At 38.8% G+C, this 121,896-nt stretch overlaps 1 protein-coding gene across 1 annotated transcript; it reads left to right on the forward strand.

Moving 5' to 3' along the window:
• The first annotated feature begins 1,894 nt into the window (after nt 1–1,894).
• On the forward strand, nt 1,895–112,768 carry CHN1 (chimerin 1). The gene is made up of 13 exons (XM_070934237.1): nt 1,895–2,064; nt 36,051–36,089; nt 42,604–42,659; nt 51,402–51,433; nt 55,876–55,989; nt 72,908–73,196; nt 81,832–81,909; nt 93,857–93,941; nt 103,198–103,371; nt 104,789–104,866; nt 106,243–106,380; nt 107,104–107,209; nt 111,895–112,768. Exons 1-13 carry the CDS (start codon nt 2,046–2,048, stop codon nt 112,064–112,066), a joined length of 1,380 nt encoding a protein of 459 aa, XP_070790338.1. The 5' UTR covers nt 1,895–2,045; the 3' UTR covers nt 112,067–112,768.
• Nucleotides 112,769–121,896: the final 9,128 nt, after the last annotated feature.

Genomic DNA, 121,896 nt, shown 5'->3' on the forward strand with positions numbered 1-121,896 from the left:
ACATTATCTCTATCCCGTGTCCAGGTCTAAACTCTGTCTGAAAAGGGACCAGAGAATCCAGTTATTCCAGGGTATAAGTGAATCTGAAGCTATATGGAAAAAATGACATCTAAAATAGAATTGCTGCTCAATACTATCCATATATGTAACCAAAATACTGTAATGGAATTTGGACTGAGTAAATGGGCCACTTTTACCATTAAAAGGGTAAATGTAGTGAAAACTGAAGGAATCAAATCTAAACATCTGGTTGAGTGTGCAACCAACAACACCAATACTAATGTCACTATAGTGCCTGGAGAAACCAAAATAGAGGAAAAAGAACTGGGAAAAAAACCCAGAAAATATAAAGGTCTGCAAATAGAGGTAGAACAACTATAGTAAAAAAAGTAAAAATATCTAGATTGCACCATATAAACAGAACCATATAAACAGAATCTTGCTAGGCTAAATCTATACTACCCTAACCGAAAGGATTTATCCTGGGAGATTTTACGAGTGGCTATCCTAAATCACTTCCTCTTCCACAATCCAGTTCTGGACAATTGCTGTGTCTTGTCTCGTTCCTTTCCTTGAAATATGCTTCCTCCTTCCTGTAAGCCTTCTGCATTACCCCAATCAATCACATTTACTTGGAACAACTTACATCCTGTGACAATACCTTTAATATTATTAAACAACATCTTCCGGTCCTACATCCTTGGAAAGGACTTGATCTGTGGACAAAAATGCTAAATCCAGCCTAAACATTTGTCTGACTGTGCAACCAACCATAATAATAAAAACAAGGAAAAGCCAGACAATATTTTATTTTAGGGTTATGATGGAGGACACAAGACAAAAAATTTGGCAATAGTGGACCACTGGTGACCCTATACATGTAGAAATAGGATGTAGGCATTGAAGTTTTATCACAGCCTTTAAACTGTGGGTAAACTGAGCACTGATTATGTACCTAAAACCACAAGTGTCTGGGGTTTTTTGTGGGGGTAAATGGTATCATTCAAGACTAGGAGAGGGGTAATTGGGTCAACATTTCAGAATAACCGACCTTTTCAGGTTCTAATATGTATTCAAGTTTACCTTCCCAAGTTTTGTTAATTTTCATCTGGTATGTACCTTGCATTATCACTTAGAGTGATCCCCCCTCCATCCTTCCAATGTATTCTTCGTGTTACAGGTAAAGCAAGATATTTCAATTGAGGCCACCAAATGTGCTGATGCAAGAAGTGAACCTTGCACGGGGACCCTGTTTTTACATATAAGGAGAACTTAAAAGAGGCTAAATAAAAACGAAAGTTAGGGGAGGCAGTTTCCTATAGCCAGCGCTTGCAACTCAATCCTCCACTATCTGGACCAAGTGTAGTTCAGAGACCAGAGGGAGGCAGAGACCTCCGTTCCCCTCTTTGCATTTTTTCAATGATCAAAACAAAACAGCTAAAAGGCTGCAATCCCAACCGAGAGGCCTTGACCCCCTTGTCCGCACGCTCCCGTCTTTCTTAGCTGACAAGAGCCTGCCTTTCCGAAGGATGATGGAGGGGTTAGTATTGGGATGGAGGAAGGTGGTGGCCCACGGATCCCCCGTTGCCATGGGAACCCATTCAGGGGAACTGCAAGCCGCGAAGACAGGAGGGGAGGAGAAGCCGGTCATGTGGCGAAGCAAGATGGCTACCAGAGCTTGAAGGCTGCAGCCGGAGTGGGTGGGTGAGTGGGAGCAGCGCCGTCCGAAAGGGAGTAAGCATACGCGCCTTTCGGCGAGGCAACAGCTGTCCGCTGCTCTTGAAGTTTTCTTCCCTCCAGGCCTCTCGGGACCTGGCGCAGCCTCTCTCTCCGACCTTCCCCGAACGCTTTCCCCCCACGCCCCCCTCGGTCAGCAGGCAAAGGCGATCGCGGCGATAACTTTTATTGCAAGCGGCTGCTTCGGCTCTTTTGTTGCTTTGCTGCGCGCCGCTGATGGGAGAGCCGCAGAGCTTCGGACCGTCCGCCGCTCCGGCTCAGTAAAACCTCCGAGGCGATCCCGCTCGTATCGTAGCGGAGCCGAAACGATGGCTCTCACCTTGTTCGGTGAGTAAGCGCTGCCTCTCTCTCTCTCTCTCTCTCTCTCTCTCTCTCTCTCTCTCTCTCTCACACACACACACCCACCCACCCACACACACACACACACACACACACCCTTCCTCCCTCCCTCCCTCCCTCCACAGGTAGATAAATAGAAAGGGAGGCAGCCCCGAAGGGAGGATGGAAGCTCTCTCTCTCTCTCTCTCTCTCTCTCTCTTTCTTTCTCTCTTTTACTGGATTTTCCGGATTATTTTTTGGGTTGGCCATTAGCAAGATAAAGACTTCCTTCCTTCTTCCTTCCTTCCTTCCTTCTTTCTTTTCCTCACCCATTGTTTCTACTCCAAGCAGTGCCTGTGGGTGTGTACTTGCTTCTTCAGTCACTGTCAGGGTTTGGTGGTTGATTGGCATTTGCAGTATGAAGTACTAGAGTTTTCAGGCAATCTCTTTCATCTCTTTCATACAGTCTCTCTCTCTCTCTCTCTCTCTCCCCCTCCCCAAATCTAGCTTGCAAGGCGCCCATTCTCTTTCTCAAAGCAGTAGTGAAACACATCAACTAGCTTAGTTCATTCTCTGTCCTTTCTGGGAAGTCAGAGAGAAGTTGCCCCTGGCAAGAAAAAAAGCTGGGCTTTTTTGTTTTTGTTTTTTAATGTGTTTCTTCCGGAATGAATGATAATCGATGTGATAAATGGCAAGCGAAGATGCAAATGTAATTTATTTAAAAAGCGTCTCTCAAAAACTAATGGTAAAAACACACTTGTTTATTTTTGTGTGTGCACACACCCGGAGGATGTGTGTTTTGTATCATTTGTTTTTGATTATGTGTGTTTTGAGCAGCACAAAAATGTTCCCTGTAAATAAAATATTAATTTGGGCAAGTTTTATATATTGGCACATTAATTTAAACTAATTATTAAGCTTAATGGCACACATTTCTAACTTAGTACAGTAATTAAAAAGCACTTTGTAACAGTAAAGTGAAGCAAAATAATCTTGACACTAACATATCATTCGGGGAAGCAAATTTCATTACATAAATAACTCACAGTATTCTTAACTTGGGGTTGCTATCCACTGATTTATTTTGTGTAATTATAATTTATACCGAATGTGTCTTTATATAAAGTTGTAAAAATACTATTTGTTATATTTTAAAAAATGGATGTGATCAGTTTGATACCATAGTAATGAATAATTTATTAATAATTGAAGTGTTTTCTTAATCTTTTATCTTCAAACTCTTAACTGCTGCAATAGTTTTTACACCTGTACATTTGCTCTTTACAAGAGTGTCTAGCCTTTGAATTTCACTGTTTACAGAATGTTTCCAGCAAGCATCTGGGAGATTCCAAATATAACCATGGAAATATATTTTAAAACTGTTAACATGTTTGGAAATCATTTAGCCTCGGGCTAACATGGTTATATTAAATTTATATGTCATCAGACTTGTATTGTGAATTGACTCTTCAGAGTATAAATTAATGACCCTGGGTGAGTTTTTCTGTGACTGTAGTAGAAGTTTTGTAATACCCTGTTTCCCCAAAAATAAGACCGTGTCTTATATTTTTTGAACCCCGAAATAAGCACTTGGCCTTATTTTGGGGGAGGTCTTATTATTTTGGGGCATGTGGAGCAAGACGGGAATCCTCTTGCCATCTTACCTGATTTCCAGCTCTGTCTCCCTAACCCTAACTAGAGGAAATGGAGGAGACCAACTGCGCATGCATTTAAATATTTTGGGGGAGGGCTTATTTTTGGGGGAGGTTTATCTTCAGGGGAGGGCTTATTTTCAGGGAAACACGGTAGGTTTATATTGTTACCATAGTAAAGATATTTGTGACACCTTTTTATTGTGGAGTAGTGTCTATTTCATTTAACAACTGGGAAGGACTATGTTTTCTGGACAAAGATGCAATTGAAAAGGAGAGGAATAGAGGTGAGTTACAGAAATAATTGTTTATAGATAGTGATTATTAATAAAACAATGCAGGTGACTTCTTCCAAGTTTGACATATTCATGAATTTTCCAGGCAACAGCACAGAAGTTATTGTCATTGTATTCACCCATTATGTTTTTTTTAAGTCTAACTCTCAGCCCCGATATTCCCTGGTAGTTCTTACACTCAAGTATAACCAGGGGTCACCTGCTTAGCTTCCAGCCAGGTGCTGCCACCTGTTGAGGCAACAAAATAGCATTGTTTTAATAATGGTCACTAAAGCTTTGAATATTCTTCAAAAGATGTACGGGAGAATATATGGGAGAACATTTTTGAAGTGTTTACATCACACTAATATTGTCCCTAGTTAATTCCCAGTGTGACTTGTGACTATAAAAGTTTAACTATCATAAATGTGATGGTATATTATGGTATCATAATGTTATGCATTGTTATCTTTACTGGAAGAGATTTCATATGATTACTGGAAATCTCATTGCTAGTGAAAGACCAATGGCTTCTTTTCTTTTTTCTCCATGCCAGTCAGTGGCTTCTTACTGCCTCATAAATCCTGATTGATAATTCTCTCTTGTAAGTGGTGCGAGAAGACAAGGATTGAGATTCAAGCACTATGCTCAATTGAATTTTTTTATTAGGGTCATAGACCACCATTTACTATGTTCAATTTTTAAATCTTGGTTAGTTCCCACCTGTTGCACAAATGGAAAGAGCCAAGCAGAAATGAACCAATAGAATAGTTCAACACATATCAAGGATTTTCTTTCTTCTGGTCTGAAAATTATATATACAGTATTTTTACAGGATCCCTGTTATTCTTTTAAATAGTAATCTGTCTAATAACTAAGAAAACAAAAGTCAAATACTCCATCTTTGAGAGTCAGACATGAAATCTTAATAATCTTCCAGGGCTTTATTATTTCTGGCCTTCATTCTTGAATTTACAGTTGTGTTACTAAAAAATCTGTAAAGTTTACTGCTGTTCTCTGCTGGGTGTGTTATATAAAGCTCTGGGGAGCAGTAAATATATTAAAAGAAGCAATCACTAACAAAATGTCAGAATTTTTTTTTTCTGGTGGCCAAAATATTTAGGCATTACCAAATATATTCAATTGCACTTAGACTTATATATTTATATACTGCCCCAAAATGCTTTACAGCACTCTCTGAGCTATTTGCAATGTCAGCATATTGCCCCCAACAATCTGGGTCATCATTTTATTGACCTCGGAAAAATGGAAGGCTGAGTCAACCTTGAGCCCCATCAGAATCAAACTCCAAACTGTGGTCAGAGTTTGCCTGCAATACTGCATTTTAACCCCTGCGCCACCATGGCTCAATAAATTCTTAAAACTATTAGATAGCATTTCTGCCATGGAATATGACAGTGTCTATGGAATATGTTGTTCAGAGACAAATAAAAGAAAACATGAACCAATATTGCACAGTGTTGTCCGCCAGCAGCCAGTGGAGCTGGCAGCGGAGTCCGACACCGATGAGGCTGAGGAAGAACATGGGCCAGTCCTGGAGGCTGGGGAAGGCCTGGATGAGGGCTCTGCATCAGAGGCAGAGATGGGGCGAGGGCCATCGTGGAGTGAGGTGCGGACTTTGGAGCCTCCAGAGGCTGACAATAGAGAGGCAGAGGAACAGGAGGAGCCTGTTCCTAGTGCACATATGAGAAGAGCTGCCAGAAGGCAAGAGCAGTTAAAGCAGAGAGGACAACTCGGGAGTAGGGCCAAGAGATGATTGGCCCCTCCCATAAGGCTTAAAAGACCAGCAACGGCTCTTGGCCTCTTTGCCGGAAACAACATTGAGAGAATTGCTTCTTGTTTGGCTGTAGTTATTTCTTCTGTTCCTGAACTGTTGCCAAGAAAAGCCTTCGGCAGTTTGCCTAATTATCCCAAGGTCAGAGATAAACTAAAGACTGGTGTTTTAAGGACTTTGATTTCATTTCATTTAGAATACGCTGAGAATGAGTTAATTTTCAGCTGTTTTAATAAAATCTGTTTGTTTTTTTGGAACTATTTTGCATTTAATATCAACTACGTGGGCCTGGGTCACAACACACAGTTGTGCATGAACACCAGAATAACAAAGGATTTTTCATAATTTTTTTACTTTCAGGTGGTCTGTTAGGAAAGGGTTCAGTGTTCTCAAATTGGAATCCCAGACAATTTGGGAAATATTGATGAACATTCTGTAGAAAGTCAAGAGTCTGAATTTCTTTTGCAGTGGGGATGAGGAGAAATGGATATACAATAGCTGGTCGCGTGATGGAGTTAATTTCATTTTTATATTGTTAAATCACATACTTCTTTCCCATCAGCTAACATAGCACTTCTAGATATTACCTTTATACCTGTGGCTATCATTCTAGGAAATGTTACTCTTAATAAAGTGTCTGATATCAGTTATAAATTGGATGACAGAAAACAAACACTAGATAAGAGTGGTGGTCTTGGTCAGTTAAAAACAGGTCAGAGAATTGCTGGTTCTCTTAAATCCAGTTTGGAGGGAAAATTAAGATATAGATTTTTATAATTAAATTTTATCCAAACATATCATTCAATGATCGATGGTGCTGTAAAAATGGACATGATCAATCCTTGAAATTCTGACTGTTGCAACACCTCCACAATCAAGTGATTGTGACAGGTGCTTGGGTGCCAAGCTCATGCAGTGAGCCATGATTATGTGATTGCCATTTGTGACTTTCCCTACCGCCTTCCTACAAAGCAAAGTCATTGGGGAAGCTGGCAGGGAAGGTTGCAAGTCACTCCCAACAAGTCGCTCCTGCTGCTTTTTCTCCTGAGGAGCCTGCTAGAGAGTACTAGAGCCCAGGATGGTGATTATTATCTTAGTGCTTGAAGAGCTATGAAAGTATTTTTTCCTAGAACTTGATCATTAATGAAAAGCAATAATGGCAGGACTATTTCACTGTGAGCAAAGTCTCATGGTGAAGATAATGGGATGGGAAGATTGGTTCCTATTCTAGAATTCTGGAATTCAGAAAGGTTAGATTGCAGGAGGCTATCTTAGGAGGTTTGCTGTGGGATAGTTGTGGTTGTGGGACAGTGGTTATGGACACTGTATAGAACAGAAAACTGGTATGAACTTCAGCTGTACGTCAAGAGAAGGTTATAGATTAGAAGAAAAGCCAATGTTTCAGTTGCCCAGTGCTATATTGACAGGCTCTTTAAACATCCTCACCAAATGCTAACAGAAAGGGCTAAATCTGATACTGGTATCATTTTTCTTGGCAACATAGTCTTGCATTAGAATTGGTTGTTGAATACAGATAGTTCTCAACTTACGAATGTAATTGAGCCTGCCAATTACATTGATAACCCGAGGATTCATTGGAGTGAATCACGTAAAATGAACATGAAATCTCCCTGCTTTCGCCCACACATTCACTAATTGAATGTTCAGGTCATTAAGTGCACATGAGCTATCTCAGGGTGGGGATGGCCATGCGGGGGGGAAGCTAGTGATGGAACAGGCCACCTGCTTGAGACCATCCAAGGCTTCCCCCAACCCATTGAGATACCTCATGCTTCCCCCCCTCCCCCCGCCATGCAGAGCCACTTACCTTGCAAAGATCTAGTGAGCTGTCTCCTCTCCAGCTTCTTTGCCACACAAGATCACTGCCCCCAGATGCTTCCAGTCTCCGCGCAAAACATTTGCAAGCCAACAGGATGCTTTAATGGAGCAAAATCACACTGCCTCAAAGTATCCCGTCGGCTTGCAAACGTTGTGCATGGAGACTGGAAGCTTCTGGGAGCTGTGATCTCGTGGCCTGAAGGCCTGCAAGATCATGGTACCCAGAAGCTTCCAGACTGCTCAAAATGTTTGCAAGCTGATGGAATGCTATGAGGCAGCGAGATTTCTCAAAAAACGTGGCGGAGAAGAGACAGATCTTCGCATGGTAAGTGAGTCCAGCACAGCAAGATAGGAGGGGGGAAGCAATTGTGGGCATTGTGGGGAGCTGGTGGGCATAGGCAGGATGAATGTTGCAGTGCCTCTGTGGTCATTCGCAAGGGTGAACAATTGCCGTGGTGCTGCAGCATTTGTAATTTAAGGACTATGTTGTAAATACTTGGAGCTTATCGCATAACTTTGAACAGTCACTAAGTGAACTGTTATAATTTGAGCATTACCTGAAGGAGCATGGCAAATTCTGCATTCTTCAATAAAGCTTTGTTGTTTTGGACTAAAGTTCTCATGTACGCAGGTAGGCAACTTGATAGCTAAATGGTAATTCCCAGCATTGTTACTGGGCATACTGAAATTATGTTTTAAAGGTTCATATCTAAAGACTCATATCTCTTCATCCATGAATTACAAGCATAGGGCCATCCTTTAATAGAACAGGAAATGTTACATTTTGCATTAAATTGCCAAATTTTTATTTTTCAATAGATGTTAGGAATGAGTACCAAAAAGCAGTAACATTGGCAGTCACAGTCTAAATTCAATGGTTGAAATGTTATAGCTATGTTAAATATTCTGTACTTAATCCTATTATTTTTCTGCTATGAAACTTTTTTCATGAGAGTGGTTTTTATTTATTTTTTTTAGAATAAAAATAAATGGTATTGGTGCTTCTTTTAATCAAAATCACAGAACTAGAAATGTTTTTAGGACTAACAAGTTTAAATGTTCATATTTTAAAAAATTGAAATGAGGATGCTGAAAATGTATTTATCTCACCAAATATCTCCTTAGAGGAAAACATTATTTACAGCTATGTTCAGGTAATAATTATGGACATTTTCTTTTGGATTTTGTATAAAACATGCAGTGTTGACACATATGGAATTTTGTTTACTAGTTGGAGTAAATTTCCCTTGTCCTGTTGGGATGAACTGTTATCATTTTTAAAAGCACTTTTGGAAAGATGTTCAGAGCAGTGGTGGGTTGGTACCAGTTTGCACAGGATCGGGTGAATTGATAATGGCGGCGGCGCTTCTGCACATGTGCAGAAGCATTGCACGCGTGCAAGAGCAAACCAGTAGCGACAGGATTTGGAACCCGCCCCTGGTTCAGAGATCTTCAGTTAACGTGTTAAGAGCTAGGAAGTAGTTGGCCATTTCTGGCCAAACAGCCATAGGTTGTCCAGAGGGTATCGTTTATAATTAAATTTAATAATTATTATGTACTGTGAGCATACTGATGTCAATCAAGAACTCTATCTTCTATTGTAAACAGTATATCTGTAGCACTTGAACTATCTGTGTAACCTTGAGAGCTGAATTTGCTTTTCACTTGGTGCAGTGAAATGTTTATCTAATTTGAAAAACCTAATGAAGCAAATAAAGAGAGTAACCCTGAACGGCTTTGTTTTGCTAACGGTGCATTTTCTTGACCAAAATTGAAAGGAAAGTCTTCTTGGTATTGGATACCAAGATCATCCCTCATGATGTGGAGTAGAAATGGGATCACCTTTGTCCAACTTTCCCCTTCTATTCTGCTGCTATTGTGTACATAAAAGGGTTAAAGCTGAAATATCAGAAGACCTCTCTCTTTTGGTCATGCTAATTACTCACGATTATTTCCAGTGGCTCTGGAAAGTGTTGAGATATATACATAATATATATGTATAATTGATGCATCTCTTTATATCTGTTATAAGGGATAAGAGGCCTGTTATTCAGGTCTCTTTTCCTTCTCTTGCATGCTTTTTTTTTTTTTTCCTGTTAACTGTTGTGAAGTTTGCTGTTGTTTAATAAACATCAAGGGGTGTTGCATTTTTGTTAGCTGAATTAAGTAGTACATGTAAAGTAGAAACGTGCAGAACACAGCACTGAGGAAAAGGAACCATGTTCATTGCAACATTGGATGCCTGCTTTAAAGACAGAGGGAACCATGGCAAAGGAAATATTTGGGCTATAAGGCAGGAAATCCTAGGGATGTGATTGGCTGGCCAGTTTGGGAAAGCTATGCAAGTCTTTGTCCCTATAGCTGGGTATGAGTTCTGTTGTTAAGTCAAAAGGCTACTTCAGAAGGGGCAACAGAGCTGGGAAAGTCCACTGTGAAGGAGAAGGAATCTTGAGACCATCAACTGATGGAGGATGGAAGGTTGGAGCTTCTCTATATTTCAATTCCCTTGTAAGAGAATTGGGCTAGGCTGTGAACTTCTATCCTTTAGTTTAGATGGGCTTACAGAGGGGCTTTGTCTGGGGCAGGAAGGGTCAATTTGGGTTTGATGGGATTGGGTAAAGAGAGGAATTGGGTTTGACTCTGATCATGTGTAAAAGACACGGGAAGATAAAGAGTGCTGCCTCCATTTTGGTTACTATTTTTTCCATGACAACAGACAAATGCATGCTCAAGAATGAATGATAACATTTAAATATTCTAAAATTCATGAACCATAAATTATCAGAGAATGGACGTTTAATGGAACATATGTTGGAGTATCTCTTCCACTCAGAAAATGCTAAAACAAATGTGATCTTTTCTAAAACCTTTATTAGTATAATCATCAGAAAACTATAAATACCGTATTTTTCGGTGTATAAGACGCACCGGAGTATAAGACGCACCTACCTTTTTTGGTGAGGTAGAGAAGAAAAAGAAATCTCCCTCTGCCTCTGAGCGATTTTGTCTCGGTGCAGCAAACAGCAAACAGCCTGCTTTACTTTCATTTTCGTTTTCAGCATACCTTGATTAGCACAAGGAAAAAAAAAATCTGTTCCAGCAATTTACCTCTTTGCAGCAAGCAGCAGAGCCTGCGCAAAACAGCTGAGAGCAAATCAGCTGAGAGTCAGAAGGCCGATCCAATCAACTTGTGCTAATTAGCTAATTAGGCTGTGCTGAAGCTGAAAGGAGCTGTTTTTTCTTGCTGTTTGCTTGCAAGGAGGTAACTGCTGCAAGGCAGAGGCCAAACGGTGAATGTAGCTCCCTTTTAGGGGGAAAAAGGTGCATCTTATATTCCGAAAAATACGGAATATAATTATATTCCGTAAAAATACAGAATATCAACCTTTTCTTTACTATGGACACCCTTTAAATACCTTTTGTGGCCACAGACCTTGGCCACAGACCCCCCCAAGACTTAACTCAAGATTTAAATCATAGCATTCCTTCAAGTCTTCGCATACCCTCTGTGATAACATCACACTGCCCCAGGGTCTGCAAACCACAGGTTGAGAACGACTGTACTAGATCAAATCTCAACTGTACTAATCAGATCTCATGAAAATACAATTATCATACTACAGACATACAAGAATGATTTGAATGTCACAACTGAAGGGAATTCTCTAAGCAAGAAAAAGGAGAGAAATCTAATTCCAAGAAGCATATCATGTATCTAAATTGGATGCAAATTTCATAAGTCTATGCCATTTTATGCAGTATTTCTGTAAAATTGTGCTTAGAATGGATTTTAAGTGTAGTAAAACTACCACTTAATTACATTAAACAAGATTATTAAAATTGCCAAGAATTAATTTCAAACAAACCAATCATGAGGTTTATGGTTATTCAGAATAAGTAGTGGGAAAACCAACTTCGTTACATTTATAGGCTGCGAAGTATTTGAGAAATTCAAAATTTACTAAATGTACATATAAAACAAGTTCAACAGAAAAATTAAGAGATTGATAATGGGGGAGAATATTGCAACCTAGAATTTGAAAAATACTTGACCAAGAGAAGCAGAGAACATGAAGCTATGAAAAAAATTAAAGTTGTAGTCCTGAGCAAAAGAGGGTTGTAGAAAGAAAAAAAAAGCATGTTATCTTATGCTTGATGCAAGATTACCTGACTATTTTTAGGTAAACTTTTCACATAGTTTTTTATGTGTGTGTTTGTCTATGCCTTTGAATCAGTGTTGACTCCTGGGGGTGCCTGGACTGGTCCCTGTGGTTTTCTTGGTAAGAGGAGGAGATTCACATAAACCATCCACCAGGTTTTGAAGAACCAGTGAAAGAAAAACAGCTGGATAAATTGTAAAACATTATATATGGGTTAAAGCTAATCATCTAATATGGCAAAAATCCCAAAACACAACAGCCCTGTCATTTACTGATGAGGAACAAGCATGCAGGAAACTTACCTGGTTGCAGAAATCATTGCCCAATTTTAAAATAAAGAACAAATCCCAGCCATGTTATATGAGGAAGCCATGGGACTCAAACTCTAGACACAAAGCAGTCTAGACCCAATATGAAACATATAGGTAAAGCACATGCATGATGGACAAGTAAAACTGAAGTACACCCAACTAATGATATGGCAAATCCCTCATCAAGCCACTGCCCTGAGATAACAGACTACAGACTAAGAGCAGCATTGGCACCCAGAGCACGAACCAATGCATTGTGGCACAATGTATTACAGTGCATACATAGTTTGATGCTTGGAGCATGGTTGCATCCCTCCATCCATGAAATTGTTTCTTCAATAGTGCAGAATAGTGGGGAGATCAGCTGATGTCCTGCTTTTCTTTTTTTGTTATAATTTTTATTTAAAAAATAATAACATAAAAACAGTTCAAATTTTAGAAAGAAAGTAAAGAAAAACAGTGAATAAAAAAGAAAATAGAAAAATGGTTTATGAAGAAATGGCTTCTGATCTTAACAGTGATTATAAGCGCATTTATATTTTGCTCTCCAAATCCAAGATTACAATACAATTTCCTTCGTTCCATAGTCTACTCTTTCTAATAATCAAACCTATAACTTACAAGTTCATTTTTTTCTTTCTTCAGCAAAAAAAAAAAAAAAAAAGCATTAAGGCCGAAGTAGGCAAAAACCCTTTCAGAAGTGTCCATATTAATTATCCATATAGAATTTCCAGTGGCTACAGAAAATTCTCTGCCTTTTGATATAATAAATACAGTTAAAATAAATTCTTGCCTGTTGGTACTGCTTTCACTCAATTTTTTTTTGTCCTATTTTGCCAAGTAACTGTTTTTTGATGTTTGCCGATCTTTGCTGATGTTTGGTAATTTGGTTACAAGAGATAAATGATTAGGGACTTGAAGACTGAAGCCCACATGTGATGATAAAAAATTCAGTAAGGACTGATCAATTTAGCATTTTGCAAAAGTAGTAAATACAGCTGCTGAGGTCAGGGTAATGCAGCACTGAGAACATTGGAGGATATGCTAACCTTGTCAGCAATTTACTTCTCAAAATTATCTTCCCATGATATTACTTTTTCTTCATATAAATTTTGATGCTTCCAATAAATCTGCTGTGAGAGGAAAGAGGAGGTTTTTCAAGTGTTGGGGGAGGGAAATAGCAGGTATGAGAAGAGTTCATCAGCCTTAGATCTCTTTTGCAGTTTAAAAAAGTATCTTGACCTTGCATAGTAATCTAAATTTAAAAAGACAAGACTGTTCCATATAGCTCTCTTATTTACTTTGATAACATAAACTTTACAAAGTAGTTCTTTACAAAGTCGTAGGACTTGTGAAGACAACACAGATCTATTTTCCTAATCCCCTTGATCCATGGGTTTACAGATGTCTCTCCTTCCCTTTGAAGCAGTTGCAGAAATTTAGCTACATCAGCTACAGGACCTGAATTGGGCCCACTTCAAGGAAAAGAATGGGTTTTAACTCCAAGATCACAAATGACCAGGCTGCTGTTTGTAGAATATCTATCCAGTTATAAACTCTGCCCTCACCCCCCTCTTCTCCACCTCAGATAGACCTTCCAAGGTCTCCCTAACCCTGAGGCACCCCATACTCTGTTTAACGACCCAGGTGGTTGTTAATGACCACATCAGGGAAAGTAGTTGATTAAACGAGATTATCATGTGGATGACTCACTTAACAACCATTATGGCTTGCAACACTAATGGGCAAGCTCCATTAAAGTTATAAATCAAGGACTATCTGTAGTGGGGCTACTCACTTCACTTTAACCTTTAATTCTTTCTGGTTGTCTGTAGTAGCCAGTCTTCAGGCCTCCTCTTATCAAAAGATGTGGTGGCGCAGTGGTTAGAATGCAGTATTGCAGGCTAACTACTGACTGCCAGAGGTTCAATCCTCACCGGCTCAAGGTTGACTCAGCCTTCTATCCTTCTGAGGTCGGTAAAATGAGGACCCAAATTGTTGGGGGCAATATGCTGATTCTGTAAACTGATTGGGGCTGTAAAGCACTATGAAGATGTATATAAGTCTAAGAACTATTGCTATTGCTATCATGTTTTTCTCACATCCAAGACATTTTCTCAAGAAAAGTATTATAACATGTAAACTCAAAATCTTTATATATTTTAATAAGATTTTAAGCAAATCACAGGAAGTATTCTTATAAGTATTTCAAAATCTTATTTCCAGTTTATTTGACTTCTTATTCTGTTTAAAAGCTTTCCAAAATCAACATGCTAATCACCCTTTTGCTACTTATTTCCAAATAAAAAAGTTTTTCTTTTAAGTTTTAAACATATGTAAAGCTTGTTTTGCTGCAGATTGAAAGAAAATCATTCAGCGTAATAAAACTTGTCCTTCTGAAGGTTCTTAATATCCAAAAAACAGTCCACAAGCCATTTTCAATTACTGATTAAGAAAGGAAATGGGTGAACCCAGTGTCCCTTTGAAGACTTCAAACCAGAACTTTGAAATTCAATAGAGACCATTATTTTACAGTCTCACCATAGGGAGCATCTGTATGTAACCCTGTGGGCAATCCCAAATCCACTCCTTCATCCAGAGAGGAAGTCAGGAAGGCAATTTATATACCAGCTCTTCTTTCCCCCATATTGTTCTGCCCCAGCTACGGACCCCAAAAAACGCAGCACACACAAAGTCCGTACAAACCGTAGTTTACTGATTAAGGACTACTAATGAGCTTTCTTAGTAGTTGTTCGAACACAAGTACAGTTTAAACCAGTCTTTTCTGAACAAGGGCTGTTAATTTAACTTCATTAACAGCCGACAAGAATCCAAAGAATAATAACTCAATTCTGAGGCACAGTATTTCAGATAACTGTAATCTTACTGTGGTTGGCAGAATGCCCAGAAGCAATTTGCAGGAAAACTGACGAGGGAAACAAGAGCCGAATCAAACGTTTCTGGAATCAAGAGGTGAAGGAATATGAACGAAGTTGTTTCCTGCAAATTGCATCAGTCGTTGTCCTTCCTTAAATAGGCTAGGGGAGTGGCCAATTAGCCCCAAGCCTTACTCTTGAGGAGACCTCCTCCTGAGGAGCCACTCCTGCCTTTTAACAGCTCTGCGCGCTCGTGCATCAAGAAGAGGCTCCTCTTCTTCTTCCTCTTCACTTATGGGAGCTTCTGGAGGTTCTGAAGGCCCTGGCTGAATCCCTGCCTCTGGGATCTTCTCCAGCCTCCTCATTGTCTGACTCAAGCGCCAGCTGCACAGGCTGCTGGCGCAGCACCACACCAGCCTCCTCGCTGTCGGAATCAGCTACTAACTGCACAGGCCGCTGACGGGCCACAACATATATTCATTAGTTCTATTTCTTATAGATCATCTTTAGTTTGCCATTGTTTCCACAGAATTAAAACATTAAAATTCAGGACCAGCCAGTTGAAAGCAAACACTTGACTAGAAATAATTCACCATGACCAGGCAGCCCTCTCTAGAATATGGAAGGTATTGGTTTCCTCCAGTCAATACATGTAAACGCAGGAGGAGATTTCTAGAGAAAATCCTCACTGACCATTCTTTCTGGGAAGATCAAGTGGGAAAAATTTGGAGTTATCTTTCCAGTGGAGAAGGGTTTAGGATGGGATAACTTCCCCAAATATGAGCTGCATGTCAAGGCAATCTAGTTGTTTCACTTTCATCTCTGCCCATGTCCTTTTACTCTGGAAGGAGATGATAAGGAACAGACTTGGAGGAAAGGTATGAAAGAGAAACCCAATACACGGATAGCAAACCTAGACAGTAATGGATGTGGGAGAAGAAATCCTATGCTTTAATTTGGCTGATTTTCATCCTTCCATGTTTTTTTTCTGTAGAATTCCATCTGTAAAACAGCACAAATACATGTACATTCAGTAAAGTAACTGAATGAGAAGGTTAAATAAACTTGGAAATATTCTTACCTGCCTCTGCATGGAGCTAATGTAGCCAAGAGATTTCAGTATACCTCTCCTAGATTATTATAGTTTATCTTCATTATGTGATCTGTCCTGGAAGCTCAACTGCAGCCTTGATGCTCAGCATTTTAGATTAATCCATGTGCCCCGGGCTCTGCTTGTTTAAATCTGGTTGTTTAAAATAAGGACATGCAGTATTGAACCCCACAGATGTTTTGGATAATATGTCCAGTGATCTCTGCTTCTTGGCAATGCTGCTCGCAGCTATTAGTCATTGTATTTCATTATATCTGGAGACCATTGAGTTACCTACTGCTGAGAATGGAGGATATGTTCCCTACAGGCATCCCAAATATTCCATGTTATTTCTGGTCACTGCTGTTGAGAAACCAACAGTTTTTTTGCGATTTACATTCCTTATTTGTTTCTCTATCTTGCAGACACCCTAATTGGAATTTGAAATCACAATTCTGATCAGACAAAATATTAAGACTGAAAAAGTTTGTGCTGGACAGCTTGTGGTGTATCATATCTTGAGGGATTTTCCTGAGAATCCCTTTATTCCTGAGAATAAAGACACGACTAATTTTTTATCTTCCATGCTTTATGTATTTTATGTATTATTATTATTATTATTCTCATCCTTCCTATTACCTATCTCCTCCCACATATGACTATAACCTTGTTGCTTGTATCGTTACGATTTATATTGTTTTATTTAGTTTCCTAGTATAATTTGATTGTTTATTTAGTATCCTATGACTATCACTAAGTGTTGTATCTTATGATTCTTGTTGAATGTGTTTTTTTAAATGTACACTGAAAGCATATGCACCAAAGACAAATTCTTTGTGTGTCCAATCACACTTGGCCAATAAAGAATTCTATTTTTTTTTTAGGGGGGAAGTCTTTTCCCCCACACTTTTGATGCTTAGGTGGGGAAATTCCAAACATCCAGGATTTTCCATCCCTTAAACCAGGGATGTCAAACTCAATTTCATTGAGGGCTGCATCAGGGTTGTATTTGACCTCGGGGGGGCGTGGCCAGTGTGGGCATGGCCAGCTTGACGTCACTTGTGTTAGGGGCACCTGTAGCGGCCCAAGTGCTCTGCCAGTGAAAACAGGCCCCCAATCTCCATTTTTGGCTGGGACAGCCTCCTGCAACCCTCTGCCAGTGAAAACGGAGCTCGGGAGGCACGGCAGCCCGATCCTTCATTGTTTCCAGGGTGGCCCCGCAGGCCAGATCTAAGCACCCTTCGGGCCAGATCCAGCCCACAGGCCTTGAGTTTGACACCCCTGCCTTAAGCCATCACCATCCAGCAAAGTATGTTCCATTCTTCCAGGCAAGAATCTGTACAGTGAAATGAAATGGTACTAAATATTATTGTAGAAAGAGTGGCGTTGTTTTTCTTAACTCCTCACCGTTGGAATTAAGCAACTACTTATTGGTTTCTTACAGACCACTGGAGGGGAGCAGAATTTATCATCCACTTCTCGCAGGAAGAAACCTTAGGTATTGCTTGCCTTGAGCCTCTGTGGATAGTTTTTTGCTCAAAGGCCATGATGCCCACTATTTTTTTACTGTGAGAACTTTTTTACTACTTTATTTAATTGGACATTATACCTGCTCACATTTGTTGCTGGAGTAAAAGATATCCTCTAGTACAGGGTCCCCAACTCCCAAGCTGCCGCCCACTACTAGGCTATGGCTTGTTTGGAACTGGGCCCACATTAGGCCGCCTAGAGCCTCCCCCACTTCTGAGGCACTCCTTGCTCCTCTGAATAACCTGTGTGGTTACTTAACAACTGCAACGCGGAGAGCAGGGATTGTAGATACTAAGTGAGGCAATTACGTCAGCACCTCGCTTAACAACTCCACGGCTGAACCGTAATTGGCCGGCTCCATTACTATCATATGTTCCTGTAACTTACACAAGTTAACAGGAAAGCTCTGCCCTCTGGTCAGTTATACAACTTCTCTGTGATGTTTTGATTTGGGGGCATACAACTTTTTAAAGTTTGTGTGTGAGGGAGACATCTTTCCCCTTTACCTTCCACTAGTAGGTCATCAGAAAAATAAACATGTCTGTATTTTTCATTTTTTTCTTTAGCAAGTAGAAGAAATAAAATAAATTTGGCTGCCGGAAAATATTTGGCAGCTTTCCATATAGGTGGGCTAGCGATAATACCAGCAGTGCATCTAACATGGAAGTCAGCAGAAATGTAAATAGGTAATGTAATCTTGCTCTTTGGTAATCATGGCTTTGGTAAAAAAATAAATTGGAAAAATCTCAAAACAGAACATTAATAGCTTGTATCTTTTGTAATCTGAAAGTAGAAGTGTTTTTTTTTTTTGGTTCTCAGTAAATCCAGTAAATTTTGAAACATTAGGCAGCTACTCCATCTTGTGGCCACGAATCTTATAGTGATTCTCTTAAACCGAGAAAACCTGGCAGCTTTGAATTATTGGGAGATAACAACTTTTATATTCTTCAGCAGATCACGGTACAATGTAGTGTTCAAAAGATGTGCTCCAGATAGATGTGTGCTTTCTGAATAGCCTACGTGTAGCTTTTAAAATCTCTTCTAAGACAGCTGACTGTCGCCTAATAGATGTACCAATTTTGGTATCAAGAAGATGCACCAAATAATTCTGAAATATCCCAGCATAATTTAACTTGTAGTGGTGTGTAATTGGCCCCCTCTTAAGGAATAGAAGCAATTAAATAAAAGAAGATATAGCACTTTCCATGCAGAAAGCATCATATCTATTTCCTGGTATCTCCAGGTAAGGCTCAGAAGGATCTCTGCCTCTGCTGGAAAGCTACTGGCTTACCACTGGGAATAATATTGAGCTAGGTGCACCCAAACTAGGTGGTTTCTTTTTCTTCTGTTTATATCTGTGGATTGGGGACTAAATGAGGTTTTTGTGTTTCCTTAGGATCAATATTGCTTTTCAAGGATTTAATTCCTTCTTCCATTTAGACCTTCGGTAGTCTAAACTTTGGTTCTTAATTCCTAACATGTTGCACTGTTACATATACAACCCTGAGCACATGACAGCTGAGCTTCTTTTGAAGAATTATGAAGTATCTAACATTAGGAAACGAGGAGTTGTACAAGTTTGAAAAATGAGGGAGTAATCAAGGGTCTGTGCTATGTTTCTTTTAAATTTGTGGATGCTATACGCAAACTTGCTCATAAATGTTGAACCATAAATCCAGACAGGTATTTGTGATAGTTTGTAAAGATTTTAGGGGGAATTTCTGAAAATACTATTAAAATACTATCACAGCAGAAGGTTTCAGTATGCTTACTGCCTTTAGCATGTTTTTGATCCATTTGGCTTTTGGAATTTTTCATATAGACAGGCTACTTTGCATAATTACATTTATACAGTATTGGCTTGCATTTGTTTTAGCGTAGCCAGCAGAGGGATGCCGAGATCTTTAAAAACTGTTGTTTTATACTTTTTTTTTTTTAAACTGAATCTAAGAAAGGAACTGCCAGAGTGCACTCATCCTTATCTAGACTAATGAACACACATTCTGGGGTAGCCACTTAAGGCTTAGTTCCCAGTGTGGCATTGTTCAGCCAGACCTCCAGATACTGCTCACTCCTTTGTATTAATAGCCTGGCTTGTTATATAGCAAAGCAAGCAAACTGTGGCAGAATAATAAGCAAACAGGAATTTTAAGCAAGAAAGAGTGAGGAAACTTTATAAACAAAGGCCAGAGTTACATTTTTGTATACCGTATAAATATTGCTGGAGAGGGCAGTTATTTATATTTAAAGTTTAGCTCCTGTCTTTAATATGAATTGTTCCCCTGTGAAGCACTATCTGCACTATTGTTCAAAAGGCATTTAGTGGTTTGTGTTTTTTGGCAAGAGAAAAGATGTAAGATATGTTACAAAAATAAGAGTGGGTTACGAATGGAAGAAGAGCTAAGCTTTCTCCTGTTATTTGTAATCGTCTCTCATAATTGTGGGCAGTTAGAATAGAATGGAATAGAATTCTTTACTGGCTAAGTGTGATTGGACACACAAGGAATTTGTCTTGGTGCATACGCTCCCCATATACATAAAAAGACCAGATACATTCGTCAAGAATCATAAGGTACAACACTTAATGATAGTCATAGAGTACAAATAAGCAATCAGGAAACAATCAATATCAATATAAATCATAAGGATACAAGCAACAAAGTTACAGTCATGCCGTCATAAGTGGGAGGAGATGGGTGATAGGAACGGTTAGATTACATGATAGAAGCTTTGCGTAGAATTTCCCATGGTTTTTACAGCTTGTGCTGCCTCACAAGTAAAGGTACCATTGAAGGGTCTTTTGAGGATTTTTGATGATCTTTACTTTAGCCTCCTCTCTATTCTTGTCAAAATTCTAGTCCTGGTCATTGCTCAGATGTAATCTCTCCACTTGAGCTGATGAAGCAAGACAGTGAAGCAGGGAAACATAATTAACTAAGCATTTTTAAAGTAGTACTTCTAACTAGTATTATACAGGACAAGGTCATTCAACAGCATGGAATGCAGTATCATCAGTACACTAATGATACACATCTCCACCATTGGCTGGAAAGGTGATGCTATTACAATGCTGGCTAAATGCCTGGAAGCTGTGAGGATATGGATGGAGTGGAACCAACTTTGACTCAACCTTGGAAAATGGAGTGGCTTTAGGTTTTGTTCCACCACCATCACCATCACCATCACCATCACCACCACCACCACCACCACCACCATACACACACATTTCCAAATCTGGTAATATGACATCTTTCACTCTGGATAGGGTTGCACTTTCCCAGATTGAATTGATGCACAATTTTGGGGGTCCTCCTGGACTCTAAGCTCCTGTTCAATGAGTGGGCATTCACCATGGTTTAAAGGGATCCTTTCCATAGATTCATCTGCATGAATTTTACCCTTTCCTTTACTGGGAGGCCTTGCTCACGGTTGCTCATGCCTTAGCCTCTTGCCATTTGGATTACTGCAATGTGCTTTGCATGGTCCCTTGAGGACCATCTGAAAGCGCAACTGATTCAGAATGCAGCAGTCTGCACGAGAGCTGCAGACTTCTAGATTCACCCACATTACACCTCTTGTGCAAGCTGCACTAATCCTAGTTTCCTTCTGGGTGCAATTCACGGTGTCGATGATCACATTTAAAGCCTTACACGGCACAGGACCTTATCAGATAAGGTAAATACACTCCAGGTCACTTTCCTGAAATGTTGCCATCTGTAGTGAGACTTCAGAAGTGTGCTTTTTCCATGACTATTCCTAGTTATTGAACATCCTTCTCCTGTCAAGACCTGGCTCTTTATCCAGATGCTAAGATAGAGTAAGAGTATTTGGGGTTGATTGTTGGGGCAGACAGATGACTAAGGCACTAAGGATTTGGTTGTGTTTTACAGTTTTATGGCTTTTCTAGTTTGAAGTGTTTATTGTTGTTCTGAGCTGCGCAGCTGTGTTTTAAGATGGGCAGCCATACAATTCCTTTAAATAAAACAAACAAATAAATAAGTACTCCATCCATGCATAGTAAATTAAAAGTGGATGCCTTGATGCAAAATTAACAGTTGTGATAAGTTAACATTAATACAACTGTTCATTCGTATTGCTTTTAAAATCAACACAGATGGATGATTTACAGTATTTTTAAAAATCTAAAGAAATGATTCACAAAATAATAGGATGTTGTGTTGCCACAGGAATTAGTGAAAGGATGAAAGGATTGCTTGTATTTCCCAGTTTAGAAAAGTTCTCTTCTGTCAGAGTTGTATAATTTTCAAGAGGCAAAATTATATATACCCAGAAATTATGAAACAACATTCAAGTGCAAAAATGGAATTGTGAAGACATCTTTTTTTACCAAGAATGTTACAAATGGTGCCTCAATAAAGTATGTATTTAGAATTTTTGTTTGTTTATTAATTAAATTTATATGTCGCCCTTCTCACTATCAAGGGAAATGATAAATATTCACAATTTTATAACCTATGGATAGTCGTATATGAATCCTTTGGGTCCAAAAGGGCTTTTCTGTCTAGATTGATTTAAAGAAGTGGATCTTGAATTCATATCCTACAAATGGAAATGTCTTCTGATTCAATTACACTGTTGGCAAAACGTGCAAAAAGGGGAAATAGAATTAATTATTTCTTTCCTTTGCAGTCTTCTTTGCAATCAAATCAATCTGACTGGATGATCCCCTGTAACAGCACAAGAGGGATATTGGAATAGCAAATGGGAGAAAGAATCAGCTTTCATATGGCTGTATTCTAATTGCTGGCTGAGCACTTGAACCAAACTGTGCTCAGGAAGTATTTCTGCTAATGTAGCAAAATGATACTCTGCTCCAAATATTTAGAATCCTAAAGAAAGTTTAAGAGAAAGAAGGAAGGGAGGGAGGGAGGGAGGGAGGGAGGGAGGGAGGGGGGGGGGAGAGAGAGAGAGAGAGAGAGAGAGAGAGAAAGAAAGAAAGAAAGAAAAAAAGAAAGAAAGAAAGAAAGAAAGAAAGAAAGAAAGAAAGAAAGAAAGAAAGAAAGAAGGAAGGAAGCCATGGTCTATTAGCATGCTGACCAGTTAAATTTCCCATTCCAAAAATGTTAGTTAACTATTGGATGACTGTGAAGAAGGAGATGGTATTAAGATCTGCAAAAACTCCTAAGGTTAAACATTAATTAATTAATTAATTAATTAATTAATTAATTCATTCATTCATTCATTCATTCATTCATTCATTCACCACTCATCATAGGGTAACTCTTGGCAGTTTACAGTTACATATACAGTTAAAACATAAAAAGTTAAAATCAGACATTAAAACCAAGGACACATGGGCGCAAGGGTGGGGCAGAGTGGTTGGGAGGTGGGATATGTTATTATTCAATCAGCCACCTCCATTGTGCTGTTCCCGCACTGGGGCCCTAAGCCGACTGGCAAATATAGCTAAAACCAGCACAGCAACTGTATCAAATTGCACTAGAAAGGTGTAGAAGCACCAACTTATCTTGGATGAACAGGAGAAAACTAAGGTGTCACGAAAGCTTAGAAGAGTCATTGACTAACTTAGAAGAGTATAACCGAGCCTGGATGGAATGGCATGCCTCTTTTTGAATTCCCACATAGCATATCCCTGACATACGCAGCATCCATTAAGTCTTAGCTGACAGTGTGGTACATAAGGGAGGAGTCACTTTGTCAGATATTAAAATCCTAAAATGATATGTTGTTAATAAGAGCCAGTTAGGTATAGTGATGAAAGCATCAGGGTAGAAAGTCCTAGCCCCTCCCTGGGCATAATATCAGCTGGGTGACCTTGGGCCGGTCAGTCTCTGTCAGCCCTAGGACAGAAGCAGTGGCAAACCACTTCTGAAAATCTTGCCAAGAGAACTGCAGAGACTTGTCTGAGCAGTCACAAGGAGTCAACATTGAATTTTAGGGTACACATACACACACACATTTGTGTTGACTTCCTCTCTGAGGCAAACTGGCAAATCAAAACAAGTACCTTTGGAGGAGTATACACACACACACACACACACACACACACACACACACACACCTGCATATACTGTATATGTACCATATTTTCCGGCGTATAAGACGACTTTTTAACACATGAAAATCTTCTCAAAAGTCGGGGGTCGTCTTATATGCCGGGTGTCGTTCTCCTGTAACCAGGCAGACCAGCCCGAAAGGCTCTGACGAGCCAAGCTCTGATCATCCCACCTGAGTTGCCTGCTAATCAGGCAACTCAGCTGGGATCGCCAGAGCCATGTAAAAGAAAAAAAGTTTTCCCCCTCCAGTTTGCTTATCTTAGCTGCTAGTCGCAACGCTTGCCTTGGTTCGCTTGCCTGAATCCATTATATCAGCAAGCCACTCCCTGCCTGCAATCAAGCAGGCAGGGAGTTGTGGACTTCAACTCCCAGAATTCCTCAGCCAGCAAAGCAAAGCTGGCTGAGGAATTCTGGGAGTTGAAGTCTACAAATCTTAAAGTTGCCAAGGTTGGAGACTCCTGTTCTATTGGGTAAGTTTTTTCCCCTTTGGGAGCTTTAAAAAAATAGTTAATTGGGCTTTTTTTTTTAGTTGTTCTTTTTTAGACCTAGCCATTTAAAGTTTAGGAAGTTTTAAATTTAGCTTTCATAAAAAAATAAAAATAAAATAAAATAATATTTGTGCAGCTTTCTGAGATTTAGTGTGTTTCTGTAGTGTTTCACTCTAACTACACAAACACACAAAATCTCACAAAGCTGTATGTGGAATTTTGTGTGTGTGAAGTGTGAAACTTGGGTTTTTGGGCTTTTTGTGGCTGTGTGAGGTTCCTGCTTGTTGCAGGGGCCATTTTGGGTCTAGCACAGCTGCTTTTACATTGTGGGTGAGCCAGTTGTGTTGTGTTGTGTTGTGTGTGTGTGTGTGTAAAGTGTGAAAGTTGTTTTTTGGGGGGCTTTTTGTGGCTGTGTGAGGTTCCTGCTTGTTGCCATTTTGGGTCTAGCACAGCTGCTTTTACATTGTGGGTGAGCCAGTTGATGTTTTTTAATTTTTATTTGGTGTGCGTTGGAAGAGGGGTAGTCTTATACGGTGAGTATAGCCCAAACCCTATATTTTAACAGGAAAAGTCAGAGGTCGTCTTATACGCCCAGTCATCTTATACGCCAGAAAATATGGTACATACACAAACACAGAGTATGTGTGCTTGTGTATTAATCCTTTCTGCAGCAAGACAAGTCCGGATAGAGGCCATGGGCTTCATTCAAAACATAGCAAAGAACATTTTATTTACCCAATTCCTTTCAAAGTACTTAAAACATTTCATCTTTTTAACAATCCTGGAGCAACAGGTAGCTTAGTTTAAGAATGTCTTAACCAAAATCCCAAAGTGACCTTTCTGGCAACTGAATCCAGTTTTCCCCTAGTCAACACTTTCCCATTTATACTTTATTGGAGAACTATAATGAAAGACATAAAATTACTCATATTTTGAGTAATTTCATTTTCTCTCCTTGGGTGACAGATTGGAGGAGATCTCAGTGCTCATTTTTGCTTATGCTCAGTGGGTTTTCTGTTGTCTCCTGATACAACTCCAGATAATTTCCTTAAGTGAAAAGAAGAATATAAAAAATGCTGAATTTCCTTACAAAAAGCTAGTTATTACTCAGACATCACTGTAGATTTAAAGTTCCACAAGATGGCGCTTTTCATCTTCCAAACTTATGACTTTTCACCAGAAATATTCCATTCAAAGCAGATTAAATAATGTGAATAAGATTGGCTAATCATATATGTACAATACAAATATACCCACCTACATACATTACATACACACTTACATACATTGCATATAGACACAAACACAGAGCTAAATGAAACAGAAATCTTGCTTAATATTTTTTAATTTTTTGTAACAAGTCATGAGAATATAAGAGTATTATATGCTAATGATATTGTACTGTTTATTTCTGAACTATTTACTTCAGTGTTGACCTTAACGCATTTTTAAAATGTGTTTGGATAAATTGCAGGACTCTGTTAATCGGTCTATGTCAGAATTGATGACAATCAATAATTGATTTATTATTTTTATATTAAGGATAATGTTTCTATATATGCTGAAAGCATTACACATTTAGGTATTTCTAATCTATGTAATATTTCCCAAATAATTAAATATGAATTAAATATTGATACCTTGTTACATATATTTATAGATGGAAAATTTTAAACTTCAGCTTTTGAGGTAAGGTAAATATTCGTAAAATGAATGTTATTTCCAAAGTACTTTAATTTTTAAATGGAATTCCCATCCATATTTAAATGACAGATATTTTCAAAAATTATGTAAATTTCTATGGGCTACTTCATATTGCTGATCAAGATTTAAGTGTCAATTAAGACGGGTTTTTTTTTTCCAAATTTTGAATTATACAGTTCTTCTAATTTTGGTATACCTACTAATACCAAATTCTGGATTGCTTCATTCATTAAAAAATCTCTGTCCTAGACCCTTTTGGAAGAGTCATTCCATTGCATATTTAGTTAACTGGTCTATTGGGGTTCAGGATATAATAGATTAGATATAACTCATTTCATAATTACACTAATTTGAATTTTCTATTATACTATTTTTGGAAAACCATTTTGATCTTTTTTTTCTTTGCTAAATTTAAGTTATGGGGTAATAATAGACCTTAGAACTGTAAAAAAGCAGTTATATGCAAGATTTTGATGGATGCTGACATTTTTTACTTTTTACTAATTACTAAAGGGCAATGATGACTATTTATTAAAGGTCAAATATATTTGTCCTTTTACTGCTTACAGGTAATTTACAACATCTATTGACATCTTGATTTAGACAGTGGGATTTTTTAGATTCAGAGGTACTTAAAATTATTAGAAGTATTATCTTATGAGACTAAACATCTCACAATGTTTATATACTTGATATCAATAAATCAATTTGATTTGCAATTTCAAAGACTGGATGGAATAAGCAATTGAAGATCTCCATTACGTCTAGACAATGTGAGACTTTTTAAAATTCTGAATCACAAATTTCAATTGTTCTTGGTCTATACTTTTTCTATAAAAATACTGTTTTGGACTTACTGAATTCCATTGCATTTGTACAAAGAAGAAATGATTAAATTACATTATTGGAAATGCCATGAGAATAATACATTATTCAAATGCATGATTTTTATAAGATACTCTGAGAAGAAGTCATATGTATTAATTTGATATATTCAGATATCTACTGTCTGAAAATTCTTAGTTGGATAAAGGATTCTTGCTGTTCTTTAACATTGAAAATATGTATTTATGGCCTCGGTGATATTGCTTTATTTGCAACTTATGAATAACTTGCTGATACATAAACTACAAATGGAAACCATTAAATTTTACTGGTTATCAGCTAAGAATGTGTGTGTGTATTTGTATGTGTATGCATGTGTGCATACATGCATGCATGCATGAGTTATGAAATCTTTTTTTATTCAAGCCATACAATTTGTTCTTCTTAGTGTAATTAATCCTTTGGATAATCTCCAATGTGCAAAAGTGATAGAGACATTTTAGTAGGTCTGACTAGATCACTTTTTGTGGCCAGTGACCTGTCCACAAGCGAGTGAGTGACCTGGTTTTATTAGTTTCCAAGCTAACTGCTATAGTTAGAATTTATAATAATTGAACTGTAATAGTAATCGGATGGGAAGCTACTGAGAAATCCTAGGGCCATAGGCTAGACTAGGAAATTGAAAATATATCTTGGAAGAAGGTGTCCCTTCTGTATGTTTTCCAAGAAAATGGCATGGATATGACATCACCAAGACTAGGGCTTCATTTGAAGTAGTATTTACTTGTTATTAAGTAGAATGCAAAAACATTTAATATTTTTTTTAAAAGAAAAAAACGTGTTCCTTGAATCATTGTTGACTCCCAGGTGACCGCCTAGACAAGTCCTTGAACTTTTCATGACAAGAATTCAGAAGTCGTTTGCCATTTCCTCCTTCCTAAGAGAGTGACTGACCCAAAGTACTCAATTGGCTTCACATTCAAGGAAGGACTAAACTCATGGTCTCGCGGTTCTAGGTTGGTGTCTTAACCAGCATACCGAACTGGCTGTTTGTGAGGACAATAGAACATTATATGGCTTTGCTACAAAATTATTTTGTATATTTGACAAGAAATAATCTCGTTCTTTCATTTACAATAAATTTTGGTAATATGTAAATTCTAGTCTAGAACCTTTTGTTGTATCTTTTAAAATAATTAGCTTGCACTCCTAAATCTAGTTTGCACTCCTACTGTAAATAGAATCCCTCGTGTTCTAAATCTATGCTCAATACAGATTAATTTTGGTTTTAATCACTTTAGTTGGAATTACAGTCTAATTGTTAGTTGCCTTGAGAGAGAGTTCAGTTCTAGTGGGTAGAATGTAGGAGAAAATATTTGATACTATATTTCAGTGTCTTAAAATTTTGTCCCCCCAAGTTGCTTTTATTCTGTAATTAGAATGTATTATTGTTTTCAATTAAAGTATATTCTAAAGAGACATGTTTATTTTTAATCACTTTGGAAAAAATTGAAGAGATTATGGGTCTATTTTATACTGTAGCCAATAAAAGTATAGCAAAGCCTTTACAGTCTTCACAGTTTAAATGCTAATGCTGTATGACATTGCATGAGTTTATTAGCACAGAACTTTCAAATATTGTGGCCCTCACTACAAAAAAAAAAAAAAAAAAAGCCTTAAGACAGGGGTCCCCAACCCCCGGGATGCAACCCATTACATGACCACGGCCTGTTTAAAACTGAGCCGCGGGAGAAATGAGCAATTGTAAAGCTCCATTCGTTTGAGCGGCAGGCAAGCACGCACACATGCATGAAGCTTCACTCATGCGAACACAGGGTGCTTGCACTCGTGTGCAAAACTCCTTTTAGAATAGAATAACAGAGTTGGAAGGGACTTTGGAGGTCTTCAATCCAACCCCCTGCTTAGGCAGGAAACCCTACACCGCTTCAGACAAATGGCTATCTAATCTCTTCTTAAAAACTTGCAGTGTTGGAGCATTTACAATTTCTGCAGGCAAAGTTGTTCCACTTATTAATTGTTCTAACTGTCAGGAAATTTCTCCTTAATTCTAAGTTGCTTCTCTCCTTGATTAGTTTCCACCCATTGCTTCTTGTTCTACCCTCAGGTGCTTTGGAGAAAAGCTTGACTCCCTCTTCTTTGTGGCAACCCCTGAGATATTGGAACACTGATATCATGTCACCCCTAGTCCTTCTTTTCATAAGACTAGACATATCCAGTTCCAGTAACCGTTCTTTATGTTTTAGCCAGTGGTGAAATGTAAAATTTGTTACTACCGGTTCTGTGAGCATGGCTTGGTGAGGGGTAATGTGACTGAGTGGGCGTGGCCAACTTTTTTTTTTTTTAAACTTTTAAAACCATTTTGTCTACAACGTCTTCGGCTGAAGAGGTTCTTTAAAAAATACTTTTAAAAGCTTCTGACGATCCCAGCTGAACCGCACGATCATCAGAGGCTTTTTTTTTTTACTTTTAAAAGCATTTTTTCGGCCGAAGAGGTTGTAGAAAAAATGCTTTTAATTTTTTTTTTAAAAAGGCTCTGATGATCGCTCAGCTCAGCTGGGCATGGGGGGGGCAGGGATTTTTGCTACCAGTTCTCCGAACCACCCACCGCCATCGCTACTGGATCTGGTGATCCAGTCCAAACTGGGAGCATTTCATCCCTGGTTTTATTCTCAAGTCCCCTAATCATCTTTGTTGCCCTTCTCTGCACTCTTTCTAGACCCTCAATATCTTTTTTACATCGTGGCAACCAAAATTGGATGCAGTATTCCAAGTGTGGCCTTATCAAGGCATTATAAAGTGGTATTAACATTTCACATGATCTAGATTCTATCCCTCTGTTTATGCAGCCTAGAACTGTGTTGGCTTTTTTGGCAGCTGCAGCACACTGCTGGCTCATATTTAAATGATTGTCCACTAGGACTCCAAGATCCCTCTCACAGTCACCACTATTGAGCAAGGTACCACATATACTGTACCTGTTCATTTTGTTTTTCTTGCCTAAATGTAGAACCTTACTTTTTTCACCATTAAATTTCATTTTGTTAGATAGCGCCCAATGTTCAAGTCTGTCAAGATCCTTCTGTATCTTAAGCCTATCTTCCGGAGTGTTGGCTATTCCTGCTAGCTTGGTGTCATCTGCAAATTTGATGAGTTCCCCATGTATCCCCTTGTCCAAATCACTGATGAAGATGTTGAAGAGTACTAGGCCTAAAACAGAACCCTGGGGTACCCACTGCACACATCACTCCATGTAGATGCAGTTCTATTGCAGATTACATGTTACAAGTAAATTATATCGACAGTATTCTTCTGGTCCATTAGTTTTGTCACTTTGTTAAATAATGCAACAAGATTAGTCCAGCATGATCTGTATTTGACAAAACCATGTTGGCTTATGGTTATTACTTTGTTTGCTTCTAGGTGTTCGCTGATTCGTTGCTTGATTATCTTTTCCAGAATCTTCTCTGGTATTGAGGTCAGGCTGATGGGTCTGTAGTTTCCTGGATCTATTTCTTTTTTCCTTTTTTGAATATGAGAACTACATCAGCACTTTTCCAGTCCTCTGGCAGTTCCCCAGTACTCCAGGATCTTTAAAAGATATAGTTCAGTGGCTCTGAGATCACATCTGCCAGTTTCTTCAGAACCTTGGGGTATAATCCATTTGGTCTTGATGATTTGAACTTGTCTAGGGTAGACAGGTGCTCACTTACCATTTTCTTTCCTATTTTAACGTATGTTCCTAATTTGTTTTTGTGTGGTGCTGTTTTTGATAGGTTGGACTGTGTTTTCCCTTTGTGTAACGACAGATGCAAAAACCGAATTAAGTAGTTCTGCTTTCTCCCGGTTGCTTGTCACCTTCTTGCCACTTTCACCCAGCAATGGACCAATTGTTTCCTTGACTTTTTTCTTGTTTTTAACATATTAGAAGAAGTGCGAATGGACCTTGGCACATGAGCTTCTAATGAAGCTTCATGCACAAGTGCAAGTACCTACCACATGCATGAAGCTCCATTCGTCTGAGTGGAGGGTGCATGTGTGTGCTGCTTACACAAATGGAGCTGTATATACTTGCATGTGTCTGCCACTCATACCCTGCCTGCGCTGGACGAGGCCGCCAAGCTGGAAAGGCTGGGGACCACTGCCTTAAGATGCAGGCAGGCAGGCAGGAAGGAGGGAGGGAAGGAAGGAAGGAAGGAAGGAAGGAAGGAAGGAAGGAAGGAAGGAAGGAAGGAATTCTATATTATTGCATAATTACAGCCCTAGTGGTTCATATACATTATTGCAGCTGACTCTGCCCATAGCCTGGAGTGCGATCCTGACAGGCTCAAGATTGACTCAGCCTTCCATCCTTCCAAAGTCGGTAAAATGAGGACCCAGATTGTTGGGGGCAATAGGCTGATATTGCAAATCACTCAGAGAGTGCTGTAAAGCATTATGAGGCAGTATATCTATATATATAAAAGTGAAATACCACACATGCATCATCACAAAATCTCCACAACCGTAAAGCCTACAAACTTGAAATTTGCCATACATGTTCCTCTTGGCTTCTAGGTGCTCACTAAGAAAGGATTTTTCAAAAGGACCGTCAGAGCATTAATATTTCCTATATTATTAACATGCTCTGATGCTAAGGAGTTCTACTCCGCCTCCCCACCTGAAAAGAAATCTGTTCCAAATGCAAAACACAAGCAGAGAAGAGGAGTTTCAGTTTCAGTTTTACTTTCAAAGCAGCAAGCAGGGGATAGGATAGGGAGACTTCTGTGGGGCAAGGCTGAGGAACAGAAGGGGACAGGATAGGCGAGGCCTCTGTGGAGCAAGGCTGAGGGAGAGAAGGGGATAGGATAGGATAGGCATCTGTGGAGCAAGGCTGAGGGAGAGAAGGGAAGAGGAGAGGCCTCTCCCCTACTCATTAATTTTCAAGCTGTAAATTTATCAAGCCCGATCACATAGTTCCATAGCGGAGCACGGGTATTCAGTTAGTAAATATGTAAGTCAAAGTGGAATTGAATAAATTTGGTAATGCCTAAAATTCTTTTTTGCCACCTGAAAAATATTTTTCTGACATTTTATTAGTCATCGCTTCTTTTAATATAGAAATAAAGAAATAAAAATAAAAATTGTTGTCAGAAAGTCTTTTAAGCCATATCTCTGCATTGATTTTAGGCTTCCGAAATCCCCTTATCAGTTATCCATTTCTTTTCACAGGAAACATCTGAGATCATCTACCTCAAGGTCTATCAGCAGAATGGGGAGCATTTCCTCCTCTTTGTTTCCCTAGAATTAGTAGACTTTACAAAACAGAGAGAAAAAAAATCAGAAGCAGAGAGGCAGCCTGATTCACCTAGTGTTGGATTTTATCTAACCAAATCTCTGGTTAGGTGTTTACTACTTTGCTGACTACAGTATCTAATGATTTACAGTAGGGGTGTCAAACTCGTGGTGTCACATTGTTGTCACGTGACATTCGCTAAAATGGGGGTGGGCGTGGCCAGCGCATGACTCATCTGGCCCGTGGGCCGTGAGTTTGATACCCCTGATTTACAGTGTTTCATGATGAGCAAATAGTCTTGTCTCCTTTGTTGTTTTCATTACTACCACACAAGAAGTAACACTGTTTCTTCAGATCTGGTACAATAGGTTTTCTTTCTCCATAGTTTTTCTGGAGCTTCATTGTTTTTAGCTAAGGGGGAAAAAATTGGGCCAAGAATAAGGGCCTAGCACCCAATCTTACCTTTCAGCTTTTGCTTTGCATCAGAGTATAACATTAAAATAAAATTCAAAAATTGTTATCATCTGTAAACAATAATCCTTTAGAAGACAGTATAAAAGCAATACAGTGCAGGTTTTTCACTTAGCTGTCATTGATATATGTTTACTAGATAATGTTTGGTATTTTGCTCCCTAATGTGCATGGCCCAAGGTTACATATACAACAGTAAGGCAGTAAAGTATACAGGTAGTATTATAAAACAAAACATTTCTGAACACCTGCATAGCATAAATCATGGCTTCCAGCAGCTGAATTTTAAATATTACATTATATGCAAAGTTTCCACATTTCTTTGTTGAGATTTAATCAAGACGTTTTGACTTTAGTGAAAAATAGTCTTGTTTTTGAGTCAAGTCATCTTCATTTCTTTTAATGAAGATGCATCTATAGCGTTACCAGTCCAGTCAAAAACTATTTGTAATTTTACTGTATATTTATTTAGATGAACGCATGGCTCTCCACCTACAATAATTTACTTGAAATTGAATTTCAGTATGCATATGTTACTGGTAAAGAGGAAAACTGTTATCAATGGAAGCTTAATTAGTAATCATTCAAGTTTCATTAGGTATAAAACTTGGTTGATATGTACATACATTTTTCTTGAAGATGTATGGGTTACAACTTCAGGTTAGGTTCACACATTGTGCAAAATAATTGTTAGTTTAACCATGATTAGAATGTACCATATAGCAAAAATTATACTAATTCACCATTTATCAACTGCACTAGCTGCATTCATACAACACACTAAACTGAAACTTGGTAAACTGTGCCAATAAAGAAGAATATTTGTAGCTCAGGGTTGAAATGAGGTGTCCTTGGTGCTCTCTGAGTTTGGTTGTTTTCTTGCAGATGTTTCATTACGCAAATTAGGTAACATCATCAGTGCTAGTCAAGCTACCAGGTATAGTGAATTGTGTAAATCCAGCAATAGAATGAAGAGTATCCTATTGAAAAATATTGCATTCGATATCAAATGAATATGTCAATCATAAAATATCTGCAGTGGTATTTTGTACATATTAAACAACATATATCACTGCATTTAGTGAATGGTGAATAGTGTGTGGGATCTGATCCTGGGACCAACAGGTATTTCCCTTGAAATAAGGGAATACATCAGTAGTGGGATTCAAATCCCGGCACTACCGGTTTGCTATTGGGAGTGTGCGGACGCGCTCGCTTTGGGAGCACATGCGCAGAAGGTTCTGCACATGTGCAGAGCATTTTTGGTGACATCTGGGCGGGTGAGCGGAGCCTCCTGCCACCGCCGCTACTGGTTCGCCCAAACCAGGGCAAACCGGTAGCAACCCACCCCTGGAATACATATCAAAGATGCATCCTATTTTAGGCTGAATTATGAATTAAAACAGCAAAAAGACAGGTAGAGTGTTTAACATTTTATTTTATTTATGGCCACAGAAATACATAGAGAAGTAATTGACAAGTTGCTCCAGATTTTGAGTTTCTAGAGAGTAAATGTCACAGGGCAGAGAAGGAAGGGTCAGTCTACTAAGGACATCTATCAGATAGATAGAGGGAGATGGATGGATGGATGGATGGATGGATGGATGGATGGATGGATGGATAGAATAAGTATTCCTGCCTGGACAAGCATTAAAAGACCTCCAAGATCCCTTATGACTCCAGACTAGCCAGAAATTTGCCTCTCAGAGGAACTTTATGTTGGGAAAGAAAAGGCATTTTCTTCAAAAGGCACTACCTTTTGATATTCAATCCAGTACCAGCACCATTTACGCACTGGTAAATCTGAATCAGAATCTGGGCAGTGCATCCTGTGCTAGAAGAAACTATAGTAGGTTTTGTAGTAAGGCCCAGTAGGCTTAATAGGTTAAAAGGGCTCAGTCATCTTTCAATAACAGGTATATTTATACAGTTCGTAACATATTTTGTGGACACCATAGTTGTGCTGTAAAAATCTGCATGATTGCCAGAAGACAGTAAGATGGTTCCAGAAACTTCTAACACTTTATTGCTATCTTTTTTTTTTTTTTTTTGATTTATATGCCGCCCTTCTCCGGAGACTCAGGGCGGCTTACAATGCGTTAAGCAATCTATGCATCATCTAGTGCCATTCTACTACTGGGAGGCAGAAACCAAGAAAGCATAATGAAACAAAATTTATTTTGCTCAATGTAAATGATATTACACGCTTAAAATTTCTTAAAAGTCCCAGATTAAAGTAAAACAAGCAATAATTGAGAAGTCAATGGACAGATGGGAATGAACTATAATAGTACTGTATATATATTAGTATGAATTGGTGAGGGCCTGCATCTGATCAAGGGACTTTTAATCACCTTCATAAAAGAAGCTCTAGGTAGGGCCATAGTTGAAGGGACAGGTATTCCTCAGTTAACGTCAGAAATTGGGACAGAATTTCTAAAGCTGAGCAATGTGGTTGTAAAATGCAGCGCTATATGACCGCCTTGTTTAACATCAGTTTCACATTTATTACCATTGTTTAGCAAGTCTTGGGCTGTTGTTAAGTGCATCGTGACATGGTCACCATTTGCCATCTCCTATCAATGGCTTATCCATTGACTTTGCTTGTCAGAAACTGTCAATGAAGATCACAAATGGTGATCAAACAATTGCGGGATGCTCCAATGTCGTAATTGGAAGCTGGTTACCAAGCATTCAGATTGCTGTTTCGTGACTAGGAGGATGCTAAGGTGGCCACAACTTCAAACACTGGTCATAAGTACTATTTGTTCAGGGCTGCAGTAAGTTTAAATGGTTGCTGAACAAGTGGTTGTGAAGCAGCAACCTCCAACCTTTTGGGCACCAGGGACCAGGTTCCGTGGAGAGAGGTTGTTCTGTGGACTATAAGGGGTCATGGTTTCGTGTGCTGCCTGCATCAGGGTTTTGCTTGTTTGCATGGACTGGTTTCTGGCATGCCATGGACCAGGAGTTGGGGACTCCCATTGTAAAGGATTGATTGCATCAGTAAGTAATGTCACTTGTAAAGGTAACTCTGGCAAAGTGGCAAAATCTGTTATAATTCCATTCAACAAAACATTTTGTATTTTTGCATTTTATTCTATAATGCAATAAAATGTTGAGAAACACACACACACACAAACACACACACAAACACACACACAAACACATACACACACACACACACACAAAAGGTAGAACATTTTGTAACAGCATGTAAGATAAAAGTATTATGAGTGTTTCCGATTCAGGTGTGACAGAAACATTCCAGTTGACTAATGTTACATTTATTTCAGCCAATGTATGTCTGAATAAGGTAAATGCTGCATTTTTAAATTTTTCTTTTATTTTTAAATTTATTTTTGTGCCTTCAAGTCAATGTTGACTCCTGGCGACTCCCTGAAAAAGTCCCTGCCATAGTGCTATTATAATAATAGTTTCTCTTTTTTTTCTTTTCCCATTTGAAGTCTTAGATTTAGGATTTTCTTTAAATGGGCAAAATGGATGACTTTACATAATCAGTTTTAAAAATGAAGCTGTAAAATGAATCTAAATATTTATTCTACATCTAAATCTGCCGAATGTTAATTTTCATTCTGTTTCGTATTTTATATAAACTGTCTGCTTTCCTGCTGTGTTTTTTCTTCCCAGATACTGATGAATACAGGCCGCCAGTTTGGAAATCTTATTGTGAGTATTTGATTAGATATTATCACTGTCTACCCTATTCATAAATCTACCGCCCATGATAAGGAGAATGAGGGGTGGGTGGGTTAGCTTTTTTTAAACACTCCATTTCTCACATATCAAACCTAGGTTTGTTTCATCCAGTTTCCACCTGAACTTGCAACACTTTTTCAAGCCTCACTCAATTGCTTATGTGCATTTCTTTGACTATATAGGTAGTCCTCAATTTACAACCACAATTGAGCCCAAAATTTATATTTATGCTAAGTGAGAAATTTGTTAAGTGAGTTTTGCCCCATTTTATGACTTTTCTTGCCACATTTGTTTAGTAGCACAGTGAAAAGTGGTCATAAATCACTTCTTTCAATGTCGTTGTAACTTCAAATGGTCACTAAGTGAACTGTTGTTAAGTCAAGGACTACCTGTAATATGTTTTTGCACATATGGTTCTATGAAAAAAATATTTGGACTTTTTGGTTTTCCTTAATTTTTGCATTTCTTCAGATATTACTGCAGCTTCCTGTAGGTCCTAGTGATATATATATATATATCTATATCTATATATCTATATATATATAGGGCAGTGTGGACAAATATCATCAAATTTTAATGCATGTATCATTTATTTCATAATGTAACTCATCTAACATGATATGAACCAATGTGAATGCATTTTTTTGAAGAGGGAGAGAAAAGGGCCTGGGAAATATGTTATAAACTAAGCAATTCAAAAAAGTGATCTACATTGTTTGAAAATCTTTTTCCTTGCCATTTATTAAAAGAAATATGGATAATCAACGATATTAACAATTCATTGCTGCGAAACAAGGATAGATATAGTTTTCTTTATTGTATAATAATTATTAGTCAATTAGTCAATTATTAGTTAATAATTATTAGTCAATCATTAGTTATGCGTAGTGGATACATACGTCACCAAAATCATATCAAGAAACTAGTTGACCTCATCACCAAATGCAATTATAGAACATTAAATGCAATTTAGACCACATGTGGGTTCTTGATCAATTCCTGAATTTCCTATCCAACAGAGTTGTTCTAAATAACTGAATTATCTCTGAGGTGTGTACAAAAAAAATATTTTGTGATTGTATTAACCTTACTTTAAGAGGATCAGTTTGAAGCTGTTTAATTCTCCCTTGATTTACCAAAACAGGATCTTTAAATTCATTACCATGGTCATGTAGGTAACTTGTGAGATTCTTTCATACAACTAAGTTACTGGCTAAGGAGCGATTGATAATTCTTTCAGAAATTCTTTGTGGAACCTCAGAAGCAGCAGTTGCAGCTGGACCAAAAAATCAAAATAGCAAAAGTTTAGGTTGAATATACTGTTGATAAAACCTCTGGGGTAAATCAAATTCATCACACACACACCCTCATTTTGCACAAGTTTTAGCTCTCTTAGAACAACGTTGATGCAAAATAATGAACTTGTGAGAAGCTCAGTTTACCCCATATCATATTTAGATATATGGACTAAGATTGCTGAAAAAGCCTGAGTTGTGTTTACTCACTGTCCTGTCCCTATATTAACCCTGCCTCTCCTTCCTCTATAAGTCTTACTTCTTGGTGGAACTTGTGGGGAAGGATGATACAAGTATGCATCTTTTTTACATAGTGATATTATTCGTTGTATGTGAATATTAGCCCAAACTAATTTTGGATTAGTTCCTGGCCCTATTACTTTGCCTGAGGTAATAGAAATAAAAAGAAAGGTGAGGGGGAGGGGCTTGAAGAGGAAGATTATGATCTGATAACTTCAAGACAACTGTGTGAAAAAAGGAAAAGCCTCAGCAACTATGCTACCCAACCCAGGTTTTTATAGTTACATGAAGGCAAAACTCAGAACAATTAAAAATGAAAGCACAGTCATTCTTATTAACTGAGAAATGGTATTTATATAATAAAGAATGCATCTATTTTGTTTTAAGAAGTAGATGTGATGGTGCATTTTTGATTTTTTCATTCTAGGGTATTTGTTTCAACCCAGTACCAAAATCCTAAGATTGATCTATTATCATCAGAGTTGAATTAAACTCGAGTTATGTCAGTTGTGCACCGACATTAATGCAGTGCCAACCTTCATTTTATTTCATTTGCACCCGGTTTCCTTTTGTTGGCATCTCAAAGGAACGGCCGTACCTTTAAGAATCTTCTGCCCACAGCTGCTCTTTTATAATTGCTATTGTCAGAACCTTTGTCTGCTTCAGAGCTTAAGGGCCCCAGTGTGCAGGTTTTAAGTCATAACTTACTCGATCAGTCACTTGTCATATGCCAAGCCAGTTATTTAATATAAAACCATTAACACACAAAGTGACTCGAAGCAGGCTTTTGTCTTCAAAACGATGATTAAAGGATAAAAATTGGCACTCATTGTGTCGCTTATATTAAAACCCATTAATCACAACAGTCACACGTCCTGCAGTTGTCACCTAGAAATGCATGCCTGCTGTCTCCAGTTGCAAATAAGAATAATAAATGGCTGAAAAATAACCTTTTGCAAAGGAAGTGCATGTATGTTCATATTAGGCTATATACCACCTATACTCTAAGGATGTTCGGTTTTTATTATCATGACATCTTGCTGGCAGCTAAAAGATGCTATTCCTTTGTGTGTGACTATTTCTAGTTCTCTTACATTTGTAAAGATTTGTGGTTATGCAACTAATCTGTTCAGAGCAGGTTCTAAGCAGCGAATGAGAACCAAGGAATGAATTTTCTTTCCTCCTTTGTAAAGAACACAGTCATACTAAATCAAATCAAATCAAATCAAATCAAATCAAATCATATCATATCTTTATTATAGTCAAAGTCCAGCCTAAGGAAGGTGGGTACCGTCAATTTTAAAGCATCAGAATACACACACACACACACACACACACACACACACACACACACACACACTGGAATAATGAACTAGATGCTCATTAAAATTAGTTTACGGCCCAGGCCTTCATCTGATGGATTTTAAGCCTGTTGTGCAGAACCTGGCAACACTGTATGTTGTACCACAGTTGGTATCTGAAAGCAGCAGGGAAGTATATAATTGTCCTGTGTGCCCTGGATATTTACGTAATAATGGTGAGATGTGCCTAGTATGAATGTCTCTTAATACGGGTGCTGGAAAAACACATGTTCTGTTGTTTCTATCTAGAGTCTCATGGGCATTGTTCCACTAGGTGTGGAATCTTCCTATATCAACCTTCAAGGATACCTGAAGGGAGGGCATGGACATTATGCCAGAATAAAGGTCCTTCTATGGTTAGATACCTTGAGTTTGCCATAGGGGAGGCAGAATACCTGTTGGATTCACTGGCAATAAAGATAGGGGACTATCTGCTAGATCCTGATGGCACTGTGTTTCCACTGCCTGCTGTTAAATGAGTGTTTTGGCCTAGTCATATCTCATGCTGAATAGAAGACCTGGAGAGAAGCCCAAGGATGAGATACTGCTACTGTCTTTTTCTATGCAGCCTGAAAACCATCCCTCATAGTTTGTGGGACAAAGCCAAGGGGGTGAAAAGGATAGTTGAACCAATAGTTGAGTATGATCACCCATACTCTAGCCTCAATTTTAATGAAGCCTATATCTAGTCCCTGGGTAGCATGAAAGACACATTTCAGGATTTGAAGGGCCAATTTTAGACATTCAGATTGAAAAAGTCTAATGGTGCAAAATTAGAGAAGGGGCCCAGTGGGCATCATAAAGAAGTTGTATTATCGGCTTGGTTTAGCACAATTTCAGTGCTACAGGTATATAGTGGCCATCTCTTGTCAAGGAATTTAAGGATGCCAGATTATTTCTTCTGTATATTTTTAGCAGCGTAGTCCCCATTGGGTTCCCTACTGCTGGCAGAATGGAGGACTACTCCCAGTTATTTGAAACAGGAGACTTGCTCAATCTTAAGAGTATCTATGATGTATGCTCTGTCTTGGGCCTTTTGGCAAATTCCTTGATTGTAGTTTTCTGAGTTCTAGCTGGTCTTCCTCCCAATATTGTATTAGTGCTTTTAGTGCTCTTTTAGGACCTGTAGGTGTTCTTGAAAGAGTTGCTGCATTGTAGTCTGCATAGAGTAGAACATAAATGTGACTTCCAGCAAGTTTTGGAAAGTAAAAGTTCATATTGAGGAGATTGCCTACCATTGAGTTGATATAGAAATTGAATAAGAGTGAGGCCAATATGCAGCTTTGTTTGATGCCTTTCTCAGTTCCAGTAGCACTGGTGAGATGGCCTGGAGGTTACATCTTACTTTGAGTGAGGTCCCTTCATGACCTAGATATTAGATGAAATAAATGTTGATCAATCAAGTAGGTCTCCAGTTTTTCCCATAGTTTAGCTTGAGACATGGAATTAAAAGCTGCTTTGAATCTATGAAGGCAACAGAAAGGGAGTTTGTGTTGCAGAAAGAGCGTTTTTCAATGAGTTGATAAGAGTACTAGACACTGATCGTGGCCTTTCCTAAAGCCAACTTACTTTCCAGCCAGTTCTGGAATTTCCGTTGTAGCCGTCTTGCATAGAATTTGCTGATTGTATTAAGGAGGCTGATAGGTCTATAATTAGTCCCCAGTCTTTGGGGACTCCAGCATAGATGTCAATGCAGGTAAAGAGTGGGGCCAGTGAGCGTCCTGAAGCCCAAGTTATTTTCAATGGTCTCTGGAGAAATTAGATATTTTTCTGGGACTTTCCATGGTCATACAGATATTGTAGGATGGTATAGCTGTTTCTGTTATATTTTATTATTTAATAAATTGATATGTGTGTTTATTACAAAATATGTATCTTAGGTCAGTCTCGGATTGTATGTATCCCTCACCCTCTCCTTTCTATTAGCAGTATCCAAAATATAGAGCAAATTGCTCAGAGGCCTCATTTTCTCCTCATCTAGTGAAAGAGAGACAACTTCTCAGGCAATCATCAACAGAAAGCACCATTATCCAACATGAAATGTACAATCTTGGAGTCATCTGACAGAATATCAGAGCCATTTTAAAGTGTCTTAACAGCAGTTAATATTTATTTAGACAAGACAAGATTCTTAACATTCCTATTTTCCCTAAAACAACAATAAAGTGAGGTTGATTGGCCCAAATGTATGTGTTATGAATTGGGATAATAAGACACCTCACCCAGGCCAACCTGGAAGTTTTGGGGTGGTCCTCAGGTGTTCTTTTTCAATGTTTGCTAAATTGGTTTCCAAAAGTGTGGAAACTGGCTTTGTTACATGTTTTAACTGTAACATATTATGGTCCCATTAATGGTATCCAATTTTCCCAATATGTTAGTCATTTTTTTCCCCTAAACTGAATTTATCTTCCCTCATCCTCAGTTTGGAAATGAATTTAAGCCTCTGGCATTTCATATTATTCATTTAATACCATGAAAAATAGCATTTGTATTTGCTATTGGGGATAGGAAACTTTGTTCTCTAATGATTATAGGCTCTCTCAGAAAGGTGGTGTGAAAGATGAGGTCCACATATGAAAGTCCAATTAAACTGACTTATTGCTAATCATGCCTAGCCACAAGAATAGCCTGCTTGGAGTTAGATAAGGGCTAACGGAATTTAAGGGAGGCTGGACTTACTTCGCTTGTGGCTATGTAGAAATTCTAGGTTGCTCTCGCTTTTGACTCCACCCCCAGGTTTTGCCACTCCTTCTCCTACAAATATTATTTGATGTCCAGGTTTTATGATTTCATGTAAAGAGGTCTGTTTATTCAGTGTGTTAGGACGTGTATGGAGGGCTTTAACATTTTACTTGAAAAGAATAGAATGACTTTATTTGTATGTCATGATAGACCAAAGAAAGAGAGGCCTGTTCCCAACATTTGTCAGTTGGTGATACCTATTATCCAGGTGGGATATGAAATACTTTTTCACAAATTTGAAGCCATACTATCATGGCATTGGTGACATTTGCTGCATCCCTAAGAGGGGAACTCTATAAAGCTCCAGCATGGTCATTAAGTTTGTTTTATTTGAAAGTGTACTCTGTCTCTAGTCATCTCTTAACAATAAGCTGCCACATGCTAGGAAATGTTTTACTCTCCCATTAGTGTGAGGAAAAGCTGGTTACTTATTACTAAGATTCTCTGAAATTTTTTTAGTGCCCTTGTGCTATGCTTCCCTGCTAAATATGAGCAGACCTCTGTGTTGCGATGTCCAAAGTGTTAGTCTCAGGAAAACTAGGAGGAATGCATGCTATACAGTAGGCAATAGGGATTCAATTCTGGGAAAGGTTCCCAACAAAATGTTCGGCTCTAAAAAGTTGCAGCAAAGGTACTGCACAGATGCAGAATTCCATCTGTTCATTACAGAGATCACTTGAAAAATCTCAAGGTAAGGAACAACTTCTTTGGTTATTGTGTCTCTTATACAGAGAGATTCTTCTTCATTAAATAAAGAAAAAAGAAACCTACCCCGAAAGAAGTCCTTGATTTAAGTTCATATTTGTGTTAAGACGTAAAGTAAAAACTCTGTTTACCTTTTCTTAGTGTATCAGCTGCAGCAAGAAGCTCCACATCCTAGAAGAATTACCTGCACGTCCGAGGTGGGTACGAAGAAAATAAGATATTGCAGGCTCTTGCTGTGATACTTATTATCATTTGTTTGTTTGTTTGTAGTCATAGATCGACCAGATCTTACAAAGACTGAATCCTTTTTCTCCCCAATTTTTCCCTGTACCCATTTCAATTTTTGCAATTATTCACAGCAACACTATGTTGGACATGTTGTGAGAAATAGAAATAGTGATTGCCCAGTGTAATTTGGAAAAGTACCAGTGGTACCACAGCTAGATAAACTTGCCATCCTTGAGTACAGGTAGTCCTCGACTTACGACCATAATTGAGCCCAACATTTCTGTTGCTAAGCAAAACATTTGTTAAGTGAATTTGCCCCATTTTCATTACCTTTCTTGCCACAGTTGTTAAGTGAATCACTGCAATTATTGAGTTAATAACATAGTTGTTAAGTGAATCTGGTTTCCCCATTGACTCTGCATATAAGAAGGTTGCAAAGATCACCTGACCCCAGGACACTGAAACTGTCATAAAGATGAGTTAGTTGCCAAGAGTCTGAATTTTGATCACATGATCATTCAATAGTCGAAAGTATGAAAAATGGTCATAAGTCACTTTTTTCAGTGCTGTTGTAACTTTGAACAGTCACTAAATAAATGGTTGTAAATCGAGGACTACCAGTACTAATATCAAGGAATACTCTCAAGGTCATCCTTAAGGATCTGATGCATAGCAAGATTGCTGTAAGAGAAGCAGCAAATCATCCTTCTTTTAATCCTGACTGCTTGCTTTCGGAAACCAGTCCTTTTTCTCTGATATCTTCAATATATATGGAAAAGTGAATAAGAATTATGCTTCTTATTGTGTTGATTTTTAAAAATTCTCATATAAGTATCTATTAATTTTGTGGTGTTTGTTATGTTTGTTTAATTGTTGTTAGCTGCCCAGAGTCACTTGTTTGAGATGGGCAGCTTTATACAATGAATGAATGAATATAATATTTTTCCTCTCATCTCCTTAGATCTAAATTTACTGCAGAAAAAGTTAATTATAAATCTACTTGTTGGTTTATGCCAACAGCCTCCTTTACTGTTTAATATTATCACTTTACCTTTTGTCAGATGTCATACACCAGTTTCGACCCACAAATTTGTTACATAGTAAGCAGCTTAATCAGAAAGTAACGTCAATTTTAATTTTCAGCATGTTACACGGCAGGTTTGGACTTGTTATAATGCGGCTCCTGTTCACATTAATAGGTATTGAAAATTATTAAAGTTTTAATTTTATTACAATGCTTCCATCATGCTCCCAAGAGAAGAGGAAATTAATCTTTGAAATGTGACTTAAATCCTGAGTGCAGAGTACTGTTGTGGTTTTAATAGTTTATATCACTTAGATACCAAACAGGATTAATTTATTAAATTAAATAGGAGCTTCTTTGTGCGGTTCTCCCAAATATACTTTAAACCTTTAGAATGAAGAATAAAACACAAGTAAATATGAAATAGTCCCAGGTTGCTGCCAGCATTGCAAGCATTTTTCATATTTCTCCAGCAAACATTTATTCCCATTCATAAAGATTAAAAGTGATTAGAACAAATTAGCAATAATATTTGGTTCTGCAAGATTACTAATCTTCACATGTAACGTACTATCTTCGTTCACTCTAATTCCTGAATTTAACACATTAGTAACAATTTAATAGGAATTCATCACAGTAAGTGATTTGTATTCATTACTCTCGGTTCAGGTTAGCAAAAGTATAGGCTTTCGTGTATATGTTCTTAGCTATAATTAGAATGATATATACTCCTAGATGTAGTGTTCTAGTTTCCTTATTTCAGAGGTTCTACTGAGATGGTATTTGGCTCTGCTCAGTTCATTAGGAATTATATCAGTAGTCTCTTCAGGAGGGAGGCAGATTCTGTCTGCCAAATGAATGGCCAGTGGTTAGTGCACAGACCAATTCCTGGTCAGAAATACACCTGCAAGAATTACATTTTTGCACACTACTGCATAAATAGAAGCTAAACGACTTGCATGTATGACTTATGCAGGGGTGAAATGTAAAATTTGTTACTACCAGTTCTGTGGGCCTGGCTTGGTGGCGGGGGTAATGTGACTGGGTTGGGCGAGGCCAACTTTTTTTTTTTTTTAACTTTTCAAAGCATTTTTTCTGCAAATGCAAAAAAAAAATGCTTTGAAAAGTCTCTCTGAAGATCAGACAACTCAGCTGGGATCGTCAGAGAGACTTTTAAAGCATTTTTTTCTGCAACCTCTTCCGGGGAAGAGGTGGTTAAAACAATGCTTTAAAAATCTCTCTGATGATCCCAGCTGTGTTGCCTGATCGTCAGAGCCTTTTCAAAGCATTTTTTAACCCACCTCTTCCCTGGAAGAGGTTGCAGAAAAAAATGCTTTAAAAGTCTCTCTGACGATCCCAGCTGAGTTGTCTGATCTTCAGAGAGACTTTTCAAAGCATTTTTTTTTTTGCATTTGCAGAAAAAATGCTTTGAAAAGTTAAAAAAAAAAAAAGTTGGCCTCGCCCAACCCAGTCACATTACCCCCGCCACCAAGCCAGGCCCACAGAACTGGTAGTAACAAATTTTACATTTCACCCCTGCATAAGTCATACATGCAAGTCGTTTAGCTTCTATTTATGCAGTAGTGTGCAAAAATGTAATTCTTGCAGGTGTATTTCTGACCAGGAATTGGTCTGTGCACTGACCACTGGCCATTCATTTGGCAGACAGAATCTGCCTCCCTCCTGAAGAGACTATTGATATAATTCCTAATGAACTGAGCAGAGCCAAATACCATCTCAGTAGAACCTCTGAAATAAGGAAACTAGAACACTACATCTAGGAGTATATATCATTCTAATTATAGCTAAGAACATATACACGAAAGACTATACTTTTGCTAACCTGAACCGAGAGTAATGAATACAAATCACTTACTGTGATGAATTCCTATTAAATTGTTACTAATGTGTTAAATTCAGGAATTAGGTTTTTTTTTTTACTTTTAAAAGCATTTTTTCGGCGGAAGAAGTTGTAGAAAAAATGCTTTTAAAAGTTAAAAAAAAAAAGCCTCTGATGATCGTGCGGCTCAGCTGGGCATGGGGGGGGCAGGGATTTTTGCTACCAGTTCTCCGAACCACCCGCCGCCATCGCTACCGGATCGGGTGATCCGGTCTGAACCGGGAGCATTTCACCCCTGGTCTTATGTCCTGTTAGCTCTTCAGTGATTAGGAATTGAAATCATCTTATGATCCGTTATGGTTGCTAAGGCCTCTGTCCATAACTTAAGATGTAGTATCTTTAAATATTTAACCAGAGAGAGAAAGAGAAATGTGGGAATGCAGCAAAAGCACAGGTATATTGTTAGCATATAACAGTAAGCTTTGATAATAGAGTTTGTGATGATGTTTTCATGGACAATAGAGATGGAATCAGAAGTTTAGCTTTTCAATCAGGATATGAACATTTACTTTTTCTCTCTTGTCTATCTGCCATTTTCCTTTGGAGTATTCCAAACATCTTTGCTGTTATCTTCCCTCTTTCAACATCAGTTTTACTTATCTTTTGTAGAGACTTTCTGAGATCATTTTCTTTGTGTCTTCTGATTCCTGTACATATCCTTCTGCCTCTTTTTTTATCAATAGTGAGAACAGACATCTAACATGGAAACACGAAGACCAGTAATTATTTGATTTTTGTTTTAAATGATAGGACTAATTTTAAAAACACTTGAAGTTCGTAGTGGTGGAAGCTGATCACCATTCATAATATATCTCAGAGACACAGTATCAATTGTACTGAAATTATAAAGTTGTTTTATGATGTTTTAACAGTGTGTGTGACCAACCATACTCTAAATAAATAAAGTGTGTGTGATATTTGCTGATACTTTGAAGTAAAATGAAACAAAATCAGTTCTTATTTGGGTACCGTGTTTTCCCAAAAATAAGAGCCTGCCTTATATTTTTTTGAACCCTGAAATCAGCCCAATTGAGTTTATTACCAGGGGATGTCTTATTTTGGGGGAAACAGGGTATTTACCAGTGGATTTAATGTTCATTTCTATTATAGTGTAAAGTAATACAGGCAGTGCACTTTTCAAATATCCTGAATAACTGAGGTGCCACTAAATTGTGAACCTTGATTGTAACAATGTCTACTATAGTTGTAGAAAAAGATACAAAGAGGATGTCCAAAATGTGTTAAAGATGCAGATTAGAGTAGCTTCAAAAACCAGGGCTTCATTTTATTTCTGGTTCATGTACGGTCAGTCCCATAGGATTGAAATCAGGAAAGCAATTAAATGCATGCTTATTCAGAAATTGGATTTCTGTAAGCATTAATCTGGAGCGGCCTCTAAATGTTCTCAAAAGCTTAGCAAAGCAAATTTGGAAAGATACCACTTGTTTTTGACATGTAACCTCTAAATGTTAAATATTGGGGTGGTCTCATAAATAACAGTTCAGAATGCTTCCTGTTTTCTGCTTTTTAAAACATCAGATTGTCACAAGTGAAGGAAAGCCATTTTAAAACAACGATTCTATAGTTGTCAGTATATCCCGATATATATTTTCATTTATATGATACTTGTTGGAATATTTCAGGAGCTATAGTGCTGTGGGACTAAATATTTTAATTTAATCCAATAGTTCCCTGAAATGAGCTTTTATGTACAGTATGTAAGGCTAAAAACATATCCTAGTCTTTTTTACAAAGGACATTTGTAATACAAATCAATATCTAGAATACTTTGCATTAAATAATTTGCATTAAACTATACTCCAGGAAGGAAATAGAATTTGCATACGTACACTTGAATTTGACTGTCTTTTTTTTTTTTTTAAAAAAAAACAACTTTGTAATCCTGAGTCATTCTGGGCAAAGATAAAACAATAAGAAGCTTTCTTCAGTTTCTGTTGCAAACACATTTGGCCTTTTTGCTTAGCTTTTTGGACCCTTTGCCTGGCAATTAGCATTCTTCTTAGAGAGGGGCGAGTTAGCACTGTCTTCTCAAAGAAATTGAATAATTCCACCGTGTAAATATATTGGTCTAATAATTGAACTCAACTTGGAATAAAAACAACCCTGGCACCTTTTTATCCCGAAAGCAATCTATTAATGTGGTGTTAGTTGGGGCTAGGCCAGGGGCCGGCAACCTTAAACACTCAGAGAGCCATTTGGACCCGTTTCCCACAGAAAAGAAAACATCGGGAGCCACAAAACTCTTCCCGTACCTGACTATTTCCTGAGCAGCCACAAAACTAGCATATATAGTTGAATTAAAGATTCTGTTTTCTTCTGAAACTTTACTTTTCTTGGATTTATCCATGATTTGCCTACTGGGGATCGAAAAGCTTAATAAATTGCGCATCGGTGGGTGTCGCACATTGGCAGTTGTGACGCATATTTTGAGCGACAGGGAGCCGCAGGAGAGGGATGAAAGAGCCACATGCGGCTCCAGAACCGCAGGTTGCTGACCTTTGGGCTAGGCAAAGCATTTGAAGCTGTGCTTCCCAAATGACTAAGGTACCTTTCCTCCAGGAAGGTTCTCCATGCCAGGTCATCTCTGCATTCAGCTGCAGGGACAGCTGCTTCTCTGACAGGGAAGTGTTCACTCTGCATGCATGCACACACACACACACACACACATGCAAAAAAGCCCTCAGAGCTGCTGTAGTACTTCCACTGAATGCTAACCTCAGAGAAACCTGTATGCTGTTTCCAGTTTTGAGAATTCAGAAGGAACATTTGTTGGGCCTGGAGAGACAAGGAAAAAAAAATACGAGTACAGTTTTAGGGATTAAGTGTATGTCGTGATTGACTACAGAGGTGTGAGTAGAATTTAATCTCTGGCATAAAAAAACTATAACAGCAGAGGAGACCTATAAGAGGTAAAACTGCCGTTTAAAGAGAGATAACAGCAAATTTGGGGGTGAATTATATAATGGCTAGATCTTCAAAGTAGCGAAGATATTTTTGTCTTGCAGGGAGATGGGCGGTTCAGAAATGTGAATGAATGAATGAATGAATGAATGAATGAATGAATGAATAAATAAATAAATATGTAGGTTATTTCCATCTTGTCATTTGGGAGAATGAGGTTATTTTCTGATCAAGATAATTAGGCTATGAACATCCTTTTGCACGATGCCCAAGGCGTTACATCAGATCACTGGGTAACTCCAGAACGTTGGTAAACTGCTGAGTTTTAATCCAGTTATGCTGTTTCATTATCAAACAGAGCAACGAAAACTGGACTGTAGTGATCATCTGGATTTTCCAGCCCAGATGAAATAGTGCTATCTCAGGAGAAAGAGAATAGAAAATACATAGTATAAAAGTGATAAAAATGGACTAGAGTAAACATTTCCTAAACAACGTAATGACCAGATTGTAATTACAACTATTTTCATAGCTTTTTAGGGTTTTGTTGTTGTGGTTGTTGTTTAGCTAGATACTTCATTGCTGTTGACTTCCCTACATATTTGTATTCTGTATGTTCTGCTTCTTACTCACTGCAGTTGTATCGTTCCAATTTTAGTATATGTGCTGCCAAAGCGAGCACTGCAGTTGTGACTGGAAACTTGGGGCCCTCCAGATGTTGCTAAATAACATATTTAGCATCCTAAATAAGAATAACTAATTGAGACTGATATAGGGAGGCATACTTCAACACTGTTCAGTGTCAACTTTGTCACCGTCTTTTCATACATATATGTGTAGTGTACACACGCATAAAGTTTTCTGTTCATCTGCTCACTCTAGTGAGTTACTCCTCAGTGGAAGCCGTTCAGGTCTGCCAAAGTCAGAGGACAATCCTGGCTTATGTTGTTTACCTCTTCATGATGCTTTGTGAAGAGGTAAACCACATGGTATCCACAGTTCCCATGGCTTAATCAGTTTTAGCACATATGTCTGGAACATCATTGTCATCAGGGGAGATACAGTGAACTTCTGAGAAAAATGGATTTGTTTTTGTTTTTAAATAGATTTTATCACTAGACACATTTCTCTCCCTCTTTACTTGCATCCGTGTTTTATTCTTTATCAACACCATTTTGATTCAGACTTAAATTGGATAGGTTCCACGCTATGTTCAGTGTGCTTCTGAATGTCGTATACTGCAGGGAGTGGGAGGTGGAAAAGGATAGGAAAGGCTTCTTGCCTTTATGTCTTTGCTGGCTTTCAGAAGTTTATTTTCTTGTCTTTTGTAAGGCAAAAAAGGAGGTTGGACTAAGTTGTCATTTGATCTGTTTAAAAAAGCACTTTTTACCTTCTTTGTTGTTTGGAATTAAATGTACTGACTGATCTCATTCCTTATAACAGGACCACTGCTAGGATTCTTTAAAATCATAATTTGATGAACAAGCCATACAGTCTTGGCTCATATCTGAGTTAAACCCTAATGTGGATGTACATGTTGGGAGAAACTCAGAGCAAAGAAATCATGACTCATAATTTTTCATGTGAACCAAAGGAGGAAAGAGTACTCTTCTTTTTTTTAATAAAAAATATTGGCCACCCATTGTCGAGCCTCGGTTGGGTCTCGCCATCACTGGGGAGGATGACGAGGAGGGGGCAAGCTGCTGGACTCTCCGGGGGCGTGTCATCAGCTGTTTGAGAAGTCTTTACCACTTGCGCACAAAACGAAGCAAACTCTTTCATTGGAGATAGGGGGGGCATGGAGTTTGCAGATGACGCTGCCTTGTGATGTAACAGAGGCGCGCTCCTCCTACAGGCCAGCTAGGGGAAGGAGGGATGATGTTGACTGTTCAATTGCCACTTGATATATTGCTGCGTATATAAAGGGCGCTACACTGCGATTGCGTGTAGCGCTAACTTTAAACCTTGTTTCCGGCTTGTGCCTTTCTCCTGCCTGTGTTTGCTGTGCTGAACCTAATTAAAGGATTGCAACAGCTTTATTCCGTTCTGGTGGTGGCTTGTTTCCAGTGCAGTTGGGTGGACTGGCCGAGACCCATCCTACCACAGAGTAACGCTGGGTGGCCTACAGTCATAAAAATGTATTTATACACTATATTCAAACATAAATTAAAATCAAATATTAAAATGTAATGATACATGGGGAGAGTGGGGATGGAATGGAGGGAGGTGGGATCTGTTCTTACTTGATCAACCATCTCCACTACACTCTTGCTCCCTTGGAGCCCCATCCAACTGGTAGAGTCAGGTCTTGAGGCCCTTATGAAAGGATCAGAGGGTTGGGGTCCAATTATGTTACTAGTTTGATTCACACACACACCCCATCTTTTTTCATCTATTGTCCTATCATATCCCACTAGGAAATTGCGATAATTCATATTCACTGTATCACTGTATTCATATTCACTGTTTCACTGTATGCATATTCAATGCATACAAATGAATATAGTGTTATACGGTGGTAGAATGTGGCTTCTACAGAACTTTCTAAGCGCAAATCAGATATGAATTACTCTTTAATATTGGTATACTTTTGTGAATAAAGTTGCAGCATCCAGCTTTATTCAAAGCTTTAATGAAATAGAAATTACTGTACATTTGTCTTCACAGTTGAAATTAATAGCATTAAATGAAACAAGAATCCTTAACATTAATGGTTGGAGAAATTCAGCAAATTTCCTAATATACTAGCAATCGGAGAAAATACAAAAGTCTTAATTCTTTATCAAATCACATAATAAATAGAGATGATTTTTTAAAAGACCTGTATATCCAAGTAAAATATTTATTTCTTTTCTTTTTCAATAGGTGGAGAACAGACCTAAATACTATGGGCGGGAGTAAGTAGTATGATTCTCTCAAATCTTTGTCTTGAACTGCAAAGCAAATATAAAAAATATGCCCAATGGCTACTTTTTCTGTTCTTTCTTTCTTCCACTTGTTCCTAATGTCTCAGTTTATTTTAGGCTATTGAGAGAGAGATGGGAATATTTTATAATTTATTTATGGTTTCAGCATAGGCAGTCTTGTTCAACCATCAGTAACTCACAGGATAAAATGTTGACATCTACAATCTCAGTAATCAAATCAGATTTCTTTCCAGTCTGGCTGAAATGTTCCCTGTTTTGGACTTGGAACAATTTTTTTACTGAACCCATTTAACTGCCTCCATAAAAATGAATGTGCTATTTTTAAGAACAAAAGAGGGGAAAAAGCTATCATTTTTGTTTCTATTTCTATTTTTTTATATTAGAAAAATATATAGCAAGCTTGTCACACTTACTTCGTACAGCAAATTTGGAAATTTTCATCCTGAAGTTAACACTTTTTAATTTATTATTAAAATATAAACAAGCTATTTTTTTTAAATAGCTTGTGGTACTATATATAAATTGAATAGCAAATTAAATGTACATTGATGTTATATATAATACACTGCAGTTTTATATTTAACCTGTTATTGTAACAAACCTATATAGAAATTGGGGGGGGGGGGATTCTACACTGCCAGAGAAAGAAATAATAGCCAAAGAAAAGGGAAAAAATGAAACCTTTTCATTTTTCTCTCTTGAATTACCACAAGAAAGCAAGAACACTCCTCCATAAAGGTGGGAACAGCAGCCAGGAATGGGTTAACTCTGTCTGATAGGACTGAGTCTGCAAGCTGTTAAGCCATGCCTCTTCCTCTTGCTTCCCAGCTTTTAGACTCAGTCTGACTTGGACAGGCGTGTTTTTCTTGATCTAAACATTCCTGACTGCTTAAAACCTAACAAACAACAATGGCTTAAAACATCAAGGAGGGTTCCCAGTTCGGCTGGTTGAGCCTCACTTCGATTCCAGCATGAAGGGCGATCCAGCCTGAGCCCGCTCAAGGCTGCGTAGGTGGCAAGAAGAATCCTAATTTAGATATATTTTCAGCAATAAAAATCAGTAATTTAAAAAATTAAAAGCTTCATGAATGAGAAAATGAATTAGCTCCTAGTTCCTCCAAAAACTTGTTTTGTGTATTTTGTTCCTAACTTTTTTGTTTACTACTGGTATATTTTTAACTCAGATCATTTATTTATCTGAGGGGTTGCTCCTCTGTCCTAGTCCTATTAGACTCTCAGCGGCTTTTGATACCATCGACCATGGTATCATGCAGCGGTTAAGGGGGTTAGGAATAGGGGGCACCGTTCTGCGGTGGTTCTCCTCCTTCCTCTCCGACCGCTCGCAGTTTGTGTTGGCAGGGGGACAGAGGTCGACCTCGAGGCATCTCGCATGGGGAGTCCCCTCGCCCCTCCTGTTCAACATTTATGTGAAGCCGCTGGGTGAGATCATCCGTGGTTTTGGGGTGAAGTGTCATCTGTATGCTGATGATACTCAGCTGTACATCTCCACCCCAGACCACCCCAACGATGCCCTTGATGTGATGTCCCGCTGCCTGGAGGCCGTGCAGGTCTGGATGGGGAGGAACAGGCTCAGACTCAACCCCTCCAAGACTGAGTGGCTGTGGCTTCCGGCGCCCCAATATAGTCAGCACGTGCCATCGCTGACTATTGGGGGTGAATCTTTGCCCCCCACAGAGAGGGCTTGCAATCTGGGTGTCCTGGACGCACGGCTGTCTTTAGAAGAGCATATGACGGCCGTGGCCAAGGGGGCCTTTTATCAGGTTCGCCTGATTCGCCAGTTGCAGCCCTTTCTGGACCGGGACACCCTGCGCATGGTCACTCATGCCCTTGTTACCTCCCGGTTGGACTATTGTAATGCTCTCTACATGGGGCTCCCCTTGAAGAGCACTCGGAGGCTCCAACTGGTCCAGAATACGGCCGCGTGGGTGGTTATGGGCGCAACTCGTTGCGCCCACGTGACACCCCACCTGCGCGAGCTGCACTGGCTCTTCCGGGTGCGATTCAAGGTGTTGGTTACTATCTTTAAAGCGCTCCATGGCATAGGACCCGGGTACCTTCGAGACCGGCTTCTGCCACCAATAGCCTCCCACAGACCAGTCCGCTCCCACAGGGAGGGTCTCCTCAGGGTGCCATTGGCCAAGTTATGTCAGCTGGTGACACCCAGGGGGAGGGCCTTCTCTGTGGGAGCCCCAGCCCTGTGGAATGAACTGCCCCCGGAAATACGTAAGATCTCCGACCTCCGGGTGTTTCGCTGCGCACTGAAGACCCTGTTGTTCTGCCAGGCCGGGCTATCAACATAATAATTTTAAATTCGGGTATTTTAAATTTCTGGGATTTTAATTGGAGCCTAATCTATTTAATGGTTTTAAATTTTAATCGTTGTTTTGTTGTGTTTTTAAATAGGCTGTACACCGCCCTGAGTCCTTCGGGAGAAGGGCGGTATAGAAATAAAATTATTATTATTATTATTATTATTATTATTATTATTATTATTATTATTATTATTATTATTATTATTATTATTATTTTATTTATTTATATACAGCTCTTTTTAAAAATAAATGTATTTTATGAATGCAATGAAATATTAATTACCAATCTTTAAGCCAATGTATATATTCCATTTCTATTTATTTTGCGGCTGTTTTTATTGTTTCAATGTTTTTTAATTGTTTTATATTTTCGGAATTGTAAGCTGCCAAGAGTCACTTAAGTTGGGCAGCTATAGAAAAGGAAGGAAGGAAGGAAGGAAGGAAGGAAGGAAGGAAGGAAGGAAGGAAGGAAGGAAGGAAGGAAGGAAGGAAGGAAGGAAGGAAGTCAATCAGTCAAGGTGGCAAACAAACTTAATACTTTTTCTATTTTCCCACAAAAACAATCCTGTGAGGTGAATTGGGCCGAGAGAGAGTGACTGGCCAGGGATCACCCAGCTGGCTTTCATAGCTAAGGCTGAACTAGGAATTCCCGATTTCTAGGACAGCACCTAGGAATTACTGATTTTTATATGTGAATTTTCACATTTGCAACATGATAGTTATTGCCTTGGCATTTGTTATAGTGATGTTTATAAACTTGGAGAAATATGCTACAAGATTAATTTGCTTTTATGAGTTAAATGGTATCAAACATAAACAGAAGAAATTGTTCATGGATAAAACAAAAAATCTTGTTTGTGTGAAAGAGGGACTATCTAAACCAGGAGTGTCAAACTGGTGGTGTCACGTGACATATCACTTTTCCCCCCTTCGCTAAAATGGGGGTGGGCCTGGCCAGCGTGCGATGCATCCAGCCCACGGGCCGCGAGTTTGACAACCCTGATCTAAACTAAGGATCTGTGAAGTATTTGAAGGAGGTACTTTGCAATATGCAGCAGTACAGGCAAAGTACCCCTTTTTAAAGCATCTGCATCTTTCACAAGAATCAAACTGTTTGGAGGGCACTCCTTAGTCTCTGCATGCATATACAAGACTGTTTCATCTGTTGGGACTCACAGCAAAGAGGCTCTGCCTCCACATAGGTGTAGAATCTGCTGAGGACAGCTTTTGAAGCAGCAGGCAAGCCTTGCAAAAGAATTCAAATTCATTCCTGCTCCTGAAGCACATTTTCAGATATTTTACATATTACTGGAAGAAATATATATATGTAAATTATGTTACTGAGATGATTTTTGGATTGTACACTTGTCCTTAGGATTCATCCAGGGATTCTTAAATTTTCCCTGTTGAGAAATATATGCAGCCTTGATGTTGGTGTTAATGTTGATGAGAATCAAAGAGAAAATGGGCAAGTATAAATCAAGATGATCAGAAGTACCTAATATAAACAGAATTCACTTAGTCTGTAGGGTGAAAATAAGCAACACATTTTCAGGCTAAGTAGAGAAATTAACATGATTTTGAAAGAAATTTAGTTTTTTTTAATGCATTTTTTTTTAAAAAAATCAACCACAATTGAGCCTAAAATCTTTGTTGTTAATTGAAATGTTTGTTAAGGGACGTTTGCCCCATTTTACCACCTTTCTTGTCCCAGTTGTTAAGTGAATCACTGCAGTGCATAAGTTAGTAACCCAGTTGTTAAGTGAGTCTGGCTTCCCCATTGACTTTGCTTGTGAGAAGGTGGCAAAAGTCACGTGACCCCCTGGACACCGCAATTGTCATAACTATGAGTCAGTTGCCAATCGTCTGAATTTTGATTATAGGTTATAACTGAAAAATGGTCATAAGTCACATTTTTCAGTGCCGTTGTAACTTTGAACAGTCACTGAACGAACTTTTGTAAGTCAAGGACTATCTGTAAGGTGTTTTTTAAAAAATAGGACTTTACTTTTTTTTCTTATATGGTTTTCTTACAGAAACATTCTCTTGTATTATGCTGATATAGACTTTGTTTTTCAGGTTTCATGGTATGATATCAAGAGAAGAAGCAGATCACTTACTGAGCGTAGCAGAGGGAAGTTATCTTATTCGTGAAAGCCAACGACAACCTGGAACGTATACTTTGGCTTTAAGGTTGGCAATTAATATTTCATTTCTGCAGTATAAGAATATTTATGAATTCATCTGCAGGGGATAAAATTAAAATTACTGCTTTCTAATTTTTATTTATGGAACTTTTTGAAATAGTCAAGATTTAACCAAATTCATTTATTAATGCTTAATTCTAATGCATGTTTTAAGTGTTTTAAACTTAATAGGCAGTTGAAAGACTAGTGTATTAAAAAATAGTCAAGTGGTTAACTTACATCAGACTTTTCAAACTTGGTGCTCTCCAGATGTGTTTGAGAAATCTGAGAAGAGTCCCCCAAACTTCTGGAAAGCATCTGTTTGGAAAGCTGCGTTAAATCTTCCTGTCATTTAAAAATAACAAAGAGAATTTAACGGCTGAAAAAATTAATGTGTTAGTCTTCCAGGTGCTGCAAGATTCTTTCTTGGTTTTTTTGCTGCGAAAGACTAACATGGCTACCCCTTTGAAAAAATTCTTATTCAATTTCCTCCTCTAATGCTGCTGCTTTTTCTGCTCCTGTCTTTCATCTCTTAAGCTCATTTTGATGCAGGCGCCCTTCTTTTTTCTCCTTGTGTTCTCCAGTGAAAAATAATATGCATTAATAGTGCAGTCAAAATGAAAGTGAAAATTGCACTGGCATTTGACTGCATTTTTTAAAAGAGGAAAAATAAAAATTGGTCCTTCTGTGTTGGAAGTGTATGTGTGTGTACTGTAAGCATAATAACTTTTCAGTTGTCTTTTGATACAATCAAATATCTGATTATTTGTGGAGCAGGTTATATAGTATCTTGGTAGCTTTCCAGTGCTTTAATGCTGAAAATTTAATCTCCTTCCCTTTCCCTAGTAGACATATTCTGGTACTGGGAAAGTCCACATGATTCTTCCTGAGTTTACTAATTCTACTGATTAGTACAGGTAGTCCTCGACTTATGACCACAACTGAGCCCAAAATTTCTGTTGTTAAATAGTGGGTTTTGCCCCATTTTATGACCTTCCTTGCCACAGTTATTAAGTGAATCACTGCAGTTGATAAATTAGCAATCTGGTTGTTAAGTGGATCTGGCTTCCTCACAGACTTTGTTTGACAGAAGATTGCAAAAGGGGATCACATGACCGTGGGACACTGCAATGGTCATAAGTATGAACCAGTTGCCAAGCATCTGAATTTTGATCACATGATCAAGGGGGATGCTGCAAAGGTTGTAACTGTGAAAAATGGTCCTAAGTAATTTTTTTCAGTTCCATTGTAACTTTGAATGGTCATTAAATGAACTGTTGTAAGTCCAGGACTACCTGTACTTGAATATTTGCATAGAAGAGCATCAATGACTAAAAGGATTTTTTTTAAAAAAAAAAATATATCCCTGAAGGTGGGGGTAGCACACCATTTTTGTATTGTTGCCGCAAGACTTTCTATTTTTTGTTTGTTTTAAATAACTAGTCCAATTTTCCATGGGTGAAAGCCAGAAATCTTAATTATGCCCACTTCTTTTAGAACATCCATGTGTGAAGCTTAATGTTTTCTTATGTATGCTAAAGATTCTTGAATGAGTCATTCATCTGTGTTCAAGCTACATGCTTTTGGCGTTAGAATTCTTTTCAGTCATCCTTGTTTTGTCTTGTTTTAAAGTTCCTTGTCACTGAAATTCAGGAGACTCTTGTTTACTTATTATTATTGTTGTTGTTGTTATTGTTGTTGTTGTTATTATTTTATTGTCTTTGTACGTATATACTCAGTATACCCATACAACGAAATTCACTTAACACCCAAAGACCAGGTCCAACACACATAACAATCCCCAAACACACTCCCACCCACCACAATTCCCCACCCCTAAGCCACCCAAACATCCACACAACAGACCAAGTAATACTATCCAACAGCTCACTGATGGTGGCCCTTTAGTTCATTGTTGAGTGCAATTATAGCTCTGGGATAAAAATTATTCAGAAAACGTGTGGTCCGAATTTTAATTGTTCTGTATCTTCTGCCATCTTAAATGAGTCTCATCCTGCTGCATAATCCTGTAATACATTATTTTTCATAATTTACTGTAACTACCTTTGTGCACAATCTGCCGGGCAATATAGTATTTTTATTTCATTGGCAATATTATATTATTTCTGACACCAAGAGCTGAAAGGAAGATCTGGAAAAAAAAAATCTATTTGCATTTACCTGAATTCAGTTAAATTTTTCACAGGATTACCAACCCTAATAAAGCAATATTCCTGTTATAAAATATTTACTCTCACTTGAGTGATCGTAAGTAGGAAATCCATTTTAAACTGGACAAGGGCAAGAAGAGTGAAACAAGACAGACTTGTATTCCCCTGCCCCTTGTACTATGTACTTTGTCTATCCTGCCCAAACTGGTCTCTGGGGATAAATTTGTTTGAAAGACCCTGTTTGTTTTCCTGTCTTTCTAAGGTTGTGGGAAAAGGGTCTACTCAAAAGAACCTTCTGAATTTCAGTTGTTTGTCCTGTTATCTTGACACATTATAAATAATTCAACACATAGGTAAATGAACTTATTGAGAATGATCTGTCTACATGATAAAAGACGAGGGGTAAACTTGAAATATGCAGGCAGTCTTCCATTAATGACTACCCTGTAGCAAGGGGGGCAATTATATCCAGTTTGTGACCTGTGGACTTCCAACTCCCAGAATTTCTGAGCCACCATGTAATTCTGGGAGTTGAAGTCCACAGTTCATAAAGGAGCCACAATTGCCCAGCCCTGTTGTGATTACTCAGAGTTCCCATAGTGTTGAAAAAGTAACTTTAAAGCCAGTCCTTGTACTTTTGACGGTTGTAACATCCCCACAATCACATGACTGAGATCCCACAACCAGCGGATATTGCAACTGTTGCAGTGTCCCATCATTACATGATCACCCTTTCTGTACTTCATAGCTGACCCCTCCCAAGCAGAATCAATGGAAAAGCTGGCAGTACAATTATGAGTTGTGGTCACATGGTATCTCTCTTTATGATTATGGGTCATTTGTTTAATGACCATGGTAGAAGTAAGGTTGTAAATCCATTGCAATCATCTAATATCTTGCCAATCTCAGTTGTGGTTATTAAGGACAAAACTGAAAATTATGCCTATTTGCTGCCTTTAATTTTCTCGAAGACATTCTGTTAGGATAAAAAGAATGTGATTCATTTTGGAAAGAGCCATGTGTAGGAGAGCTTAATGCTGGATAAGACTTGCTAGCCAAGTCTTCCCATTCCTGAACTGATTCCTTAGAAATTGAAAGGTTGCTCTGAGACAGTTAGGCAATCATTTCCCCGTAAGGGCTGCCTGCTTTAAAATTCAGGACATTAGTTATATAAGTAGATTGGCAAGCACACATTTCTCTCTTCATTTTGCTTGACCAAACAAAGAAGGACTCACAGTCATATGTTAATTTTTTTTTTTTTTTTTAATTTGATTTATATGCCGCCCTTCTCCGGAGACTCAGGGCGGCTTACAATGCGTTAAGCAATAGCCTTCATTCTTTTGTATATTTTTATACAAAGTCATCTTATTGCCCCCACAAACTGGGTCCTCATTTCACCTACCTTAGAAAGGATGGAAGGCTGAGTCAACCTTGAGCCTTGGAGAGATTCGAACCAGCAGAAATTGCAGGCAGCTGTGTTAATGACAGGGTGCACTAAGCCACTGTACTATCAAGGCTCTTGATAGTAAGTATCTTTATGATACTTAACTGCCTTGGGCAGTCTGGGCTCAGTATGGATTTGATGAGAACAGCTCTTCTGGATTTTTTCAAGAAGGAAGGATCATCTGCACATCGCTTTGCTAGCTAGCTGTGAAACATGACTCGTTTCAAGCATGTATATATTATTTATTGTGTACCAATAAACAATTGGCTACCCTAGTAGTCCATGACTGACAACCACAATTGGAATCAGAATTTCCATTAATAAGCAAGGCAGTTGTTAATGAATCGCGCCCCATTTTATGGCCTTTACTGTGGTTGTTAAGTAAATACAGGTAGTCTTCAACTTACAACCGTAATTGAGTCCAAAATTTATGTTGCTAAGTGAAAAATTTGTTAAGTGAGTTTTGCCTCATTTTATGACTTTTCCTGCCACAGTTGTTAAGTGAATCGTTGCAGTTGTTAAGATAGTAACCCGGTTGTTAAGTAAATCTGGTTTCCCCATTGACTGCTTGTCAGAAGGTTGCAAAGGATGATCACATGACCCAGGAACACTGCGACCATCATAAATGCGAGTCAGTTGTCAAGCATCCGAATGTAAATCATGTGACCATGGGATGCTGAAACGGTCGTAAGTGTGAAAAATGGCCATAACTCACTTTTTTCAGTGCGGTTGTAACTTTGAACGGTCACTAAGTGAACTGTTGTAAGTTGAGGAGTACCTGTATTGACTTTGCTTGTCGGAAGCCAGCTGGGAAAGTTGAAAATGGTGAGACACCCCCCCCCCCCCCCCAGGATGCTGGAACTTTCGTAAATATATTTTATTTTTATTTTATTTCGTATTTGATTTATATGCCGCCCTTCTCCGGAGACTCAGGGCGGCTTACAATGCATTAAGCAATATGCCAATCATGTCAATGTTAAATCATGTAACTGTGGGGATGCCTCAATGGTCATAAATGTGAGGAATGGACAAGTCACTTTTTCAGTGCCTTGTAACTTCAAACAGTCACTAAATGACCATCCCAAATGTGCTTTTTCAAGAGGCAACTGGACTTTCTGGTTTTTCTTTGAAGATGTTTAGCTTCTCATCCAAGAAGCTTCTTCAGCTCTGCCTGAATGGTGGGGAATGGAAGAATTTATACTCCTTGCAGACAGCTAGTCATTTGCATTCTTTTAGCGAGTCGTTAAGGTCACCTTGAGGTTTATTTTTGTCATCAGGGTCACTATCATCTATCTCCAATCTACAACACAGTACTTTCAACAGTTCCAAGAAGGTTCCACATCCATTTGCACTACTCAGGTGACCCTGAGGACACAGATAAACCTCCAGGTGACCTTAACAACCGGCTAAAAGAATGCAAATGACCAGCTGTCTGCAAGGAGTATAAATCCTTCCATTACCCACCATCCAGTCAGAGCTGAAGAAGCTTCTTGAATGAGAAGTGAAACATCTTCAAAGAAAAACCAGAAAGTCCAGTTGCCTCTTGAAAAAGCACCTTTGGGACAACCATGACGTGGATGATTGAGAATCTCCATAGACAGTCACTAAATTAATGTTTGTAAGTCAAGGACTACTGTACCTGTAACATAATTAGATTGTACAGGCAACGGAGATCAGATTGGCCCCACCCTGTTGGCCTTCCATAAGGCCTTAAAAACCTGGTCCTGATGGTCAGGAGGTGGGGTTGAGCCATACATTGGTTATATTGTCACTAATACCTCAACTGCTGTTTTATGTGGGGAAAGGGTTGCTTGTGGAGAAGCTTTTTCTAGCTCCCAGAGTCCTTAATTTGAGATAGACAGCCATATAACTTGATCTGAATAAATAATAATTTGCTTTATCAAATGTGAGCCATTTTACCTGCCATCTTCGTAATACTTCATATTACTGAAGAACTAAACTCTTGTATTGCAGCTGACAGGCTTACCTACGCTGACTAAGCGGCTACTATTCTTTTATTCTTTTATCTTTCTTATATGCATTAGTAAATTACAAATAGGTTTGATCTTTGAGCAACAGTCTTCGGCAGCTGGAATGTCCATCTTTTCAAATCCAGTTTTTCCTCCCAATAGGAAGGTAACAGAAAGCAACTACTTTCTTCCCTTCCACCACTTCCCTACTTCATTCTCTTCATTTTGGAGTCTTGTGTTTCCTTTCCTTCCTTCATAAGACTGTGCCATTCATTTATTTCACTAATAATATTGGGAATAGTATTAATAAAATGTACTTGAAACCTGGTAGTGCAATCTTATATAAATAATTTATAGCAACAGGAACATGTTACGGTACTAGGCATTTAGACTGTAATGTTATGTGAAAATATGTGTATGTAATGTGAATATATGAATATATATTATGAATAAATACTCTGTTCACATACTCATATAAATATGTCTATTATATTTTTATATAAACAAGTAGACATTCTATAGTACTTTTCTTTCTTTAGCCTACTGAATTCCAAACTTGCTTTTCCCCTTTTTTCTTAAATGTAGGCCAACTTCATCATAACTTCAGCTCCCATGGCTTTTGAGTCTTTCAGATTTGCTAGTAATATTTTTAGTGTTGTTTAAGAGTGAATTTTGAAATACTGTTTTCTGAAGAGAATGTTTTTATGTATTTTAGTTCAGATCTGTCAAGCTTTGTCAAGAACTGGAGTAAAAATGCTTAAATAAATTCAAGTTTCTGCCTATAAAGCCAAATGCTGATTTTAGTTCTATGTACATAAGGCAGCACTGTATCCTCTTTATCCCCAGCCTGTTTTTTAATATTACATCTTTGTGCTCAGTCCATAGATTAAGTGCTTATTCCACTCCCATAACCAGTAGTTTCGAAATGCCAGCATAGTGTTTTAAGTTATTTATTTTGAGAGATGGATTTTAGTGACTAGTGTGAGGTAGCTTTCACAGACAGTAGCTTTTGATAATAATAAAGTAGTTTTCCATTTCAGTTTTATGGTCTCTCATATTACAGCAATGCTGTGTTAAAAGTATGTCCAAACAACTGAGTTTAAGCAGATCAGATGGGTAGAGTGACCATTTGAAAATAACCAAAGAAGAGAAGCCAAATCCACTTGTAGTTGAAAGAAAAATAAGATTGTATTTCAAATAACAGGTTTTATTAGACTAGGTGAGCAAATCTGATAAGCCTCTTTTGTAGAGAATAGGGTCAGCAGACATGAATATTTGCTGCAAAGTGCATAGATCTCAACATTGCTATAACAGTCTGGATTCAAAGCGAATATACTTTTTCAGATTTCCCCTCTCCCCTAAGATGATTGAACTAGGAAGGAGTAAGGTATCTTTTTAGCTTTTAAAAAGAGCATATGTATTATTAAATATTAATATTAAATAAGAATATTACAAGTTAGTGACTGCATCCCAGAAGCAAAGTTTAATAAAAAGAGGGTTTTTTTAAGACAAAAGAAAATGTAGCCCAAGCTCATTATTGCACAGGTATCCGTGCTAGAAGTGAGAATAAAAGTATAAGAGAAAACATTTTTATGTAAATCAGAAATTCCTTACAGCTAAAAGGGACAGGAAATTTCTAATTAATTCCAGAGGGTATTAAATCTGCCTTTAAAGTCAACTAAACAGTAGGGCCTGCTTAATGCCAAGGCCTATAACAGATGATAACAACAATAGCGCATCATCTCCAGTGTCAATTTTGTGGTTGGAAACTTGTTTAATTAGGGAGAAGATAAAAAGGAAAGCCAAGAGAAATAGAAGTGGGAGGCGTTGAAGGGCAGCAGCACTCTCTGTTCTTTGGAGATGATGGCTGCTGCTGCTGCCGCCACTGCCACTTCAACTCAACAGTGTTTAGCTGGTTACCATGGTTGCTTTCCCTTCAAGGCCTACGGTTGCATTACGGGGGGGGGGGCACTGCAATGTGACATGGGAAAACTCACTTGATTGGAAACTTCATTTGAATTTTTTAATATAAGGAGTACCCTGACACTCAAGACTTATTTGTAAAGAGATTAAAGGCAAGGTGCTTTTATGCTGATTAATTTTTGCTGCAAATGATTCCTCTCAGCTGTTCCCCAAGTGACACGGAATATTAGCAAACAGTAACTGCTGAGGATAATGATGCAGAGATAGGCTACCGCTGAGTTAAGTAACAGGGCTTGGGCTGGGGAGGAATCCTTTCACGTGAAGAGTTTTAACTGTGTCCTTACGAGGCCATGAAAGAAAGGGAGATGTGCTGATACGGATTTGCTAGAGAGCTGGAGAAATGAGTCCAGGAAAATAACTGAAGGAGAGGGAATAGAGATTACTTATAAAAGGAAGCTTGGTTTGAAGGCCATAATAGAAGTAAACTCTTTGAGCTCTATGATTTGGAGTGGGGAGGGAGGCTGAAGGCAGGGGAACATAACATGAAGATGCAACAGCCATGAACAGAAGTGGCTGTTTGCTGGGGTGTGGGGAGAATAAAAGAATATTGATCTTTAGGCCTGGATAATAAAGTAGGAATCCTAAAGCATGGATTAGGATTTGGGAATCTTTTTCTTCTTGTGCCATATCCATCATCGGATGTTGGCAATCATGTTGGGGATCCTATTTTTATCAACAGCCGCATGAAAAAGTGCTGCTGAGTTTTGTCCAAACCAGTCCCTTAGATTTTGAAGCCATGATGTTCTTCTTCTTAAATCCTAATCCATATCAAATGTATTTTCCTAAAGCAGCTACTTCTTAATCTAGGAAGATTACAGGCAACTACAGTGATTGGCCATAGTAGTCCAAAAAAATCTGTTGATATTTCTAGTTGATGTGTCAGGTTAAAAACACAAAAATCAGAATTATATGTCCAAGGCCTAAATTCTTTCTCCCAGATGTATTTGGTAGTTGGATGATATAAAATTCAGAAATAAAAGAATGGCCCTCTGGATGTACTTCAACTTTCTCACCATATCCAATCCATTCTTCTCTAAGAACTCACAAAAATATATTTCCCCACTTATTTCTTGGGGGCTTCATAAAGCCATAAGTGGTCTACAATGTAAGTCAAATTGTATTTTTTTTTTCCTGAAGGGAACCCAGGAGATTGAGGGTTTATAAGTGTAATTTGGCAGGAAAGTACTTGACATATGTTTTGGATTATTATTGCTGCAGTGTCCCATTTGTGTTACATCTCTGGCATATCCCTTACAATCTTCCATTTTGGATTCAATTTTGTTATATGCCAACCCTCCAAAAAATACAGACATGCAGGAGAGACTGATGGCTGTTATAGCTCATATAGAGCCTTGGTGCCGCAGCAGACTAAAATGCTCTTAAGTAGCACCAGCTGCCTGCAATTACTGCAAGTTCAAATCTCACCAGGCTCAAGGTTGACTCAGCCTTCCATCCTTTCGAGGTAGGTAAAATAAGGACCCGGTTTGTGGGGGCAATAAGTTGACTTTGTATTAAAAAAAACACCGCTGGGGGGGGGCAAAAGCCCTATTAAGCAGGTATATACAAAATATGAAGGCTATTGCTTAACCCATTGTAAGCCGCCCTGAGTCTCCGGAGAAGGGCGGCATATAAATCGAACCAATAAATAAGTAAGTAAGTAAGTAAGTAAGTAAGTAAGTAAGTAAGTAAGTAAGTAAGTAAATAAATAAAGTAACAGCTAATGCTGTGTAGCTGATAGCTGCTATTGCTGATAGGGTAACCCTTCTTACCTGATGTTCTCAGAGGTTATTCTGGGTCTTCACCCTACATCGTTGGAGTTTCTTTCTTTTTTCTCTTATCTTTTTCCTCTACAAGATAGCAGAGTCCTACAATTATATACCGGAAGGTAGCTCTGAGGACACTTTAGAATTTAAACATGTCAGATGTATATTGTTCTACGCCAGCACAATACTTTACTAATCAACCACATAACAAATTCGGTATGTAATAAAATTATATTTCGAAATGCTTAACAATTTTTAGGGTGCATTTCCTTACAAAAGTGCAAATTTGTGGCAGTCTCAGCTTTGCTACTGTGTAATCTATGAAAAGGCCTTTGAAAGTTCTGTGTGCCTTCCATTCTGCAATATAGAGCTTTAATACTATAGCTAGTGTGTTAGCCTGCTTTTGTAAAGATTTTCTAAAAGTTAATAAAGAATGAATTACCTGTCCGGTTATCTCCCTCTGACTACTTTTTCTCTTTTTCTTCACATGTGATTCTTGCTACATTTGTGTTCTTCTTTCCATTGCTGCTGACACCCACTTCAGTCTGTCATTTATTATAATTTCTGCCTTGTTTTGGCCAGAACTCCTACATCATCCTTTGCTGTTATGTTAGCAACATACTTCCACCTGCCCCCACATCTTTAGCAATTACTAGCAAGAGATTCAGAGGCTGAATAATATATTTCAGCAAGGCTCATTCCTGCTGAGTTTTTTTTTTTTTTTTTAATTTGCAGAAAAGGGAATATTTCAAAGAAGAAAAGGGCCTCAATCTCTATCTCAGTAAGCATTTAGTAAGCATTTTGACAGTCTTTCCCTTCCTGCTCCCCTCTAGCTCCGCTGGGATCATTTTATGAATGCATTTGAGGGGTTTTTTTTCTTTTGTTTTATATAGGGCAAGCCACCTGGCTTCCTTACAAATGTCCAAAACACTTAGGACGTATTTTATCCAGTTATCCATTCCAGCAAAACAAGTATCTATCTGCCCACTTCAACTGAAGTCAAGAGAATTGTATAGCTCAGAGAAAGCTCAAATGGTGGGGTTGCTATGAGGTTTTGGCAACATCACTTTCCTCTAGTAAGTATTTTTGCCAGGAAATACTGTAGTTAGTACCCACAAATGAAAAGAATTGGACTGTAAGGCACCAAGGGACTCAAACCAAAGAATATCCTGGCAACAGAGCCCCAATTTTACCTTATGCCTGCTAAGGAAGCTCTCAAGCAGAAGGACCTATTGGCTTGATACTTGTTTTGCAGTTGTGACATACCACAATGGAAGATTGGGTAAAACGCATCAAAGCTGAGCCAGGGCATGTGATTAGGGCTACTGACAGGAAACTGACTGCCATCATATACTTGTGGGTTTAGGCTTGGTTCTTCAGCCTGGTTAAGTTATTTGCAAGTGTAGCTATACAGAATTTTGTGACATCCTTCACTCTGTTCTTCTCCCCTAGGTTTCCAACTTTTGGAACCTATCTACTTTACTCATCTACAGGTCTGCTCTGGTCTCTCTGACTTTGACCTAACTTGGTCTAGGCACTTGCTTCTTGCTCTTCCAACTGACTGTGTATGAAGCCTTGACGTGCTACTAATTGATATTGCAAAATGATTATTTTTATTGAGAGCAGCTTTAGAGTGTTCCACTGTTCTTTTTCTCTGTACTAAGTAAGAACTCAGGGTATGTATAGCAGCAATTTTTAATGTAGAATTCATTTATAGCTAGCAAAAAAAAAAAAAGCAGCCCACATTTTTCACATATATGTACTTCAGTTTTTCAGTACCAGTAGAATTTCTTTACTTTTGTTTTGTGCTTTGAGTATAATTAATAGATAATTATCAGATATATAATAAATGCCATTCAAGTGAAATTTTTTATTTTAGATTAAAGAACATAATAGGACAAATTTATGATATATTGCTATCCTTTATTCCTCCCAAATGCTTTCTTATAATTTGTAAAGGAAGCATTTAATTAAAAAAAATTAACACTGTACTCAGCCACTAAAGAGTAGAGTAGAGAAACTTGTCCTAATATGCACTTTGATTATCAGTATTACAAGTCTATCAAGGGGATAAGAGGTCTCTTGTTGCAAATGAAGCAGCAACTGTTAATGTTTGTTGTTTTTGGCCAAACGAACCAAATAAATTGCTGATTGTAGGGATAGCTCAGAAAATAAAACTGAAGAGGCATCATAAAAATACCACAATTTTTGTGCAATGAATCTTCTTGTTTTTCCCCATTCTCAACTATTTTGCTTCAATATCATGTAAAATGTGGAAAAATTGGAATACAGTACATAACTCTGTCTCGTTATCATGTTTGACTTGTTCTGTCTTCAGTTTTAGTTTTCACCAGATTGTCAAACTGACAAATCAACAAATAAGTTTCTTAAAGTTTATATTTCTATTTATGATCAACTGAAAAGAAACTAGTACATAAAATACTGTCTAAATTATACTTTTATAATTTAGACATGTAGAACGAGATAATTATATGAATAAACCCAAGTATACAAAATGCAGCTTATATTTTTAAAATAGCAAAGTGAACTTAAATCTGGAAAGAATGTACACTGATAAGTACTTCATGTGTTTCTAGTTTTCCTACAACTTTCTTCTTCTTCTTCTTTTTTTTTTAAAGAAAAATCAGAAAAAGTTCTCCCAACTCCTCACCCATGGCTTTAAAATCTCCAAAACTATTTATATATCTGTACTTCTCATTTAAGATACCCAACAGTATTTAAAAATTAATAGATGAAAACTTGACTCCTCCCTTTCTGTTGACTCCTCCCAATAGTGCAGGCTAGGATGGGCAAGTCCTGTTTCCACTGAGACTAATTGGATACTGACTGAATTTCATATTGAAACAAACGTAAAACAAAAAGCTAACGTGAAAATAAAAATGAGATTGTTCTAAAATAATTTTCAAATTATTCTAGTTAAGTGGGCATATTCTGAACAACAAATTGATTAGCAAGACTGCAGGATCTTCAGACTATGGGAGAAAGCTGGCTTCTGCCTTTGCTGGAAAAGCCAAGACTGCTTAGCAACTCAGTTTCCCTTCCACATAGGTTATATACAGTACTTAAAAGTCTGTGAAGCCTTTTTGGATTATTTTTCTTGATACATGAATGAATAATTTTTTTGATTTATTTGTTTCACTGGGTTCTCTTCACCTAGTTGTAGGACTTGAGTGGAATACATTATGTTTTAGGTCAAATGCAGCAGTATTGAAAATTCAAAAGAGTTCACAAACTTTTAACCACCAATATAATGCTTTGGGGGCAGGTAATAAACATAACTAAAAACAGATCATTGAAAAACAAGAGTTTAATTTTAAATCTAGTGTAATATATTAGTAATTAGAACAGTTGATAAAGACATTCTAGAGTTCATTTACATCTTCACATTTGGGGAATGGATGGTTGGGTTGTACATTATGCAAGTCTCCCAAAAATAAGGGGTGTGTGTGTGTGAAGCAACATATAAAGCTTTTATTTCTATATTAATTCATTTTGGAGCATGCAAAAATACATAGCATTCAAACAGATATTGTCCTTGATATATGATGGGACAGTAACTTTGATCACTTGTTCAACTAATAAAGACACATCAATTTCTTTTAAAATGGAGTGGGGTGGGGAAGGGAACAAGGGAATATTTTAAATTAACATGCACCTGCTCTTGCAATTGGTTCCTCGCCTGATTTTTGCATTATTCCCTGTGGTAGATTAATATTTGATTGCAAAGTTGAAGACCTTCAGATGTGATCATCCGTGTTTTGCCAATAGTTGAGTATCAAAATTATTGTGCTTTAAAATCTGTATAAAAATAGATGAAGACAGATGTTGTGTTCCTTGATTAACAATCAGATTTTATTAGATATTTCAAAAGCTGTAAAAAGGTAAATTACTCCGTCCTAATGTTCCTGGAATAATGATATCATGAATTGAACCAAGAATGAATGAATTTGGAAAGGTTGTACAAATTTGGAGAACGTAGAAATCATACATAAGCATTTCATTCTTACGTTGTTAGAAATGTTGCAGGGTAAAAAGAATGCCATTTGTGAAAATTTGAATTATAATTATAGATATTCTGTCGATTTTTGTATGTCATATAATCCATGTCCATGCGCGCCCCAATTAGAAATCATGGAATACATTCCAAGCCCTCTTGATGCAACAGTAACTCTTCCTCTTGTTGAAGTATCTGTACCTGGGGCAGCCAGAGTGGGTAAATTGTTTCTGAGCCTGACTAAGCCATTCTGTTGATAGGTTGCTTGAAGTTTTGAGCTTTTTGTCATTAACAATGTGACAGACCAGACTATAAAACTTCATCTTTTGAATCTCCCTCCCCCACCGCATCTCTCTCTCTCTCTCTCTCTCGTTTCAGATCGTTATTGTGTTATAGGAAAACATTGAGAGGGGGGGAAATACCTCAAGGTTCCTACTTTTCCAGTCTTCATGGCATTTAGTAATACAAGTTACAGCCATATCTTACAGAAACAAAAATCTTGCAGAAGTATGAAGCACTTCCTCTCTTTTATTCCCATCCTATGGCCAATTTTCTCCCCAGTTGGAATAACTTGTGGGAGGAGACCCTAACATTTCATTTCTGTTCTTCCTGCAGGCCTTTTCTGCTGTCATTTCACCCTACACTCTGCTCTTTTCCATTGAAATAAAAAGGAATTTGGCAATCACATTGTTTGTCTCTAAATCCTTTTGACTCCCACTGCTTGATCAGAAACTCAGGATGCAAGGACTCAATTTTTTTTAAGCCAGAATGCCATTTTCCAATTTATGGGCAGTTGTCCATTCTTTTGATCAGCTATAAAAGCCAGACAGCAATTGAAAGCAATTTTTAATACAGCTAAGAGATTCATTTTAACTTGCAAATAAACACACAAGGTATTCATTGAAAATGTCTTGAAGACAATGTCAAAGTCTTTGATACATTTCTGTTCTGATATTTTTAATAGTCTTTATTATATAAAGTATAGACAATTATATATACTTAACGTTCCTGTTTAATAAACAGAACTGTCACAATGCTTCTACATTTCTTAAATGACATAATAAGATTTCCAAATGTGGAATAGTTATATTTCTTGGTGACAAAAAAACCCTTTTCTTAAATTAATTCAGATAAAATATGATTAAAGCTGTTATTATCTGGTGTTAATGATGGTGAAAATTTGTCAATAATAGTTGGTAATAATATATATTGTATAGTACATTTAATATACTTATATGTACGTGTGTGTGTATTTATTATAGATTCTAATCCATTAAATAAAATCTAATGTAAACCAATAGTGGATCAATGGTAGAAACATCAACTGAGAAAAATTGGGGAACTAATGCAAACTATTTTATTATTTCATTCTATTATTTTATTTTATTATTTTATTCAGCCAGGACACTGCCTAACTCTGGGTGACTCGCAGCCTAAAGACAAATATACAAAAGCGTCTTGATATAACCAATATTGGCAGCAAAACAAATACGCCATATACCTACAAGAGTCTCCAAATACCACAATCCAATACTTGTCCTTCAATGCCATGTCTACTAAAATATATGTCTTTTCCAATAGATTAATGGTTTGACGTATTTTATTTTACCAAATCCATATTTATCTTCTTCAAAAACTAAATCATTAATCTGAAGATCACAGCTAATTTGGGTGTCTTTTTCTCTACTTTTAAAAAATATTATTTTTAAGAAGAAATATAAGCCATCTCCCCAATATATTTTCAGTGAAAATATACTACTCTTTGATCTGAGCTGATGAACTAATGAAAACACAGGGGCACATACACACTGATATACACAGAGCTAATGAACATTAAACCTTTCTGGAAATAGATATTTGATTTAGGAAATAGCAACATTGTTGGGGTTATTTAATAATAGCATTGTCCATACCATTTATAACTTGAAATATGATGCTCAAGACTTCACTTGCAACATTTCTGATAAACTATATTCCCTGGATAGGCTGAGGATGCTCTTATTCTTTACAATCTTCCAATTCAATAAACCAGATCAAAGGTAAATTATCTGAGGGGAAATCTCCAATTTCTCGGCTGTATTTGCCAAACACTTTTTTTAAAAAGCTTCCACTTTAGTAGATAAAAGAGCAGGAATTATAGTTTGGAACTTGAATGGCATACAGAACAAATACTTTGGAGAAGAAACAGTCTTTTCACTAAATATATATGTGTGCATGCATAGGCTTGTGTTGGAGTGAGATACTTTCATGTAATTGTCAGTCGAGAGTGTGCTTTTTCCTTCTCTGATTTTATTCCTCAGTAGTGAAAGTTCTTGCTTAATAGTGCCTCAAATCTGCCACATTCAGAACATTGTTACAATCTTCATATACAATGTTTAAAAAAATTAAATATGAAAAAAAAATAAAAGGTTGCAAGGTAAAAAAATATTACCATGCTCATTGACCACAGATTATTTCAGTTCAGGTGATAAAATTAAGAATACCATGGCGGTATTATCCTTAAGAAATAGATCACTAAGCTTGTGGTTAATATGTATCCTCAACCCCTGCTATTAAAGGAACCTCTTAACAGGTTAACAACATCACCTGTATTAACAGCTGATGAAATTGTTCATTCATGACTTGAGATGTTGGCTACATTTACTGAGCTCAGGTTTGGAAATCAACTTAAAAGCCTAAATCATATTTGCCTTAATATTACAGACAGAATTTAGAATTTAGATTCTTCTAAACTACAAATGAAAATCTGAATAAGATTTCTTGATAGAACTTCAAAAGCATATTATGTTCAAATGGAGAAATTTCTTCAATAAGCTTTCATAGGCCTAGACCGGTGATGGTGAACCTATGGCACGCGTGCCAGAGGTGGCACACAGAGCCCTCTCGGCTGACACGTGCGCCGTTTCCCTGTAAACGACAAAACAGAAGGTCACAAAAGAAAAAGATCTTACCTGTTGCTGCGCTACCGGTATTGGGATGCCCCGCCTCCCGCCGGCCAGCTAGTCTTCAGGTCTCTGCTGTGCATGTGTGCATGTCAGCGTGTTTGCGCATGCATGTCCGCGTGTTTGCATGCGCACACGCACCTTTCAGTTTGGGCATGCATGTGCAGTTTGGGCACTCGGTGTCTAAAAGATACACCATCACGGACCTATACACTGTCCCATGAGTAGTCTGTTATAGCTTGTTGCTTTTGAACTTGACCCCATCTATATGACCTTTTCCTACAAAAAGACAACAGGGTTAAAAATATAGATCTACATAAGATTTTAGCACTAATATTTTGCAAAAGAGAAACCTCTATTATGGCAATGTTTCCTTTTACTGAAAAACAAAACACTTTTTTTAAGAAAAAAAAAGTGCATGTCAATTTCTTTTCGAGATCATTAAGTAACAAATCACGTCTTTTCAGAACCGAACATCTCTTTGACTTTAGGTCAGTGGTTATAATGAGACACTGATTTGGACAAAGTAGCAGAAGCTGATGAAGAGAACGTACTAACCTTAGTTTTTTAGAAAACGATGTGCCCAGGGTTGTCTATTTTTAATGTATATATGTATTGTTCTGTTCCACTGAGGCAGATTTGGAAATCAAACTAGAAACTTCAGACTCTACTATGATGGAAAACACTTTGTTGGAGAGAAACGTTTTGAGTCTATCCACGACCTGGTGACAGATGGATTGATCACCCTTTATATTGAAACCAAGGCAGCGGAATACATTGCCAAGATGACCATAAATCCAATTTATGAACACATAGGATATACAACTTTAAACAGGGAGCCAGCAAACAAGAAGCATCCTGTGGCTGTGAGAGATATAGTTGATGGCAAAGATTCTGCGGGAGACAATGACATCGTAGAAAAAAGAGTAAGTAATTCATTTAAAGTTATACTTTTCCAAGTCTTAAAAATATTTCATCATTTAATTCATCTGCCTTGAAAGACAGTAAATTCTACTGCAGGTTACTGAGGATGAAAGATATACATATGTAATCAGATGATAAATAGAATGAAAAAAAAATTCATTCTGACGGCTGCTTTTTTAATCACAAAAGCTACAGTTTCCTGATTCTTCTTTGCCCTTTAATACTGTTTTATTAAAAGCATAGGATATTGACAAAAACTGACTTTAATAACACTACTTATTAAAAATAGTAGAAGTAAAGGTGTCCAATATCATGAAGGAAAACTAATACTACTACCCTGTTTCCCCAAAAATAAGACATCTCCTGATAATAAGCTCAATCGGGCTTTTGAGCACAGGCGCTAAAATAAGCCTCCCCCCGCAAATAAGCCCTCCCTGAAAATATTTAAACGCATAGCTGGAAATCAGGTAAGACCGCAAGAGGAGCCCCATCTTGCTCCATGTGCCCCAAAATAATAAGACCTCCCCGAAAATAAGGCCAAGCGCTTATTTCGGGGTTCAAAAAAATATAAGACAGGGAAACATGGTATTTGTTTGCCATCAAAGAACAGTAGATCCAATAAGATGGTGTTTCAAACCAAGAATTTTTAAAAGCAAAATGCAAATACAGGTACTGTAGTTTTTGACTTAACGACCATAATGGTGTCTGCTCATTACCGTAGTGAGCTGTGATGGTCATAAAGCAGGTCATGACATGATTGACCCAGTTTTATGACTTTTTGCCGCAGTTGTTAAACAAATCATCATCGTTATTAAATGAATTCTCAGTTGTTAAGCAAACCCATTGTGTCTGCTATGGGGCATTTTTGGCAAAAATGTCAGAAATTGTGATCATGTGACTGTGGGACACTGCAAACAGCTGTCATTACAGGCTGGTTGCTGAGCACGTGAAGTGCTGTCGCACAACTGCAAGGTGGGTGGGGCAGAGCTTCAGAACCAGAGGGAAAAGTATTATGTGTGTTCGCCACTTCAAGTTACTTATAAAGTAATAAAGGTGGGATAAAAATCAAATAAATAAATAAGTTCAGAGACCTGGTTGACAAGTAGAGACCACTTTCAAGACCAGAAAAAAAGATTAAGTTAAGTGCCAGTTTGCAGTTCAACACTTCTTTCTTTTCATTCTGTTTTCAATTCAATGAAACACCCAGAGGTTGCCTCCTACAGCACACAGAATAAAAAGTGTTAAACGATTAAAAGTCAAGTGAAAACAAAGCATTTTTGCTACTCTACTAAAAGGGGAACAGGACCAGAGCAGTTCCCCCTGAAAAAAATGGCTTACATCATGGACCAGGAAAAAGCTCTGTGTGCTGGATATCTGGATACCTTCATAATTGGAAAGGTGATCCTTCAGAATCATGCAGATGTAATTATTCAGCTATTTTTTTTTAACATAAAAGGAGATAAGCTTAGCTAGCAGATCTATGGGGGTGGCCAAAATTTCCTTTCACATGGAATTTTGCGCTGCAGAGGTGGTGCTGACACAGTGTGCATCATTGAGATGATTTGTCACACACACACACACACACACACACACACACACACACACACACACAGAGGGGAGGGAGGGAGAGAGAGAGACAGATAGAGTCTTAGTTATTTCTCTGGTACTTCCAGGAACAAAGCAAATGCTTTGGAAACGTTGGAGCAGAGTGTTTGTAGGAAGCTGTTGCAGGTCCTCCTTGTTGTAGAGATCTTGCCCTTTATTTTTCTTTTGTTCTACTACTACCACCGCTAAATCTCTTTGATGGTTTAGACATCTGACTAATGAGGGAGGTATAGATAACACGGATACTTTTATTAAATAACTTTTTAAAATATGTTTTAAAGCAAATTTGCTTATTTCTGCAAATTATCTACATTCTCTCAACACTTGTCTACTTTGGGCCTAAAAATATTGCTCCTTGACAAAGGGGCATAACTTGGGAGGGGAAGCCCAAGTGCTGCCTTCTTTTGACTAGCAGTTCCAGCATCCAAATATCACAAAAACAAGGCCACATAATATTTTTCCTTCAGTCTTTAGAAGCAGGAGGTATGTTGCTTTGCCAGCTGCTTCAAAGGGATGTCTCAGTCAAAGCTTTGCTGAAGTGAAGACTCTGTCAAAGCTCTGCCCAGCCCTGTTAGCTAATTACAAGGCACCCTTATCTTTGAAGCTACTTATATTCCATCTCTGCAGCACCTTGCAGTCTAATCAGCCTTGCGCTGTTTGTCAGCTGCTTCAAGAGAAAATCTGTTTCATCAAACGGGGCTTTGGTTGGGGGGGGGGAGGATGAAGCTGATGATCTGATCAGGTATTTTTTTGTGTGTGTCCCTGTTTAGCATAGTGCTGACTCCTAGGAAAAGTCAGCCTCGGATCTGGATTCATGCAGAGTTTAATCTGGCTGGTTCTTATTCAGAGAAATAAGGACAAAAAGGATGCTGCCACTTAAGAAGGAAAAAATATTCAGCTGCCAATATCTTTCTGATATCACTTGTTTTGCAAGACTAAAGTCAGAATAGAGTGGGATGGGGTGAGAAGCAGTTGTCCAAATCTGATTTGTTACAAAAACATAGAGCATGGGTCCTCAAACTACGGCCAGTGGGCCGCATTCGGCCCATCAAAGCCATTAATCTGGACCATGAGGCTGCCCCGCCCACATCACCCTGCCCACCTTTCGGCAAAGTGCAGGACTTACCTTCGTTAGCCCCACTAGCTGGAACTGAAAGGTAAGGCCAACAATTTTGGCCTGCAGAGACATTCTGGAGGCAGGGGAGGTGAAAAACGGGGTGCACAGACACCCCAGGAGGCCAAAAAACGGGCGAAAACTACCTGTTTTTCACCTCCCCCACCTCCAGAAGATAGATAAAGAGAGATAGATAGACAGAAAGAGAGAGAGAGAGAAAGAGAGAAAGAGAGAGAAAGAGAAGGAGAAACAGAAAAAGAGAGATGTAAAGAGAGAGAGAGAAGAGAGAGAGAGACAGATTTCTCAAGCTCCTTGGGGCTGAGAGGAATTGCTGCCAAACTGAGTTTTCTGAAGTGGACCACTAGACTTCTAAACAACTGAAAAAATGATCTAGTAAAAGTCAACCAAAAGAGCAACATGCAAACAAAAGCAAATAAAACACCCCCATGAGCAAAACAAATTAAAGTTTAATTTGTTTGCATTGTTTAATGGACTGTTAAATTGGCCACGCCCACCTAGTCACATGACCTAGCCACGCCCACCCAGCTTGTCCGGCCCCCCCAACAGTCTGAGGGACCATGAATTGGCCCCCTGTTTAAAAAGTTTGAGGACCCCTGGCATAGAGTTTTCAAATAGAACCAGAGTGCTGGAGTAGGAAAGGCCAAATTCAATTCTCATTCATGTTCTTTGCCTTTAAAAGCAGTGCCCTATTGCATGACCCTTCAACAGGATACTTTCTGTACATACATAGTTTCCCAATATAATTTCAAACTCTTGGGGACCCAACTACTTGATCCATTAATTACCTATCAGACATCCGTAAGAGCCGAATGTTTTCACTCCTCCATCAGGTAAGGGTATTTAAGAGCCTATCGACATGTTACACGGGCTCTCACCTGATCCCCTTGAAATTCGAGCATAGAGATAATTATTTGAGAGAAGGAAGTGGCCATTTCATATTGATATCCCAGTAGGCATGACGGTTCGTGCAGTTGCTTCTTACACCATGTGTAAGTTTCCCATATTACAGGAAGGGTTCTTTTCAGAGCATATGACCTTCTGCATTCCCACAAGGCAATAGAATCTGTCTATGGAAGACAATCATTGACTTGCTGTTTGTAAAAAATAATAGGACATAATCCTTCAGCATGTTGGTTAGATATCATTTAAAACAACAACTGTTGGCAAAACTAGGTCATTTCATTGCAGAATGAAGATGACAGTGTAGTAACAATTTCATACAACACAGAATGGATAATTTTATGCATTTATTTGGGGAAGACCAGCCACTCACTAGCAAATGATAAATTGACTGATTAAATATAAATATTCAAGAACAAAACAGATTATTTTACCTAAACCATTTAAATTACAATACAAATATGTTGTCCTAGTGAAGGTCATTTATATGCTTTTGAAAAACACTACAAAAATTTGATATGGGTGAAGCATCTTCACAGGAAAGGATGATGTTTGATTTGTTAAATTTCATGGCATTTTTTAATAATAAGTCCAATTCCCATCTTTAATTTGTAGCAGTTCACATTGGTGGACATTACTGTGGTCTACAACTTTTCTTGATTTCTGAACATTCAAGATGATTGTGTTAAAATTGCCATGTTATATAGGTGTAATAAGGAACATTTTCAATTTGAATGAAATATTAATTTTTCAGAATTGCACTGAGTCTAGATTGAATTACTGCTCTAGGCATACATACATAAAGCACTAATTGCTGCATTTCTATTTCTAAAGTCCAAAAACCTCTCCCATCCCATATCATCTTCAATTTCTGAAATTATCGCACACAAATAGAACAGAAACTGTTCACTTTTATTGTTTCAAACTAATGGCTTCAGAGATACATACATACATACATACATACATACATACACACACACACACACACACACACACACACACACACATACACATACACACCAGGGGTGAGTTCTACTTACCTTTACTACCGGTTCGCAACGGGGCCGCATGTGTGCACTTCTGCGCATGCGCAGAAGCGTTCTGATGATGTCAGTGGGCGGAGCCTCCCACCGGTTTTACTACCATTTCTATAGAACTGGTGTGAACCAGGGGCAGCCCACCACTCACACACACACACACACACACACACACACAGGGAGAGGGAGAGTGATTCTCTCTATATCTCTTGCATGTACGCATCCATCTTCCCAGAATTTTCTTACAACCTTCTTTCTTGCTTATGGCTTTCTGCTATAAAGTCAAATTATTTCTGAATTATTTCCAAGACTTGTTCACACCTTGTGGCTTACCCTAAGACATCTTGTGTAATCTCATTTCTTTTGAAGCAGATTTCAAGAGAGTTTATAAATAGAGATGATCATCTTGGGAGTAACTACTAAGAACCTAATATTGGCTCAAGGGCAAATAGTTTGAAAAACGGATCTGGAAAGGAAAAGTATCCCCATGAAGCAGTCACAGACATTTTAAATGTTGGGCAAAGATTTCACACTCTTTCACCAACACATTTTTCTGGTTTTTAATTTGATTTTCTCATGAGGTTGAGCCTATCGTGGCATATTCAGCTTCAGGGTGGAACCAAATTTGAAAAGAACCCCTATTAACTAAAAGAAAGGAAGAGTATGACTTTTGTCAATTACTATTTGTCCTGCAGATTCAATAGGCTCAGTTGCTGTTTCATAGGAACTGATTTTGCTATTGTAATACACTAGGGGAAGTTTTGGTAACAGTGAGTTGCTTCATCTTAGAAAAATTCCACACAAAATCTGTATGTTTCTTGTGAGAAAGTGGAGCAAATTCTTGTTAGCTTTGGACCAATCTTTCCTAGATTGATGAAAGAACAGTCTTTCCTTACTGGGCATTGTTGAGTTCAATTTTTTTAGCATTCTCTAGATTTTATTTTCAGAATTCAGAAAACATTTTCTACCAATAAGATAAAATATGATTGAAGATAATCATATTTAAACAAACAAGGGGAAAAAAACAAGCAAAATATAAACATAGTTTTTGCCATGGGAATAAAGGAACCTAACAAAATATAAGTTGCTTAAGATATTTTTAAGTAATTTAAAACACGCAGCCCAATTACATAAATACCTCAGTAATAATTTGCTAGTTCCTACTTATCAAACTAGAAAATAGTATATTACCCTGAAAAATCAGGGCAATTTTATGAAACCATGTACAGAGCAGGATACAAGTATGAATGTGGTAAAGAAATTATTATTACAACCAATCTCTATTTTTACCACATATGAAAGATGAGTTTTACATCTTGCAGAAAAGGAATGTCTATATTGGACATTCAGATTGCTTGGACATTAGGATATGTACATATAGGCCACTAATCATTTTATCATTTTCTTTTAAATGCCTCTGACAATCCAAGCTGAGTTGCCTAATCCTCAGAGGCATTTAAAAGAAAAAAAGCCTCTGCCGATCAGGCAACTCAGCTGGGATCTCAGAGCCTTCGCTGAAGAGGTTGTAGAAAAAATGGTTTTAAAAGTAAAAAAAAACAAAAATTGGCCACGCCTACCCAGTCACATTACCCCCCTATAAAGCCACGCCCACAGAGCCAGTAGCAACAAATTTTAGATCTCACCACTGATTACAGTCATAAATCAAGGACTACCTGTATTGCCCATTTTTTAAAATTGGTTCGCTCTGCTGTGCTGTACATACTATGCCACATTAGTTGCAAATGGTCCAGGAATGTCTATCAGTATTTTCTTAGATATAGATGAAAAATTAATGAATGACAAACCCTTAGACTTCCACTTAACAACTATTCTTGGGGACAAGGATTAATTTAGAGATAAGCTTGCTATTTAAATGTAATCTAGATTTGGTGCATTTTGTGTTTACATGTGTGCACGAGTACAAAGATTTGGTGTGTTGTTTTCTGTTTTGTAGCGACGTCTTACAATGAGAAAAAAGTATCATCTGACAAAAGCAGATTAACTCTGCTTGATTAAAAGCGTCTGACCATGATCAGCTTCTTCACATAAGAATCCCATTGGCAAGACAAAGCTTTGAAAAGCACAAGGGGATTTTTTTTTTCATTTAGTGACCACGTTGTAACAAAAAGAACTCATTTCTGTTTGTCCAGTTGATCTTTTGGATCGCGTTACAGCTTCTATAACACTTTCTTTATGAATATTATCATCCCATTTGTAGGCTATTTTAATTTCTTTTGCTTGCTTGCAAAATATCATGCAGCTACTCTTTCTTCTTCTGCTCGTTGGAAATGTATATGGCAGTGATGGCAAACCTTTTCGGCACTGCGTCTGGGCCACAACCTGGAAGAAGAGCTGCCCAGGGTGCATGCGCACGCCTGAAAATGAATTTCTGGTTTCAGCTACTGAACTTCTGGTTTCAGCCATCTACTCTTCTGGGTTTCTGGAGCGCATGTGCACGCGACGATCAGCTGGCCGACGTGCATGCTCACGCAGGAAAACAGAAGACCAGTTCTTCCAGTTTCCGGCACTGCCTCATGCAAAAAGGCCAGCTGATCGTCGCACGCACATGCACGCCAGAAACCCGGAAGAAGAACTGGCAACGCCACGCGTGCCAGATGACATGGTTCCGCTTGCCACTTCGGGCACGCGTGCCATAGGTTCACTATCACGGGTATATAGCGTTCCCTTTGAGCACCTGGGAACCTATTGACACATCTGGGAAATTTGAGTCAAGAGTCGTTTTTATATATTAAGTTTGGCTAAATATATAGCAAGTAATGTTGGATTCCTTCTTTCCCATTCTTTTGAATGTATTGAGAATCATTATATAATGGCTAGGAAAACCACGGTGAACTACTTTGTTTTATAACAAAAGGACTAAGTGAAGTGCAAGAAAGGGCTGTGAATATCACAAAACGGGTATACTGTAAACAAAGCAGAGGAGATGACTTCATGTGTGAAGCTATGAATAAGCTAAGAATCGTTCTATTACATTTCATTTAAATCATCCATATCATACAAAGCTTTTTCAGCTAGCTCTTTAGTGTTAATGCCTGAAAAAAAAGTGTACTGCAATCTCCTTAGTCTTTAAATGGCAGAGATGCCATTTTCTAATGATGTATGACTCATTTATTTCTCATAATCGTCCTGATGATTTTTTTTTTTTTTGTTCCTTCTCTTTTGAGCGAGCAAGATAGCCTTATGTGGGAGGGGGAATGAGAGAGTTGAGTGGCACGCTGCTTAAATTCTTCTTCTGCTTTTTCATTGGTTACATATTCTCCTAATCTAACCAATCCTGATACATTGCTGCCAGTTTAAGCCCACCTCCCCCCACCCACCCCCTTTGCTAGACGGAGGTTAGCAAGGACCTATTAACTGGAAACTGATTATATGCAGTATGAGAACATCTTTTGATACAAAATCACTATCAGGATGGTTGAATAGGAGAGAGGGGAGCCTAGTCCTTCTTATTTGACAATTACTACATGAATTTGTAAATGGATGAAGACACTGTGGGCTGTCTTTTGTTAACAGTGACTCTCTATTCAGACCTACAAGTTTTCAAGCTTAAATTAGAAAGCTTTTTTTTTTTTAAAGTCTACTGCAAATGAAAAGAAACTGTAGTATCAATCAACACTACAATACTCTCTACAATTTGACTTGGGGGTGATACTGCTTTTCTTTTGCTTTCATTCTATTTGAAATAAGTATCAAGGGGGTTAGGGTTTTGTGTGGTGATTTTTTTTTCCCCTGTGTGGGATATTCTTCTCTCCTGCCTCTTTTAAAATGCCCTCCAAAGAGTCCTGGTCAGGGCAAAAAGCTAATAGAGTTGCTGTTCACAACTTGAAACAGGAGAGCCGTCAAAGAGATTTATTGATAGCAGCCTTGGGAATGCGGCTAGGCTTGCAAAAGTCATCTGTGACAATCTGGCAACCTCTTAAACTCTTTGCTTATTCGCAGCTGACATCCCTTGTCAGAAGAGCAACTCTGAAAGAAAACGAACACATTCCAAAATATGAGAAGGTTCACAGTTTCAAGGTAAGATGCTCAACTGCATCATTAAGCTTCTAGCCAGCTGTATGTTGAAAGCTTGTTAAGAAATGTAATGGATTTGCATGTCTCTGTATTGTCCTTATGCTGAACAAAAATATTCAAGTCAGAAATGTAATGTCTTAACACATAATATCAGGTAAAAGGCATCACATTTGATTTGCTACAGCTTAGATATTGCTCAGTTTTATATATGTGTATGTGTGTGAGAGAGAGAGTGTCTATGTGCATACATATAAACGTGCTTATAAATGCAAACTATTCAGAAATATTTTTTTCTGAAAATGTTTTTATATTTTTCCCTAATACTTAATCAAACATTTAGCCCACTTCACTATCTTTATTACTGTAAAATAGTATTGAGTACTGAAAGATACAATCTGTACTTTTCTTTCATACTAATTATTTTTTCCTCTCTATTAATTAATCATCAATATTGAAAACAGCACATTGTTATAACCATTCTCTTAAATCTGGTAAAGTCTTAAGGAGTCATTCAGTTCTCTGAATACAGGCTTTGCTTGTTTGGTTTTTACTTATTTTTCTGTACTCTATTGTTATTCTACTTCTGTTTTTTAAAAGTGACATTTCCCCCGTTATCAGGGAGAGATCTCCGAAAAAAAACTATACTTTTCAGTGTTTCTGATTGTATTGAGCTAATGGTGTTGTAAGCATTTGTTGTACCCAACTAATTAACTCTTAATTGAATGTGTGTCTGTTTAGCCTGCATAAGTTATTATAAATAGAGCAATCAGTTATCACTGGAGAGGGAATACTACAGCAATCTAGTGTTCTAAAAATGCTGACCGTAATGGTGAGGGTAACATTTTAGCGAACATCTTAAATTAAATCAAATCTCTATTTTCCTTCTTTCTGAAAATGTCCAGCACTCCATTTTGCAAGTCCAACTCCTGTTCAAGCCATGGGCCTTTCAATGTGTTTACAAGAACTTTCCCTTCTATAATATAATATGAATTTATCAAAAGAGAACAAGATATATAAGTAAACACATACACGTACCTGAGGATACAGCAGTGATGGGATTCAGCCAGTTCGCACCACTTTGGGAGAACCGGTTGTTAACTTTCTGAGCAGTTTGGTGAGCTGGTTGTTGGAAGAAATCATTAGGGCAGAGAACCAGTTATTAAATTATTTCAATCCCACCACTGGGATACAGAGATCTACAAATTAGTGATGTGCTTCAGACTCAACTTTCATGTGGACAGTTTTCCCCAACCTGGCATCTTCCAGATGTATTGTGACTATAAGTCACAGATTTCTAGCCAATATAGGTTTGGTCTCCTAACGAACTTAAATGGGGAAGAGTGCCTCATTTGTATTAATGTCTAGAGCAGGAGTGTCCAACCTTGACAAGACCTGTAGACTTCACAACTGTGGAGAATATTTGTAGCTCATTGTAGATTTTGGCACAAACAAATCAAATTAGAACCAGCATAGGAACCAATAAAAAAATGGACCATCCAAACTACCAGTCAATGACAGAACCAACCACCTCTCATCAGTTGAATTTCACATCTTGCAAACAACCAGTCATGTGACCTGACCACAACACCACACAGGACCTATATAAAGATAGAAGGAAATCGAACAAGACACTTCACCCTAAATCCCACTGAAGATGTTACCTAGTCTGGTAATGAAATGTCTGGGAATTAAACAGCAAGCTTGGAGAACAAACCGCTGCCAAAACCAATAGATTTCAATTCCCAGAATTCTCCAGCCAGCCTTGTTGGCTAGAGAACGCTGGGAATTGAAGTCCACAAGCATTAAAGTTGCCAAGGTTGGACACCCCTGGTCTAGAAGGCTTCCTGATTTCAATCTTCACTGTATCAGGAAGTTGCTCAGTAGCCTTAGGCAAATCACACTATCTTAGTTAGCCCCCTATCATAATTGCTAACATGTAGACAATAATATTGTTTTAGTTTATAGGATTATTTTAAGAATTTGTAATCTCATGTTGAATATAAAGTGCTTTAAAATTTGACAGAATTACACATGTTGTTGGTGTATTGCCTTTTCAGTTAAAAGGTTGATTGCAAAAAAATAATAATAATTTGGGATTAATGCCTTTTGAATTTCTCCAGTGCTGTTCAAGAGATTTAATGCCAATGTAGCCTTTTCTGCTATGAAACTCTCGCCACACCTCATACCACCACCATCCTATAATCGGTTAAATCCAATCAGCATTAACTTCCAAATTAAAGTAGGTGTAATGAAGATCAAATTGATACAATTTTTGAACAAAATAATCATTAGTTTAATGCTACAATTGTCAAAGCAGTCTCCTAATACAGTTAAATTTATGAAAACTATAAGAAGAATGGAAAACAGAGTCTAAAAACATGGTAACATCACCTTCAATAATTGTTGTCATGTTTTTCCCGCTTACAACGCAATTTTCCCCAATAAGGTAATCTTCACACGTATTAGATTTATACCTCCGATATCCAGCCAGTCTTCTGAAGCCCATCATATATTAAAGGCATTAGGTTTGTGAAAGCTATTTTAACCTCTTGGGCTGCTTTAGAATATTTCAGAAAGTTTTGTTTTAAATGAATGCTAAAATTAGAGAGAAATACTGCAGCTTTTTTTTTTTAAATCTCCCTGGCAACCAAATAATCTGCTCCATTTATTTTTAATGGCAGTTTGAATAATGCTTCCTTTGGCAGATCTTCAAGGGAGTAGAGAATATCACTCCACTGATACACAGGAGGCATTATCAAAAAAAACCTGCCCTAGGTTAACTGTACAAATTATGATCATTCATGGTGAAGAGTGAATCTCTAAGATGTGAAGCTTGGGGACTCTGTTACAGTACTCTTGGGAATATTGCAATCCACTTTTCTCTGGGGTAAAAAAGGCAAGAAATTAAAAGCAAATAGCAAGATGAATTTGAACCTAAATAAATAAAACCAAGTCAAAACTCATTTAAATACAGTAATGCACTTTTCTATAACCTGATCTTATAGTATAAACAGTTTATATTAAATTGGGCTCCCTGGCACGAAGAGTTATTATAGAGTAATATTTAAACACTTGGAAAGCATCAAATCACAGCCCTGCAAAGGACTCCATAAAGATCTTGGCATGTGGTATTTGTTATATAACAGTGTGTGTATTTCCTGTGCAAACAATTCAGCCAGGCCTTTGTTGGTGAGCAAAGTATGTTTCTGCATCCTTTCCTTGAAGACTGGAGCAGCTGTAAGTGCTTAGAGACTTAACCGCTTGGTGGGCTTCCCAGGATTTCAGGGCATGCCTGTGCATGCATGTGTTTCTAGAGTATCAGCAAAGCAGAGAGGTCCTCATCGTGTGATTTTCACAAGCTTAGTAGTGGGTGTGCAAGATACAGTCTACGTAAAAGGATTAAAAGTCGGTTCTTTGCAACGAAACTTGCAAAAGTGCTACCCTCCCTCCCCCAACGTTGTTCAAATGGTATCAACTCCTCAACCCATTGGTTCTTCCATAAGCCAGACCTGTCATCAGCATTATCAGGGTCCTTGCTTATCAGGAAACTAAACAGAGGAGTTTCTGTAGGACGGACACCATTGGAGCAACACGGAGAAGTGGATTGATAACTATTGAATGGAGGTCCAGGTACATACACACACATTCTTTTTATTACCCAAAATGAACCCAGAAGATGTGCTTTAAAAAGTAAGGTTTTGAGGGATTTTTTGACTTTTTAAACCATTTTTTGAGCCATTTCTCACCCAGAATTCCCTCCTGTTGTCCTAATTTATAGGAAGCAGTCTCAACAATCTTTTTGGCCTCAATTTTTCATATAGAGCAAATGGTAATTATTACCCTCTGGAATGAGAGCACAATTCCACATGTAATGGAATAAAAGGTTCCATGTGTAATGGCCCCTGTGAAAAGTGTGTGTGTGAGAGGGACAGACACTCCCACTGGAGCAAGCTCTGTGGTGACTTAATTTCCATTTTCTTTCACTCAGTAATGTTCTTCATCTGATCTTAGCTAGCTATTTCTTTCTGAATTTCAAGTTTCTTTTGGGCCCCAGCTCTTCAGGTGATCCAATCAATTGAGACAATCTTTCATTTCAGTGACGAACCCATTAAAGGTGTCCTTGATTTAGTCCAGATTCTTTTCAATCATTTTTCACAAGGGTAAATTGAATGCCAGATAGTTGGAATTACTTTTAAGGTGTTTATTAGCTGTAATTGTTTGCATCTATACATTTTAATCCGCAAGGCTTTATTTTGGTCCCTTACAGTTTCAGTTCTTCAATTAATTAGTTAATTAAAAACTCCTAGATAGAATCCTCAGATACAATTCTCCACAGCCCTTTATGAAATGAATTTTATAAAAGGATCCCTAAAAGATGTTTTTATGCATATACTTATGCCTACAATCCTAATTCTGGGGAAGTGACTATAAGGCAAAATGGCGCTATTTACCGCTTCATTTCTTTATTTTCATGTATAACACAAAAGAAATATTCTTCACTGCTTTCCCTCTATTCCAAGATAGTCAAAACTGTGGAAATAGACTCCCCCTTCCCAATTAGCTAAAATCTCTGTGTTTATCCATATTTTTCTTGGTAAATCTAGCTTTCTAGATTGATGCTTTCTAGTCTCTTCCCATGTGACAAAGTGTAGAAAGATTGCATTGAAGCAGCCAAAGCTCTTGCTTCAAGGACATGATACGGTGTGTCACTGCCTCTTATCTTTAGCGGGTTTTTTTTTTCCAGATTAGCAAAAGCATCATAGCCAAGCTGATTCTATTCATATTCAACTTTGCAGCATCCTATAGCTATATATTTTGCTGCTGGCTGCCACTTTTTTCTTGACTAATTTGCAGCCTATATAGATAGTCCTCGACAGCAGTTCATTTAGTAACCTTTTGAAGTTACAACAGCAGTGAAAAAAGTGACTTATGGCCTTTTTCATATTTACATCTGTTGTAGCATCCCCATGATCATATGATCAAAATTCAGTTGCTTAGCAGCTGGTTCAAACTTACGACCTTTGCTGTGTCCCAAGTGATCAAAATTCAGACGCTTGGGAAGTGACTCACATTTATGACCGTTGTAGTGTCCCCTGGTCATGTGATCACCTTTTGCGACGTTCTGACAAGCAAAGTCAATGGAAAAACCAAGTTCACTTAACAACCTTGTTACTAATTTAACAACTGCAGTGATTCACTGAACAACTGTGGCAAGAAAGGTCGTAAAATGGAGCAAAATTTGCTTAACAAATGTCGATCTCAGCAGCAAAAAAATTGGGCTCAATTGTGGCCATAAGATGAGGACTACCTGTATTGTTGTCTGCTTTAAGAAAACTCTTCAAGAGTGGCTAAAAAGTGCATCTGAAAACATTAGCATCATAAAAACCCAGCAAATTCAAGTGTCTCAGCTACGTTGTACATTACAGTTTCAACATTGCATTGTAAAACACCATTTATCCTTAAAAAGACAGGAGAGGGACTCCTATTGTCTTCCAGTTCCTGTAGTAGTTTTTTGGTCACTTCAGTGAAATACAATTGCCGCTTGTTCCTATTCCTGCTGACATATTCAATACCTACAAGAAAGTCATTAAGAGCTTCTGGCCAGGAATGAGTTAGAGTTGCAAACAAACTTTGACTATTTGACATTCAGGGCTGCAACTCTCTTTTCTGATAATCATGCAGCAGTGAAGTCTGCCAGGTGCATAATGTCCTCAGTGTCCCCTGAACCAAGCAAGTTGTTTAGCCACGATTCTGGGCAACTTCAAGAGACAGGCAAGCTTAGTCTTGCCTGAAAGAGGCAAAAGGAGCACAGAAGAGTCTTGCTGAAAGGTTTTCCCCCCTGTGCTAACAGATTAAACAAAGTATTTACTATACTGCCAAATGCTGATTGTTTTAAAGCAGGAATGTGCACCTTTCTCTGAATCAAGAGCTGCATTTGAGTTCTGAGCCGTATACCAGGGACTGCACTCCAAACGAAGAAAAAAAAAAGTTGAAGCAAGAAGAAATACCAAAATTGACTGTATATCATTTCTATATTATTAAAAAAAAACAGTTTGCATTATTGTTGTCAACGATGCATATGATGCTTTATTGGTTCTATTCAGGGGTGGGTTTCAAAAATTTCAGCAATGGGTTCTCTGCCCAGTTGCTGGGTGGGTGTGGCCTAGTCGGCCTCCTGCACCACAACACAGGGCCCATTTTTGCCTTCCCCAGGCTCTGGAGGCTTTCCTCAAGTCTCTGGGAGGGTGAAAACTGCCTTCCCCGGGCTCCGGAGGCTCTCCGGAGCTTCCAGGAGACCTGTTTTTCCCGCTCTCCAAGCCTCCATGTGAGCCCTGCACTTACTTCACATCCAAAATGGGCCGAGTGGAGACTCCTGGGAGGGGAGAGGCGGGTGGGCAGGGCCATCCAGGGGTGGGATTTGGAGGTTCTCCAAACCGACCATAACATTAGCTACGTGTTCTCCTGAACCCAGGCAAACCCGTAGCAGCCCACCCAGGTTCTATTATAATTTGATAGCATTGTTTAGAAGTTTCTGGATGTCATATCCAAAATTTTTAAAGGCACACAGAACTCTTGTTCTGTGTTTCAAGTTCAGCATCAGGTTTTAGATCGAGATCCCCTGAAAAATCAATTTTTGATATCCTGTTAGTTTTTTCCCGTACACTGCTAATCAAGTTTCTGTTTAATAAAAATCAATCTTTACATTTCTGCCAATCATTTGGGAAGTATTTTTCATCTTTTGTTCCTTTCTTTTCTCATTCATGAGATGGGAGTAATGTTTTCTTCACAAAACATTCTATTTCTGCTTTAAACATTTCTAATATATTTATGTGAGGAATGATAGCACTCCATTTTCAAAAGCATGAATGATGCATTTGGGATTTAGACAGAAGCTTCTGTGCTGGTTCATGGAAGAAAATAAGGCCAGGAATTTGGTAGGAGCTTGGCTTTTTATTAAACATGGAAGAAAATGGATTGTTTTCCAGCATTTTGGCATGTTTTGAGCTGGCTGGAAAAAAATATCACCCACTCACCTTATGTTCTGTATTGCATTACAGCTTATGCCGTGAATGTAACCCTACTCTGTGACTGTTTTGGGCAGAAGACAGCCCAAAGAGTAGCAGTGACTCCTGAGTACCTCAGGAGATTTTAGCTTTTATTTAGCTGCTGGCTTTTCCTAGCTTTCTCCTTCAACCTTCTTTTATAATGCTCATTTGGCCTTGTTCTAATGCTACATAGCCAATGAATCTGACAAGGCTGCCACCAAACAACATCCAAGGCCACCAGTGTTGTTTTAGCTATAACTACAGATCATGTGAGAGTAATTTTTCATCTCTTGTCCTCATTATTTGTCCTTCCTTTACAACCCAGAGATTGTATGAAGGAGATTAAAGCTACAAAGGCAGTGCAGTAATCTTATCTAAACAGCTGAAAGAAAAACTCGTACCTGGAAGCATTAATAAAATAGCTGCCTTGGGGAGATGGAAATCTTGGGGTATTATCAGGAGGAACATGTTGTTGTTTGCATCCACTGGGTGCGATGTGCTGACCAGGTTTATTCATTCTGTGCATAGTATATTTTAACAATGACTGTCTGTAAGTTATTTTCAGGAGTTGCAAGTACATGTCAGAGCTGGCTGTGTTAAATCCCTCTATCTGTCTGGAAGGAGCAGGTTGAAGATATTTATTTGGTGAATATGAAAACATGGACTAGATAACCTATTTAAGGAACCTGGAGGAGGATGAACTCTAGAAAACAGTTTTGACCCTCCATACAGTGTAGAACCTTTACTTCCATCAGCCCTAAACAGAATGGTTGTCAGCCAGGGGCGATGAAAGATGTAGGCCAAAATGATCTGTTAGCAGTTTTTAAGTTCCTCTGGTACTATATGGGATGCTGGCCTTCCACCCTAAAGGGTTAGAGATTGGGGTGTGGAGAGGGAAGTCCAAATTTTTTTCCCCATCTCAGTTTCCCCTTTCATTTTCACTAGGGCTAAAACCGGAAAGAAATTGTGCCCCAGCCTATTTCCAATGTACAACATGCCAAAAATATCTGAGTACAGTTTCAGGAAAAGAATGCTTGATCTCGATCATATTTTGTTTTTCAAATGAAATACAAAATATTAACAGTAATCTCTCTCCCCCCTCTTTTTTGTCAAGCCTAATTTGGCTTCTGTTGTTTTGTGCTATAATTAGTTTCTCACATGCAGGACAAAAAAACACTCCATTCCCTTAAGTAACATAAGAACAAAGATAATCTCAAGTAGTTAACATGCAGCACCCCTGACTCATAATCCTAGGTCAGAAAAGCAGGGAAGCAGACAGAGTGAAAGCTTTAGCCACCATCTTGCTATGGATAAACAAAGAGCCATTCTAACAACCCTACAGTCCTATTTCTAAAAAATACAGAAAGTCAGGCTGGATGCTAAAACAAATACAGATACCTCTTCTGGCTTATAATGGTGACACGTATTTAATAATAAAAAGTCCTTTCCATCTGTACAGCAGTGATGCTTGATAAGACCCACATAATCTTGGGCTTTAGAGCTAGGGGCTAGGAAAATTATTTTCACTGGCACAGGTGATTTGTGGAATTGCAGTGACAATATTGTACTCATTCTATATGCGTGCGTTGTCCTGTATTCATTACAAATAATTTATTATTAATAATAGGTTAGCATAAAGATTTGCCTTGGTGTATTCAGAAGGCTTCTGAATATGGGATTCTTTGCCAGGATGTTATGGGTAGAATTTTTGTCTGGGAAAGTACTACAGTAAAACAATACTGTTCTTTCATATTAAGAATTTCAACTGGCGAAGCAGTACCACAAGAATGCAGTGCAATTCAGCCACATGCTGAATATAATGCCAAACTTTCTTTTGGGGAAAAAAAAACCAGTCAGTTTTCTAAAAAGCAAAACTAACAGCATCCCAAGTACAATGCTGAAACCTATCCCCGTGGGATCATGAATTCAATTCCACGTTTATAAATAATCGACCCATTTGGGGTCTAATGACAAAAAATATAGAACTGCCATCTTATTCGTGCTATAAAAGTCCTTCTTACACTCTTATTCTGCACTATTGTTACTTGACTATAGCAAATGGAAGGACTGTGGCTTTCTGATAGGGTATACACTCTGTTAGCATAGATCTACAGTGCCTACTATCTCCCATGTGAAAGCACCCAGCAACAATAAGTCTTATCGTTCTGTGTAGGGAGACTGGGATGTCACAATTGTCAGAGAGAAACATGTGGAATGGCTAGCTAGGCCAACAAGCTGGTCCAAAGATCTATGTTCTTTAAATCACAGAGTCACTTAACTCAAATTTAACACTTGTCCTTGTAAACCCTTTAAAATAACTATTTCAATCTCTCTCTCTCTCTCTCTCTCTCTCTCTCTCTCTCACTCTCACTCTCAGGTTCCAATAAACTTGCTTTATTTAGGATGTAATTTTGTTTTGTAAGGCAATTACCATCAGGTAATAACAAAACATTGGATTGTTTACTTATTCAAGTAACTATGTTAATTTTAATCAAGGAATCAACTGAATTTCTAAAAGATTTGTATTTGAACAAAATATGCCTAAGGGAAGAGTATTCCCAACTACACCTTAATCTTCGGTAAAATAAACTGTAGCCTAAGAAAGATGATGCCACAAATGAATATTGATTCGAACAGCTTTTAGGATAGTAATGTAAGCAGATATACAGAATATATACTTCCCCCCCCCCCAAAGCATGGATTGAAAATGTAGTAAAACAATAGCAGATGAAATGTGAAATGGCAATTTGGTTTAATTTTGAAGACAATTTAAATTAAGAAATAAAGTTGAAATGTTAAAAAGTGGGATGGGGATTTTTAGAAATATATTTTGTAATGGAGAAATAAGATAATTAATTGATGTTATTATAAGAGATTAGGAATTAAGGGCGGATACTGATACGGTTTATGTAGTAAGAAGAAATTAAGATAAGATAAAGAAATATGGAAAAAGAATATTATGGCTGAAATTGGAAATATGTAAAATGGACTTGGGAAAAAAAGAACAATATGGCAGAAGCTGAAATAACAAGATATGGTGAAAAATGATTAATTTTAGATAAAGAATTATATAAAAGAGATGAATATGGAAAAACAGAGAAGATTGGAATAGATTATAAAAATTGATACATATAAAATGTGACCTGGTCAACACTCTGTTCATCAAATGATGAAAGAAAAATTCTAATAAAACTTAGTTTACAAAAAAAAGAAAATGTAGGATTTCTAAGTTTTATCATAACTATTGTTAGCTTTGAACAGGATTACTCCAGCGTTCCTTTTGTTTTCTGCTGCAACATGTTAACCTGACTTGAATGTCAGAATGAATCAGTTGTTGATTTTATTTAGTAATTTAGCAGAGGTAGAAGAAATTCAAGCTCAGCTTTAATTGTACAGACTGAAAGGCTACATGCTAAATAGCCGAAGTAATGACTTTCCATGTTAAGAATATTGCGGTATCACAAGAAACTTGGCCCAATGAAATCCACCATTACTTAATTTTGGTTGGAACACAAATTTTAAGAATCCCATCTTAAAATGTTGCTTCCAGCAAGAGATTTCATTCCTTTTATATTAGCCATGAATGCTTTGCTATACAAAGTTTTATTCGCTGGAGTGCAGTTTTGTCCTGCAGAAAATATAAGATCAGGGTCTAAGGAAGGGTGATGGGCCTACCTTGGTCTGTCTTTTCTTCAGCAATCATTGTGGAGCATTAAAAAGTATGAATTTCATTTAAAAGGTTATTTTTTAAAATATGGGCCCTCATCCTTTAACAACATCCACACGGTCTGAAGTTAAACCTTATATTTTCTCTGCAAGACCCATAATATATTTAGTGCCATAATCTTTTATTACATTAGGTATTTTTTATTATTGCAGACTGCATGGAATAACAAGTTTTGTAAGAAAGCTAGGTACACATGAAAAGATTTGTACTGTGCGTCTGAAGCCTGCAATTGAAATCCTGTAGCAGAGAAAAAGGGTCCACACCAGGAACCACCTGATAAAGCCTGCTTATCCTATCTGAAGGGTCTCCATCACTCCTTTTAAGAATGTAAGCTGGTGCAGACATAGCTTCATGATCAGCCTTACCACCTCTCTTTCTTTTGCTAATCAAATACCTGATGACAAATTGAAAACAAGCAAAAGCAAGCAAATTTATAAAATTTGGTTGGTCTAATAAAGAAAGATATTTCTTTCAAATTTTTATTCTTTTTTTTCCCTCATGGCCAACAGAGCTGGTAGCATTGCCTTTTAATCAGAGTCTTGATTCTTTTCATGTAGTGAATGGTAAAATGTATTTTTATTTATATGATCTAGATTTAAATAAGTGACTCTGGCCAATTTGCAAGAATTAAAAATACACAACTCCAGGTATCAAATAGAACAATAACCCCACTCACAGGAAAACAACAACAAACTAACATTGATACAACAGAGACAGCAGTTCCCTTCAGATCAAATCATAATGACTTTGAATTAGCTGACCTTTTCCGCCCCAATGTAGAAATAGCTTGGCTTATTTTCAACACAATCAAGAAAGCCCCATCTTTTCTCCAGCAAACAGAAATGAGGCACATTCTGGCTTTGGGTTTTCCTGATGGATCTCATGTGCCTGCTTCCAGACTTCCCTTTCATACAGGGAGTTGGAAGTGGGGAAGAATCACTATGCAGCTAACAGGGTGATCCCCAACTATTTCTACTATTGGAGCTTGAAGCAATCTAACCTAACACACACTCTCTTTAAATTTATATTTTGGCATATTTTCCTGTAACAGACCCCACATGCCAGCAAGTTAAATTTGTTATATTATTGCTGTAGCTTAGAAAAGGAGAAGAAAGCTGGTGTGCTTTTGAAAAATCTCTCTCTCTCTCTTTTATTGTTTTCTGCTTTTGTTTTTCAGGTTCATACCTTCAGAGGTCCACATTGGTGTGAATATTGTGCCAACTTCATGTGGGGCCTCATTGCTCAGGGAGTGAAATGTGCAGGTAACAATGACTCAGATTGGAGATGGTGTTTTTTTTCCCATGTAGTAACAGAATTTGTTGCCCTGATCTTTAAACTTAATCTGAAGTGGCATATATTAAAAACTGGATTAAAGATCCTGAAATCTAGAGCTTTCCCAGATAATGTATAATTGTCAGTTGCTAAAACGCAGGAGAGTTGGAAGCGATAAAAGCTTCTGAATTTGCAACAGCGAAATAAAGCTATAAGATATGGTGCAATCAGATCAAGCCTATCTATCCTCATCATATTCCACATGCAACAAATGAATGTCTAGAACAGTGGTCTCCAAACTTCCAAGCACCAGGGACCAGTTTCGTGGAAAACAATTTTTCCACAGACCAGGAGGAATATTTCACGCACGACCTAGATCCCGCACATGCGTAGATGAAGCTTCACTTGCTCGCCTGCCGCATGCACAGACCAGTTCCTAACAGGCCACAGACTGGTACTGATCCAGGGCCCAGGGGTTGGGGACCTCTGGTCCAGAATAAGTATAGTTTTATATGAATGACCAAAACATTGAAAAGAGCTGGACTTTAAAGACTGTTCCTGTTTATCTCTCCATATATGTGCATGGAATGGAACAAAAGCCCTTCTGTAGGTGTCCTTGTTTCTGTTTGCATAGGTAAAGGAAACTTGGGGGGAGGGGGAAGCAGATCTCATTCTGCAAAACTAAAGGCCCTTCAATTGTCTCAATAATTAAGACACTTTTAGCATGTAGAATCATTTGCTTGCAGAAATTGCCTTGTAACATAGCCATTATTGTTGAAACAAATTTCTGTTCATTTTGTCCCTTTCAATATTTTTTTAATTTCTTAAACCAATGTAATTGGTGCATGAATAATGTGCAGTTTAGTATTTAATAGAGCGTAATATATTAAAAAAAGAGATCCGGTTTGTTGTACTGTAGTGGCTAAGACATCAGGCTGGAAACTGGGAAGTCTGTGAGTTCTAGGCCTGCCTTAAGCACAAAGTCAGTTGGATGACCTTGGGCCAGTTACTCTCCCTGTCAGTCCTAGGAAGGAAGGTCAGGGTGAATCACTTCTGAAAACTTGCCAAGAGAAAACAGCAGGACCTGTCCAGGCAGTCGCCAGGAGTCAGTTCTGACTTGAAGGCAGACACATCTACGCATAATATATCAAAAAGAGCTAAAAACCGTTCTTCTTTTGAAATGTTAAATGTTTTCAAGAGCGTGGAACAATTGTTCTTCCTAACTATGATCTAAGTGAAAAATGGGCAAAGAAAGTACAAATTATTATTGTTATTATTACTTTATTCATTAAACATGAAACTCAGTCAACTGAACATTTAAAAATGCATCGTAAATATCATTGACTGGCGCTGATGGTTGATACGGGTTGCTGCCAGCATCCTAGGTATCAATCAAGTACCTTCTCAAAATATATGATGTTCCAAGTAGCGCAGTTTTTTGCAGTTCCGCTGGTGTTATTGCAGGAAGCTGCAATTTGTTGATGTATCTTATAAAATTCTTGGACATGGTATCAAGTGCCCCAATGACAATGGGTATCACTGTTATATGTTTTATCCATAATTGTGTAGTTTCGATGGCCAGGTCGCGATATTTCGTGATTTTTTTCCCACTTCTTTTTCTTCAACTCTGGCATCTCCAGGTAGCACAATGTCAATAAATGTACGTTTCAGTTTTCAACAACTGTGATATCTGACATGTTGTGTTCCAAATGACAATTATTATTATTATTATTATTATTATTATTATTATTATTATTATTATTATTCAGTGTACCTGTGGCTTATTAATTTTGTTTTGCTGCAACTACCTTCCGTCATTGGGGAACTCATGTTAAATGAAGCTCCAGCTAAATCACAGAAGCTAAGGTGAAACTGTGGATTATGAGACTGGCTTTTTCACATAGTGAAATTTAAACCAATCGGATGTTGATTGTTGGATATTAACTGTGATTGTGACGAATAAAATCAGGCATTTGATTTTCTTTTCCTGACACACAAGACAGGAAGGAAGGGTATCTGCAAGGCCAGTGTTCACCATATTTGCCCATGTAACACTCCACCCTAATTTAGCCCATTTAATTATTTCAGATAACTTCGTCTACTAGTTCCTTCGCGAAAACATCTTTCTGTAGAAAGCAGTTTATAAATGGAGTACTCTTTGTCTTTTACATTTATCACACTCAAGTTCACTACGATATTTTTAAGTTTTGACAGGAAAAAATGCAGGTGTTGAAATCTCTTATGTCAGAGGGAAAATTAAAACATGTTGATCACTTTTATTAAAATGGATGGAATGCACTTAACGTTCTTATATTTAGCTGGCTTTTCTTATTTGAGCTTGTAAACCAATAGTAATGATAAAAAGTATAATAGAGAATAAAACCTTTAGAGCAGGTTGGCAGATATTGGATGCAAAATAAACTAAATAGGTTTAGTTAGCCTAAAATTTTACAGCCTTAGGAAGCATACAATATAATAGATACTTGAAAACTAGGGTTCCTGGCTGAAACAAAAACTGCCCTATTCATGATGCCTCAATGAGAGAATTTTAGTCAGATGCTGTTTTAAATCTGATAACTGTTTATTTGTGTTGTTGGCGTGCCCTGCATCTCCTGTTCAGGAATAAAATAGAGAAGACTGTTGGATTATAAAATAAAGCAGCAGAAAGCATTTTCAAGTACTGTTCATGGACAAGGGTAAACTAGTAGGTCTACCTAGGGCAGTGATGGCTAACCTTTTTGCCATCGCATGCCAGGAGATGGAGGGGGCGGGGAAGGTTCACGCGCGTGCATGCCCATAGCCATAATTCTATGCGCCCCGCCCTGCGCATGCGTGCGTGACCCCCTTCCCCCCGCTCCTGGCACACAGAGAGGCTCTGTAGGCTGGGGACAGCAAAAAACATCACTTCCTGTCCAACCGGAAGTTGGAAAATGGGCCATTTAGGGCCTCCAGAGGGCCTCCGAGGGGGTGGGGAAGGCTGTTTTCGCCCTCCCCAGATGTATAGAAAGGATCTGGAGCCAGTTGAGAAAGAAAAATAGGCCTTCTCCACCCACCCACCCACCCCCAGGCTCTCCGAAGGCAGGAAACAGACTGTTTCCTTACTTCTGGTGGGCCCAGAAGGCCCAAAAATCATGGAGCTGAGCTGGCGTGCCCAATGATATGGCCATACGTGCCATAGGTTCGCCATCAAGGACCTAGGGGTTGTTGAACCCAGTTTTACTCCTGCCCCAAAAGCTTATCTTGATTTATGTACAAGTCAGCCCAAAAGATCAGAGTCAGCTGGAGGTGCATTTCACAACCAGAGCCAAATGTGTGTAGTTGAACAGGCTGTTTCAGAAAGCAGTGAAAGTGTTGCTTCAGCCATTTCCTCTGAGAAGCCATGCTAGAATCGGTCACCACCACTTTGTGATCCATGTCTGGAAGCCTGAAAAATGTGAAGGACAGTTCCCTCTCAAACCAGTCTAAGATTAGAGAACTTTGAGGCTTCCTGTGATCCTTTCTAGTTTATCTTGAATGTCCCATTTTAAAAACAGACTGTTGTTCTGTTTGCAAAAGTACGATGGCATAGAAGTGAATATTAAACATTAGCAACTTAAAAGCAATGCTTGAAACAAAGAGTAAGATAAAATCTGCATCATTTTCACCCAGCTATTGACTATTCGAGAAGAGTATTTGAAGGAGCACTTTGTTTGAGTTTAGAATGCTGCTTCTCTTAAGACCGTGATGGCGAACCTACGGCACGCGTGCCACAGGTGGCATGCATAGCCATATTGGTGGGCACGTGAGCTCAGCTCCAGCGCGTGCTGATTTTCGGGCCTTCTGGGCCCACTGGACGTCGGCAAACAGGCCGTTTCCGGCCTCCAGAGGGCCTCCGGGGGGGTGGGGAAGACCATTTTGTCCTCCCCAGGCTCCTAGAAAGCCTCTGGAGCCTGAGAAGAGAGGAAAAACGGGCCTTCTGGCCCCACCGGGTTGTTTCTGGACTCCAGAGGGCCTTTGGCAGGGGTAGGGAAGGCTGTTTTTGCCCTCCCCAGGCTCCTAGAAAGCCTCTGGAGCCTGGGGAGAGAGAAAAACGGGCCTACTGGGCCCACCGTGCCATTGCATGCCAAAAGCGTGGGGAGTGGGGGGGGGTTGTGCACGCATGCATGGGGATGGGGCGCATAGAATTATGGGTGTGGGCACACGTGCATGCGACCACACACACCCGCAGTCCCCCCGGTTTTGGCACACAATGGCAAAAAGGTTAGCCATCACTGTCTTAAGAGTGTATGTGGGGGGTGGGAGAGGAAATAATACAGGTAGTCCTCAAGTTGTGACCATTCATTCATCAACCATTCAAAATTACAACAGTATTGACGAAGGGGGACTTATCCCCAAAGTTGCAACCAGTACAGCATCCCCACAATCACATGATTGTGATTTCCACTTTTCCCTGTCAGGTTCCCACAAGCAAAGTCATTGGGAAAGGCAGCAGGAAATCGGAAGTCACTCCTGCTGCCACTGCTTTTTTGCCCAGCTGTGAACCTGGCCATGCTCAGTAGCACCTGCCTGTAGCACTCCCTCATGCCCTTGCAGTACCTGTGCTCCCGAGTGCCTGCTTGTGGCAACTCCTATAGCACATGCACCTCTACCCATGCACCACCCTGCTTTCTTGGAATTCTGGCTTCTTCCCACTTAATGGCCAAGATGGTTCTGGGGTTACAAAAGCCACCAAGACTGTGGGTTTGTTGTTGCTAAGCAATTAGGTCATTTGATGTTGTGTTGCATGACCACATTGCTTAGTGACAGAAATTCCAATCCCAACTGCTAGTTTCAAGGACTACTTGTAGGAAGATTTTCTTATAAGGTATAAGTAGATGTATAGCACAAAAGGGCACTGGTCTTTTTAAAAAGTTTATTTATAGCTAGTATAATAGGTATCTTTTCTACAGTGCATAACCTACCATGGTAACTAGCCTGCAATTTCTCTCCATCACGATATGTGGGTGGCTTGTCTTTTACTTAGATACGGTTTATATAATGCACTTTCACACTCTATGCATATAGCCACCTACCTTAAAATAATTCTTTAGGGGCAGATTTTTCTAAAGCTTTGAGTGGGAAGAAGAAAAATTGAAGGCCCCGATACATTTTGAGCAAAAGAGAGAATAAACTTTACAGCTGGTTTTTTTTTTTCCTTTTTAAAAATTGTCTTTTAACATTTTAGTGATTTGCTTTCGTGAGAAACAGTATTTTCTCAGCAAGTAGAAGAGAGTATGGAAAACTCCATACTTATGCTCAGAGTTGCAAGACCTCTGTCACACATCTCCTCTAATGGAGCATACTAACGAGGTCGCAGATTTTCTTTCAGTAATACCAGGAAGCTAAGGAGAAGGAAGAAACTGAAGGCTATGAGATACTTTGAAGTATGCGCTTGACCTCCTACATCACAATCTTAAATTTTCCAGGGTTGGGCCAAGTGCATTTAACTCTGCTAATTTTCATCTTATATCTCTGGGATATCAAGGTTTTTCTCTAGTTTAGTGCATTTCTAGTAAGAGCCTTGGTACTACAGTGGTTTAAAGCACCCTGTTATTAACACAGCTGCCTGCAATTTACTGCTGGTTCGAATCTCTCCAAGGCTCAAGGTTGACTCAGCCTTCCATCCTTTCTAAGGTAGGTTAAATGAGGACCCAGTTTGTGGGGGCAATAAGCTGACTTTGTATAAATATACAAAAGTATGAAGGCTATTGCTTAACGCACTGTAAGCCGCCCTGAGTCTCCGGAGAAGGGCGGCATATAAATCAAATTAAAAAAAAAAAAAAATTTCATGGATTTCCACATTCCTATGTTATCCTCCCACAAAGCACCACAGACATCTCTAATCAGGAATATTTAAGAGGAGAGATTAGCAGCCATTTCCTGCCTTGGACTTGAGTTTCAGATTGGGATAATGGCTAAATCTAGGTAAGGATTCATTCATACCCACACTCATTCATAAGATTTATTCAATGGCTCGGGCAAATCACATTTTCTTTTTTTTTTTTTACAGAATAGTTGCAGCATCAAAAACAGTGTCCTGGGTTTCTTGGAGAAAGGATACAAATGGCATAAATGCTTGTAAGACAGTATGGCTGCATTTAGGCTAACCTCTGATGGATAGAGCAAGGAAACAGGAGTGCCAGAACAGTTCATTTACACAAAGAGCTAAAGAGTTAGAAGTCTATGAAAAAAAAGACAAAAAACAACCCTCACTGAAAAGATAGATTCATAGACAGTCTTTGTAACTGATCTGGAAGGAAGTTTAGCTAGATGAAAGTCTTACAGTCCAAGTAGTTTACTTTACCACTAAAAGGCACAAATGCTCTCCTTTCACTCAGGAGGGATGAATGCTACATTGAATGGGCACAAGATACTTTTGGTGTCTCCAAGATTGTAAGTCTGTTTCTAGGAAGAAACATCAAGATTGAGGTAAATGAGCAAGACAATAGTGAATATCTTCTACAAGTTCTATTCCTTGTTCAGGGTATTCAAGCGTAGGTTAAAATTGCCTATGTCATAAAATCCACTCTTTTTTTCTCAGTTAAATGACTTGGTTATCTTCAGTAAATAGCTCCATCCCAGTACAATATATCTTAATAATCTATTCACGTTTTTACTCTACTGAACATTCAGTCCAAATGATCCTGTAAATCGCCAAAGAGAAACATTGCATATGGAATTGGGCACTGGGATTTATCATGCATCTTGGTGGGTCCATCGGTAAACTATACATCTTTTGGGTTCCATAGTAAAATAAAGAATGAGAATGTGGGGCAAACAAATGTTATGCTAATATTTAAGTCTTGGGGTTAGGGTCAGGGTCATATGATCAAATTTGGACATTTGGCAACTGGCTCATATTTATGACAGTTTCTGTATCCCAGGGTTTCTGTTAAGCAAAGTCAATGGAAAAGATAAATTCGCTTTACAACTGTGTTGCTAACTTAACACCTGCAGTGATTCACTTAACAACTGTGGCAAGAAAGGTCATAAAACCAATTCATTCTCGCTTAGCAGTGGAAGTTTTGGGTTCGACTACCTGTATATGGCCTCCCATCTTAAGCAACTCTCTTTAAAAATCTGTACTTTTATATTTATACTTTTATAAGTGAATTGTTGGCCAGGCAGATTTTCTGAATTTCATTAATGATAGGTTGTCCTGTTATTTCAACATGAGAGTGTAGAGGGTTTTGTTGTTTTTTTTAGAAATTCTTCTATAAGATTGCAATCTTAACACTGGGGTCTAGTTGAAAATCTGTGTTTTCAGTTATGTCTACTGAAGAAACAAAATATACCATTCTGATTATTCTCATAGCGTTTTTTCTTGAATTGAGATAAGCTCATATAAAGAACAGCAAATACATATTTTCCTGCATTCTGAGCAAGTATATGTATTCCCAGATCCTAAATTGCCCTTGAATTGGCCCCGAATGCAGCATATCTGAAATAGCTTCTTTCATACACTTAACCTCCAATCCAATTCTGATTTCACAGCAATCCTAAAACTATTAGAACTCTCTAGCTGTCTTTTTGAATAGCATATAAGCTTTTCCCCCCCAGTTTATGTTAGTTCTTAAACCTGACACAGTACTTATTCTTCCCCAGTGTAACTTACAAATATGATGGTTCTGTATTTAACACACTCTGATATTTCTATAATGCATACTTGGCAACTGTATATTTTCATGAATTATAAGCAGGTTGAAGGTTAGGGATGATAAAAATCAAATCAGCAGTAGAAGGGAAAGTGACAGCTCTGCTTATTGTATTCTCAGCAAATATTTGAAATAGATCCTCTTGGGGCAGCCTTAATACAGTGCTTATAGTTCTTGTGTTTGCTCATGCATTAATAAAAGCACATTATTTCAGTTTCATTGGAAAATGTTAACGTTGATTTTTTTTCCCCGTTCCTAAATATAAAACCTTTTCTGTGCTGCTCTAGAAATGAAAGAGAAAGAGCAGCTCGTCTGAGAGGTTTTAGCTTAATGTATCTGAAAATCCACTTCGCAATGTTTTTTGAAGCTTTTTGCCAGCTAATAAAATTAAATGTGGTCTAATCTCCTCTGCCTCGGTGGTCTGAAAAAACTGCAAAACATTTGGGTAACCTGATAACGAGATAAAGAGTATTGCTAGTTTTAGAGGCTTTGAAGGAGAGCAGCAATGAATTCAGATGATTCCTTTTCATAATTATGTTTCTGCTTTGACTCACATGCACGCACACACGTACGGGGGTGGGGGAGGGACAAAGGTTGGTGATAAAACATACTCTTTGCATCAAGAAAGGACTGGGGGCTGTTGGCAGAATCTCAAAGGAGTTCCAGTAGCAGGATTTGGAATGACCTCTCTTTGGGTGGGGCATTCCAGAATCAGTATTGGATGACTTCAACATAAGGTGCCCTTGCAAAATCCACTCACTCATGCTTTATGGTAACCGTAGGTAAGCTCTGGCTTGAGCTACAGCAGGGTGTCAAACTCAAAGCCTGGGGGCCGGATGCGGCCCTTAGGGTCTTTAGATCTGGCCCGCGGGACCTCCCTGGAAACAGTGAGTGCCTCTGCCAGCAAAAATGGAGCTTGGGAGGGGCCGCAAGTGTCTCTCCCGAGCTCCATTTTCGCTGGCAGTGGGTTGCAGGAGGCTGTTGCAGCCGAAAAGGGAGCCCAGGAGCCTGTTTTTGCTGGCACAGCACTCAAGCCACCACAGGTGCCCCTGACACGAGTGACGTTGAGCTGGCCATGCCCACCCTGGCCCCCCGAGGTCAAACACAATCCTTATGCAGCCCTCAATGAAATTGAGTTTGACACCCCTGAGCTAGAGGATGTTCAGGCAGTTCACTGAGCATAACTTCACACGTCTTTTGGATGTGTCCACAAAATTTATGGTAGGTAGCTAGAAATGTAACCTATTTGTTCTGCTGCCTTTGAAAGCTTCCAAGCTAAAAACGTATTTTGCCACTAGCAGAATCACCCAGCTCTAGTGATGAATGACCCGGTTCCCTAATTTAGTGCGCTAGAATTTTAAAAATTAAACTGACAGGTATCCCACACCTGGTTAGCTGCAAAGACTGACGTCGCGATTAAGTGAGAATGGATTCTGTGCTGTTATGACTCACATCCTGCATAAATCCACACAACTGTAGCCGTGTCTTTGGGAACGTTGCATAGTTTACAGGTACAGTTTCATTGCGCTGAATCTCACGCTAACGTTTCTTTTTTGTCTTCTTCTTTCATCAGACTGTGGCTTAAATGTTCATAAACAATGCTCCAAGATGGTCCCGAATGACTGCAAACCGGACTTGAAGCATGTTAAGAAAGTGTACAGCTGTGATCTCACTACGCTAGTAAAAGTACACTTAACAAAGAGACCAATGGTTGTAGACATGTGCATTAGAGAAATTGAGTCAAGAGGTAAAGTATATTTATGTGATTTGGTTGCCTTGCTAATAATCCTGTTAAATTGATCTTACTCAGTTGGGGGCTAGCGCTAACTAGTTTTACCCAGGGTGGTCCTAAAATTATCGGTGGCCCTGGAGAAAAATAAATCTAAATTCCATTCATTTAGAAAATAGCATTATATAGCAAATCCCTATATTCCTTTCTTTTCTTTGATACTACCGAGATAGAAAAATATTGTTCCATTAGATTTGGATGATATTTATGCTATTGAGAACTAACATTCCTTTTTTTAAATCATTTTTGTGAGAAATATATTTCCTCCTCCAAGTCTTTCTTCGCTATGCTTGCTTGTTTGTTGTTACCTACATAACTTTATATGTAAATCAGTATAAATATCCAATATGAGAGGGTTATTTTCAGATTCTTTCATCTACTTTTCATTCATTCTATTTGACAATCAATCTCTGTGGTGTCCGTGGTGAAGAAATGGTTAAGAACCATCGTTCTGATACTTTTTTATGCAGGACCCATCGCTCTTCCTGAACTTTTTTTTTACTTCCTTCACTCATTCTTTCACAGTTATCATAAATGATTACATCAATCATCCTTTTTTATTCTTTTCCTGTGTGTACATATGAACTGCACATAAACACAATTCAAAACAGTGACATTTATTTCTGAGCAAACAGCTGACAGTCAATATTCTCATTCATTTGGGGGGTTCCAAATGGCCCAGTCAGTTCTTCTATACTCTTTCATAATAGTTGTGTGTGTGTGTGTGTGTGTGTGTGTGTGTGTGTGTGTGTGTGTCAGCAGCCTAAAAAACCTCCCTTTTTACAATCCTATAGTTCCAACTGACATCAAATAATACTTTATGTACATTTTAGCTCTTTCATTCATGATTAAACCTATAATACTATGTATGTATTTATCAGCTCTGTTTCACAAGCAGAGATAGCCTTCATCACATCCCTTTCTTTTCTCTTAGTTTCAAAGACACACCAAATATCTATTTTGTTAGTTTGTTAATCCATTTTTTTAACATTCCCTATCTTATATTGCATCACAATCTTTGATATGTCATGGATGTCACCAGATGGGCCTGAACCCATCTTGGCTTCAATTGCACATAATTTCTTGGGCTTAATGTTTATTACTTCTTATCTGTATTTTGTGTAAAGCTATTTGCCTTAAAAGGAAAAGCATGATGAGTATGTATGTATGCATGTATGGCATCTTCTTTATTCTGGAAACATTATCATAAATATGTTTGCACAGAATAATTGAAAGCTGGTTATAAAATTATGCTGAGTAAGAAAGTTGCAGCTTTAAAAAAATGAGCTCTGGTTTATGTACTGCTAATCGTAAAGTACACGTTAATCAGAAAACATAATGATTGCTTAATCTAGCAATGATTTTAATTTAAAAGGACTCAATTCTGAAGGACTCTACCGAGTATCAGGATTCAGCGACCTAATTGAAGATGTCAAAATGGCTTTTGATCGAGGTATGTTCTTTACTCTGTGCTTACCATAATAATTACCTCTGTCATATTTGCTAGAATCCAGTGAATGAATATTGCATGACTAGTATTTGGTTCTCTGAAAGCAGTCCTCTCAGCAGTACCAAATATGAAGCATTTTTTAACCTGCATGAGCTTGGGATGCTGTGATATGATGTGCTTGGAAGGTTAGATCGGTGGTCCAGGGAAGAATTAAAATTAAAAACAAACTAGTATTTGAACTATTGGGCATGCTTTAAGTAGTTGCTTAGATCTCAGCCATTTCACAGCTCATTCTCTCCCAAAAAAGCATGGAGAATTAGGTTTGAGTTCTAAGAGTGGCTTTAAAAAGCTTTCAAAGTGCACTCTTTGTGATTACTTAGTACTACTACAACTTCCATGTCGGAAACCCCAAAGTGCTTCCATGATGAAAGGGTTTGCTACTAATGTCACCTTGCCTGGGGGAAACCCAGTTGAGAGCTCCTTTCATGTCCTTATAAGGTTGCCCACCAAAGTGGTACCCATTTATCTACTCACAGTCACCCGCTTTTGAGCTGCTGGGTCAGCAAGAGCTGGAGGGTGTGACCAAAGCTCACCCTGCCCCACAGCAGCAACCAGGTCTCGAACATGAGCCTGCCCAGCCTTCATCAGTCCAGCCTTCTAACCTCTTGAGCCACCGTGCTCTGATTACTTATAGTCATCTGACTTACTGTAGCAATTATTCTTATTATTAATACTAGGAGGTTACTGTAATTAACTTTTTTTAATCATGCTAATTTGCTAATGAGGCTAAAATTTGGATTTTATTAACTTTTAAAAGTTGAAGGTTGTCTTTGAATATGATTTTGTGCAACCTTTCCTAATCTGACATTCTCAATATATGTTGGACTATGCTTCTCACTATCTCTAATGGTTGGAGATTTTGGATGCCATAGTGTCTCATTCTACCAATTCCATTGTAGGTGTAACAAAACAAGAAGAAATCTGCTGCTTCATGTCTGACTTTCTATGTCATGGCACTTTTTATTTAAAAAATAATCTTGCATTTGAAAGGCATAACACCACCCAAATCTCATTGAAATCAATTACAGTTCTGTGATAATAGAAATTAAAATGGCCATGTAGTCTACAGCTGAATCACAGAGCCCAGCTATTGTGACCACAGGCAATTTTCTCTATCTTATATTTTATTCTTTGCACAGAATTCTTGAAAAGTGCTGTTTGTCTTCATTTCAAAATGCATTTTACCTTGTTCCTTCTTTTGTATTGTATGTACAACAGTGTATGTATTGTTTTAAATATCATTGTAAATTACAATTCCATTCGTTAAAATTATGTACATTTTATATTTGGGGTCCCCCTCCCTCTTTATTTATGTACAGATGGGGAAAAAGCAGACATTTCCGTGAATATGTATGAAGATATCAACATTATCACTGGTGCACTTAAACTCTACTTCAGGGACTTGCCAATTCCATTAATCACATATGATGCCTACCCCAAATTCATAGAGTCTGCAAGTAAGCCTTAAATTGTATCATTTCTCAAATGGATACTTTTATTACCACGAAATTTGTCTAAATTGTTCATGTTATGTTTGTTTGAAACAAGGGATATATGTATATTGCAGAGCCAGTTTTTCTCATCTTTAAAGAGCTAAGCCATATTGCAACTTTTGAAGAAATCAGCATTTTTTTTAGTAATAGAAAAAATATTCTGAAATAGAAAGTCGGTTACCAGTACACACAGTATTATTGGACAATTGATTATCAGAGATTTTGTGGCCGCATTTTTGAAGGTGGTATGTGCAATTTATGAAGAACAGTTAGTCCTTCTGTCATAGATGTATGCTTGTGGCTTTGGTATTTTTAATATCTCGGCCAGCCATTCAGATTTAGTTAACAAGAGGATTAAATAAACTCACGTATATCAGTTTATTTAGGTAAATAATACCTCTAAAATACCAGAATGTGTTCAGATTGAGCATTTTTCTAGGCATGGGCATGTATGAGTCATTACTAGCTTGAAATGGAAGCCAACCAAATGCTCCTAAGAGACGTCTCCAGCCGTCACCTTCTTTTGACGTTGAATATGAAGCTTTCTACTTTTCCTTTCCTGGCGCATAATTCATTCAAATAACATTAAAAATGTGTTATATCAGGAAACATGGGTCTTGGAAGAAGCTTCTCTAACTTTATTTTGTGCATCTTTGGGCTTAAAAGTTTATCACGTTTCAATTTCAGAAACCACAGATCCTGATGAACAGCTGGAAATACTTCATGAAGCATTGAAGCTACTGCCGCCTGCGCATTGCGAAACCTTACGCTATCTTATGGCACATTTAAAGAGGTATTAAGTGAAAGGATTTGTCCTCAATTCAAGCCCACCAAGCAATTGTTCCAGGTTCTTGTGCTAACTGCTTCCATTTTTAAATCCTTTGGTCTCTACATATATGACCTTTTGCTGATAACCTCTGGCTGAGCCAGGGTAGGTGTGATGCAACCATCCTAAGTTTTCTTGATTTTTCAGCAACCCTAGATACCACTGATCATAGTATCCTTCAGGGAGAGGTCTGACAGAACCCCTGGTTTTCAGAATGCCTGAAATTTTTGATGCTCTCACCTCTCCATCTACATATTGATGAAACTGTTGGGTAAAGACATCTATTGACCATCAGAACACCTATGATGCTCAACTGTATATTTTGGCCTCTGGTTGATCACGCTGTGCTATTGAAATCATATTCTAATTCCTGGAGCCACTTCAAAGATGGACTTGATGAGGAAAAATAGGCTCAAAATCAAACCTGATAAAACCAAATCTCTTGGTTCTGGTAGTTCTTAATGGGATTGCACTCCCCCATTCAATGTTGTGTGCAACCTAGGGTCCTCCGAGATCAGGGGTATCAAACTCGATTTCATTGCGGGCTACATCAGGGTTGTAATTGACCTGGGGGGGGGCCATGGCCAGGATGGGGGTGGCCAGCTCAACATCACTCATGTCAGGGGCGCCTGTGGTGGCCCGAGCACTCTGCCAGCAAAAATGGGCTCCCGAGCTCTGTTTTCAGCTGCGACAGCTTCCTGTAATTCTCTGCCAGCAAAAACGGAGCTTGGGAGGGTCTTCCACAGCCCTCAGGAGCTCTGTTTTCAGCTACAACAGCATCCTGCAATGCTCTGATAGTGAAAACTGAATTCACGGCCCTCTCGAGCTCTGTCTTTGGCTGCGACAGCCTCCTGCAATCCTCTGCCAATGAAAACAGAGCTCAGGAGGGCCGCACATGGCCCTCCCAAGCTCTGTTTTCGCTGGCAGAGGCACCGTGGGCTGGTCCTTTGCTGTTTCCAGGGCGGTCCTGCGGGCCAGATCTAAGCACCCCACAGGCCGAATCTGGCCCTGGGCCTGGAGTTCGATACCCCTGTCCTAGACTCATAGCTTGTGCTTGACAAGCATGTAGCAACCTCACTAGGAAGGTGTTCACACAAATTCACCCAGTGTGCCAATTATTGCCCTTTCTGACCCAGACTCCTTTCCTATAGTTACTCATGGCTTGGTCACTTAGTGTGGTTGATTGCAACATTGTCTTCATAAAACTGTATTAGAAGACCAAAATTCACCCATATTATCAAATATCAATGGGGAATAAATGGGGGAATTCCTTACTGGAGGTGATTGCAAGTTTGATGGCAGACTCCACCTCCCTTCCCCCCCCCCGCCCCACCCATTTATCTTTTTTTATATTACCATATTGATGTATTTATTCTCATTTTACTCCCTTGTCATTATTTACTTTATTGTTCTATTATTTTACTTCTGTTCTGTTTGCACTTCTTTCATTTTCTTCTTTTTTACTATTGTAAGCCACCTAGAGTAACCCCACAGTGAGATAGGCAGCAAATAAATTCAACAAATGAATAAATATTATCAGATTAACGTTTTACATCTCCAATAATCCACCTAGCTTGTTTCATAGAATAATCTGTCTCTGTATAGGTAGTCCTCTACTTATATCCACAATTGTGCCCAAAATTTATGTTGTTAAGTGAAAAATTTGTTAAGTGAGTTTAGCCCCATTTTACGACCTTTTTTGCCACAGTTGTTAAGTGAATCACTGCAGTTGATAAATTAATAACCCGGTCGCTAAGTGAATCTGGCTTCCCAATTGACTTTGCTTGTCAGAAGATTGCAAAAGGGGATCACATGACCTTGGGACAAAGCAACGGTCATAAGTATGAATCAGCTGCCAAGCAACTGAATTTTGATCATATGATCATGGGGATGCTGCAAAGGTTGTAACTGTGAAAAATGGTCATAAGTCGTATTTTTCAGTGCCGTTGTAACTTTGAATGGTCATTCAATGAACTGTTGTAAATAGAGGACTACCTGTACTAGCAATTTTTCTGTCTGGTCTTACTTCACCAACGCTATCTGCTCTATTCTTAAACTGGGTGTGTTGGCCGAGTTCTCTAAACATGCCTGTGGAGCAGTGGTGAAATCCAATTTTTTTTACTACCAGTTCTGTGGGCATGGCTTGGTGGGTATGGCTTGGTGGGCGTGGCAGGGGAAGGATACTGCAAAATCTCCATTCCCGCCCCACTCCAGGGGAAGAATACTGCAAAATCTCCATTCCCAATCCACTCGGGGGCCAACCGTAGGTGGTATTTGCCAGTTCTCTGAACTGCTCAAAATTTCCGCTACCGGTTCTCCAGAACCAGTCAAAACCTGCTGGATTTCACCCCTGCTGTGGAGCCTCTGCTTCACTGTTGGAAGTAACCTTGGCTTGGGACTTCCTCATTTTATTTAATTGGAGGCATCTGAATTTGCAGTTGGAGGAACAGAACACCACTCAGTTCTGACTCCGGCCCTTTAAAATACCAACTTGAAGAGTCAATTCAGGGCAGACTTCAGAACCCTTTGTTCCCAAACTTACAGCTCCTGTCTGTTGTTATAGGTGTCTGGCATGATTTAATTCCACATTAAACAGAGCCTCTGGGATGGTTTTTTTTTTTTAATGTTTTCGTTATAATTCATGAACTTTCCAATAATGGAAATCTAGTTATTTAACGACTAAATCCTTAATGGCATTTCTCTTGAGTTGTAAATCAGTAATATCCGTTAGAGCTTTTGTTTAGTCTGCTCAAAAACTAATTTACAAATGTGAGGGTTTTTTTCTGAAATAGGCAATTAGCCACCATAAAGCAAATCATAGCCTCTCAAGACAGCAGTTTGTATGTATGTTATGCCATTAAAACAGAAACAGGGAGGGGGCAGCTGTTCCTACTGTAGCCATTAACTAGATGCAGAAGGTGGGGGATCTGCAGCGGTCCGTCTTTCTGTAGTGGCTTTGGAAGTGGTTGGATTGCGTTTTACTACTTTATATCATGAGGGTAGAAGAGGCAAGGGTAACCTTTTATAAAGGCACATGGTCTTACTCACGTCTAGACTTTTATCCTTCCACTGTGGAATTCATAATGGCACGTGAGTCTCAAAATAGCTTTTACTTGTTTATATGTTGACTTTCCGAACATAAATCTTTTCCAGCTTGTTTACAAATAACATCCAAATACGTGTTTTAAAACACCATAAACTAAACGATGCCATCCCATAAAGAATCATCAAGATCCTTTCCAAAGGGTAGTGGGAAGTAGATGGCTCTGTGGAGGGAAGAATTCTCCAAGCAAAATAAGAGCAAAAATTGGAAATTTCTCTCCTTGACCCCCTCCCTCTTCTCCCTGCCTTGTTCATGGCTTTAAAGAGTCTAGTTGACCATGTAGAAAATGGGGTGTTTGTCTAGTCCCGCTGTGGTATCAGGGTGCAATCAACTGACCATTGCCTTATATAGTTACCTCTCAGGTACCTCAGGTACCTTCAGAGGGTTGTCAACCTCTCAGCCTAATTTTATTATGTAAAATTATTTTAATTTTCATGAATAGGAAGCTACCATGCTGCAAAGCATAGCATCAGTCATAAGAATAAAATATTTCTGGTAATACCTTGGTATTAGGCCCAAAAACATTGGGTCTAGGAACTAAACCCTAGACCCTAAAGGAATTAAATAGGAACTAAAATAATGAGTGCTGAAGGCCAGTAGTTTGTTTGCCTGCTGGTACATTGGTGCAACACATCTAATATTTTGCAAGAATGCCTGTACCGTGGTATAACTGGCATCAAAAAGTGAAAGAACCTTGCACAAGATGGATGGATTAAATAAATAAAGGAAAAGAAATGTTGGATAAAAAGCCACCTAGCTCAGTCTCTTCTTTCTGCTGATAGCCAACCAGAGAACAATAGCAATTTTCTGCTATTTTTACCAACATCTGATCTTCAGAGTTACTTTGCTTCCTATCACATATAACATTAGCATTGCAAGTACACTAAAAACCTCACCTGGCATGAATTTGCCCTATCCGTAATATAAGTAGATGCTGCATAAATATTTCCTTGTATCGTGAAATGTCTCATTGTTCATTTTTCTTCAATGATCCTGAATTCTAGTAGTATTGTATGAGAGAAAGAGGAAAGATCTCATCTACTACGACAACTCTATTTAGAACTTGTCTAAAGCAAACTAGTTCCTATTAGCTACAACTAACTGGCAGCTGAAGAAATCTTTTGCTATGTTGGCAGTGGTCTGTGATGTGCAAGGAATCAAACATTCTCAAGATCAAGATAGGTGTGTGTGTGTGTGAGAGAGAGAGGGGGAGGAAGAGAGAGAGAGAGAGAGAATAAATGAGTCACTCTTTGTTAGCTCCAGTACCTTACTCACAAGACATCTAATATTTTATTTTCTTCCCTTCAATCTGCCTTATTGTTGCCTTATCCATCGTTCTTTATCAGCCATATTGGAGCATTTCCATAACTGTTAACGAGGGAACACTGAGAATTTTAGCTTTGCACAAAGGCTGCAGTTATGACTGTTCAAGCTACCTTTAATTTGTATTTCACGTGACCCTTTTCATTTCTGGGTCGACGAGATCACGATTACAGCTCGTTCAGGCTTTTGCTGGCTTGCATTTTAATCACATTCTGTCTTGTTCCAGGGTAACTCTCCATGAAAAAAAGAACCTCATGAATGCAGAAAACCTTGGCATTGTTTTCGGACCAACCCTTATGCGAGCGCCCGGGCTAGATGCAATGGCTGCCCTGAATGATATCCGTTATCAGAGACTGGTGGTGGAGATGCTTATAAAAAATGAAGATATTTTATTTTGAACTTGGAGTACGTGTGCAAGGGTTTCTTGGTGGATGGCGAGAAAAATCAGAGGACTGTGAATAATTGAGCCAGCTCCTGTAGCTGAATTTTTATTGTGAGCTTGTGCTGTGTGAAAGGTGTTTCTTATGTTGCTTTTGCCCATACAGAAAATATTGGGGAGAGGTGATTATATGCTCTACTTCCCAGGATTTATAGCTGTGTGGGCTGTTTCATCCTAGTCCAGAATTTCTGTTAACCTGGTCTGCTTCTTGCTCACCTCTTTTGTGAGGCTCAAAGGGCACAGGAGAAAGAGTCAGCATCTGAATTCTGAAATAGTCTGTGACTGTGATTTAGCATGTTTCTCAGTGTCAATCTGTGGTGGTTTCCTGCTCTGTTTTGTAATTGGTCTTTCAGAGGGGGAGGGGGGAACAAACTCCAGAGAACCAGAACTTCTAAATGTTTATTGACATCTCCTGTCGTTCTTTTCCTACTTGAAGGATAACTTTTGTTGGATTTCATAACATATCTTTTAACTGCTGGAAATACATTTTCATGTACCAGAAACATATTCTGATTGCCATTTTAAGTAAAGCCTTTTAGTGTATTTCCAGTTAGAGATGGCAACACTGAATGAATGAAAATGGCTTTGTGGTTTTCAGTTGTCTTTTGTACTTCTGATGGGCATGCATATTAATTTATTAAAGTTTTGCTTTAGAACCTTACCAAGCTTTATTTATATATTTACTGGGGGGGGGGGTTGTATAAATAACTCATAGTGGCGGACATACATAATGCTTCTCCCTCCTCTTGTTTTCCCCACAACAACAACACTGAGGGTTAGGGTCTCCACATTGTTGACTAATTTTCCAGCAGTGCCAAATTTTCTATGTTATGAATACCCCCAGGAACATCAAATCTATTGCATACTTTTGTGTCATCAGCAAGAAGACAAACCTTATCTAGCAATCCTTTTATTGTATCCATGAACCATGGTGGCGCCGTGGTTAGAATGCGGTATTGCAGGCTATTTCTACTGACTGCCAGGCATTCGATCCTCACCGGCTTGAGACTGACTCAGCCTTCCATCCTTCCAAGGTCAGTAAAATGAGGACCCAGATTGTTGGGGGCAATATGCTGACTCCGTAAACAGTTTAGAAAGAGCTATAAAGCACTGTGAAGTGGTATATAAGTCTAAGTGATGTATCACTTAACAAACACATTGAACAGAACAGGATCTAGGACTGATCCTTGTGGTACAAACATCAAGAATAGAATAGAATAGAATTCTTTATTGGCCAAGTATGATTGGACACACAAGGAATTTGTCTTTGGTGCATATGCTCTCAGCAAACATGGTTAAGCCTTAGCCTGTACAACTTCTTTTATGAGCACATTACATGGAACTGTATCAAATGCTTTGCTAAAATCCAGATCGGCTATGTTTACAGTATCCTCTTGATCCAAAACATTTGTGACACAGTTAAAAAAAATCAGTCAGATTAGTATGATATAATCTGCACTTGGTAAAGCCATGCTATTTTGGGTCCATCAACTTGTGCGCTTTTAAATGTTCATTAATCCTTTTTTTTTTCCCCAGGAGTGATTCCATTAACTTCATTACTACAGATGTTAAGCTCACTGGCCTATAGTTTCCAGCTTCCAGAAATATTGTAAACAACATAAATTTAAGGGACTCCTTCAGATTACTTCAGATATAGTGGACTTGGTCCAGGGGGCCTTGAAGTCAGAAAAAATGACTTATGATTTAAATGTTTACATTTTAAAAAAATAAATGAATCCAAAACATTACACTTGTTCATTGATGAACCAAACCAAACCAAACCAAACCAAACCAAATAAACCAAAACTACTGTACATATTTGTATGTGGCAAAAGGGGTTTTGTGTGTATGTAGGAATATTGAAAATTCAAAAGGATGTATGTACAGTCTTTTAAGTACTGCTGTAAGTGGGCTTAAAGAGACAGGATTTCATGACTGGAACTCCAGTTCATTTTTGGAGAATAGAATAGAATAGAATAGAATAGAATAGAATAGAATAGAATAGAATAGAATAGAATAGAATAGAATAGAATAGAATAGAATAGAACAGAACAGAACAGAACAGAACAGAACAGAACAGAACAGAATTCTTTATTGGCCGTGTGATTGGACACACAAGGAATTTGTCTTGGTGCATACGCTCACAGTGTACATAAAAGAAAAGATACATTCATCAAGAATCGTAAGATATAACACTCAATGATAGTCATAGGGTACAAATAAGCAATCAAATCATATTAAGAAATTATTATCCTGTCTTTATATTTTGTTAAGGCAGATTATATGCCTAATGCTCCCACCTCCTATTTTTTTCTACAGCAACAACCCTGTTAAGGCTGTTAGGTGGGTTGGGCTGAGAAAGTGACCGGCCCAAAATCGCCCAGCTGGCTTTAATTTCCAAGGGAGATCTACTTAATCTCCTGGTTTCTAAACCAACACCTGTGTCACTTCACCAAACTGGCTCTTCAGCTGAGTAACACTTGACCTATGCGCAATTTAAGTAATGTATAGTTCTATGAAATAATTAACTAGCTATAATAACAGAACTATTTAATTAAAGTTTGCCCTTCACCCACATTTTAAATCATTTCATGCGACTCTGCTCTCTTTTGTGACTCACTGTTCAAAGGCTGGAATGACCCACTGAAAGTTACATGTCTAGAGGAAGATTTAACACTGGTCAAAATCCCAGAGGGGAGAACTTGCATTATGTTAGCTAATCAAGTCAAGTAGCCCAGGTCCCAGTGGAAGATCAACTCCTTAGCAAGGACACTCATTTTCCTCCCCTGCTAAGATATTCACCAAGCTATCCTTCTCTGTCCTGATTGTTGTGTACAGTCCAGAATTTTGTGGCCCACCAGAAGAAGAAAAAACAATTAAAATGAACTTCACTATGCACTTAAGCTACCAATTTCTTTTCTTGATAAATGGATATAGAAAAGATGGTTTACCCTTCTGATAGGCCCTGCATAAAAGGAACATGAACTGAGAGAAGAATGTTCATGTGATTCCCATTTCCCCCCCCCTTTTTCTATATCTTCTTCATTTTATGTTAAGAGTTTGTTGGCCTCAAAGTATTCCAGGTGTAGAAATACAGAAATAGCACCTTCTACTTGAGTGCAGATATATTCCCAGAACAGAAGATTTTCTCACCTTAAAGGTCATGGAAAGTGACTATCCCAAAATTGCATGTGAACACATTGAACAAAAATGCAAAAGTGTGCTGCAGTGATAGATTCTCTGCATGCAAGTTCTGACAGCATATTACTAAATTTGCTTTTAAATGCAGAGAGGCAGATTTTAGGTAAGAGCTGGATGAGACTATTGTTTTTCCATAGGCCTTGTCAAGAAGGAAAGACCAGGTAAAATGTAATTGGGTGGCATCTTGCAGTGAGCATGTGATAACTTGAAGGAAAATTAAACTTTCTTTCATCCAGTTTGAGCTCAGCTCTCTCTCAGCACGGAAAGGAAATTCTTCATCTGAGTATCTGAAACAAATAGCTTGGCACGTGCACAAGGGGAATCCTGTGCCCAGAAAATTCCATTGGGCTAATGTAGATTTTCCTTGAGCCGAATATATTTCAGCTATTATTGAGTACAGGTTAATGCTGGATCATGGGTCAATTATGGGCATACAGCATCATTACTGCCTTAGACTTCCACAATAGACTTACTATTTTTAAATCAGGCGGCCTATATGTCCCTCCCCCCAAAAAAAAGGTAGACATGCAGTCTTAAGACATTTCTTAAAACCCATGCTTTGTCTTGTTTTGTGCATATGCATGCACAAGTCTTTGAATGACAGAGGCATTCTGACTTGCTTAATGGAGGCAGTTTTAAAATATTTAGGGAGAAAGATTTACTTTCGTCTGACCTCAAAGAATTCTCAATCGGTAGACCAGCCTCAGATTTTCTATTCTTGGGCAATGGGATTGAGAAAGTGACAGCCTCGCAGCTCTAGAGGCACCTGGGTGAAATGGATGTTCTGGATTCATTTTTGGATTTGTTCAGGATATTTATTATTTTATTGTTTATTTATTGGTTCGATTTATATGCCGCCTTTCTCCAGAGACTCAGGGTGGCTTACAATGCGTTAAGCAATAGCCTTCATACTTTTGTATATACCTGCTTAGTAGGGCTTTCGGGGGCCCCTAAAGGATGGAAGGCTGAGTCAACCTTGAGCCTGGTGAGATTTGAACTTGCAGTAATTGCAGACAGCTGGTGTTACTTAACAGCACGTTAGTCTGTTGCGCCACCAAAACTCCTCATCCTATTGGTACTCTTTTGTTTGCCTTGACAGATGATTTATCCCTGGAAGGTAGATGCAGGGACAGAGATGGGTTTCAGCAGGTTCTGACCAGTTCTGGAGAACCAGTAGCAGAAATTTTGAGTACTTCGGAGAACAAGTAAATACCAACTCTGACTGGCCCCACCCCCATCTATTCTCTGCTTCCCGAGTCCCAGTTTATCGGGAGCATGGGGATTTTGCAGTATCCTTCCCCTGGAGTAGGGAGAGAATGGAAGTTTTACAGTATCCTTCCCCTGCCACACCCACCAAGCAACGCCCACAGAACCGGTAATAAAAATTTTTGAATCCCACCACTGCGCAGGGAGTACAGCCCAGCTAGTTTTCCTGAACTTTAACCATGTCGATAGTAGCCTACTGATCAGCATGACAGGATTGTGGGTCAGAATTTTTTGCAGTTCTTGTCCATCTTGTCAGGATGAGCCCAGAAAGGTAATCATATGGCGTCACACTAGTTTCTGTCTTGTCCTTCTGCTGTTTAACATCTATAGGAAATCGCCCGGGATCCAATTCAGAGTTTTGGAGTGGGATCCTATCATACGTTGATGAGTCCCCAGCATTATTGCTCTCTGGTTTCTAATTCCATGGAAGCCATCAACACCCCTGAATGTTGCTTCACTTTGCTTAAATAGGCTGGAGAAAGGAGAACAAGCTGAAATTAAAATCAGATAAAATGTAGTTACTGTTGGTGAACTTGACTGAAATGGTAAACCTTTTGGACGGAGCTGTACTACCCTAGAACAAACAGATCTGCAGTTGTCTAGTGAAAGCTACAGTGAGAGGCATATTGCCTCAGTATACCAACTGCAAATCTTCTTGAGATAACCAGACCCAGCCACAGATAGCTACATCTTGCTGACATCCCTTATTGTGTATCCTAAGAACTTTTACATTGGACTATTCTTGGGATCTGCTTGGAAATTGCAGTTGGTTCAAAATTTTATTTATTTATTTATTTATTTATTTATTTATTTATTTATTTATTTATTTATTTATTTATTTATTTATTTATTTATTTATTTATTATTCCAATTTATATACCACCCTTCTCCCGAAGGACTCAGGGCGGTGTACAGCCAAAAGTAAAAGCACACAAATATAAAATTTAAAAACAATTTAAAAGCATATTAAATAATTTGGCCCAGCTATTCAAATAAAACACCCGTTTTAAAATTTTAAAAAATTAAAAAAGTTTTTTAAAAAAGTTTAAAAATTAGGCCAGCCCGGCTTGTTGGAATAAAAACGTTTTGAGGGCAGGACGAAAGGTGCGCAAGTCAGGAATCCTCCGTATCCCGGGGGGCAGTTCGTTCCAGAGGGCAAGTGCCCCCACAGAGAAGGCTCTCCCCCTGGGAGTCACCAGTCGACATTGTTTGACCGATGGCACCTGGAGGAGCCCCTCTCTGTGGGAGCGTACTGGCCGGTGGGAGGCTATTGGTAGCAGCAGGCGGTCTTGTAAGTACCCAGGTCCTAAGCCATGGAGCGCTCTGAAGATGGTAACCAGCACCTTGAATCACACCTGGAAGACCACCGGAAGCCAGTGCAGCTTGCGCAGGAGAGGTGTTACATGGGAGCGCCATGTCGCTCCAACAATCACCTGTGCAGCCGCATTCTAGACCAGTTGGAGCCTCCGGGTGCTCTTCAAGGGGAGCCCCATGTAGAGAGCATAACAGTAGTCCAGGCAGGAAGTGATGAGGGCATGAGTGACCGTGCGTAAGGAGTCCCGGTCCAGAAAGGGACGTAACTGGCGAATCAGGCGAACCTGATAGAAGGCCCCCTGGCCACAGCCGTCATATGCTCTTCTAAGGACAGCCGTGCATCCAGGAGGACACCCAAGTTGCGAGCCCTCTCCGGGGGGGCCAACGACTTGCCCCCAATTTTCAGCAATGACATCAGCTGGCTATACCGGGACGCCGGGAGCCACAGCCACTCAGTCTTGGAAGGGTTGAGTCTGAGCCTGTTCCTCCCCATCCAGATCCGCACGGCCTCCAGGCACCGGGACATCATGTCAAGGGCATCATTGGGGTGGTCCGGGGTGGAGATGTACAGCTGAGTGTCATCAGCGTACTGATGAACTTCATCCCGAAACCACGGATGATCTCACCCAGCGGCTTCACATAAATGTTGAACAGAAGAGGCGAGAGAACCGACCCTTGCAGCACCCCACACATAAGGCGCCTCGGGGTCGACCTCTGCCCCCTGCCAACACAGACTGCGACCGGTCAGAGAGGAAGGAGGAGAATCACCGCAACACGGTGCCCCCTACCCCCAACCCCTCCAACCGGTGCAGCATGATACCATGGTCGATGGTATCAAAGGCCGCTGAGAGATCTAATAGGACCAGGATAGAGGAACAGCCCCTATCCCGAGCCCTCCAGAGATCATCAACCAATGCGACCAATGCCATTTCCATGCTTTACTCAGGCCTGAAACCCGACTGGAACAGATCTAGATAGACAGCTTCATCCAGGTACCGGAGAAGCTGTCGCGCCACCACACTCTCAACAACCTTCACCACAAAGCGGAGGTTGGAGATTGGACGATAATTTGCTAATACAGCCGGGTCCAGGGCAGGCTTCTTGAGGAGGGGCCTCACCACCGCTTCTTTCAAGGCAGAGGGGAGGAAACCCTCACTCAAAGAAGCGTTGATAATCCTCTGGAGCCAGCCTTGTGTAACCTCCTGGGAGGCCAGCACCAACCAGGAGGGACATGGGTCCAATAAACATGTGGCCGCGCTAAGCCTGCCCAAAATCCTGTCCACGTCCTCGGGAGTCACCGGGTCAAACTCCTCCCAGATAACATTCTCAAGATCCACCTCCATCACCCCATCTGAACCTACCCAGTCAAAGTCCAAGCCTTCCCGAATCTGAGCGATTTTGTCATGCAGATATTGCACAAAATCCTCAGCCCTACCCTGTAAGGGGTCTTCCCTCGCTCCTAGTTGGAGCAGGGAGTGGGTCACCCTAAACAGGGTGGCTGAACGGTTATCTGCAGACGTGATAAGAGCAGAAAAATAGTCAGATTTTGCCGCTCTTATCGCCATTAGGTAGGTCTTAATATGAGACCTCACCAGTGTTTGGTCGGATTCGGAACGGCTGGCCCTCCAACCGCTCTCTAGGCGTCTTTTCCGGTGCTTCATTTCCCTCAGCTTCTCTGAAAACCAGGGAGCCACACGGGACCGGGACCGGGTCAGAGGCCGCAAAGGCACGACACGATCCAAAGCTCCAGCAGCCGCCCTATCCCAGGCGGCCACCAGGTCTTCAGCCGAATCGTGAGCCAGAGCCTCAGGGAATGCAACCATAAGGCTGCAAAGTCAATGCGACGCTCACTTTGAACAATGTGAAACTGTTGCGTTAATCATACTTTTCCAACAGGCCCAGCAGCTGCTCAGAAGGGTGGGGTACAGTGGTGAAATCTAAATTTTTTTACTACCGGTACTGTGGGCATGGCTTGGTGGGCATGGTGTGGCTTGGTGGGCGTAGCAGGGGAAGGATACTGCAAAATCCCCATTCCCACCCCACTCCTGGGGAAAGGATATTGCAAAATCTCCATTCCCACCCCACTTTCGGGCCAGCCAGAGATGGCATTTGCCGGTTCTCCGAACTAATCAAAATTTCCGCTACCGATTCTCCGAACTGCTCATAATTTCCTCTACCGGTTCTCCAGAACCTGTCAGAACCTGCTGGATTTCACCCCTGGTGGGCTAGCTCTTGTTCTCTACACCTTCAGCCAGTGATCAAACAAAAGTGCTGTGGGTTTTTATTTCACCTTCTGGACTCTGGATCACTGTCTGTTTTCCACTCAAGGAGATCGCAGGAGTTGTCTTGTTAATGAATGGAACCACTGGGTGTGGGGAGAGAAGAGGAATCATCTGGTAATAACAACAGAAGACAACCCACCACCCATGGTCAGGAGAAACTCAAGCCGCTCAGCACTGAAATTGAGTAAGCTGTCCAAAGGTAATGCAGAAAGAAAATATACTAGGGCAGGGGTGTCAAACTTGTGACAATACGACGTCATGTGACATATTGCAACTTTCCCCCTCTTTGCTAAAATGGGGGTGGGTGGGGGTGGCCAGCACATGACGCATCCGGCCCGTGGGCCGTGAGTTTGACACCCCTGTACCAGGAGGAACCAGACTGAATTATTCCCTGGAAAGTTTATCTGTTCTGCCTGCTACCCATTTATACCCTTTCTTACAATTAATTAATTAGGAAAGAATTTGCTGTACATTCTTCTTGTTCCTTCCCCCCACTTCCCCCAGCCTTCTCCAGTAGTTAATCATGATTACAAACAAAACATGTCAAGCATGATAAAATCTTCCAATTTATGTTTAGCACAGGGTAATGGAAGATTAAAATATTACAAATGTCTTATAATAAGAACTCCCCAGCATTTTTTTCCCCAAGTGATGCAGTCAACCATCTGGTTCTCTGCCCTATGGTAAAATAAATATTTAATTTATATAGGCCAGGCCAGCAGTTTCATGTTGAATTAAATCCTGGATTTTTTTTTTTTTTTTTTTTTTTTGTTTACACAAAATGGTATTGACAAACAAGTTTTTATGCTAGAAGGCCCACTATTATTCTAATCCTGTGTTAGTCAGTCTCAGGGGTGAAATGCTCCCAGTTCGGACCGGATCGCCCGATCTGGTAGTGATGGCAGTGGGTGGTTCGGAGAACCAGTAGCAAAAATCCCTGCCCCCCTCCCCCACCATGCCCAGCTGAACCGCGCGATCATCAGAGGCTTTTTTTAATTTTTACTTTTCAAAGCATTTTTTCTACAACTTCTTCCAACGAAAAAATGCTTTTAAAAGTTAAAAAAAAAAGCCTCTGATGATCGCGCGGCTCAGCTGAGATCGTCAGAGGCTTTTCAAAGCATTTTTTTCTGCAAACTCTTGGCCGAAGAGGTGGTTTAAAAAAATGCTTTGAAAAGTCTCTGAAGATCCCAGCTGAGTTGCCTGATCAGCAAAGGCTTTTCAAAGCATTAGAAAAAATGCTTTGAAAAGTTTAAAAAAAAAAGTTGGCCATGCCCACCCAGTCACATTACCCCACCACCACCACCACCAAGCTACAGAACTGGTAGTAACAAATTTTACATTTCACCCCTGGTCAGTCTGGATTATAACTCCCAGAATTCTCCAGCCAGCTTTTGGGAGTTGGAGTCCACTTCTTAGCTTAAAGTTGCTGCAGCTGAGAGACACTCCTCTAACTTAAACCTGGTTAGACTGCGGCTTCACAGGAAGAGAGGCCAGCCACCTGCTTAATCTTCTTTCTCTGCAATAGGCTCCTACTATACAGGTAGTCCTCGATTTACAACAGTTCCTTTAGTGACCATTCAAAGTTACAACAGCTCTAAAAAAAAGTTTTCACACTTAACGACATTGCAACATCCCCATGGTCACAGGATCAAAATTCAGACACTTGGCAACTGATTCATATTTATGACAGTTGCAGTGTCCCAGAGTCACGTGATCCTTTTTTGCG

The sequence above is a fragment of the Pituophis catenifer genome, unplaced genomic scaffold (assembly GCF_029215685.1).
Source record: "Pituophis catenifer annectens isolate HBS135680 unplaced genomic scaffold, rPitCat1.0.hap2 SCAF_1, whole genome shotgun sequence".
Taxonomy (NCBI): Eukaryota; Metazoa; Chordata; class Lepidosauria; order Squamata; family Colubridae; genus Pituophis; species Pituophis catenifer.

Coding starts and splice junctions, on each gene's coding strand:
- CHN1 (XM_070934237.1), top strand. Junction 93,942..103,197: donor TCAGGGAGTGAAATGTGCAG/GTAACAATGACT, acceptor TTCTTTCATCAG/ACTGTGGCTTAAATGTTCAT. Junction 106,381..107,103: donor CAAATTCATAGAGTCTGCAA/GTAAGCCTTAAA, acceptor TTTCAATTTCAG/AAACCACAGATCCTGATGAA.